This window comes from Scardinius erythrophthalmus (genome assembly GCF_964197995.2).
Source record: "Scardinius erythrophthalmus genome assembly, chromosome: 15".
Taxonomy (NCBI): domain Eukaryota; kingdom Metazoa; phylum Chordata; class Actinopteri; order Cypriniformes; family Leuciscidae; genus Scardinius; species Scardinius erythrophthalmus.
This window is the reverse complement of record NC_138235.1, coordinates 31,007,833-31,152,011: the sequence shown is the minus strand read 5'-3', so window position 1 is coordinate 31,152,011 and position 144,179 is coordinate 31,007,833. Positions and strand designations below refer to the sequence as shown.

At 37.1% G+C, this 144,179-nt stretch overlaps 4 protein-coding genes across 9 annotated transcripts; 3 read left to right on the top strand and 1 right to left on the bottom strand.

The window, feature by feature from the left end:
- Nucleotides 1–30,868: 30,868 nt before the first annotated feature.
- Nucleotides 30,869–83,599, top strand: itga5 (integrin, alpha 5 (fibronectin receptor, alpha polypeptide)). The gene is made up of 30 exons (XM_081386870.1): nt 30,869–31,279; nt 46,076–46,206; nt 51,532–51,632; nt 53,328–53,451; nt 53,542–53,603; nt 53,708–53,753; nt 54,488–54,616; nt 54,727–54,771; nt 55,181–55,224; nt 55,417–55,470; nt 56,341–56,393; nt 56,478–56,686; nt 57,530–57,730; nt 57,812–57,857; nt 58,325–58,438; nt 60,206–60,261; nt 61,821–61,978; nt 62,747–62,884; nt 66,562–66,629; nt 68,742–68,889; nt 69,530–69,622; nt 71,230–71,309; nt 71,988–72,068; nt 72,193–72,298; nt 73,189–73,347; nt 75,113–75,220; nt 78,621–78,734; nt 79,888–79,989; nt 80,085–80,207; nt 81,313–83,599. Exons 1-30 carry the CDS (start codon nt 31,083–31,085, stop codon nt 81,391–81,393), a joined length of 3,171 nt encoding a protein of 1,056 aa, XP_081242996.1. The 5' UTR covers nt 30,869–31,082; the 3' UTR covers nt 81,394–83,599.
- rapgef3 (Rap guanine nucleotide exchange factor (GEF) 3) lies at nt 83,558–125,256 on the bottom strand. Of its 5 annotated transcripts, none has more exons than XM_081386871.1 (28): nt 125,078–125,256; nt 117,860–117,930; nt 111,011–111,055; nt 100,279–100,385; nt 99,942–100,063; nt 99,537–99,717; nt 98,793–98,877; nt 98,638–98,698; nt 97,049–97,125; nt 96,770–96,916; nt 96,577–96,689; nt 95,373–95,455; nt 94,961–95,083; nt 94,736–94,878; nt 94,438–94,520; nt 91,696–91,726; nt 90,276–90,354; nt 90,020–90,157; nt 89,762–89,859; nt 88,471–88,596; nt 86,970–87,151; nt 85,993–86,083; nt 85,518–85,568; nt 85,353–85,440; nt 85,191–85,255; nt 85,040–85,094; nt 84,567–84,638; nt 83,558–84,476 (listed from the first exon to the last, which is right to left on the bottom strand). In XM_081386871.1, exons 1-28 carry the CDS (start codon nt 125,106–125,108, stop codon nt 84,358–84,360), a joined length of 2,667 nt encoding a protein of 888 aa, XP_081242997.1. In that variant the 5' UTR covers nt 125,109–125,256; the 3' UTR covers nt 83,558–84,357. The 5 variants fall into 5 exon arrangements, 4 of the variants coding, with proteins under 4 accessions (XP_081242997.1, XP_081242999.1, XP_081243000.1 ...); XM_081386873.1 differs by having other exon boundaries at nt 94,736–94,886; nt 95,005–95,083; XR_014031717.1 differs by having other exon boundaries at nt 83,564–84,476; nt 85,983–86,083.
- A 1,773-nt stretch (nt 125,257–127,029) lies between these two features.
- slc48a1a (solute carrier family 48 member 1a) lies at nt 127,030–131,172 on the top strand. The gene is made up of 3 exons (XM_081386869.1): nt 127,030–127,278; nt 127,999–128,166; nt 128,290–131,172. The coding sequence occupies exons 1-3, from the start codon at nt 127,149–127,151 to the stop codon at nt 128,424–128,426; spliced, it is 435 nt and encodes a 144-aa protein (XP_081242995.1). The 5' UTR covers nt 127,030–127,148; the 3' UTR covers nt 128,427–131,172.
- A 1,939-nt stretch (nt 131,173–133,111) lies between these two features.
- On the top strand, nt 133,112–140,511 carry LOC308703417 (chitinase-like protein 3). Of its 2 annotated transcripts, none has more exons than XM_081386868.1 (11): nt 133,112–133,468; nt 134,269–134,314; nt 135,277–135,309; nt 135,527–135,695; nt 135,982–136,029; nt 136,469–136,634; nt 136,725–136,834; nt 136,930–136,987; nt 139,088–139,276; nt 139,381–139,461; nt 139,563–140,511. In XM_081386868.1, the coding sequence occupies exons 2-11, from the start codon at nt 134,281–134,283 to the stop codon at nt 139,929–139,931; spliced, it is 1,257 nt and encodes a 418-aa protein (XP_081242994.1). In that variant the 5' UTR covers nt 133,112–133,468; nt 134,269–134,280; the 3' UTR covers nt 139,932–140,511. The 2 variants fall into 2 exon arrangements, with proteins under 2 accessions (XP_081242994.1, XP_081242993.1); XM_081386867.1 differs by having other exon boundaries at nt 133,127–133,468; nt 134,255–134,314.
- Nucleotides 140,512–144,179: the final 3,668 nt, after the last annotated feature.

Sequence of the window (144,179 nt, the reverse complement as noted above, 5' to 3'; positions counted from 1 at the left end):
TTTTCAACCATGGAGACTAATTTATACTATGAAAAAGTCCCTAGTAAACGCCTTGTAGAACAGACTCCAGATTGAAAACCCCTACATAGATCACGTGAAGCATGCACATTCAAAGTTAAGTTAATACAGATAGTCGACTAAAATAATACTAAAGCATCCCACTCAAAATGTCACATTTGTGGAGAGATCAGAATTGGATTGCATATTTGTAAAGAACAGCTCTTTCTATGTTTTTTTTAGTGTTTCAGAAGCCTCCCACTTGACGAAATCTGATCATGTCATCACAGGAGACACAAGATGCCTGTTAATACCAGGTGTAAACAGCAATTTGACTCTCCTGACAACTACTGATCGAATTGCATGTGAAGGATGTTAATACCCAGGCTAAAATATCAACAGTGTAAGTTGCAGAGATAGAGAACGAGTTTGGGAGAGAGATGAAGAATAATTTACTACTAAATGACTCCTCAAGAGGCCCATTCACACAAGTCACATGAAATCATTGGAAACAGAGCAGCATCATGCTGAGGGATGGGATATATAGAAGGGTAATTCAGGGTGAAGGGACTGTTTCCTGTGTTCCTCAGAGAGAGAAATCAAGTCCTCGGGTCAAGAGAAACAAGAGGTTCAAGTAAGAGAAGGAAAACACGTTTTTTGGGGGGGTAATAAGGAAGTGGTTTCTGTAGGATCGGAGATACAGAGGATGCACATTTCCTCTCTTTCAATGTTTCTCTTCATGGCAACTGTTTCCTGGAATAAAAGAAAAAGAAAATTCCAAAAATTGGATATATTGTCCAATTTAAAGGATATAATTGGAATATATTGGAATTTGAATTTGAGCACAAAAATATATTTTTATGTCTTATAGCTCTTATTTTTATCAGATATTTCTGATGGTTCATCTCTGTTAAATCTAGTGCCATTGTTTTCTTGAGCGCACACTTGATTTTCACACTCTCAAAAAGAAGCTCGTAAATTTAGCACCCTGGGTGACAACAGGCCTTTGTTGGTTTTCTCACAAGGACACCTGTTGTGTTTAGTTTGGCAGTGTTATCCGGGGGTGTTGATTCTGCTGTGGGGTTCCTGTTTCAGAGTGAATGGATTTGGAAGGGAAAGGCGGAGCTTAGTTGGCAGAGGGGGGATTTACTGTTAAGTGTCACTGTTAAGATTTAAACAGGTGAATGCGTAAGAGTCTATGATTTGATCATTATTGCAGTATTTATTATGTTTCTAGCATATTCTATGTTTGGCAACAGTTCTTCTAACCCTAATTTATGGAGTGCGTAGCTTTTCATTTCTTAAACAACCTTGTGGGAACACGCATCATGGCCACATTGCATGATGACAAAGCCAAGATTCATCTGGCTCAAATTGTGAAAGAATAGTTGGCAGGGAGCATGAAGAATCATTTTTAAAAATTTGCACCTCTGAGTCCAGACTTCAAATTCATTGAAAGTACTGGAGGAGACTTTACAGAGTGCTGGACTCTTTTATTGTCAATACAAGTTCTTGACCAAAACATTATGCACCTATTGATGGAAATAACATCACAACATTTATTTCCATACAAAGTAAAAAATGCTTCTATCATAATGAAAAAAACTATCATGGAAGATGTCATTTTCATCCAGGCGGTGTTTTTCTATTTCATATTTCGCCCCTACGTATGAAAATTCAGAACGGCTTGTAGCTGTTGAAAATTCTGATATGTAACTTACAGCGTAATGCAAATAATCTCAGAACAGAAAGAAGTGCACCGACCATAAGACCAGCATGCTTTCCTAGTTTATGTATCTTTAATTGAATTCAGAGTAGAGGAAGTGTCGTGTTAAACGCATTCAGATGTGAACAGATTTACTGCTAATGTCTGTACAACATCCAGAGAAAAAAAAAAAGACACTTGCAGGACAGCCACTGTTTCCGGTCTCTAATGTGTTGATTTGTACAGTACCTCTCTGGTTCCACAGTGGACGTTACATCCCAGCAGGAGATACTAACCAGGTTACCGATGGGAAAACAAGCCCAGCATGGGCCCGACAGGTGACCCTGGGTCCTGAGGGAAGACGGGGTGTCATAATACCCCATAGCTTCACTTACAGGGAACCCCTGCCTGTAATTAATTAGCATTTGCGATGAGCTCATAATGTTATTTATAGGGTCTCCCTGGGACAGGGGGCTTGCAGAGGGGATCATGTTATGTTCTTTGAGAATAAAGGACATCTGGGCTGTATGCCTTGAGAGTGTGCTGTGAAACATAATTTTACCACAACTATGATGAATGTTTGTAGTCATGGGAATGGAAATGGACTCTATTTCGAGCCGAAGCATATATGTGGACTGTATGTTTGTTCAAGAGCACGGCAGTGTCCTTGGCTAACTTTTATAAACCAATGAGGCCATCCATCCTTCAATCTACTGTAAATAACATTCCTCAAATCCTCTAGAATTAAAACGCTCTGGTAATTACCGAAGAATCCACTCCGCTTTATGATCGTGGATAACCTCCCTTCATCGCTGCACATAAATCAGAGGACACAGAAATCCCCATATCAGCAAATGTTCTGCATGAGTGAGACCTCATCAGGATCGGTTCTTTATTTCATCGTGGACTGTTATTTGTCTTGTAATGCTGTCCTGGTGTAGTCGTAAACCTTAGACGGGTACAGAGTAGGAGACTCCGACAGGCACGGCTGGAATTTGGGGTCAGTGCACCGCCGCTCACCGTGACCGTGATTTACTGCCATCTTGGAAGGGGAGATTTTGGATAAAGCACTACCAGCCCCCCAAACTCATTTCTCTCCTTTGCATTGCATCACCCGTCATCTGTGCCCACCTGGCCAGATGGTCAAACATTGACCCTCATGCCTTTCTGAGAGATGTATCTCTCCATGCACTTCCTCTCAACAGTGGGATTTCACGGTGCTAGGCTGCCCAGGGTACTAATTTATCTCGCTCTCCCAAACTAGGCCTGACAAAACGAATTCCTGAGGACATCAGAGGAATGGGTTGAATCGCTGCAGATTTATGCTATACTCCCATGCTGGCTGGCTTCCAGAGGAACTGATAAAACAATTTCAATGGCAACCCAATCTCGCCTACACAGGATCCAGCTCAGAGGGATGGACAGGAACTGCTTTTAGCCACCATAAATTCTCAGTCGGTAATTCGAGCTGACTTGAGATGCTAGGGTTTGTTCCTGATTAGTTAGTGGCCTTCCACTGGTACAGTACAGTATGCATCCAGACCATCCAAAGCACATGTTCTTCTCCATCTAAATAAAGGAAACTCACTCCAAAGGAAAGGGGTGGGTTCCTGACACGCATCGAAGCCTATTTAGATTTCTAGAGAAATGCCTTTAAAACTTTGAGACTTGTCATGCATGGTGTTAAACTGAAAAGGAAAGATAAGGCACATCCAAGATTAACTTGATTTTTTACTATTTAAAAAAAAAAAGATTACAATAAAATGTCATAATATAAATTTCCCCTAAGTAATTGACGCTTAAAAAGTAGAAAAAACGAATCAAAACTGTCTATAGATACTAAATCCGATTATCATATCTGCAGTTTATAATTCATAAGTGTTAATAGAAGACCCGTGTGGTGTGTTTTGTGGCTGGGAAGTAGATGGTCTTTCTCGTTTCCTTCCCACCCGTCTCCATCAACAGCTGAGGTGGCACAAAGCCTGAATAGTCCACAACTAATCTATGGATCCTCAATTTACAAGTTTTAATAGGAGAAGCGGTGTTCTCACACAGCCAATGATGGCAGGTGGACACCCGAACTATGTCAAATTAATTTCTGGTATGAATTCGTTAGCTGCGTGAGAAGACGGAAATGAGTGGTTAAGTTGTAAAGAAAATCATGTTATGATATCATGCAATATCATCTTATGATATTTGCTATGGTCAACATAATTGGTTATGGTTATTGTAGATGAAATGAAATGAAATGCTAGGCGATATGCAGTGTAAATCTGTGTAAGATGAGCACAACACATACACGCACACACACACTCACCAAAAAATGCACTCTAATTCCGTCTTACAGAGCTTGAATGAAGGCATGTAGGGTTCGTTTAATTAATCATTCCCTCAGGGTTACTTCCAGTGTGTCTGCCCTTCATGATGAGGGGTTTCCTGGGGAGTGAGAGGCCATAGGTTTCTCTTTAATGTCTAGTCACACTCATTTCTGTCAACAGATAAATCAAAGATCTGTTTTGTAAAAGGTCTGAAATGTGGCAGTGAAAAAAAAAAGAAACACAACCATAGATTTACTTTGATTTAGGCAAGGTAATAAATTAGGGATACAAAGCAAAAATGCCACTAAAAGTACTGAAATGCCCCAGACAATTAAAATACGGTGCTAAAAATGCCCCCATTTTTCATTTATATGTTCTGTGGTAAAACATTTTTTTCACATTTGATAAGATAAAAAAAGTTAGTACCTGGGTTCAAAAGTAACAATTCAGGCAACTCACGCTTCCATTCGTTATCCCGGTCTTCGAGGACTTCTCTTTTTTAAGAATTTATAAAAATTGTGGAAAAAAGGGTGAATGAACTGACAAAGAACCATTATTGTCATTTAGACATAGCAGGTGACGGGCCTTAACCATCTCGAGGGCACCGAGTTTTAATGGCTCCACAAACTCATGCTGGGATAATGAGGGCGGATTGGCTCACTGTCTCTACTCAGCATGGATGCTCTCTGGCTGAACTAGATGTGTGGAAATCACTGGTGCCGGAGGAGCCCATGTCTTAAACAAGAAAAAGAGGAATTTCAATAATGAAATGTAATTAAATATTAATTCTAAACAGCCACAAGTAAAGACTTTAAAGTCCATGGTGGCATTTGAGGAATGTTGATTAAAATGTTCACAGCACTAAATTCAGTCATACCACTGGGAATAACAAGAACAGATTTTGAATGCATATTCTGGGTTTTAAGTGAAACAGTTTTTGCAACCTTAGATTTCCTAACTTCTTGGGATATCTAAGTTCATGACTCTATGACTATTTAAAACAAATCCCAAACAAGGACTTCCAGGATTTCTGTTTTGTCAGATTGATTATTGTTTTCTAACTAATAACAATACTGTTTGCATTAAGATGTTTAAAAAAAAAAAATGTTTGATTGACTTTTTATTAAAATGGAAGCAGAACTTCCCCACTGAGCTCCAATGAACTGCGAAGTCTCCATTGTGTAACCTTGGTCACCCAGATGTGTTGAATGGCCCTTCAGGATAAGATAAGCCCAAGAAGCATGTGTTCGGCCATTTATCTTTGGCAAGTGTCAGCTACGTTGACTATGTCCACTTCACTTAATCTACAGCACATTCTTTAAGGCTCTTTCAAACTGTGGTTTAGTCCTCTTGAGGTCATCAGGCTTATGAACTTCTCTGCAGGGTCAAAACGGGTCAAAATGTCATCATCCTGCTCATTTTTGCATGTCGCTATTTGATGACATTACACAATACCATGTTGAAAACTGAAGCTTGAACACTGTAAAATCTAACAGTTGTTCTTACTAAGACTTTTTAGTTAACTTTACATTAATATCCAATAATTTGTTGAACTTAAAACAATTTAGTAATCTGTACGGTTTGCATGTTATGCCTTCGTTACTCAGAAAACCCAAGTAAACATTACCTGACTGGTTTGAGTACCATTTTGCCAAAGCAAAAAATAAATAAAAAACAGGCGTTTATATTTGTGACAATATCTTGCAATTTTGCTTGAGTCACACACAGACTTCAACATTCAGCATAACCACAACAATGGTAACAAATTTTTTTTTTTAAACAAAGCAATTAATTTATTCATGCCGCAATGCACTCTGGGAGTACACTTCCTCAGATCACAGATAGAATTAAGTTGACAAAACTTAAATGGATTAAGTAAGAAGAACTTGATGCAATTAAATTAAGACAACAAGTTTGCTCAATTGAATTAAATAAACTGAACAAATTTGTTTTTACGGTGAAGTCACTTTCTGTAGGGATGGATAATACCACTTAGTTTATTTTTGGCCTGATGCCAAGAAATATCAAGGACACTATTACATTTTTATTTCTGAGAATAAAATGAGCAATAATTATAGCTTTATATTTTTATGCATTAAGACATGGTCTTGATTAAGTTTAGACTATTATGTAAGATCTCAAGAAAGTTGAATTGACTTCTGGGTCAATCACCTGTCCTAATGTTTCATATGGTGCTCTGATGGATATAAATCATGCCTAATGTCTAGACTCTGTAATGGGATGTTAGTTTGCAAAAGCTTTGAGGGTGAAGACAGATATTGTAACTCTCTAGTACCTATGTTTATCTAATAGTTTTTCCCAAAACATTCCACTATGACACCAGACATTAGAGAAAAAACAGAAAAAAAATGAGGGGGAGACTGAGAAAGACATAAGAGAGAACATATTTCCTCTTCTCCTGCACTTTTTCATCCAAGTCTAGTACGTCGGTTTGCATGTTTTTGTGTGAGAAGACAGATATATATATGACGTGCTCAAGCATGTGACCTTACCAGAGCACAGATGCAGATAACATCTAGGCCTATTCCCAACGTAGTGCTTTGACCCTGCGCCGTCTTCAGCACACAAACAAGTTGTGGTGCACCATGACCTGCACACATATAAAACACAATAAATTACCACAGAGTGAACCACAGAGTTCAAAAGAGATCAGTATTGGTTTCCATTACAGAGACGAGGCAGGTCACTCTGCACCCCATTTGACATTCAAAATAAACATTAGATCTAGTCTTTAAAAGCTATGATTTTATTCTTAATTAGTTTTTAATTCTTAAAAACTCTAATTAGTCATTGCAAGGACCAGACAAAAAATATTAGGTTTTAATTTTTGCAGAATGTGCATTCTTTTCATTTTTTTTTTTTTTTTCATTCATTTTTGGCAAGTTCGCACTGCAGGAATTAGGAACAATTTTAGTTCTAGGAACTCCTTTTGGAGGAACTAATTTAGAGTTCCAGATTAGGGTCTAAACCAGCACTATAGGAACTACCAGTGACGTTAGTATGCACTGATTGGGCAAACGCACGCAAAACACCAGCACCCACCATTTTTAAAAACGCAGTGTAAACACACAGATTATAGCCTATACATTTACTCGATAGACTAACTCTACAAACATGGAAAACAGTGATAGATGGGCCTCTCAACCTTTGCGCTAAGGAGAAAATCCAACGCAACTTTGATCGGACCAAGCGAAACATCTCAGCGCCATCAAAATAAAGGTCAGCTGTGCCGTCAAAATTAAAGTCACAAAAACAAGCTCGGCTTACATCACTTCAGAGTATACGGGCGGTTGCGAATGCAACCAGGAAAATGTTCACAGGGGAATCATCCTGGTGGCTAGTTCCTAGAACTAAGTTCCTAGAACTACCCGGTGCGAATGACGGCGTTTCACTTCCATAACCTTTCTGCGGAGTTCTTTGTACATAGATTCCATGTGAGCCTGATCACTGCTAGCCTAAATGCCTTTGCATAATGAATAATGGAGGTACAATTTATATAATTTAATTACTTCTATACTAAAGAAATAAGTATAAAAACTGTCAAAGAACTCAGTTTTTTTGTGCTTTCAACAGGTGGTCTGTTTGGAATTTAGTTAAATTTGCTGGAGAGAATAGCAAGGGAGGATAACTTATTTCTTAATTTTACAGACATAAACTTTGTCATGAAATGTCTGTTCTCCAACAGTTTTCCAAGGCACTGCCATGACTGAAGAGAATTTCCCACAGAAATGCAAGGCCTCATTATATTAGACCTGGACATCCTCCAAGGGATGTGAGCATTTAAGCTGACATTCACACCCTCCCTGAATTGTGAAACGGACTGTGGCATTCACATGCTCTCACGTAAGAAAACATTGTTTTTTTCTTTCCCCATTCACACAGACATTGCACAGATTGATTTGGTCAGTGCTTCCTCATTATCATATGACCTCAGCAGACATACTCAGAGAGACAGCAAGCAGATCCTATCTCTTCCAAACACATACACACTTTGTCAGCCTCGTTTTTCTCAACACTCATTCCCACGAGCAATGTCTCACAGTCATTTCTGTAGGAGACCCGTCACCAGAATGAATATGTGGACACTGCATTATTCTGAGCGTGTGTGTGTGTGTGTGTGTGTGTGTGTGTGTGTGAGAGAGAGAGAGAGAGAGAGAGTAAATAACCAGTTTCCTCCATCAATAGAAGTCTGTCTCCAGCATGGGGAGGTGGTGATGGCTTGGGCAGTAGGGTTGTAACGTCACTCACCAGAAAGATTGTGGGAACTCTTTTTTTCTTTTTCCCTACAGTTGAGTCGGTCATTGTAAAGCAAGCTAAATCAGGTCTCGTGCCGACTCCCCAGGTAAGGGTCTCATTAACTCAGCTGGAAACTCGAGAACTAGACTCAAGAATTACTCAAGAACAAAATGACTTTGCTCAGGTTTACACAATGGAAAAGACATACCCACCCCTAACCAGTCAGGTCAGGGTTATGCTCCCTCCCCAAAGGAGGTGAAACAGTGGTTCTGCTTACACGCTCTTGCTCAATGTTTAGCAGTGGGACAGAGCTTTAACAACTTAATGGCATGCAGGGACCTCTAATGGGGTAATTTAAGGATAATGTAGCAATCTGACTATTTCAGCCATGCAGCCACTGTTCCCCTACTCACCTATCCTTATGTCACCCCTCCTTAATTCATATCAAAGAAACATGTGTTCAGGACACACCTGGAGAACAGTAGGGCTTAGATAAAGCACACCTGTGGAATTCAACATCTTCACCTGCTGGGAGAGACTCAGGAGCAGCTACCTTCCAATTCCCTTTTCTTTCGATCGGTCCTGATACAAAAAATAAAGAAAGAGAGCATTCATACAGCTCAGTGTGTTTTCTGTATAGACTTTTAAAAAAGAGTTTATATCAAAGAAATATTGCTGGTGGTGTGGGTGGAAATCATCTGGGTTTAAGGGTGTTGTTGTTATGTAAACATTCTCCATAGCAATGGTCCTAACTACATAAAAAGTGAAGAACTCCATGAAAGCAGCAACTTAAGTTCAACGAGATTCAGATTTAGAGTAAGAGCTTCTTATCAAATGAGTAGGGACATTGATATTTGAGTGCGTGGTTTCGCAAACCCATGCGCAATGTGTTTTCAATCAAAAGCTCCTATTTCTCATTCTCCTATTCAGCAATTTGCTGAAGTAGAAGTGAGAATCTGTCTCCGTCTTGTATGGTTTTTGTTTAATTTGTTTTCTTGCCTATCTTAAGATTTGGCTCATGTTGCATTCCTTAAGTTTTTGGGACACTACCCACATTTAGCTCTTAATATGTGAACGAGTCCTGCATACACTTTCTTAGCTCCTCTAGGCAGTGACTACATTCAAAGGTGTAGGATCCAATGCAAATAATAAGAAATAACAACTAGGTGACCTAATCCTCCCCACCGTCGCGTTCTCCAGCCTTCCCATGCGTTAATTCTGTAGCAGTCAGCACTGAGTGCACCACAACTGAGAGAGATGGAAGCAATTAGGGCCATAGGAAATCACGGAACATTTTAAAAGACTGAGCTCTCAAACGGTGGGATCAAAGCAACTCCGTCTCGTGCCTGCCAAACCATTGATCAACTGTTTGAGACTCTGTGACACATGTGAGATGGGAGGTGATGTGAACTTGAGCATGGATGAGAGGATAGATTGCTTTACTGTGGTGTGATCTGCTGTTTGGGTGGGGAACCATAAATGCCAGATGATATTACAGATGATGGAAGAACCTAAAAGACATGAATTTGAAGACTTAATGTAGATGTTATTGGAGGACAAACTCTACTCTGAGCTTAACAGGACAAAGGCGTACCTAGTTCTTGTGGTTGCCTGTAGTGACATAAGTAAACCTGGCTGGCCACCAGGTTTATAAACTCCCTGATTCAGATCTCCCCAAGTCCCTGAGTTATTGTTGCAATGAGCTTTACATCATGCATCATATCTCTCTCTGTAAAATTCTTCCCTGAGTTGGCCCTATCTCTTACAGTTTCCAATACTGTTCACGTCATAAATGAGTACTCTGGGCCTTCCCAAAATCCCCAGCCTCAGCTCAGGGTCTACAGCCAGAACATGGACAGGATGGGTTAGCCAAGATTGTGTGAACGTGTACTCACACCTCACAGATTCCAGCTTAGCAACCAGCTTGCTTACACACCAAACTTCCAGCTCACTCACACGTTCCGAGCTCCGGCCAAGAGTCTAAATATTCTGTTGGGAAAAAGGGAGGGTGGTGTGTGTAACTGTAGGGGGCTGGGATGCTTCAATTGGTGGATGAGACAGAAACAGGCGGGGTCTAAGCAATGACGGATCTCGTGGCAATGTGAACCGCCCCAAGGGGCGCTATGCCAAATCATTAATGTAAGCCAGACCTCTGGCAAATGGGGGAGCATGACTTTTCACAGCAGAGGAAAAGAAATGAAGGATATACATAGAGGAGAGAGGAATAGTAATATGGGGTTCCTCTTGCTTGCTGTTTGCCATTTCTGAATGGAAATCACATGCTCTAAAAGGTCATGTGGCGAGAGATCTTTACCCTAAAGTTTATTTCTCTACCTAATTCAAAGTTTTTCCAGACAATGTCACAGCTTGCCTACTCTTTCATGGCTGGAACAGTTGAACCTTTGGAAGGGAAATATGAGGTTGGTGGGATGTAGATAGGATGGCAGCCAAGTCTGCTCTCTCATGAAGTGGGACCTTACATGATGTTATTCTGTCAGGCTCAGACGTTGGCTAGTACTTTAGACACCCAGTTTGAGAGCTATTTAAATCTTATCTGCCAACGTGCCGAGGTGACTGTGTGGAAGTTGAAATGAAGGGAAGTGGGTTCATAGTATACTGGCCGAAAGTAGTCATACTCAGCGCAAGGAATGGAAAGACATAGTATGTAAGAGGCAAGCAGTGGGTGTGTAAATATTTCAAGCCGTAAATCATATGATTCATAATCATTTGTTTGTGACTCATATTTCCCAAGATGTTTCAGGGGATAGAACCCTCTCTCTCTCTGAACTACCCTGAACTATTATAGTCAGCTGTCATACCAGATAAAGCACAGCATTCAACTTCCAAACAACTTCATATGATCCTGTCTGAATGGCTCCAGTTACCCAGGCCTGTTATCAGCAGATCTGGGATTGCTTTCCTTTTCTGCTATTGAGATCATGTCAGAACAGACCCCACATCAACTTCTCTGGTAACCTTTGTATTAGCTCTTTTGTGTTGATGGGGAGGATGATGCTACCACAGGATCACTTGATACTAGCGGTCAGGAATTATATAGATAAGCTGAGAACCATGTCTGTGTTCTGTTTGAACCTCACACTCATTGCGGTCATCATTAAGTGCACTTTGATCGGCAGTCTTAATAGCCACAGGCCTCTGGGTAATATTCAGCCCAGTGTTTGTGAGAACACAGATGGCCATACAAGGTGTTTTCTTGGTCGGTTTAGTGTAAACCGTCAGATGTTAGTGTGTTTCCCTGATGAAGGACGACGAGCTGATTCACTCGTAAGAATAGATGTCTCACATCCTGTGCTCAAAAGCAAAGAGCTTTTCTGTTTGCATGAGACTTTTCATATAAAGGTTATGTTTGGCAATAAAATGATACAATAATGATCCTTCAAATGGATTACACATACAGCATGCAGTGAGTTTACAATAATTTAAAAACAAACACTCACAAAACTGCGTAAAGCATACAGACCTCTTTTATAGTCTCTCAAGGTTTACATGCTAAAGGAAAAATGCAATATCTAATACAAAAACAGCTCTCTCACCTAAGCAAATAATCTTAAAATATCTTTCGTACTGCATTAAAAAGTGCCCTTGTTCTTACTCAGTTTACATTAGCTGCCAATGGAACCCCTGTTACACATAGGTCTTTGTTAGGCGTTAATATACTGAGAAAGTCTACTTCTTGTTCTTTGTTCATGGCTTGTGCTGTTACAATTCTCCATACAAGGAATTAAGGTACAAAGATTTGAGAAGTTGTCATCTTTTCTGCTATGATTTTGTGTACTGGCGGATGTCTTCAGGTTTATTTGTCTTCTATTAAGGTGTCATTATCTCTAAAGTAACTGTGGTGTATTCTCACCGGCTACCAGCTGGTCTTGTTTATTCTAAATCTCTAAAGTCAAATAAACGTAAAGAGAGCATTTCAGGTGAACCGGTCCTCTTTGAAAGCCTTGATGATTTCAGCAGGTTTAGAATTTACCAGGGTTTTTTAAACTGGTGTCTGCAGAAAATGTTATATAATACATTGTGAATTAAAATAGCAAACAAGTTAACCTGTGTAGATCTGTTGGTTGGTCTCTTGGTCTTCTTGGGTGTTTTAGTGCAGCAGAAAACACTAAAAGACAAAATTAGTATAGTAGAGCAGCACATGCCACAGTGTTAAAGAAACAACACACATTGGGTTCCCTATATCTCTCAGCAGGAAAAGCAACTGTCTCATCATTTTCCAGCTGCCTGTCAGTGGCTAAACACATTCATCAGAATGTTTGTTTTGTTTTTACGTGACATTCCTCTATCCGATCTGCCACAAACACAAACTTTTCTCAGTCAGTCCTTCTTTTGGGAAACGTGAAGATGAGCAGATGAGATTCTCATAGTAGCAGATGTTTGCATGCATCTTAGAGTCCCGTGTGGTGTCAGACTCCCTGCGGCAATCCAGTGAGCTGTAAACCAAAGCCGTGTGTCATGAGAAATGGTCAGCAAACATTGTGGAAAGGAAATATGCCTTAAAGAGGGTGATTATTTAAATATAATATTAGAGTAGCTTTCAAATGACTGAAACACATTAGTTTATGAACAGCTAGCCATAAACAAGCTTCACCCCATGCTGCTCAAATCTGTACATCATGTATCATAATTTTCAACAGGGCACCATATAAAATATGCCTTTCATTGTAAGCACTGGTGATACATCACAGTCTCTACAAAAAAACAAAAACACAGCAACATTCCTTTCCACAATAGCAGGAAGTGATGTTCCTGTAACAACACATATAGTCCGGATTGAACGCCATAAATGGTGCACACACAGTGTCCCAACGGAAAACTAAGGGTACGTTTACATGACAACGATGTACTAAAAACGGAAAGTTTTGCGTACATCCAACTCCATTGTCAAAACAATCCCTGTTCACACGGATCCGCTAAAACGACTAAAAAGTTGTATTATTCATGCCAGGCCAGTAGTTGGCAATGTCACTTTGTCTATAGACTAAACACGTAATACGCATGCACATGACGTCACCGTTTTCACAAATTCGCGTTTTTGAAGTCTACACTGAGACGATAACGGTACCGTTTTCAAAAACGTTGCATTTTGAAACCCGTTTTCAAAACTTTGCGTTTTCAGGCCCCCAAAACACCGTTGTCGTGTAAATGAATGGCCAAAACACATAAAATTCTTTCCTTTTTTGTTGAAAACGGTGTAGCGTAAACGGCCCCTTATTCAGCAAATCTTTCTTGGTCAACCAGCCTTACCAGAAAGAATTTGTTGGTTGATAATGCTGGTCCACCAGCTTGATCGGGCACTAAACCAATGCTTACTAGCATAAACCAGTTTGGACCAGCATGTAAAAGGCCCTTCAAATCCAATGTTTTTGTATGTTCTATACAGACAAGAAGCTGTTATGGATCAGCTTTGTCATCACAGCTTTGCCATCACAGGAATAAATTAAATTTTAAAATATATTCAAATAGAAAACAATTTTTATATTACTGTTTTTACTATATTTTTTATTTAAAAAATGCAGCCTTGGTGAACATAAGTATCTTCTTTCACTAACAAAACTTTTTGAACTTCTTTCAAAATGTAATTATTTGTTTAATTATCAAAATTTTTGTGTTGTGTAAATAATCTAATAATTGTAGGTTTGTCCTTGTAGTAATAATCAACAATTATCAGGCAATTATGTTGACAATTATCCTATAAATTGCAAGCATGAATATGGGAACTTCTCAACAGGTGGAGATGCCACGACAAATGGAAAATGAACTGGCAATATTAAGGGTCAGAATATCTCAAATTACCAGCTCAATTCCAACGGTCAGCATGCCTTGGACTTCTCCATTAAAAGTAACATCTCACCCCTGCCACAAGGTTGTTTGTGAAGACAACTGTGGTTTATTTTCACAGAAACCCGACCCTGCGAAAGAAAAGAAGTGTAAACCATGCTTCATCAGTCCTGCATTTAGTGTTTAATAAGAGCCACTCCAAAGTGACTCAGTTTAACTGTCTAACTGAATAAACAGTCCACCCTACAGATATGCAAATATTGTAATCACATTCACAACCTTTACACCATCTATATAAGGTACTCTTCTGTATGTCACCTTATTTTCCCTGGAGAGTTTTATTGTGAGCATAGTCTTATAAGGAAGATCCTGTCATATTCTGGATGTCAGAGAGCGTGTTACAGGACTATTAGAAAATGCAGTGAGTCACTCCACAGAACACTGTGTTTCATTGGGCTGTTATGATGCTCCAGACTATGGACATTTTTATGTGAGTGCCAACAATCTAGCTCACCAAAAATGGCAGAACCATGACTGCAGAGGATCCAAGGAACAAGTGAGAACATACAGAGCATTAAAGAATGCTTCAGAGCCAAACGCAACACACAGAGCCTGTGTGACCTAACAGCGGCCTTCGGTTTAAAATTGTTAAAATAGTTTTGTTTCAATCTTAAATTATGAAGATAATTTTAAAAATATGAGTTATATATATAAAAAAGAAGCTTAGTTCATGGTTTCATGTTCATGATACTGTTTTAAAATTATTTATATACATTTTTACACAAATATGATTATCCCAGTTTCCACCACAACAAACAAATTTGCCACTAATAAAGTTTTATTCTAGTATATGATTCAAGGCAACAGGATCAGTGGACGCTTGAGATGAAATTTGAGATGTCATGTGTGAAGAAAACAAAAACACAAATAACTTGTGAACAGAATATGTATATTGTGCGTAATTTCCATTCATTCCAATCGTAATTTCTTTTTGTAAAATTATGCAAAATTTTTTATATTGCTTCACCCAAAAATGAAAATTCTGTCATCATTTACTCACCCTCAAGTTGTTCCAAACCTGTATGAATTTCTCTCTTCTGCTGAACTCAAAATATGTTATTTTGAAGAATATGGGTAATCAAACAGTTGAGGGCCCCCATTGACTTCCATAGTATTTTTGTTTCCATACTATAGAAGTAAATGGGGCCCATCAACTGTTTTTCATACAGGTTTGGAACAACTTGAGGGTGAGTAAATGATGACAGAATTTTCATTTTTGGGTGAATTATCCCTTTAATATGCAGAAGTCAGCCATTTCATTCCAAAAATGCTTAAAAAGCCATTTCCGCCATTGTCATTTCCATCCATATCATGTTGTGAAAATGACTCATGGCAATCTTTCATAGTATTTGGAATATCTTTATGTGTTAAAAATCATTTAGTTTGACCTAATCGTATTAAGATGCCTCCATAATTGGCGTTTTCATACTGAGGACTCTGAATGGCAATTCATTGAGTGTGTAGAGATGTATGGACTACAGCAAGCAATACTTTTGAGAATAATGCTTCTATGTTTAGAAGCCCATGAATGTGGAATAACTGCACTTGTGGTCTGTTTATTTATGTGTGCATGAGTATGTGTGTCGGGGGTTCAAGATAGAGGGAACAGAGTTCCCCTGTGGCATCCCCCTAAAAGCCTGATTTACTGCCTGTCTGTTCTGTGCTCAAGAGCCCTGGACGCACACACCCACCAACACAAACACATTCACCCATACTCTATATTTTTTCCCCGTTGGGCCTCATGCCTGCCCCCGACTTGGTTTAACCCAATGAGAAAACACAGGAGGGGGTCAGAGGGCCACCGTTACTCTAAGAGACCAATGGACAGCGTATACGTAAATACTAAATTGCACGCTTGGTAGAAGAACGTCAGTGGAGCCCATGAATGGAAGCTGCTTCTGTATTGTTCTCTGTCAGTGCATAAAAATACCGTTTGCAAAATGAATAAATGTAAATATCGCAAACAAGGTTTAAGAGAATTTTGTTTCAGTCAAACAAACCCTGTTTAAAGTAAGAATTTGGAAAATGCCAACTATGTCATTAAGTGTTTGACTCAATTGCACAAATTCAAAGGAGCTCATTAGCAAGTGACCAGAGATCGTTATAAGATTAACAGAAACTTTACAGGACAAATGTTCTCATCTTTAGCTTAAAGAGAAAAGTAAACACTAAAATGAGAGAGAGAGAAAAAAAAGCTCTGTTCCAAAACCTAGCGCGCTTCCTTTCAGGAGACTCAACAACTAAAAAAGTGATTCTAATGGATTTTGCCATTAACATGTTAATCTAACTACACACTTTTTACAATAAAAACAGAACAAATATTGGGTAAACAGTCTATTTTTAAATATACTTTACCTTCAGAATTGAGTATTTTTTTATTAAATAAATATGAATAAAGTAAATACTATTACTGCTGAAAAGTTTGGGGTCTCTAAGATTTTTTAATGTTTATAAATTAATTCTCACTGAGGCTGCATTTTACTGTGACCAAAACACAGTAAAAGCAGCAGTACTGTGAAATATTATTACAATATTTTTTTTCTCTATTTTAACATATTTTAAGATTTAATTTATTCCAAAGCTGAGTTTTCAGCATCATTACCCCGGTTTTCAGTGTCACATGATCCTTCAGAAATCATTTTATTATGCTGATTTGCTGCTCAATAAATTTGTTTTATTGCTATCAATGTTGAAAACATGTTTTGCTGCTTAATAGTTTTATGGAAACCTTGATTATTATTTTTTAGGATTATTTGATGAATAGAAAGTTTAAAAGAATAACATTTTATAAACTTCTGTATATACAACAAATAACTTTTGTAACATTGTAAATGTCTATACTGTCACTTTTGATCATCTGAATGTATCCTCCTTGCTGAATAAAAGTATATAAAAAACATACCTTTTAACTGTTGTGTATCAATCATATTTCTCTCACTTCGTACTCCATCTTGAATTGCACAATGCATTCTTACCTTCATTACTTAAAGTCCCCCTGTAGTCAATCATTTTATCCCTTAAAACTCATATTTGATCACTAAAATTACATATTTAAACGTTTTTTCCTTGAAAAATATTTCTTCATACCTTAAAATAGATTGAATGTAACTCTACACCCTTGCCTCATTTAGCATATGTGGTTGTATGAATATGCAAATTAGCCCCGCCTCCACTCACTCATACCAGCTCAGAGATCCACTTGGTGATGATCACACGTTGACCTGATTGGTTACAAGGTAGTTTGTGACGTCAGAAACACCAGCGATTTCAAACCACGTTTTTTAAACTGTCTTTGGTTCACTACATTTTTAAGGAGAAAATACTCAGCAATGGTGTTGACTGATGAATTTGCACATGGTTTGTCTTTGAGCATATTAAAAACACCATATAGGACATATAAACAACATTAAGGTGATGATACACAGGGCAACTTTTTGAGCAATGTTGCCGTCAACGGGCAACCAGATGAGACACAGGGCCCACGACCGATCTAAATCATCCAGATAGAAATGTACTGCCCATTTTCAATGGGAAAGTGCCCAAGCAACAATCGCTCGGCAAGATTGCCCAGCAACATTGCTCAAAAAGTTGCCCTGTGTATCATCCCCTTAAAAGCTGGATTTTCACCACAGGGGGAATTTAAGATACATATGCTGCCTTCCAAGATACATGTACATTTATGTCAGCATAGTATTTATCCTTTGTGATGGAAGAAAATCCCAGAATGCATTGCACAAGCTAAGTGAACTTACTACGTTTTGGAAAAGACTTTGCATCAGGAGAGCACTCATGATAATGTCTATGAAGGCAGATCGTTAAGTTTGGGAACAGTTTATGTTAAACTGACGTTAACTTAAAGGATTAGTTCACCTTAAAGTTGAAAATTGTGTCATCATTTACTCACCCTCAAGTTGTTTTAAACCTGTATGAATTTCTTTCTTCTGCTGAACACAAAGAAAGATATTTTGAAGAATGTCTGTAACTTGGGTCCCATTGACTTCCATAGTATTTTTTTTCCTACTATGGAAGTCAATGGGACCCAAGTCTGTCTGTTTACTGACATTCTTCAAAATATCTTTCTTTGTGTTCAGCAGAAGAAAGAAATTCATACAGGTTTAAAACAACTTGAGGGTGAGTAAATGATGACATAATTTTCAACTTTAAGGTGAACTGATCCTTTAAATGTTTGCTCTAAACATGCTCACCCTCTCACCTCTGCTGTCTTGTGGATTTTAGGTGACCCTGAAGGCCTTCACGTAGATCTTTTTACACTTTCTGTCAACATACCCGCTCTGCTGCTGACTCTCTCCAACCTCCCATACCTCTTCTGTGAAGTGATGTCACACATTTTATGTGATCCCTAAACATGCATGTAAAATGGGTGACCTGCTCAAAATGATGGTAAAATCTTAATCATACTTTCATGAAGTTGCATCTAAAGCCATTTTCATCACCTAACATGAAATTGAAAAGAATAGATATACTGTATATGAACAGTATTTGCATGAATGACAACTGATCCTATGCTAAGGCAACATAAGTGCGTTGTAAATGGCATGGTGGGATGTTTATGTGACTCATTAGTTGTCTGGTGAACTCTGAGCTGGAGTTCAGTGCAGAATACTACGCCTCATGTCTCAGTGTGGGATCCTAGCGGATGTGCATTAAACACAAGCACGCGTCGTGAACCATTTTGTGGCTCTTTAAAGAAGGTTTGGGAACAATACAATCTTAGGTGTCGTCTTTGAGCGGTTTCCTGTGGTGCCAGCCTGTGTTTGGAAAAGAAAATAGCACAGTGAAACTTTAGACACAACAGATGAGAGTTAGAATACTTTAAGACAAGAGGTCAACTGCATGTAAACACTGTATTTTCTGTTTTCTAAATTTACAGCTTCTGAACCTGACCCCTACCCTGACAAGCCAGACCCACATCAAGATGTTGGGTCTGGGAACAGACCATTGTCCAGGGCTCAATCCGAGGGGCGGGATAAACGGTTGTCTTTCAAATTCCCTCTGCACGCAATAGGACAGCGCTACAACCAACCAGAGCGTTTTCCCACCAGCGGAGCTAGTTGATAGATTAAACTTTTGCCGTATCCGGTCGGCAGAACTCCGAACACATCTTCCTTTTTTAAGAATGACTTAAGTGCCGTTCTTTGTTCTTTTCTCAAAGAAAAGCTTAACTCCAAGTCTTCCAGAGCCAAAGCCAATCCGCTGTTCGCCAACAGCAGCAGCCATCTTTGTTTTCAAGTAGCTGGGAATTCACGCGGAACCGTCACAACTCTGCCGTCATTATGTTAAGCCCGTCCACCGACTCTGTACACGACGTGATTGGCCTGACTAGAGTTTGGTTTTTCCAGCTCGCAAGCCAACGGAGAGTTGCTAGACGACACTGGCTGCAAAATAAAATGTGTTGTGTTGCCGCTAGGGTGCGTCTAGATATCTCTTGAGACAAATGCCACCACAGGGACTTTATTTTTCTCAGAATGAGCAATATTCTCCTCTGTCTCCCTTAAAATAAACTTGGATGATGTGAAATGAATTCAATTAAAGTTATGTTTAATATATATGCAGACAGCAGGAAAAAACTAAGCTAAATTCAAATAATAAAATGCAACTATCCATTTAATAAAAATAAATAAAAAGGCCTATCCATTTATTGATTGATTGATGGATTTAATGGGATAGTTCACTAAAAAAGTGTTGTCATCACTTTCTCACCCTTAAGTTGTTGTAAACCTGTATACGTTTATTTCTTCTGTTGAATTCAAACAATAAAGAATGTTGATAACATTGACTTCCATAGTAGGAAAAAAAAAGTAAATGGCTACCGTCAATTGTCTGGTTACCAACATTGGCCCAGTGTTTGTTCCAGATTTAGGCTAGTAAACGTTGTTAGTAATTTTGAAAATTGTGGGGTACTTACATTTAAAGGACATGTTTTGTTTTTCTTTTGCATGAGATGCAATTTTGATGCTGCGTTCATCAATTCTGTCCAATTTAAAATGTAAATCCTAAAGCAAAGCCAGTTGAGAGCCACTGCCCTAGCCTGTAATGTAATGAGGTAATGCAATAATAACACTTGGCAGGGAAATATTTTGTTAGAAATGAAAATATGACTTAAGAAGCCAGCTCTGAATTTCTCCATATCTTGGTTTCTCAAATTACCCTTCGTGACTTATGTTCTCCGAGTACCAAAGAAACATACAAGGCCGTGTTAATATCATACCTATCACCAGTAAAAAAACAACAGTGATTTCGGTGACCTTCTGTACTTTTAGACCAGAGTAATGAAATTACACAGTGTGAGAATTTATGGAGTCTGTAATGTTTCTCCAGGAGGACATAATTCTAATGAGCCTTTGAAGAGCAATGTAGTTCTGGAGCAAGTTACTCAGGGAATCTGAAAGAGGTCCAAGCAACACAAACTAAACATCAAAAAACAGAGATCAGAGCACCATCTGCAAAATATGCTAAACTTTATCACGAACAACTAAAAGGACTGAAAAATTGTTTCTTGTTCACAAAACGAGATTCACATTCATAAAATTGAGATACTTTTAAGATGTTTTGAAGAAAACGCAAGCAAAACTCAAAAGTCAGGGTGTTGCTATGCAGTTGCTAGGGCGTCCTGGGTGGTTTCCAGGTGGTTGCTTACTGGGCCGAGTCAAAACTTATTTTTGCTTTGGTTGTCATGCATCCAAAGTCAAAAAACTATTTTTTTAAAAAAATATATTTTTAAATATACAGTGACTGCACAGTTTTGGTCTCTCTAAACTACTCCTTTCCGTAAGCTTGCTCTGTCCTGATTGGTCAGACGGCCCAGTCTGTTGTGATGGGTCAACCGCTTACAGCGCGTGTTGGAAACGAAACGCCTATTACCATATCTGAATTTCAGCTCAAGAGGTTTTCTCAGTGCTTGATACAGTAATACGAACAGAAACGATGCCTTCTTTCCCCCCCCCCGTATCAATTCCATCACAAGTCCTCATTCATTTGGGCATCAAAGTGGATTTGCAGCTCTGAAAACAGCGTCTTCTCAACATGTTGATAAAACGAACCAAACTCTTCCAGTCTCAGCTACAACTAGTTTTTGAGGGCGGTTCAAAGAAGACGTTGTTCGCGGCAGCCAATGAAGACAATAGGCTGGCTTTATGTGTATATTTGTTACATTGTTAAGTACTTGTAACTGTATTTGTTGTGTACTTTGATCTTTAAAACTTTGCAGACCTTTTACATTCACAAACAGCTATATTACACACTGCATGAAAACTATTCGAAAAAGCATAATGGGGCACTTTAAATATGGCTCGGGTCAGGCAGTTTTCACCTCTTCTCAACAAACCGTGTGATTTGAGATATCATTCATGTAGCTAGCAGAAATGATTTATGCTTTAAAGTTTAATAATTCTGATTTGGGGTTTGTTGAGATATTGATCCTTTTCTTAGCATCACAAAAACCCATCTGTCCCACTAGCCAAAATCCCATTCCTTAAAGTCTAACTGAAATCAAAATTGACCCTATTTACTTTGTTAGCGCATATTACTAGTCTTGTGGTGAAAAATTAATCCGTGCAAGTTAATACACAGAAAAAAATTGTTTGCCGTCGTAATCTTTAATCAAAGTCTGAAAAGTTACTTCTGGTCTGGAATGGCGTTCCTTCTCTGATGATGTAGGTTTGACGGCTTGGGTTGGGAAACGCTTAACCACTCCCCTCAAACCGTTAGTCTGCTATAGAGCTGGTAAGTCCCGCCCCTTCCATAAATCCCGCTGGACCTCTAGGTTGAAAAATCGTCAATGCAAGTGAATGGGAGAAAATGATTATTTTCTGGTCCCGTTTGAATTTTGCCATGAATGTGAACATATGTTGTCTGTGAATTTTTTATATAATTTTTCATGTTACGAGTTTGACAGTATATCGTATGATTCTTCGGCTAGCAATTGTGGAAAAGACATAACGAGAAAGACTACATGTCGCCTATGTGACGTCACCCCATAAAGTTGACTTACCCGTGGTTTTCGCCAACCTCAACGATTTTGTCCTCTCCCTGAAAGAAGGCGGTGAAGTGCACCAAAGACACAGCCATGTTTAGCGGGATCCGTGAGCTAGTGTCCGTGTGCGAATGGTGGTGACGTTTCAAACGCGTCGAAAGCAGCGAAGAGTTGTAGTCCACAAAGTGCTCTCACACAAAGTCTAACCGTATCAAACTTCTACACGCTAAATTGTAGCATTCTTCACACGAAAGATTATATAAAAAATTCACAGACAACATATGTTCACATTCATGGCCAGGGCCGGATTAACCATTAGGGCAACTGGGCAATTGCCCAGGGGCCCATGACATCTAGGGGGCCCTGACAGGTAGGAAATACACAGAAATTTTATAAAGTTATCAAACTCTTTACGATCTTCTTCACTGCATAAAGTGCATCTATACGCGGGTTCACGCGACTTTCCTCCCTCCCCGCTGAACGCCAGCGATTACTAATTCGTGAAATGCACTCCCGCTGGTTGAGCGCGGTGAAGTTCGTTTCAGTTTCGATATTAGCCGGACATTTGTTCTATAGGGTCGGTAGTCTAACAAAGATATCAATAGCAAGATTAGTCTTAACATTATGTGACCATTGTGTATCGACATGATGAAATATTCCTTCAAAATCATTTGTGCATTAATGCTGCATAATTATACCTGAGAATGCTTTGACGCGTTTCCACAGCGCACGATGCGAGGGAATGTCTGCCAATTCCACCAACTGCGTTAAACGTAGTCTATCATTTGTATTATTTAAAATTACTTTTAACATTTAAAAACAGACGTTTTCAAATCCCAAAGCTTGCAGAAGGTTCCTAATGTCAATACTGACTTTACAGCTATACAGCTTTCCTGGTAGCCTTGAGTAAATTAACATGTCTAAGAAAATGATTCATAAAACGTATAAATATCAGTTGAGCCTATGTTTATTTTCGTCACTGACACAGACGAAAATGAAAAGACTATCAGTCAAAGTTCAGCTTTAGGAGAGGTAGAAATAGGCCAGTATAAGAATACTGAGAGAATAAGAAATATGAAGATGAGGAGAGCGCAGACAAATAATCTAATGACAAGGTTTTAAAGATAGCCTATTTCTTATAATTTTTTGGCCTTCAAAAGTCCTAAATTGCACATATGTAGGTCAGAGAAATCCAAATTTTCTCGGGGGAGCATGCCCCCGAACCCCCCTAACTACGGGGGCCTTGAGTCTTGTTGCCCAGGGCACAGGAAATTGTTAATCCGGCCCTGTTCATGGCACAATTCAAACGGGACCAGAAAATAATTATTTTCTCCCATTCACTTGCATTGATGATTTTTCAACCTAGAGGTCCAGCGGGGTTAGCGGAGGGGGCGGGACTTACCAGCTCTATGAGCAGAGATGGAGAGGAGGAGCGCTAGAGTAAAACCCTGCCCTCTGTTCAATATTCCCTTTCACTGGGAAATACATCACAACACTGGAGAAAAGTCGTTTGCAACTTCCGGTTCACGCGAACTTTAAACTTGCATCCATCTGCTAACTCACAATTTAACAGGTAGTCTGCAGCTATCAGCAACATCAGCTCCCAAAACTTTCTCCCTTTCATAGTAAAAATGTTAAAGAAGCACAGAACGAGGGAAAGACATTCCAGTCTTTATACGTGAGAGAGGCAATAAGTTGAAGTAGCAGGAAGTGAAGGCAGGTCTTTACGTTGGAGGCATTTCCTGTCCGAGTGATGCATATCAGTTTTCTGAAGTTAGGTGAAGGGCTGTGTGACAGAGAAGGAGAAGGAACAAGAAAGCACACTTGATTGTGTATTTAGATGCTGATAAGAGATTGAGAGATTAAGGCATTCTGCCAACACAAATGTGAACAACTTCACTCTCTCAGAAAAAAAAAGAAAGAGCCTTTTCTTGTTATAACATCAAATCACTACCACATAAGAGTAATCGAGTGTGGTAGTATAAAAGGGTCTCAGTTTCTTGTTCTTGCTTTTGAAGTTTAAAATTTCTGAACACAAGGGATTTTCTGTCTCTTTCACTTTTTTCTTTACTAAAAACGAATAAATAATTAAATTATACATTTATCGAATGTTCAGGGTTTAATACTAGTCGTTAGGAAGCTGTCAAAAACATAAAATCCTTAACTACAAAATACTAAAAAACTAAATAAAAAAAACTAAATTGCATTTACACTAATGCATTTATAATGGAAATCCATGGGGCAATAAATTACTTTGGGATATAATAGCTCACTAAATTACTAATACATTATTTTTCTACATTTTTACAACCTGAACTGCAGGAAATTATACAAATGCACTCATACACAAATAAATAAATATATTTTCTGACAAAAGTAAAAAAAAACTTCACTGTTTAAATAAGCACATTTTTGTACAGAAGTTTGCTATAAGTGCTTTAATAAAACAGCCAGACTTATTGAGGGATGAATCAAAATTATTATTTGTGGTTTTTGACAGCATAGCATGATAATGCTTAATTTATTCATTTAACTTAGAAAATTCCTGCATATATTTAATCTATACATGCTAAGATCAACAATTGAAACTAAACATCACAATGTTAAATGACCTTGCAAGTGGTTATGCGTTAAAGCCTTGAAATTAACCACACATGATTTTGGCACCATGTGATTTTGAATGTCACACCTGTGTGTATATATCCATAAATGCAAATGAGTATGAGTATAATATTTATATGCTCTGTCTTAAAACAGCTCCCCAGCTGTTTGGAGTACAGCATGCGCCACTCACACTATTTTTGTTGTGCTCACTATTGGTTGCCATGGCAGCATTTCACAATGTCCCAATGTAAGTATGAATGTCCCCCACCTAGAAATTGGAAAAATGGAAAAAAGTACTTGATTTTGAAGTGGAATCAATTCGTCCTTTTTCTGTTTAAAACCTCACAAGAAATCTTAACCTAATGTTGTTGTTTCACTGGAAACTTTAGTCTTAGGCTAATTTCTTTTTTTGTGCTCAGTTCAATTCATGTGATGAAAAAAAAAAAAACGTTTAAAGTTAAAGTTTTTATAAGAAGTGCTTTTTTTTCTGTAGTGTGACAAACCTCAAGAGATGGTCTAGTGAGACACAGATTTTGCAGTGTCTAAACTCAAAGACTCCTTGAATGTTGTCTAGACTCCAGTCATGCATGACAAACCTCTTGACTCAGAAGAACCAACTAGGACAGCAAATTTCCACAAGTCACTTAGCTACCAAATAGTGATCCATCACTTTCTGTATAGACACATACTTATACTACCAGCTCTTTAAATATACCCATGGCATGGTGAAAACTTAAAGGCATAGTTCACTCAAAAGAAATTCTTTTTGAAACATGTACGACTTTCCTTCATCCATGGAAATTTGCATCTTCTATATAATGAACGTGCATGGGGACTGACAAGCTCTTAAAACAAGAAAAAGCAAATCATACGACTCAATATTAAAAGTCTTCTGAAGCCATATGATACCTCTGTTTGAGGAACAGACTGAAATTTGAGTTTGTGTTAAATCCTGCTTGACTGGCCTGTGGTCCCCATTGACTTTCATTGTATTGAGCTTGGACGTTCTGCTATAAATATCTCATTTTGTGTTCCACAAAAGAAAGAAAGCCATTGCGGATTGCAAAAATTTTCATTTTTGGGTGAACTATCCCTTTAAGTCATCAAATCCTGTGGAAAAAGAGCACATATGTTCAAAGTAGCCTATTTGTGTTCTCTTTAGCTATTGCTGGAGGGCTTTGGAAAAAAAAGGCAGCATACCAACCTTGCATATGTAGCACCGCTAGTTAAGACATTTTTTGGCTACCTCCGCCTCTTGTTAATGCCCCTTCATGTATGACAACATACAAGTAATATCCTACAGACATAACACCCTTTTGCAGAGCCCATGAAAAAAAAAGCTGACCCACATCCAGTCCCATTACCTAATCTTTTCCTGTTATTCTAACTCAATATTTGCTATAGCAGATCTGGACAAAGGCCTCTCATACCATGGATTTAAAATGACTCCTTTACATTACCAATAAGACTTTCCTTTTGCATTTCTCTGGATGCTTTGATTTGTGGTGTGATTTGTGAAATGTACACCATGCATTCTCTTTATGTTGCCAGATGTTCAGGTGCACAGCTGATTTAATGTGTTTAGTGTCAAGAATTTAGAGTCTCTCAGGTAATAGGGAGGATAACCGTCAGGCGTGGAGGGCCGACTCACAGCATGACTTACAGATCATGTAACCATTTATCTCTCTCTAAACTGTATAGGTTAAAGTCTCTCTGAGGTCCTCAAACTTTTGACCCTTGTAGTGTCAGCAGGATACATAGTATATGTAAGCATCACTCTGCATCAGCATCTACATATGACAGAAATCAAGTAGTGTAAAAAAAGGGCAGGACAAAATAAACCCAAATTACAGGTGGTGCAACTTTAGAGGTTATTTCATGAGAAAATAAGTTAATTGTACTATGAAAACAGCAACTTCACTGGCCCCGCCCAGTCTTATAAGAAGTACAACTACCACATGAATTGTGAGTTTATGTGCTTGACGCTACCCTTATTTATAAGAATAATATAATAGTTACGACACCAATTAAAAAATGTAAAGTTAGCACGAAAATGGTCACGTTTAGCATTTGTGCCTTGAAACACGCAGCATTATTCAATGTGTTGATGTAATTTCCACTAAAACAGGAAGACAGGGCGGGACATATCGATCAGCTCCTCCCCTTTTTAAAAATAGCCAATAGCGCTTCGTTTATATCACAGCTCGACCAGAGCCATTGAGCTCGGTAATGCCGCAGTTTCCTCCTAATCTCTAATCGTTTCTCCTCCTAATGTCCTCCATCACTTTAAAATATAGCATCCTGTGCAGATTCAAAGGGTCTGATACGTTTTCTGGTCTGCGCCGACTCGCGCATATAATCCGTGTAACGGAGGCCAGCTAGTAGTTGCTGTGCGAGTAAACCTCACTCCTCTGATCTCAATAGGTGCTCTAGCGACAGACGCTAGAGGCTGCAGTCTTTAGCCTCCTTGTTAGAGCGCCTGACTCTCATGCCGGAGACCCGGGTTCGAGACCCGCACGGAGCGGGGTGTGAAGAACCCGGGTGAGAGGGGTTACATTGGTGCCGTGACCCGGATGAGAGTGAGGTTTAGGGGGGTGAGTGTAACGGAGGCCAGCTAGTAGTTGCTGTGCGAGTAAACCTCACTCCTCTGATCTAAATAGGTGCTCTAGCGACAGACGCTAGAGACTGCAGTCTTTAGCCTCCATGTTAGAGCGCCTGACTCTCATGCCGGAGACCTGGGTTCGAGACCCGCATGGAGCGGGGTGTGAAGGACCCGGGTAGAGGGGTTACATCCGCTCTGTGCTATCATGTCTCTGGACTGGAGCAGACTGTGTGAGCACTGCGGCAGTTTGTGTGACACTAAGGCCCCGTCCACACTGCTGCGTTTTCGTTTAAAAACGGAGACCTTTTGCTACGTTTGCATCTCCCGTCCACACTAAAACGGCAAAAATGGAGACCCAAAACGGAGAGGTTTAGAAACGCTGCCGACCCGTTTTTCGTTTTGAATCTCCGGAGGGCGGTTTAGTCTGGACGGGTCAAAACGGAGGACTTTAGAAACGATGACGTATTAGAGGCTCACGCTCAGCTCTATGATTGGGTGTCATCAGTCATGGCGTATATATTTGCTAGCAGCTGTTGTCCAAGTAAATTCTGCATTTTACAATGCTATAACTGCCTACATGCGCCGGAGGCAAGCTATTATTCGAGCGATCTGTGACAATCCCCGTGTGCAGTGGCGGTATCGACCGTACATGGAGCGTCGGTTTTGGGTTAACCCGGGAAGAATAATTCTATAATTCTATAATGAATAATGAATAATGAATGTAGTGAATAATCCGGTCACTTTGGTGTGATGAGTCCGGGCTTAGGACCCAAGCAATCCGATTGGTTCAAAGCACGTTTTATGGGTAATAGCTTTAGTGCCTGGTTACAAATCATACAAAATCATTTTATTATAGAAGACGTTTGTACTAAGTTATAACGAGTCATTAATGTATTTAATGTATTTTAAATTATACATTTCATATACTAGTATTTAACCGAAGCTATAGATTGTGAAATTAAACATTTCTCGTTGTTAGTGTATATTTTAGTTAGCTTAGATAATAGCATAGCATACAGCTAACGTTAACCGATGATCGTGCTATGAGCTTTACCTGAGCTTATACTGCACTGATACTGCCTTACCGTATTCACAGCAATTCGTACTACTGGGGTCCTAAGCCCGGACTCATCACACCAAAGTGACAGGATTATTCACCACACCGGCACTCGCATGCCCAGTGTTGGTGAATGGTCATGTGATCCGCGTTTTCAGTCGTTTTAATGTGGACGGAGATCAATTCTAATACGCAGTTAAAACGCTGGTGTGGACAGAGATCGTATTCGTTTTAATTCTCCGTTTCTAAACGAAACTGCAGTAGTGTGGACGGGGCGAAACCAGATAAGGTGAAACCAGACTTCATTCGCCCCAATGGAAATCATATTTACACTGTCTGAATCGTTCCCTATCCCCTAAATAGTGCACTATCTGCCATTCACCATGTAGAAAATAGTGATTGTTTGAACAAGTGACCGATTTTATCCGCAAGTTCAGCATCTGTTTATAATGTAGGGGACGCTTTAGATTCTAGAGAGCATTTGATTGGACAGAAAATCTAATGAGAAGCTGAAGTGCAGCATGATGTCATCAAAATTGTTGATCCATATTGACAGAAGTGAGAGACTAAGTTTTGAATGCTCATATTTTATGCAAATTTTGTCATTGTTTTGGAGCACACTAGCTTATAGATAAAAGTAAGGCTAACATACTAAAAGCCAAAAAAACTTACATTTTGATTTCATGGGGACTTTAAAAGCTAATTAACTGTTACTCGAAGCAAACACAGAACGTTGGATCAACTTACCCAACCTTCAAACAAAGTTTGAACAACATGGGTTGCTATAACTACATTGTGTGGTGAAGGTTGTTACAGCATTGAGCAATGTAGTTTGAGAACCACTCAAATCGGTGATGAGATGGGAATCATTTCCACGAATGAGTTCTTCAGAAAGAACCGTTTCATATAATGATTCAGTGTTTATTTTATTTTATTCTATTGAATGTCAGTCACATACAAATAATAAACATGACAATAATCCAACATATAGTGGAAAAATATTAAACAAATAAAGACTACAACTAATAGAAAAAAAGAAGATTCAGTTGTTGTTTGGGCCATGACCATAGACTGTTTAAAACAAGGCCATGACGCAACTACGTGGTCCCTATCAGCGTACATGATCTAAACATAAAAAAAAAAACTTTTCAAGTTTTTAATAAAATATTATTTATTGAAACCACATCTGTTTCGTATGTATGTTGATAACTCAAGGTTCTGTGCGTAATCGGATAGGTTTGAAAGAGATTCATTGATTCAGTGAGTTGACTCGAGCATCGCTCGCGTGAACGAATTGTTGAGATTCGTTTAGTGGTTGTTTGAAAGTTCTTTGAGTTCTCGAATCAGGCATCGTTTAAAGAAATGGACAATTATTTCTTGAAATATCTTATTGCAGCAACTGAGTTTGAGCAAGAGGAAGAAATTTTTTGAAAGTGTTGCTGCGGTCCGACAGCTGTGAGCTCCCCCTTCACACCCTACTTTCCCAAATAGAAATATTCTCACGGCGAGTTCCCTGTAGCCATACAGCCAAATTTGGCTCCCCATTTCAATCCCTTGGGCAGAGGCTGAATCAACTAAAACAACATTCTAATTCCAGTCTGGAGTGGCTTTTTACAGCTCGCGAAATTTCCCAGCTCCGTGTGTCCTGACGGTGTCAGATCTATAAATGGAGATTGCTCAGTGTACACGCGCTTGTACATGGCACGCTTGCTATAAACATAATTTCTCCAAATTAAAACATAGACTCACATGCGGAATTTCTAGTAGGCTATTGCTTCAATACTTCTGTGATGGCTTGACAAGCTTTATCAGAATATAGCGTCTATAAACTCGATGCCGAGAAGGTTCATGTTGAAGGCAACAAGTTTGGAGATCGTTTTTTGGAGGATAACGGACTTTGCAAACAGCTCTTTCGTTGCTTAAAGGGTTAATCATTTATTTAGCTATCTTTGACAACTATGCAAATAGTCCTTCAAGTGGACAGATGAACTGTTGAACATGTCACAAGTCTCACTTTTCTCCGTTTCTTGTTTAGTATTCTTTTTATTTTATTTGTAAAATAATTTTTATTTGATTTATTTTTTATTTTATTTTAGTGAACATGATATTGTAAAAAAAGTAGGCTACACAAGTATATATATATATATATATATATATATATATATATATATATATATATATATATATATATATATATATATATATATATAATTTTTTATTTTTTTTAACCATAACTACCCTAATTAAAAAAAAATTGTAATGCGTTTGTATAGTTCACTATTTGTCTCTTTGCTGTAGCCTATAGCCATTTTATCCCGCTGCTTTTGCAATGTATTTCCCTTCATTTGATGAAGTTATCAGTCTCAATATTGTACCGCTCTATTTCCCCACTTTGTGAATTGTGCTTAGCTCCACCTCTATGGGAGTTTGTCACGACTGGAAGAACTGAACCTCCTCCTCCTAATAACCCTTCAATTAAGCTTGAGGGAGGACGCAGAAAGGAGAGAAGGGGACAGATAGACGGAGGCGCGTATAGAGCGCTTGGAAAAATAAGGATCAAGCTGATACACTTCATCCGAGGCATGAGATTTGCGTGAGGCAGCATCTTCAGGAGGATTCCGTTCAAGTGCCCCCTTTTGTTCTGAAAGAAGTTTAATAAAGAAGTGGATTGTGACATAACGATTACAATGGGCTCCAAAAGGCACCGTTCAAAGATTTCAGCGTCTTCACACAACCCGAAATGCTCTCCAATGGGACTTTCACTCTTGATTCTTCTACCTTTGTCTGTTGCCTTCAACTTGGATGTGGAGAACCCAGCGGTGTATAACGGACCCAACGGTAGTTACTTCGGGTACTCGGTGGACTTTTATATGACTGGGTCAAGGTAGGTTTCCTTCTTTGATTTCACATATTGAATTTGAAGAGGTTTGGCGTGCATTCAAAGAAAATTACAACTAGACCAAGTTCACTGATCATTGCCCACCATAGAGCTGTTTAACATACGAAATGTATTACCATTTAAATGCTATTTAATAACTTTAAATGCCAAACATCACTGTTGATAGGTGTTTTGTCCTCCCTGATATTGCTGCTGTACATCCTGATATTACTGTATGTATGTAATGTTTGACTCATATGCACTTTTATCTTAAAGAATTAGAATGGGAATTAGAAATTATAATGTAGTGACACCTTTGTGTCCTCAGAACAGAGTGTTTTACCACAGTATGAAGTACAATACCATAGTATGAAGGATTATTGTCATTCAAATCCAAGAAATGTAGCCTATACTGTCTATTTTATCAATGTGATGAAAAAGACTAGGCTTTCAACCAATGGTCTCTGAATGTAGCTTACTCCATGGGTCCATACATAGAGAAGATATAGTATGTCATAGATGGACATTTTTAACAGTTAATTGATTTATAACTTTCTAACCAATGTTTTTTGATATATTTATTATAGTAATGTTAGCTAATGTCCATAAGAAGAAGAATAAATTCATTTGGTCCCTGGGTTGGCTGAGAGTTTGGGTTGGTGGTCTGGGTCTGTAAAGGTTGAAAACCATTGTCCTAAATTTAACCTACTTCATTCATTGATTCAGTGTGTTTCTCTTACATCATGTACAGTCTCCTAGAGCTCAGTGTTAACACTGACCAGTCCAAGGGGCAATGAAACCAGGGGTATCCCTCAGCTGTTGTTTACAATCCCAACCCAGTCTGTGCACTGCCATTTAGGCTACATCAAAGCACATCACCACAGTTGGGGAGCGACAGTCCTAAAAGTGTGGTTTAGTGTTTGTGTAGTGCACGCTTGAAGTGTTTGTGCATGTTTACATGTGAGTGGATGACAACACATGTACCTGTCAGTGGCATCGCTGGTGGTTTTTCCATTTATAGGACGTCACTAGTGGTTATTATGATGAAGTCACAGTAAGGTACCGGCTCTTCTCAAAAGGAATGCAAAGATTGCCCCCCATAATTATCTCTGATTGCACGTGTTATGGTCACTTAAAGTCTTCTGAATAATCTAGCATGAGAATCTTCAACCATTCAAAGATGACCTTTGCTAGTGGGGGAAAAAGCCAAAAGTTAAATATCTCTGATCTGTAGTCATTTGCTATGTGTTCGTTTTAAACTTTTTTTGTTTAAGTCTCACAACTCACTTTTAGAGTTTCAAAGACAAATTTAAAGTGATGCTTCATTTCTCAGCTAATATCCTGATTAACTGCTGATTCTGGGTGATATCTTTCATGTTAAATGAATAGTTTTTAAAATTCTGTAATTTACTCATGTTGGCAAAAATATGTATGACTTTATTTCTTCAGTAGAACACAAAATAAGATATTTCGAAGAATGTTTTAACTGTTTTTGCCTATATGATAAAACCTGAAGGCATCCAAAAAATAACATTGGACCCCATTAACTTTTAATATATGGAAAGTACACACACATTTTTCATAATATCTTTTTTTGATAGATTCATCAGAACTATACCTTAAGTGCTTACTGATTAGTAATATTAACCTAGAAGTCAGTATGAGGTATAAGGTGCTTTTATATGTACCCCCCAAATACCGGCAGTCTGCCTTCGGCACAGTTTTGAATGGATAATTTTGTTGAATGGAGCAGCAGTAAACGTAAATATAATCTAGCTGTGATTGAAAGACCATATGATTACCTTCAACCCATAGATATTATCTTGGCATATGAGGTGATAAATCCAAGGGGAAATCACAGAGTATGAGGCATGCCATTCAATCACACTGCTGATCTGTTGGGTTTCCCTGCCCTTTGGCTGCATTGCTCTCTTTTCAAGCTGCAGACAGCTGCGCAGCACTGTTCGGACTCGGAGGTATGATTGCAGTAATAATCAACTCACTCATGCCCTGACTAGAACACGCCACAATCAGCCATCTCCATCTGTGTTTGTCTGCTGGACTGTGTCTGGCCGTGCACAGCTGTAGAGGGGCTTTAGTCAGAGTGGGCTCACGCTGGCTCTGGTTTCTCGGGGGCGTTGTATTCAGGGAGCCCTTTCCTTTCCTCTAACATTGCTCACCTTCTCTAAAGCAGACCCTCCAGCTTTTGTTTTAGTCTGCCATAGGGTGTCTGTCTGGCATAGATGAATTTCAGAAGCAGCGGATGATTTAGAGCATGACGCATGGTTGAATGAGTCAGAGGAGTGTGTGTGCACCTATAAGCGTGTGGGTCTCTGATGATGTAATTCGGCATGGTATTTAAGCTCCTCACCCTCTATTCCAGTCTAATACTCTAGACTGTACACCCCCCCACCCCCCACCCACCCACTCCTATACACAGTATATTGGCCTCATTCTTATGAACTGTGAAGTCATGGCAAGAGGCAGCTCTCTCAGCAATGACTTCATCTGAACTTTTCACTCCCGAGATGTCATTGTGGAGGAGGATCGATGGGCCTCAAAGTGGAGGCTGAGTGAAGGGGTGAAAGAATGCACAATATCAAGAGTTTTCTTCACAGGCGTTTGATAGAATGTGTATTTCTAAGTTTTCCGGTGCTGTATGTGATAGATGGTTGACTAGTCGGCCATTCTGCCCAATAGCTGTCTATGGGCTATTGAAAATGACTAACTGATCCAGATTTTTATTTTTATTTTTAGCTTAAATTTTTACCTGAGAAAATTTGATTTAATTAAAAATAATAAGTGAGTCATATTATTTTATCCAATTTAAAGCACCACTGCTATCAAATGCATCTTTTGTAACAATTTCACCAAATTCACTAATACAAGACAATTAGTCTACAAGACTTCAGATCATCTATGCAGTAAGAATTATTTCATTGCATTCTATTTGAGGTATTTGGTTTATTTATTTGTTGAATTTACAACAGTTAGCCAGCCTATTGAATGGCTATGCATTTATTGATTTAATTATTTGTTTTAAATGTTAGTGTAGGTAAACATGTAGACGATCATCTTTGACCCATAATTCCATCCTTTTGTCTTCCAGCTAGTTGTGAACATAAGAACATGTCCTTTATGGAAAACCTCTTTAGAACCTGTTTCCTGGCTGCGTTTCCCAAAAGCATTGTTAGCTTAAACAGATTGGTGCCAAATGCATGGTTTCTACAATCTATTTAGACTAACAATGTTTTTGGGAAACACAGTCCTGAAGTGCATCCATATTATTGTGTGTTTCAAAAAGTAGTGGTTTGATTAACGTGTATTTTGGTAAAATCATTGTCAAATTGGGGCAAAAAAAGCTTGTCTACAGCTTTGTCTAAAAAAAAGAATTTGGTGTCAGGAATAAACTCTCTGTCTTGCATGTTCTCTCTCATTCTCTTGCTCTTTATATCTTCCTTTCTGACAAAACATTCACTCCTCACTTCGTTCACAGACTCTGATAGTCTGGCCTCAAAGGGGCATGTATAGGTCTGAGGAGAATAGCACTCCTTGGCACGCACTAATAGAATTAGCTAGTGTGCAGACCACCACAGAGAACTGCCCGAGGACAAGGTTCTCGATCTTGGTGTCAGGGGGCTCACAGCTATATACATGGAAGAGAAATTTATGGTTCTTGAACGTTGAGAGAAGAACAGCACAAGTCCTATGTTGGGGCCTCCTCCGGATGGTCTGGTATATAAACCTAATTTGTCCTGAAGAATTGTGACTCGATGTTAAAAGTCCCACTTGTTCACTAGATTTGAGCTGAATTGAAATGTCTTCTAGTTGATTATTGCAACAAGTGTCTCCTTGTATATGTTCTCATCAGAGATCCAACAGTTTCTATGTCAGTGAAGTTAAAACTCTTCTACCACCACAAATGGTGATGTGCACCACATTCCTCAGTCTCTGTATTCTTTACCTTTGGATAAGAAGATGATCCTCTGTACTGTGAAAGGGCAAAGATCAGGGTCTGGATGTAGGGTTGAATGTCAGAAAACTAAATAGCTTTATTTGAAATGTTTATATTGCAGAAACAATAGAAACCGAATACCACCCTCTCTGTTCCTGCTGGGATTTGCGTGGCTCTGGATGATGAGTGTTGTTTTCAGAGAATAATGTGTGACTATGCATAAATTCCTTTTGTGTTTATGATGTTCAAAAAGATGTTTTTGGTGTTTGATGATTGTTGGCGAGCATTTGAAGCTTGTGGTTGAATCCAAGGAGCTGGACTGTCTGCATTAGCAGCCAAAGGCAACAAATTTACAGCCACAATGGCAGGAATATTACTGTAAAAACATAAAAAACTTTCTCACCTGCCTCAGTGTATTTTATTACCCGAAGATTCACAAAGTTGAGGTTTACCAAGTTGCGTTGGCTATCAAAACCACAGGGTTTTCTCTGATAGTGAGGAAAAAAAGTTCTTGAGAAATTAAGAATATCCCTAAGTGCAATTCTTGAAAAACATTCTAAAGTCCTGATTGTATACCATCTTATTTGTGAGGTTGCCTTGTCTAATACAACAAATTCGAAACTTTACACTGTTTTAACAATATATTTGTCCATCTATTAACCTTTAAGTAGCAATCACCTCACAATCTTGTTTCTTTTTAATTTTGTAGTAGTAATGTGTTTTATATGTAGCTATTGTTATGCTGACATTCTTAATATTTGAAACAACCCAATAAATTAATTAAACATCTTGCCTTTGAGGATTTAAGACTTGTTGAAGGTTATCCGAACCTAAAGTTATTTACGATTATTTTTAGAGCATTTCTTTCAAGAATTTGAATTCTTCGGAAATTTAGTCTTAAGAACAAACTTAAGGAGAAAGATAAGAACATTCTTAAAGGATTAGTTCACTTTCAAATGAAAACTAGCCCATGATTCACTCACCCTCAAGCCATCCAAGGTCTATATGACGTTATTCTTTAAAACGAATACAATCAGAGTTATATTAAAAAATATCCCGGCTCTTCCTAGTTTTATAATGGTGGTGGATTGAAACCAACAGATTAAAGCTTGTGCATCCATCCATCGTAAACAAACTCCAAACGGCTCCGGGTGGGTTAATAAAGGCCTTCTGGAGAAAAACAATGAGTTTCTGTAAGAAAAATTTTAATATTTAAAACTTTATAAAGGAAAATAATTAGCTTCCGGCCAAACGAACATTCGGATTCCACTTAAGTGTTTAGCGTAACTTATGCGAGTAACTTATTTCTGATATTTACGCTACGCCATGACGCACTATGCTACTTCTGATGTCATAAATTTCATAAGTTGCGCATTAGGGGCAAGTAGACTGCGTATGACCGTTTGGCCGGAAGCTAGAATTTTACTTTGTAACATGTTAAATATGAATATTTTTCTTACACAAACTCATCATTTTGCTTCAGAAGGCCTTTATTTAACCCACATGTTTGGAGTTTGTTTACGATGCATGGATGCACGTTTTTGAGCTTCAATCTGTTGGTCGCCATCCACTGCCATTATAAAACTTGGAAGAGCCAGAATATTTTTTTATATAATTCCGATTGTATTCGTCTGAAAGAAGAAAGTCATATACACATAGGATGGTTTGAAGGTGAGTAAATCATGGGCTAATTTTCATTTTGAAGTGAATTAATCCTTTAAGTATTATTTTGGGGAATATACTCTTTTTTGTGTGTTAAAGAAGAATCTTGTTCTTTAGAATGTCTCATGAATCTGTCCCTGGTCTTGTATATATAGAACGGCATATTGGAATTGCAAGATGGTTTGGCGTGATATAGAGTACAGTACATAGGTCATCCTCAGCTGTGGTCATCATTCTCACAAAGTTTACCCTCTCTAAGAAGGTCATTGATAGATCAATATTTACCTCAGACCTTGAGCTCAGTTTGCCTTTGCTAAATACAGAGGACCCACTTTAGCTAAACCAGGGTTTCGTCTGCTGTTTATCATTTCTACTCTTCCTCCTTGGATTAGGCTGTCTGTTGTCCATAGTCTTGCATCCAGCTGGATATGGGTGTGTGTACATTGGCTGCCAAGCTATTCTTCACCCAGGTTCTCCCTACGACGACTAGTGTTTTCCATGGAGTCGGTACAATAGAGGCCTTTGTGCATTGGTTGAAAGGTTTGCTGTTTTCAGTAGCAAAACTTTTCCATGTGACTTAAATCTCTATTTATTTATTCATGTTTTGGGCTCGTTTGCTTCATGATAAAGCCTTGTTTAGCTCTTTTGGCTTCATGACATTTGGCTCTGATGGTGGTGTCAATCAGATTGGCCTGTTGTAAAATTATAGTCCTCTATTTTGCAGGTTAATGGGTGCAACCTTAGCTGATTGGGACTGTGGGTTAGGTTGTCTTTACCATTGACCAGTTTTCTGCTTTTTATGACCTCATGGGACCTGGCAGGCTCGTATAATAGGCTCTTGTGTGCAGTGGTGTACATGTGCTCTGGTGGAAAAACAGACATGTGTTCGATCACGGTAGAACAAATGCCCCAGTCAACTTTGCAGACATTTAGCCATTGGGCTCCACAATTGCCTGGGGTTGCCGCCTGGAGATCTCCATTGTTCCTGATGTACATTTTGGGTAGATCATTATCATCTTGATCTGTTCTGTTCTGGTTTACCAGGCCCCTGCTGGGCTGGCAACGACAATGAATGTCCAATCATCCGGCATTTAGATGGCCTGTTTATTGCCTGCAGGATTACAAACAAAGGACGTGAGGCATAGCATGCAAAGGTGAGCGATTGATGCTAATTGTTTGGACCTGATGATGGCCCCTTTTACTCTTTTCAAGTGTGAAGATGGGACTCCATGCTGAGAAAGCTCCCTTGGAGGTGTCGACGGCCAACAGTTGCAACTCGCTATGGGATGTTTTTTGGTCTGTGTGAATGTGTGAATTATAGCTCTTTGGGGGCTGGGGTTACAATTTGGTATTGAGAGATTTAAGAGGTAAAACCACACTCTGTGTTTATGTAAATGTCATGGGTGCTTTTAAATGTTGTCGTGTCACATACAAAATGCGGCGTGCCGTTGAATGACAAGGCTTGTGCTTTCTTAGATGCATTTTACAGACTGTTTTCTCCTAAAAGAGGTGTAGTTTGTTCTTTAAAGTGAGAACTTTTGTCCATTGTTAATGTGGGGACATCAAATCCCTGCTTAGAATCTGCTTAATGCCTGCATCCTGAAGTCACATACATCCCTATTAAATAGGTGAAAAACATTGTTAAAAACAAGAGTAGTATGTCTGAATTTACAGTATTCATAAAACAGTAGACGAAAAGTACCTGGATGACCTACCACTTTCGCCAAGATTCTGAACTGCGTATCCGATGGATACTTTACAATCCTACTAGGGGATTTGTGAATGGCAGTGAAGCGACTCAACTGACGATGTAGGTCACATGACAATGATAACATGGTGAATGTAGTACGTCCAGATAACTTTCTGGTTTCATAGCTAGTACATTAATTAGCATAGCAGGTTGGGCTGGTAGGGTGATTTTTCATGATTTTATTATGGTTTAATCGAGAAATCACGTTTTTAATAAAAATGTTAGCAAACATTATAATTAGACATGTTGACAATTCACCAATGATAACAGTTAAGACAAGAAAATGATCCGATCATATGATGCATTGATGCGTTGAAAAAACGAGACACGAGCAGTGGAATGGGGAAAAAAAGTTATTAGATGTGACTTGAACTTATTTTAACTTGAACACCACGTTTTTAGAATGCCGTTTCATGGGTGAGACGGTGCAAAAGACGCGAGACATGAGTGCAACAGCCAAACATAAAAACAATAGGGAAAAATAGCACAGTGGAATACAAAAACCTGTAAACAACTAGACCTACTACTGTATGTTTAATATTTCATGTCTGCATGATGGTGACAGGCTAAAAGGTGCTGTTTATTTTTTTGTTTTTACAAAGCATTTGCTTTTAATAATAGCCTCTTACTGGTGATATTTATTGCTAATAATTTTTGCCTAAGAAATATAGGTATGTATAGGATATGTTTAAGATAAGTTTCATGCACATTTTCTGCAAAGATATTTTACAAAATTTAACAAAGTTGTTTATTTTACATTTATACAATGTCGATCACTTCAGGTGTGGTGCACTTGGAATATCATTTTTTGAAAGATAATTTTTTTGCCATATCGCCCAGGCCTAATAGCAGGTAATGCAGAGTTGCTCTATATCTGGCTGACATCTCAGCACATTGTATATTATGTTAATTTGAACCATATCCTTTGAGAGGAAATGTTTTTGTGGTGACATTTAAAATCTGTCTGTGTAAAACGGGGTGGGGTGTTTATCAGATCAACAGTCGAGGGCATGTGCGCAGATTTAACGGTTATTCCAGACCAGCACAACACTTCAGCAGACTTTGCACGAGTGCACTTTTTTACAAGGCCGTGATGTTTTACTGTTGGAACTGTAGATGGTTGTCGCATCTTGAATGCATTTTGCAAATTTTCTAACAGTTTGACTATGAATGAATCAGTTAGTTGTTTTCATTTACATCAACAGTCTGAGTGTGCTTCATTTTTTTGCATTATATCATGCCGGTTTCATTTTTGTATTAATATAAGATTTAGTGACCGCTTTCTGTTGTCTTCCTCCATTACTATGCAGTTCTCCTCAGGGCTCTTGGCGCGGCAGCTGTGTGAGTGAGCTGTCGTCCCTCAGTGCCAGCTGACCCAGCGGTCACTGCTTTGCTCATCATCTTTGGGCCACAGCTCCCAGACAGCAGAATAGAGCACGTGCAGATCAGGTCTACCGAGCAGACGAGGGCCGCAGACAGAGCTTCTTCGGCCCACTTTTATCCGTCTCATTATTAGCTGCTTCCATCGCAACCGCTTAGCTGCTTAACGAACCAGAGACAGGCTGGCATCCCAGTTAAAGCTCGCTGGCGTCGCACAAAGAGCAAAAGACCCAAAAACGAACCATCTGGGCCTTGAATTTGACTTTGGCTTTTCTTTGATTTTGAGAATGTTAGTTCATTGAGATCACTGAGATGCAAGAGTTGCAACAGTGTATGCTTTGTTTTGGATCCATTCCACATCTTCTGGGAGGACGTGGCATGCTATCACTGTAACCGTTTTTTGCTAACAACAACATGCCTCTGAATAGCCGGATAATTGTTCGACTTTTTTTGCGTTGATTTTCAGAAGTGTTTCTAAGGCCACAAACTGCAATCAGTTAATATACATCTGTTTGGCACGGATAAAGTGGGATAATCACAAATAAAGTTACTTACAGAAGTGACTGATGGTAATGAATTGTTCTTGGCGCACACATTGAGTTGCAGTTAGCTTGATTTATTTTGTTGTTTTTGTTGTACAATCTTTTTTACCAAGGCTGCATTTATTTGAATAAAATTCAGCAAAAAGAGTAATATTGTGAAATATTAATACATTTAAAGTATCTTAAAGGATTTTGATATACAGTATTTAATATGTATATTTCTGTGATGACAAAGCTGAATTTTCTGCATCATTACTCCAGTCTTCAGTGTCACATGATCCTTCAGAAATCATTCTAATATGCTGATTTGTTAATCAAGACATATTTCTTATTATTGTCAATTTTTTGATGTTTTGATGAAAAGAAAGTTCGAAAGAACAGCATTTATCTTAAATGCATGTTTTATATATAAAAGGCGTTACTGTTACTTTTGATAAATTCAATTCATCCTTGCTGAATATAAGTATTAATCTTCATTAGCAACCATTGTGGTTTCTTGGCAAGCTCAAGCTTTTATACCAGCGTTCAAGTGACATAAGTTCAACAGCTGGATGATAATGAAGTGTGAAATGGCTGGGAGAATGTTTTAAGCAGAAGATGTTGGAAATGAAGGCATTTGCCATTTAATGGCCTCAAACCATACGTGCCATTAGTTTTTGTGCTATCAGCGTCTTTCACCCAGTATTTTCTTGCCACAACTTAAGTAGATGACATGTGGCACACCAATTTATTTTTACAGCTTTAATTCTGGTCTGATTACCAAACCTCAGAAGTGATGGGTTAAATGTTAAGACGTACTTTGCCTCAGTGGTGACTATCTAGCAAGCTTAGCATTTTAGTGGTAACACATTCAAGCCTGATTTTCAGACTAACTCAATTAGCTTAATTAGAGCCACACTGAGAATGGAGTTTGCATCTTGGTTAGAGGCAGCGGTTGTCTGTTTTTGAGATACCACAAAGGGTGTTAATGTTGTTTTTACTCTTAAAAATCAATGTAAAATCAAACTAACTCTATTTACTTTATGCATGTTCCTTGCATCGAGTGAATGATTCTTTAGTGTTTCGCTTCTGAAATGCCTTTCAAAAAATCTATTTTGAAGAATGTTTCAAAGTTTTTTTTGTCTGTATGAAAGTGAAATGGGCCCAAAACAAAATCAAGCCCTATTTTTTTCATTGATGGACAGAAACAAAACAGAGACAAATTTCGAAATATACAGGTTTGCAATGTCATGAGTGTGAGTAAATGGTGACAGAATTGGTTCGGTTTTGGCTGAAATATCCCTTTAAGACAACAGCCTCCAAAGACAATAACCTGACCTACGAAATAATTCTAATCACCAACTACTTACAGATGCTAATAACAGTTAAAGCCAAATTTGTTCTCCATATAACTGCATTGAAACAACATTCTGTTGTTCTCTTACAAGGCCAGATTGTTTTAATTAAAGTGAGCTTCACTTTGGCAATCCCTCTGCTGGAAGGCCTCCTGAAGACTTTCTCATTTTATGTGGAGCCGTTACAAAAAGCTAGCATCTAAGCCAAGAGCAATCTGGCTCTTATCATTATGCTAATGTTAACCCAACGTTTAAGCATTCAGTGCATGGAGAAAAGAAGGACATTTAGGAGAGATGAGATCCCCCCCATAAGATAAACCCCCATTACATGCTAATTGTTTCTTATTTACAGTTCTTTCAGATCATTATCAAAATGGTGCGGTTTAGGCTACATTAGCTTGAGTGTTAGGCGGAAGACACAGTTATATCCACTTGTTGATGAAAGCAGTTTTGTGTTTTTAAAATTCCTTTTATGTGTTTGATGGTGAGTTTTGTATATTATAATTTTACATCAATTTAAGTGGCACATTTGACTGTATATTTAGGTCTTAATGTACCGAACATAATGTGTGCCATGTAATTAGCTTTTTGTTTTGCATGTGAAGGCGGTTACTTGTTTTATCATGCTTAAACGGCAACCTTGTCTCTAGTTTTCTTTTTAATGAATGAATATGTAAAACATTAACTTGTACTGGTTTTGCATTGCTTGGAAACTACAAATGGCATTCAAGATAAAACTCAACTATAGTGAGACTGAATTTGTGTAATTTATCATAACAAAAGTGGAACGTTTGTAGCTTTGCTGTAACTGTACACTTGTGAGCAGTCAGCCAAAGCGGTAGTGTAAGTGTACAGCATTCCAAGAACTCGAGGAAAAGAGTGAAAGTGCTTGGGAAAGTTAGTGAATTTGCAGCTGTTAGACGCACTTAACATGCATCATAGCAACATAACATTTCATCAGACTAGTGCACTTGAGTTCATTCATAGTGTGCTTGGGTTCAAATGAGGTGGTGGACCAGCCTGTTCTGTTCACATTTTAGTTTTAGACATCCCTAAGGTATTATCGATGATATCTAGAGTAGGAATATTGCAAGATGTACCATTTCATTCTAAATTCCCTGGAGAAAGCCATCGTGGGAATCTGGGATTGACATTACACCTCAGCTAGTGCTCTGTAACACCTCTGGGACTCTCCCTCTGTCCATACACACATATGGCGGAAAAACTGGATACTCTCTCCAAGCCGGAAGAGGTCTTTGTTTTGGTTTCCCCTTTATAAAAACAAATGGAACGTCTGCTTTTGTATGTGTGTGTTTGTGCTCCACTTGTAGTGGCCTTGAAACAAACAGACCCTAACAAACATTTCCACATTTAATGTCCTGCCTATATATCCATCAGTCAATTGTTCAGGCCTTTTCCTTTTTGTCTGGTATTCCTCTCAGTGCAGAATTTGGAAACTGTCCATGACTCCAAAGGCATAGCAAAAACAGCAAAGCGATTAAAGTCAATTTCCAAATATTTTTAATTACCTTTTATTTTTATATTTACAGTTTTCATTTTTATTTTAGTTTATTTTTTAGTAAATGTGTTATTTTCTTAGTAATGCTTGTCCTTTTTATTATTTTTATTATTTTATTTTTTTAGTTGTGCTTTTTTGTAGTTAAACTTGAACCTATTTATTTCAAATACTTGCCAAGTTTTTTTTTTTACAGTTCATTTATTGAAATCATTTAATATTTCAATATAAATTTATTTCCAGCTTTCAATTAACGACAATTATGTTTAAGAGTTTTTTTAAGAGCTACAAAAGTCATATATTTCCATAGTACAGGATGGCCACGAAGCTATAGACCTTGATGATGATGTACTCAACTTTGTTCAACACTTTGACTCCAGACGCATTGTTTTTTGTAAATAACAGCTGAGAAAATCCAGCCCTCTCATTTAGGATGCGGTCAACTGTCTGTCTTCTGTTTGCTCTGCTGCTTTTGGCCTAAATGGTCATCTGGTCCTACCTATATGACTCTATCTCGATAGTCCATCTAAAGTGGGCTTGAGTCTCCATGGCTGACCGGAGGGTTTTCTGAATACAGCCTTTGTAAGGAAGTCCTCTGTTCCGCGTCACTGAGACCAGCCCAGGGGGCAGGAAAGGGTGTTCTCTTCCTGTACCTTAACCCCCCCCTGGAGATGCCCTCAGTGGCCTCTCACAAACACCTCCACCACACCCCCATCCCCCATCTCTCAATGGACCGGCCTTAATGACAGGAAAGATGATAGTAAGTTTACAGACAATGAGGTCATGGCGGCACTGCACCAATCCATGCCGGCTCTTGGAAAATTAGACACAGATTAGAAGAGCAGGGACTGTGGGAGTGGCTGTCTAACTGTTGGGTACTTTTCAGAGAGCTCGTTTCAAATGTCAAATCTCAAGATGCCATGTGTTATTACCTTTCTAAATGATCATTCTTACAGTTTTCACCCAGTAGATATAAGAATAGGTGGAAACAATCCCATAGATTTACACTACCGTTCAAAAGACAGCTCACCAAGACTGCATTTATTTGATCAAAAATACAGTAAAAACAGTGATGTTGTTGACATTGTAGTTTTCTATTTTAATATATTTTAAATGTAATTTATTCCTGTGACGGCAAAGCCGAATTTTAAGCATCATTACTCCAGTCTTCAATGTCACATGATCCTTCAGCTCAAGATGTCGCAAACAGTTGTGTGCTGCTTAGTATTTTTGTGGAAACGGGATAATTTTTTCTTTAAAGAGACCTTTCAAAAGAACAGCATTCTTTTAAAATTTTATTTCTTTAACATAACTTTTGATGAATTTGATGCATCCTTGTAATAAAAGTTTTTATCGACCCCAAACTTTTTAATGGTAGTGTACATAAGGAGGGAATTTAGCCATATTTAGAGACCAGATTATCATACAGACATACAACCGCCTTGCAACCACATGACATCCTGCTAAAGACCAATCAAAACACCTTAGAAACCACATAGCGATGTCCTGGCACTCACATTTTCTTCAGAGAATGTAAAAATGCAGTTTTAAACAGCTGTTCCACCTCCTTTCTCTCGTCCTGTCCAACTACAATTGTTTATTCTCTCTGTTTAGAAGTTGGTTTAGTTTTAACGTACATCAATTAGAGAACATGCTTTTAGATGTGTGGCTGTGTTTGTCTGTATGTGTTCATATATTTGCAGCTCATGTGTTTATAATAACCCTGGGGGGAAAACAGCTGTAGGAGCAGAGCTAACTCGACTTTAGCAGGCTTGGCTCTTGTTTTCTCATTGACTTGTTACCCAGTGGGACTGGTGTGTGTGTGGTTGTGTGTTGGTGGTCACATGTCGCCAAAAAAGTTATTAACCATTGCACATGGCCACGCTGTTACATAATTTCTCTCTGTGTGGTAGGAGACAGTCCATTTCCTCAAAGATTATATTTTAATTTTAAAGGGATAGTTCACCCAAAAATGAAAGCTCTGCCATTTTCCAAACCTGTATGAATTTCTTTCTTCTGCTGAATACAAAAGAAGATATTTTGAAGAATGTCAGTAACCAAACAGTTGATGGACCCCATTGACTTCCATAGTATTTCTTCCCATACCCATCAACTGTTTGGTTACCGATATTCTTCAGAATATCTTCTTTTGTGTTCAGCAGAACTAAGAAATTCATACAGGTTTGGAACAACTTGAGGGTGAGAAAATGATGACAGAATTTTAATTTTTGGGTGAACTATCCCTTTAATAAAATCTGAAAATGTGAGTAATATCAAGCTTTTTTTTATCCTAGGCAAACTAAGTTAACTAAAAGTAATAATTCTCTAGTAACAGGCAAATTTTCATAGCGATGTGGCATAACATGTTTTAAATGACTTGTTGAATCCTGTTTGGTTCACTTTAGATCTTCAATTTTGACTGTAGCTTAAACAAGCTACTGTTATAAAATGGCTTCTCAACACTGAAGTTTTCATCTTTCTTCTTCAACATAGAAGGATTGTTTCTTTACAGCTCTGATATTTGAACCCAAATCTTTTGACAAATTGTCCCATAGACTTTTTGTGAATTGGAACACTGTTGTACTTCCAGCTCTCTTATAAATATTCATCAGTCTTATTAGTATGCTAACATCTTCCTTCATCTTTTTTTCCTCCTTGAACAGTGTGAGTATTATAGTTGGAGCACCCAAAGCCAACACCAGTCAGCCCAACATCATAGAAGGAGGATCAGTCTTCTACTGTCCATGGAGCCTCAGCCAATCACAATGCAGCAGCATAGAGTTCGATAGACAGGGTAAGTCTCACTAACCAGTTGCTGTGCTCAATTTAAACAATGAAACCTTTTAAACACCAATATTACACATGTGATGTGGGTTCACTAAAAGATGTATTGAGACTAAATTAGATGCACCAAATTGAATTTTTATATACTTACATACATACTTTACATACATACTATGGTTTCGTTCCTCAAATCAAGTTTTTCAAGCTTGCGCAGCTAAATTAGCGCACAATGTGCCCTGCTAATTGTTTACCGGAACTTAAAGTGGATCCAGTATTTTGACTTAAGTTTCTACATCCTCCTCAAAACAATCCCAGTGTTGACTGATATCTGCTCCTTCCATTATGTGGCTTCCTCAAAGCTAGCAACTTTTTAGGTGCACAGCTCTCTGCCTTTCTTTGTGTAGACTTTGCTCTGAGAGAGTGATGGAAGAGGAAGAGAAGGCAGACAAGTGCTCGAGCAGACTTCCTGATTTATTTGCAGGCTCTGATTTTCTTAAAATACTTGATTTTTCTCAACATGGAAGGCAGAACATGATAGCTAGAAACTGCTAAATGGGTAAATAGTGATGGTTTTATGTCATTTGATTCTGGAAGTCATATATTCACATCTAGAGCAAAAATATATCTGGAATGGTATCACGTGACTGAAAAAATCTGATGTTATTGGTCCATAAAAAAAATAAAAAAATAAAAAAACTACCTACAGGAAGAAAAAAATGTCAATTTTTTCTCCAAAAATTGTAAATATTCAATCTTGATACGAACTGTCTGTTTTGTGGCTGTTTTGTTAGTGCCTGCATGTTAACATTGCTCGCATTGTTGGTCGTTGATCTACTCAACATGCCAGAATAATTTCTGTTGTGGTGGTGACGTAAAACAAAAAAAATGCTTTTTATTAGGGTTCAGATTTCTGTGCACTGTAGCAACCAGGATAAAGAATAAGCAGAGACCACAACAAACACTCTATCAATTGAGAATTGTCTCTTGCTTGAATCAGACAGAGTTTTAATAGCTGATCCAAGTTGCTGAGTATGTAGAACACATGTCAAGGGACAATGAAACGTTCACAATCTCAGCGAGAGACTCTTGGCTTCCTTCCTGCAGAATCAGTCTCCTCTGAACATCCAAGCTGTGATTTACTGCATATTACTCAAACACAGGGAGAAAAGTTCCAGCAAAAACTTTTTACAAATTCATTTTTATAATTATTTTTCTCTCATGATGCACTGCATATGCCAGCGACGTCGTCACAGATTTTGCTTTGTAGGGCTGCAAGTATGCTGTGTGCTTATGAGTCATGTTAAACGTCATGCTCTTCTTTTTATTACGTTTGACTTTAATTAAAACATAATTTTGTTTTGGTTTAACTCAATAGCCTAGCAGGAGAGCATAATTGAGTTACGCTAATACCCTGTGACGTGTGATGCATGGCAGGGGCTGGTTTAGCCTTGGAGGTTAATGCTTATCCAGTGATCATTCAATTAGATGTCAATACATCCTGACAGATCCAAAATGGTTGATATTTTGACAAGTGGTTTTTATGCAATTTTCTTTAGTCTCAGCAGTCAGGTAAATAACCTGGAATAAAGTATGACATTAACCACCTTTTTGAGTACCCTTGGTTCCGGAAGTAATTTCCCCTTTCCCCATTTTATTTTATTTTATTTTATTTTATTTTATTTTATTTTATTTTATTTTATTTTATTTTATTTTATTTTATTTTATTTTATTTTATTTTATTTTATTTTATTTTATTTTATTTTATTTTATTTTATTTTATTTTATTTTATTTTATTTTATTTTATTTTATTTTATTGTTTGAAAGCAAATATATAATTGCTTAAGAGGTTGTGTTAGGTCTTTCTAGTCTCAGAAGTTAGAGACTAGGTTAATTTTCCCTTTATTTTCCTGTTTTGTTTTGGTTTGTTTTCCTTTATTTTTATTTTTTATTTTTTTATTTTACAGTTGAAAGCATATGTCATTGTTTAAGAGCTCATGTTCGGTCTTTCTAGGTTTATATGTTATTATTAATAATCAAATTTGCTATGGAGAAAATAAATGACTGTTGTACTCTATTAACAGTTTACCCATTTAGTTTATGGCCATTTAGTCACTGCAAATACTGTATATCAAATAAAGATCTCACCACTTAAATCTGGGCTTGACCCTGCGGCCACTGATGCTTCATTGTGAACCTCTTGTGGGCCACTTAGAAAAGCCATAGTGCTGTCCTTCCTCTTACCTAACATCCCTCAGTCAGAGAGAGTATTAGCTAATCGTGTCTTCAGATCTGACCTCTTTCCTCTTCCTCCCTGATAAGAAAATAACAGAGAATAATGAGAAAACGAGAAAAGAGAGTGGGTGGGAATCGGAGGAGAGACAGCGTTGACTCTTGTCTGTTCTCATTTCCCTGTCTCTCGGCGTCTCCCCAGAGACGCTTGATGTGATGACTGAATTTAGCCATGTGGCTCGTGCCTTCCGCTACCCCTTCCTGACCCTCCCTTTCTCTTACACAGATCTAGATTCTCCACTAATGGGGTGGTTCTCTCATCATTGAAAGAGAGAGGTGTGTGTGTGTGACCTCCTCACCTCCACTATCCCACGAGAGAGTCGGCCAGGTCATCTTGGCCTGACTCCAGGATCTGAGAGCACTCATAGGATTAGCAATCGGGGGAATTTTGATTAAAATGGCTGTATATCACAGCAGAGGTGTCTCCTAAGGTGCCTTAATTGTTGGAATACTTCCTCTTAAATCCTCTAGGTTACATCAGAATTTGTCTCATGTTACCAGACTAAATTCTGGTCTAAATTGCAGAATATTCTGGCCAAGAACCACCCACTCAGACATGTAAAGCAGTTTCACGTTTTATGTGACATTTAAGATGAAATTGGATTTAGCCTTGAGCAAAACAGAATGTCTGGTTTAATTTCCACAATTAAAATGCTTGAATATCTGTCAAAGATTCAGTTCAATGAATCATTAACCAAATCCAGTTACTAATTCTTCCACAGAAGCACTCATTGCTGCACAAGAACTTTTAGTTTTCAAACGTCATTCAATTTTTGTGTGTAAAACATGTGAAAAATGCCTAGATTCAATCCCCAACTGCTGTAACTCTATGGTATCTTGCATCCAAGTCTTAAATAATCATGGTCTTCGTTCTGACACAAATCTCATCCAGTTTTGGGTAGTTCTCCCCTAACTGTAACCAAACAACACCATTTTCCCCACCTTCCCCACTGAGCTTTATCTTCCCACCTCACCCATGATGTGGAAAGTGAGATAATTGTTAGTTTTAACGGTCCACTTCCATTGACTGATTCTCGTCCCACAAACTGTCCTCCCCAACTGCGCACCAGGAGGACACGGCGTCTTCCATATACCGTGTCTTGGAGCGCAGTACACACACTTGAGTTTTCAGTTGTAAGGAATCTCACAGGGGCAGGACTGCTGGTTTTCTTTACTTTGGCAGCGAGAGAGGGAAAGACGGGGAGGAAAAGAAAGAGAAAACCATCACCCTGGAGGTGACCATAAGGCATATATCCTCTAATGTTATTAGAGGGCTCTAATCCCCACTGCTTTGCTACTGGGGTACCAAACATCCTTGAGAGAAGGAAACAAAAGATGTCTGGGGAAAAGGAGGTCTGTGTATGTGTTTGTATCTGAGTTAAGGGGTGGTTTGGAAAGGAATAGGACAAGTCTACAGAGATGACAAGTAGAGGGAGATAAAGAAACCATACAAGATAGTAAAAGAATGAGTGGGAGTTGGTGACTTAAACAGAAAATAATAAAGTAGAATTCCTAGAAAGGGATGACAGACTGAGAAAGGGAAGAGGAAGGTGAGGGGTGCTATTAACTGAAAGACAGACAGAGAGAGTCTGAGAGAGTGTGTGTGTTTGTATCTGTAGGAGTGTATCTGACAGATAGCTTGAGCTCCTGTTTTGCTTGGATGAGGATTGCTGGCACTGTTTCCTCACTCAGAATGAGACAAAGTCCTTTAGACCGTAAAATTGGGTCTTACCAATTGGATGAATCACGCAAAGCAATGTTTGGGTTATATTTCACCCTAGAATTGAAAATTATTATTGCATAAAGATTTTATTAGGCCTATTTAAGTACCATTGTTTTTTTATTATGACATTATTTTAATGACAACTATGCATATTTTTTCCTGGATTTTGAAAAAAATTAATGATGATGCCTAATTATGAAAATAATATTTTGGCTAATTTAATTATAGACTTGGTTTTCTTTATGCAAAATATAATTTCCTGTTCTTCTTTTGATTTGGGGCTGCACTATGATCCTGACATTTCTTGACAGTTTTCACAATATTAACCCACACAACTTGAGCTCCTGTTTTGTTTGGATGAAGGTTCCTGGCACGGTTTCTTCTCTCCGAATGTGACCAGCCCCTCTTCAGAGCCAGCTGAGAATTGTGTTACCGCCAGTTGTACCTTTCACTCATTTCTCCTCTTCCTCAATCTCTCGTTCCCCCTTCCCCTCCATCACACCACAGAACCCTGTTGCATCATGCTTGTAATTATGGTGCAACTGTAGAAATGTCTGTGGCCCAGTTAAGTTTGGCAGTCAGGGATGGGAACGGAGTGTTTTGAAGGCGTTTGGATGTTCTGGCCTAGTGACTCCTCTGGCAGTTGAACCTGAGCTTTGATGGTCTTGGTCTAGTGATCTTATTGTTGAATCCCCACCGCTCTCATTGGTCAGGACATGTCACCTTTGTTTTGATTTCTGCCCATATGTGACCATCTGTCTTTTCTCCTTCTTGTGCCTTCTTCGTGATATGACCTTTAACCTCAGTGGACACCTGAGCCTGCTTTGTACAGTCTGTTCTTTTTTTCACCTTGGATTTTTCATTTTATTATTAGTCTTAATGCACTTAAAATCAACATGGAACTGCATGCATAACACATTTAACTTCAGTGATGTGACATTTCTGAGTGCAACAGAATTGTGAAATGTGATTTGATATTCATAGTTAATATTTTTTTATAAGATTTATAAATTGATGAAACATTATTATTACTATTATTATTATTATTATTATTATTATATATTCTTTCTTTATAATGACAATTAATGATGGATTGTGCACAATAACAACATTCACATTTATTACATTTGTGTTTTTGTAAATAAACTGAGCAACAAAATTAATTGATCATTTATTTTATTTATTTATCCTTTCATTCTATTGTTCATAAGTGGTATCATCATCATCATCATCATCATCATCATATTCATTTGTATCATGTATATTAATATTATATAATATATTAATATGTATATTTTTATAATTTTATTTTCTTGCTGTAGGAGATCTAAACGTGACTGTAAATGGAACAATGCATCAAGGAGAGTTCAAATCCCATCAGTGGTTTGGAGCAACAGTACGAGTGCATGAAGATAGTGTGCTGGTAAGATCTTTTTACTTTTATTTTTGACTGTGTGAAAAATAGTCAGTATAATATTCAGTTTGGACTCATAAAAAAAAAATGTGATTGAACGCATTACACTGCCTTCAATCACACATGTTCTTGAAGAAATAATGGTTGGTGACTCAAGTCTAAAAATGCTCTTAAATTGTCTGTGTAAGTTTCAAATTATGAACCGATCAGATCCAGCTCTACACTCACCTAAAGGATTATTAGGAACACCTGTTCAATTTCTCATTAATGCAATTATCTAATCAACCAATCACATGGCAGTTGCTTCAATGCATTTAGGGGTGTGGTCCTGGTCAAGACAATCTCCTGAACTCCAAACTGAATGTCAGAATGGGAAAGAAAGGTGATTTAAGCAATTTTGAGCGTGGCACGGTTGTTGGTGCCAGACGGGCCGGTCTGAATATTTCACAATCTGCTCAGTTACTGGGATTTTCACGCACAACCATTTCTAGGGTTTACAAAGAATGGTGTGAAAAGGGAAAAACATCCAGTATGCGACAGTCCTGTGGGCGAAAATGCCTTGTTGATGCTAGAGGTCAGAGGAGAATGGGCCGACTGATTCAAGCTGATAGAAGAGCAACTTTGACTGAAATAACCACTCGTTACAACCGAGGTATGCAGCAAAGCATTTGTGAAGCCACAACACACACAACCTTGAGGCGGATGGGCTACAACAGCAGAAGACCCCAACCGGGTACCACTCATCTCCACTACAAATAGGAAAAAGAGGCTACAATTTGCACGAGCTCACCAAAATTGGACAGTTGAAGACTGGAAAAATGTTGCCTGGTCTGATGAGTCTCGATTTCTGTTGAGACATTCAGATGGTAGAGTCAGAATTTGGCGTAAACAGAATGAGAACATGGATCCATCATGCCTTGTTACCACTGTGCAGGCTGGTGGTGGTGGTGTAATGGTGTGGGGGATGGTTTCTTGGCACACTTTAGGCCCCTTAGTGCCAATTGGGCATCGTTTAAATGCCACGGCCTACCTGAGCATTGTTTCTGACCATGTCCATCCCTTTATGACCACCATGTACCCATCATCTGATGGCTACTTCCAGCAGGATAATGCACCATGTCAGAAAGCTCGAATCATTTCAAATTGGTTTCTTGAACATGACAATGAGTTCACTGTACTAAAATGGCCCCCACATTCACCAGATCTCAACCCAATAGAGCATCTTTGGGATGTGGTGGAACGGGAGCTTCGTGCCCTGGATGTGCATCCCACAAATCTCCATCAACTGCAAGATGCTATCCTATCAATATGGGCCAACATTTCTAAAGAATGCTTTCAGCACCTTGTTGAATCAATGCCACGTATAATTAAGGCAGTTCTGAAGGTGAAAGGAGGTCAAACACAGTATTAGTATGGTGTTCCTAATAATCCTTTAGGTGAGTGTATTTTTTCCTTATAATTCCTTAATTTTCTTTCTGAATTCGAACTTTGGCTTGTGGATAATGCAGGATTACTGTCTGTAACATCAAAAGCCCAGGTGCTGTTCTTCATGGATTATCAAACAGTGACCTGGATTTATGGTTATGGTTGCTTTACTCCAGAACTACTGCTGACCTCTCTTAGTGTCTTCTCTGCACTCTGCTAGCATGTGGGTTTTGTGTTTATAGAGTTGACCTTTAACTTCTAGCATTATCCATTCCATAGGCTTGTGCCCCCCTTTACTCATGGAGAACCATGGCGGACATACCTAGTGCTGATACTACTGGCTCATGTTTTCTGGCCGTCGAAAACTTCACCAAGTTTGTGGAATACGCTCCGTGTCGCACAGGTGGGCTTGAAGTCAGCAATGATTTGTTAAGGCACTGTCCAATATAAGTCGTGTTGAAGTGAGAGTAACATAACTTGCTCTCCGTTGCAGAATTTGATGGAAGAGGAGGACAAGGCTACTGTCAAGGTGGATTCAGTGCTGATTTTACTCAGGTGAGACATTGTTAGAGCTGAATAGAACATATCATTTCAAAATGTAATGCATATCTTCTATTTTCTTCTTCTGATCTCACCTTGATACTGTTGCTATGTTATAGGAAGGAAAGGTGGTGCTTGGAGGACCTGGCAGTTACTTCTGGCAAGGTTTGGCATTCAACATTTAAACACTAGTTTGGGAATGCAGTCTTTTAAAAGCTCATCAGTATGTGGCATTGATATTAAGTATGGTATGACCACTTTAATTGAAAAATTTGGGTCTGTAAGATTCTTTTTTTTTTTTCTTCATGGAAAGGATCTTTTTATCCAGGTAAGGATGCATTAAATCAAAGGTGACAGTAAAATAAATGTATAAAGGCAGAAGAATGAACTGATTTGATGTAATTTCAAACCAAAATCAGGCCAAAATGAGCTTAGTTTGGAGTTCGTTTTGGGAGTTCAAAAACAGCTTTCCGGAAAAGTTCGCTATGGCTGGTAAACACCTTTGTACTACCATTGGTCCGTGGCGATTACGTAATCAGTATGTGTGCGCAGATGTTCCGCCTTCTTTCACTTGGAAATCTTTTCTGGTTCATTTCGTCTAGTTAAGTCCGTCCAGGTCGGACATCCTTGAGTAAAAACATGAACACACTGGAGTAATAAATGAACGTGACGTGACTTTACTAGAGTGCCGAAATGCAGAGCTCATCCATGGTGCCATGATCAGATACTTTTCTTATGCTTTACTTAAAAAATGCTTGCATTTTTCTCAAGTTCGTTGTAATTTTTAATCATTTTCTGTTCTCAAAATGTGAATATTTACATTTATTATTTGCATCGACTGTGACCTTTAGCTCAATGCAAGTGCAATTAAAAGATCAATTTCTCCTTACGATCTCTAGGCCAATTGATCACTGCATTTAAACAAGAAATCGTCAAGGCCTATTACCCGGGATACTTCTTGACATCAGTGGCTGGCCAGATTCACACCAAACAGATAAAAGAGATCACATTTGATGACAACTACATGGGTACGTCTTTCCATCCCACTTTTATTAGTTTTTATTATTGCCTTATCACAGGGTGTTTCCTGTTTGTCACCTTCCACATTTTCTTTTTTCCACATTCATTTGTTTAACAGGTTACTCATTGGCTGTGGGCGAGTTCAGTGGTGATGATAATGAAGGTGGGTGTCGTAACTCTAAAAAATAGAACCTCTACATCTTAGTGCTCAATTAGGTTACAGTTTCACTAGATTATTTTGGTGTCATTTTTAATTTACCCATTAAAAATGGAAATAGAATGACGGTGACAGTGTTTTACCACAGATAATGATTTAACATCCTCATCTGCTGTTTGAATAACCATAGACAGAAGCATTAAATCGGAGCACTGTATGTAGAAGCCTTCAAAGGAAGTGTTATGATTATACCCTATTATATCCATTTCACTTAAACAAACTTGAAAACAGAGCACTTGGAGTGGCTCTGATCACCAGAATTCTCAGAGTTCCTGAGGAACCAACACATTTCCATGTTTCCACTACTAAATCTTTCTCTTTTTCCTCCTTTTTTTTTTGGCTTGCCTGCTCTCAGACATTGTGACTGGAGTTCCCAGGGGACTCAGACTCCATGGACAGGTGAGAAGAAGCAGTAACGTTATCAACTGTGACATTTAGCCAGACAACTTTTTGATCAAATTGTGGGTTACAGCAACTTTTCAGTGTGATACATGTGACAAAATCCCTTACACATCCCCTAAAGTAACCCAGAGATTGATATGATGGTACTTAATGGAACGAAAATTATAGTGTGTTGCCTTTTCTTTTCAGGTTTCCATTCTCAATGGCTCTCTGGATTTGCTGAAGTCTTTTACTGGAGAGCAAGTAAGTTTGATCCCATTTATTTATTTTCCAGTATGACAAACATTAAACAAGTGCAACATTCGGATTATAGTAGTATTAAACTTTTGGTACACACCATATTCCACACTGTCTAAGGTGAAATATGCATTGGTGCATTGATTTTGACAAAACATTTTAGCAACCGTATAGGGATGCATAGTTACCATACAGAGCATCTTATCATCAACAAGTTTTGTATGGGCATGCACCACTGATATTTTCAAATCTAGTTTCTAATTTGTTCTATTGGCTATTGTGGTGCAATACTAATAATATATGACAGCAGCTATTTTTGGACGTGGCATTTAAACAGAAGTTATGTCATTCTTACTGCTTTGCAAAGCTTCATCCCACCGTGATATTCAAACTGTTGCACACTGATGATATAAGCAAAAATAATTTCCTTTAACAAGTCTCTTTAAACTGGGCTAGAGTGCTCTGTGGTAAGCAGTAAAGAACGGATTATGTGAGGCGAGAGCTTACGGGCAATTTTCCCTAAACTAGCGCCACAGTTTTGCAAATGGAAATTGTTGGAGGCCTTTAACTGCTCTGATTGCCTCAGCTGAGTAAATACAATCAAAAAGCATTTGTGTGTGTGCCCACCTCAGGGGGGCTTGGAAAAAGAGCCACATCTGAATCATCAAAGAGCTCTTTTCATGTACTCACACCACAAACTGGAGTAAATGTCAATGAAGGCCTTTAGGCGAAAAGTAATTGTTCATGTGACATTCGTAAGATCCTACATGCTGTTTGCATGTACAGTGTAAAAATGTGTAGTTTGTATCTGTGATGATTCAGATCAATTACAGTTTTTTTAGATTTTAATTCACCAGATGTTCCCAAATTTTTCAGATGGGCTCCTACTATGGCTACTCGGTGGCTGTTACTGACATCAACAATGACGGGTAGGTAATCATAACCAGGTTTAGACCAGAATGTGCCACAGGAATGTAATCAGTGTTTAAGTTTGTGGTTCGTATCACCTTCAGAATGACAGACCTGCTAGTCGGCGCTCCCATGTTCATGGTTCGTGACTCTGACGGGAGGTTAGAGGAGTTGGGTCGGGTCTACGTGTACTTGCAGAATGGACCTCTGGATCTCACACCTCAGCTACCTCACCTCACCGGCACACAGACGTTCGGCCGGTTTGGCAGCTCCATTACCCCTCTTGGAGATCTCAACCAAGATGGTTACAACGGTGAGAGATTTGTCCAGATTTTTGCATTTGTTTATCTGTCGGTTTAAATAACCATATCGGTTATCGACCGATATTGGAGTTTCTTTATCAGTTTTGGTTGTTATTAGATCTATATCTATATCTTATTTGTCTAATGTTACATTTAGATTACCTTTGTAGTCATCTAACACTCATTTAAGGAATTTTTTAAAAAAATAGAACACTGTGAAATGTAATATTTAGCAAATCTCAAAATGAATATCATTCATATTGTACATTATAATGTCTAAATTTACTTAAAGCGTTTAAAATGATTTATTTTAATTAAGTGTTTAGTTTTGAATTTATTTAGATATGTTATTTGATTTAATATCTGTCACTTATCGGTTAATTTAAAAGAATTATTTAATTTTATTTAGTGTTTTATTTTTGACTTATTTAGACAAAATTATATAGAATTTTAATATCTGTCACTTATCGGTTAATTTAAAATAATATATATATTTTTTGTGTGTTTCATTTTTAACTTTAGACAAAATTATATAGAATTTTAACATCTGTCATTTATCGCTTGTTGCTTTTAGTTTTTAGTGTTTTATTTTACATTTATTTGGAGAATGTTATATTATAATATGGAATTTTAATGTCTGTCATTTATCTGTTCAATTAAAATGATTACTTTCAAAAAATAAAACAATACATCTAATTTCTTTAGACAAAATAATATGGAATTTTAATATCTGTAGTTTATCATGATGTTATGGATGCTTTAATATCTGTTGTTTATCATTTATCATGATCACACATTATTAGCCAGAAATGTAGCATCAGTGCACCCCTAATTCTGCAATCTGCTCTTAACAGATGTGGCCATCAGCTGTCCGTTTGGTGGGGAAAACAAACAAGGATTGGTGCTCATCTATAACGGACATGCTGGAGGACTCAGGGAAAAGCCCTCTCAGGTGATCGCTGGCCAATGGGCTTCTGCCGCACCGTCAGCTCTACCTGCAAGTTTTGGTTACGCCCTTCGTGGAGGCAAAGACCTGGATAACAATGGCTACCCAGGTGAGAAAGCTTGTCGAGCTACCATAAACCACCACCATTACTTTTGAAATCTAGTCTGATATCATGTTTTTGTTGTTGCAGATCTCATTGTTGGTGCATTTGGTCAGGACGCAGCTTTTCTTTACCGGTCAGTCAAAGACATTTTTTATATTTTAAATTTCAGTTCTATTTCTATTCATCAAAGAATCCTAAAAATATATGTCAGTTTCAACAAAAATTAAGCAGCACAACAGTTTTCAACATTGAGAATCGTGAGAATGTTTCTTGAGCTCCAAATCAGAATTTAATTGTGATTATTGAAGGATCATGTGACACTGAAGACTGGTGTAATGATGCTAAAAAATTAGCTTTGCATCACAGAAATAAATTGCATTTTTAAAATATACTGAAATCGAAAACAGTTCTTTTAAATTGTAATAATATTTCACAATTTAATTGTTTTTACTGTATTTATGATTAAATAAATACAGCATCTGTGAGCAGAAGAGACTACTTTCAGAAACTTTTGAAGGGTAGTGTAGATATGGAAAGCTATTTAAATTTGAATCATAAAACTGTTTAAAATGCTAAATACTGATGTTATGTCATTTCCAGGTCTCGTCCTATTGTGAACACCAGTGCCACCTTGACTGTCTACCCAACTATGATTAATCCTGAGGAGAAAGTTTGCCCCATAAGCCGCGGGAACGAGACCCTGCATGTGTCCTGGTATGTCTGCCATCTTGTTTCGTCCAGAATTTGTTGTATTCCTGGTTCAATGCAGTAAATAGGATTTGGATAAACTTTAAATTGTCAGGCCTCATGAATTCTGAGCATTCAACAAGCAATAATATGGTATAACATCATGATCTTTCACATTTAACATCAGTTGAGCGGCATTGAAGTGCACTTATGTAGGAATTTTACAAATCTAATTTAGTAAATGAAGGTTACTTCATTACGTCCACAGTCAGGCTTCGTGTGTCCGGCCGAGCATATGGAAAGGTGTAGTTATGCTGTCGGCAGATGCTTTTCCAAATGGTTTGGACACGCTATGCTGGTTGAGAACGAGCCAGAAAGGTGGCGAGAAGCATAAAAAATGGCCCTTTCCCACCTCCATTATGTGCGTTTTTGAAATATGCATCCTATCTGTGGAAGGAAAGGAAACTCCACGGGGCTGGTCTCCATCTGACGTAAAACGTCTGTGTCTCCGCCTGTTCTGTTTTATACAGGGAAAGTTTGTATACGTATGTCATGATTACAAGTCGTTGCCTAGACACAGAGACTTTTGGGAGAATTTAGAGAGCGAGAGAGAGAGAGAGGTCTAGCAGTGGCTTTGAATGAGATATTGTTAAGTGGTGGAACAGCTGGGAAACATCAGGACGCACTGAGCTGCGCACACACACACACACGTGCGCACACACATACACTGAGGCTTAGAACACACATGGGAACACACTGCGTTTATTACACAGGTCAGAAGTAGCCTGGATTGTGATTTTTCTTTTTTTCTTTTTCTTCTCTTTCACTCTTTCCACCCTTCTGTATCTTGTTTCTTTTGTGTTCTTTGTTTTGTGTATCCTTTTTATTCTTATATCTTTATTATAGAATCCTTTCCTTTGTTATAGTATTATAGTATCCTTTCCTTTGTTACTATTTCTCTCTTTTTTTGGGAAACTTGACTTTTAAACTTTTTCAGAACTTTTTTAAACTTAACTTTTTCAACCCTTTTTAAAAGGTTTTCATTCTTTCAAAAAAAAAAATTTTTTTTCTTTCTTGCTTGCTTTCAGTTGCACCATCATTTATTACTCTCAAATAAACGGATAAATTGCTAATAACTTAATTAGATATAATTAGTCATCTATTCTTTGAGGTCAGTTTTTTTAAATGAATACTTTTATTTAGCAAGGATGTATTCAATTAATCAAAAGTAAAACTAAAGACATTTATAATATTACAAAAGATTTCTATTTCAAATAAATAACTTTTTAAATAACAAATAACTATTCAAAGAATCCTGACAAAAATGTATCACGGTTTCCGCAAAAATATTAAGCAGCTCAATAAATAGAAATATTTCTTGAGCAGCAAATCAGCATATTAAAATGATTTCTGAAGGATCATGTGACACTAAAGACTGGAGTAATGATGCGGAAAAATGCTGGAATGAATTGAAATATTTAATACATTTAAATTATTATTATTATTTTTTTATTTTATTTTTTTACTGTAGTTTTGATCAATTATATGCACACTTAGTGAGCATAAGTGACTTTTTTCAAAAACATGAAAAAATCGTACTGACTCCAAACTTTTGAAGGGTACATTACATCAGTTAAATCACCTTTCCTTCCTTCCTTTCTTCAAGCTGTCAAGCCATTTGGCCTGAGGAAACGATAATAGCAAATATTTCATAGCCAAAGCGATGCAAACAATGTGCCTCATTGTAATAAGTCCACTTCATCTCTCATCATTTGTCTGCTGTCCTTCTTACAGTGTCAACCTGAGCTTTTGCCTAACAGCCAATGGGAAGCACCTACCAAATGATCTCGGTAAGCCACATCTGCTCCCGTTTACATACCTGTAGGATCCCCTTTGCAAAGAGATCTTAAATAATATTCCTTTTTAGATAAGCAACCACCTGCAACACCCAAGCATTGCAGTGGAAAATCATTCTAGGTTTAATTTTTGCTTAATTTCTTCACAACCTAAAATAAATGTTTTTTTGCAGAGCTTTGCTTAATATTTCTGTTTCCCATCCCATCCATAAGCATATCTTTATCCATATGCAACCTTTACAATGTATTTATTCTGTAATTGCTTCCCTCTATATGGAAGGCATTTTATGCCAATTTTAAATAAATCAATTAAATAATAAAAATGAGAATTTAAACCAGATTAACAATTTCGTTATAGAAAACTGTACGCAAAATTGAGAATTTCATTTTCACAGTGACAATGCATCATCCCTGTCAAATCACCAAGTGTGTTTTATGTTTTAATTTGACCGGGATGATGCATTGTCACCTTAAAAATCATTTAATTTAATTTTCAATTTTGTCACATATTGTGCATAGCCTGGAAATCCAGACCTAGATTAACGGTCTGGCATCGACTAATGAAAATCGCCCAGCTCGAGGGGCGGCACCAAGCATGCATTTAAAAATCTCGCTGCACGCAATTGGATAACACTACGACCAATCACAACAATCAACCCCATACGCTACCAGCAGAGCTAAGTGGTAGATTATACTCTTACCGTATCCGGTTGGCAAAACAGTAATAACGTCCTTCTCGCAAAGGAACGATTCGAGCGGCGTCTTCTGTTCCTGTTTTAGATAAAAAGCCAAGTCTAACTCGTTCATTGTAGCTGCCAAACCCGTTTCAAACAACTGGTGTTCATCCATAGCCATCTTGCAATGTTTACTAATGACTTCGACGTCACAGCGTCACTGTCGTCATCTGTTTAGCTCGCCTCCGGCCCGCCTATATCAGATAACCCGATGTGATTGGTGCAGCTCAGATCGAGGGGCATATTTAATGAGCATTATTACTCGACACCAGAGTAACTCGCTGAGCAAATTCAACTTGTGCTCTCGCGAGAACTCTGGATTACCAGGGTATATTTTGCATGCAGTTTTCTATAATTACATAGTTAATCTGGTTTTAGTTTTGGTTTTAATTGGTTTATTTAAAATTGGCAGAAAATGCCTTCCATACCTCTATTCCCCCCGGGCTAATGACACCACCATATGCCCTGGCATTAGAGGCCTAGACTATGTGTGAAGAATAACACCTACTACACACGCTCAGATAACTGAGCACAGGTGCCCAACATACATCTGAATGGCATGCACATACCTTCATGCCCATCAAAAGCGTTATGGCTTTTCTTAGAGTCTTTCTCTTCAGGTTTTGGATGATGATAAAACCTAAATGTTTGGGAGAACTTTCCACTCTTGCCAAAGCAAAAAGTTCTGATCTGACCAACTGGCTTTGAGATTTAGTGCCGTGTCAGCATGGCGCCGTCCTGCACCTGTGTGTGGAGCCAATACTTAAAAGCACTGTGCCCAAAAGACTAAATATATCTGTTAATGGGCCTGTGTTGTAGAGTTTAACGTTGAAGTTCAGCTGGACCGTCTGAAGCAGCAGCAGAAGGGGTCCATACGGAGAGCTTTGTTTTTAGACACCCATCTTCCCACACAGAAGAGGACTATGACTGTGCCAAATGGAGGCAGAGTCTGCAGCGACACTAAGATCTACTTGCGGGTGAGTTTTACCTACAAAACTTTGTAAACTGGGAGATTACTGGTATTACTGGTTTTGGTTCGATGCACAGTACTGATCTCACGATACAATACTTTCAACAACTTTAACATCTTAAAGGGATAATTCACCCAAAAATGAAAATTCTGTCATCATTTACTCACCCTCAAGTTGTTCCAATGTATACTGAATGAATTTCTTTGTTCTGCTGAACACAATGGAAGATATTTGGAAGAATGGAAAGCAGATCTCCCCCATTGATTACCATATTTTTTTTTTTTCCGTGGTATTTTTTTCCTTCTGGGATTACCATATTTGATGTGACATTGCCATATTTGATGCTAAATTAAATCTTTAATTTCTATACATGATGCATAGTGTTTCATCCACGATATATATTGTTGCATTTTTGCATTGCGATTTATTGTGACACTCCTACTATTGCTAATCTATTGCTAAGGCATGTAATCATGTCCTAATGTGGCATTCAGAAGATATTTGTTGTTTAATGTACATTTTATAAGCAAGGAGATTGTGAGCCAATGAGAATTAAGAGTAGGCAGGGTTAACCAATAGAAATTTGTTGTGGAAAAATGACCTACACCGTTGAAGTGATTTTTTTTTCCATTTATTAGTACAAGATAAGTGTTATAAGTGAAGTTAAGTGTGGCAACACACATAAAAAAAATGCAGTGAGGGATTAAGAGTGTCATTTCATCTTGCTTTCTGACCTTTCTCACAAACTCCCACTCTGTTTTCCTCGGAGTGTAGGATGAGAAGGACTTCAGGGATAAGTTGTCTCCCATCTTTGTTGCGCTCAACTTCAGCCTGAACCCTCAATCCGCGGCAGACAGACACGGCCTGCGGCCCATCCTCAACTACCAGACGGCGGAGCTCATCGAACAGAAAGTACGTACATTTGCTGCCGCAGATATCCCACAATGCTTTGCAGGAGTATTGAATGGTGCGGTGTGTTCTTCTCTCCCTTCATGATGAGATTATCAAAACATACATCTGGGATGTTCTCCAGATTGTCTGGAAAGCCGTTTGAGAGCCGGAGGAAATGTGTAGCGTGTACAGCGGAGAACTTTTCACTGTCCCACCAGGGGAAGCTCTCTGGGCATTGTGGAAACTCCACCGTAGAGGTGTTTGTGTGTATAAAGGGTTAATAGATTTGTGTTTTTTTCCGGGCGGGCCCTCACAGGCCATATGCCGTCTGTTTAGGTTGAACGTTTTGGGTGGCAGTTTTCTCTCGGTAGTCATTGAGACTGTGCCGAACACATGGGCCGCTGTGTTTCTGCATATGGTCATTCTAATCAGAGATCTTGGAAACATTGCAGCTGGAGAGATCTTCTAAAGTGGAAGCTCTTTCATTCATGATAAACGAGTGTATCCATGATAATCAAAAGGAAAATTCTTGTTCATGTTGGTTTCATATGATTAAAAAAATAAAAATAAACATAAACTTTTAAACTATTTTCAATTTAAAATTTGATTACTCTAAAAATATCATTTTGTAATCACTTATTATTATTTATAATAATTATTATTATTAGGAGTACTATTAATCATATTACACTATTATTATGAATATTGCATGTTTAACAAAAATACTGTGGAAAAAAAATATACATACTATATATGTGTATATATATGAATACGAGTGTGTGTTTGTGTAAAATATATGCAGTATTAATAATGAAAGGGTAATACTATTACTACTACTACTAATTTTTTTTTTTTTTTTACTTTAAAATAATGTGGATATAATTATATAGTAAAAATATAATTATCATTATTATTATTATTGTTGCTGTAACCGCAATCATATAGTATAAACTATATATATATATATAGTTATATATACTGATATATATATACTATATAGTTTTATATATAGGTTATATATATATATATATATATATATATATATATATATATATATATATATATATATATATATATATATATATATAACCTATTTACAATATTTATACTCTATAAAAATATACTGTGGTAACAACAATATTATTAAAATGAATTATTAATATTAATTACTCTAAAACATTATGGATATTTATATAATAGAGTAATTACATTTATACAACATAATAAAATACTTCTTTATTAAATAATATATTTTCCTAATAAAAAATAAGAGATTATGCCGAACTTCTAAGGCTTTTCTTTTCTAGAATTAATGGAATAAGTTAATAGATCTGAATAAAAGCTTGTATGTGTGTTTTTTTTTTTTGCATGGGACCATTAATGTGAGGCTCCATATTCGTCTTGCCTTTTGATGAGAGATGTTTTGGACCTCCTTTGATAAATGTTGTGAGTGATCTCGCTCGGCGCCCTCCAGTTTGCTGACTCAGTCATGCTGTTTGCAGACCCTGACACTTCCGTAAACACTTGATGGTGGTTTTGGCTGAGGGTCGGCTTGGACATATGCACATGTGACCTTCTCTTGTATCTCCTCTTGGTCTTCGAATTGTTTGGTTGCTGCAGTGAACCCAAACAACCCTCTCCAGGAGGTTCAGAGTTGTGGAAAGGGGTGGGTTGTAATTAGAGCTCAGCGATTGCTGATTACAGGGAAGCCACTTCGCCCTTTCTAATCTCCCATTCTATTTTTTTATCCTCATCGTCATGTTGCGTCATTCTCGCACATGTTGGAAATAAGGCATCAGGTGGTAGCAATTAGCCGTGGCACGACTTTCCCCTTTTCTTGATGTTTTAGATTCATTCATAAATTGGATATGGATATGGATTCTCTCTCATTAATGTGTGTGTGCGCTTTGGGATATATTTGTGTGTGTGGTGAGAGTTGGGTGGTGTCGCGTGCAGCTAGCATGCGGTTTAGGGGTGGCAGCCTCTGATGTGGATGTTGTGGATGATAGAACAGCCATAGCTCTTTATTCCTTTAAATAAGCTCTATACATTTTTTGAAGCCAATACACATCTGCTCTTCAGCCCAGAATTCATTCTGTTTACAATTCTAAAACTTGTTATTTCAGGCGGCTGAGAAGTGATGTTTACCAATGCAAATGGTAATGTTTATAGTCATATTGCATATTAGGCGGCGCTATCCTCTGACGATTACGCGGTCGTGCGCTAATACTTGACCCAACTGAACGGACTGTTTATGATGAAGCTCGCTGCTGCGGGCTGTTGTTTACAAATATTTCATCAGTACTTTGCTTGGATTTTTGAAAATAGCTGCAGTTGTTTAATAGGAGTTTGTAAAGGTTTAGCCTATTGGATTTATTTTTTTTCTGTGTAAAGAGCCCAAAGATGTTTAATTGCATTATTGGTTATAGGAATTGTATTATATGCCTGTTTGAATGACATTGGAGTCATTCTGTGTCCGATGAGGGAAAAAATCGAGCTTGAGAATCTTATTATTTATTTATTTTTTGGCTCACAATCTTAATAAATGAATGGCTAAGTTTCTGCTTTTACCTTTTAAAGTCAACATGAAATTGAAATGGACCTTATTTATTGATTATTTTTTATTTTATTTTCTAAAATAATAATAATAATAAAAATGTTTTTTTTATTCATATATATATATATATATATATATATATATATATATACACTTCAGATGCAAAAGCCTCTTTAATGCCATCTGAAATTTTCTTTTAAAATTTGTATTTTTATCAAGCTCATATATTTAAGTTCAGTAGTTTCACTTTAATCACAATTAATAGGTAATTTTCATTGCCATTAAAGTGAAATAAGTGAACATAAACATACAAGCTTGATAAAAATGATCATTCTAGGAGGAAATTTCAGATGGCACTTAGAGGCTTTTGCATCTGAAGTCTTCATATATATAAACTGGCATGAATAGCTGTTATGTATTTTGGAATACATTTGTAATTACAATAATAAACTAAATAATTAATAATAAACAAAAATAAAAGCTTACATTTGTTCTGTATTTGCATATGACTATAGATCTGCCTGGCAGGGTAGCCATGTCCGCTGTTTTTCCACAGAATTAGGCTACTTTTAAACTTGCCGCGGGTTGATGATTTTTTTTTTAAGAGGTTTATTTGACTGAAATGCTTGTATTGAGAGATTTTACCCATTTTACATTCTAACAGTGATACAACTGTGCTAGATGATGAGTTTTGTGAGGAAGGGCACTGATCGGGAGCTCCTATATTAAAACAGACTTTTAACTTTTAACAGTTTTAAAACAGTGTTTGATTACTGCTATATAGTGATTTTCAAGTTGAATTGTGTATAACGCATACAGTGTCTGTAAAATATGCATTCTAGGTATGGGAGTGGCATATTTTGAGATTTGATATTTGGGGAAGGGTCATTGGGCAACTTTGGGCTAGTTTTGTTACGCAAACCTGGCAACCCTTTTGCCTGGATTCATTCTGGTTGCCCAATATTCATCATCCAAACAATTTCTGAAAGACCAAATCAGGTCCTTTTTCTCATGTAATGCCCTGATTCACTCAGAAATAAGTCGCATTACAAAAGTAAAATGGGTTGCAAATTGACAATACAATAATCTCTCTCTGACATTAAGTGACTGACCTTAACTTTTTTTCTGGCTTCTGCTCTAGGCCCAGATTTTATTGGACTGTGGAGAGGACAACATTTGCGTCCCTGACCTGAAACTCTCCGTTCACGGGTAAGATGATTAGCAAGAAATGCAAAAAAAATTGTAATAAAGGCCTGGGGTTTAGTTTGCTTGTTGCAAAGTTTGCAGAAACACATATAAAGTAGAACAATGTTAGGCTCGAGAAATTAGTAATTGCTATTCCAGCTACTGTTTAGATGAGATATTTAGATAAATATATGTGATGAGTCACAGCTTTAAGAAAGTCTCAGTAATGGATAGAGTTTTCCCAGGTGAGAATAGTGACACACACACACACACACATGCACAGATACACACTGACTTCAGAAAAAAAACAGGAAGGAGGGCTAAGCAACAGGTGCTGTGATTGGTTAACTTAGCTTTAAAAAAAAAAACTGGATAGATGAAACGGATAAGTTTGGAAATCTCCACGGCCCCCTTTTCCATTCAGTTACGATGGCAGTTCCCTGCAGTTGATTTGTGAAATCTGTGGGTATTTTCTCTGTCTTTTATACATCGATTTGTTTGCATTTGCTGTTATTCTTCGACCGCAAAAATGCGCCTTACCAAAACCATTACAGATTTGTTGCATTTATCTTAGGTCACATATTTACGAAACTGCGTAGGGCATTGATTCTCTCCGCAGAGTGATTTGGATTATCTTGACATTAAACAAGCGGAGGGAATCATACGACTTGGAAATTCACTGGAGGGGTTATTCTTTAGGATAAAATGTGAAACTACATCTAGACAGCTTCCCAGACTAGCTTATCTTTGGTACCACTGTCAGCATCTGCTTCCCAGGTCCATGTTGAGGAAACCCAGCCAAGTTCTCTGTTTCACTCAAATTAACTTTTTGTACTGAATCACTTCCATGTGATTATTAGAGCTCACTGGTGTTAATTTGTTGTGAGGATCGTGATATTTATGTTGATTAGCAATTGAATGTAAATCTTGACCTTCTTGTGACATGACCCCAACCTCATATGTGCCATCTGAAGGGGTTTGTTATGAAAGTGCAGCAAGCGACGGCTTCCATGTAGGTTGGAGTCTCCCACCAGCCGAGTGCCAGCGTTTGAATTCAGTACGCTTCCCCAGCATGGCTTTACGAGGCCAGGCGGTAATTGGAAGCGTCTGTGTGGCCCTCGCATGGAATTTCTCATTGTGTCTGAGATGTAGAGAGAAAAGAAAGGGGAGGGAACATGTAGGAATAGAAAAAGGGAACTTTGCGGAATGTTTCACAGTCTTTGTCGTTGCATGTTGAACTTTATTGCTACAATGGAAATTAGGGGTTTTTAATAGGAAATGTGTGTGTAATGCAGGAGGAAGGGCTTCCTGTTGGAAAGATCTGGGTGATTTTTCACCGCTAGATCAGCAGAATTACACTTTCTTTCTTTTATTCAGCACGGATTGATCAAAAATGACACATTTATTATGTTACAGGAGAATTCTATTATGAACTTTGTTCATTAAAAAATCCTGAAGAAAATGTATCATGGTTTCACAAAATATTTATGCAGCCCAACTGTTTTTTTTTTGTCTTTTTACATTGATAATAATAATAATAAGACATGTTTTGTGCACCAAATCAGCATATTAGAATGATTTCTGAAGGATCATGTGACACTGAAGACTGGGGTCACGATGCTGAAAATTCAGCTTTGCCATCACTGGAATAAATTACATTTTAAAATATATTCAAGTAGAAAACAGTTATTTTAGATGCAATAATATTCTACATCTTTTACTGTATTTTTGATCAAATAAATGCAGCCTTGGTGAGCATAACAAACTTATTTCACCTTTTTTTATTTATTTTTTTATCATACCGACCCCAAACTTTTGTATGACAATTTCCTCCATGGTTTATACTTTACAACAAAGTTTCAAAATGTGGCTGTATATCTATCTACTTTTTAATTGATTAATTAGTGGTGCTTGTTAACACACTAAAGCTATTGATTATATTCTGGGGTAGAGATTTGAACAAACGTCTACCTGCATAAATAAACATTGGCCAATAACTCCTCCCACAATGTTGTACTATTTCTCTAAGATTAAATCAGCACTTGATAAACTCTATAGAAGACCCAGACCCTATAGAAGGTAAATTAGCTGTCAAGGCAAGAGTTTAATGTTTTGTTGGTGTTTTGGGTACTGCAGGGACAGGAAGGAAGTGTACATGGGCGATGACAACTCTCTGACCCTGACTTTCAACGCGAAGAACGATGGAGGCGGAGCTTATGAAGCCGAGCTGTATGTGGTCTTGCCACCAGAGGCCGACTACAGCGGAATAGCCCGCAATAATGAGGTGAGATATGGAGACCCTCCCTCCAGGTGCTGCCTATTACACGGATGTGTGCCAGATCCCGTCCATTAACTCCTACATGTGTTCAGCATTTCAGCTGAGAAAGACCTTTGTTCTGTTACTTTGATACTCAAGAAAAGATGTGTTTTTTATTAATGAAGACATGTGATGAGAAATCCCATAGTGAGGCAAAACTTGACAGCGGTCGGTGTTTTAATGTTTCAAACTGGTGGTTAGGGAAATGATCAAATGTAATAAATTCAAATAAAATATTGCTTTAGTACAATGACAATGAAGTTATCAATTATTTGATTTGGTAAACATGTCTTTCTAATATAAAACTATTAGTTTCTTAAACAGATATATGGGTTTTTATGCATGAATAGATGACTATTCAAGGAAGGAGTGTCTCTCACAAGAGGATCATGGGCATCAAAAAGGGCTAACACCATTTTTAATGAATTACTTGAACATATTTTCATCCCTAAGGATAATTTAGAGCAAACATGTAACATTCAACAGTAGTATCAGAACTGGTCTAAACAGTCAAGACATGAGTCAGGAGTATGGGGTGTGTGTGTGTGTGTGTGGGTGCGTATTTTTTCAGAAATTAACTGGTCTTTTTCTCTAATTCTCTGGACAGAGTCTGACCCAGCTGACCTGCAGTTATGAGACGGAGAATCAGACCCGTTATCTCAGCTGTGACCTGGGGAACCCCATGAAATCAGGCACCAGCGTAAGCACACTTACACTCTTCTTTCTGTTTGTGTGTTTACACACTAGAGTGACTTGAGGTTTCACACTGTTATTGAGAAAGAACCTTTTATCAAATGCGTTTGAATCTTACTAATTTCCCAGTGTGTCTGAAAATAGTACAATTTTTATTTTGACAGTCATGGAAATGTGTAGAATCTTATGATGTCATGGAAAATACATTTCTATAGAGAATATCTATCTGTCTGTCTGCACGTATGTCTTTACGTCTAGAAATTCTAGAAACTTCCTTGGCTAGAAATTGCTCTTTGTGTGTGCAATTTCTATAAAATTACTTTTTGACAATCCAGTTATCCTTATCCAGTAATCAAAAACATCTGGAAAAGTGGCAATTCTGATTACTGACAACTAGCATTCTACCAAATAAAATCCAGACCTCCAGCAACCATAATTGTGTGTCCTGTTAGTCATGTAACCTTTATTAGTCACCTAACCTGTTAGTCAGCTCTAGTGCTGTCCGGGGGTCTTGTTAAGGGCTGTGTTAGATCATGTTTAGACAGGCAGGAAGTTCCCACTAGCCATGCAGGAAGTGACAGTCATTTAGGCCCTACCCTGAGTAGTGGAGTTCCCCTTTCCAAAATGCCACTGTGTGAAGATGGGGCGATTTTTGGCTTTTTAATGTGTCTGCAGACATGGAGGAGTTTGAACAATCACCCAATTATACTCCATGTCAATGTGTTTCCAGACACCTCTGTATGTTTCAGTCAGCACCGCAACACTGCTCTCATTAGTTCAAGGCAGGTTATCTGGGTGGTTTATTCAGCAATTTTATTATTAACGTTATTTTAGGTCATTATTTTTAGATTCCAGGACCACCAAAGAGGTTCCTCGCAACAACTGGCCTGTATCTGTAATCGTATCTTATTTAATGAGATATTCAGAAATCACACCTACCCCCACGTGAAAGCAAGAGGGTCTTATTGCCAGAGTTTGTGTGCGTGCGGTGGGAGCATAAAACCACAATTATAAAAGGGAGGCTGGAACTCCCATGCAGTCTGGGGTTGTGTAGGTGACTTCAGCACTTTAGGGATGAGGGTAGTAACTAACTGGAGTGCTTTTGACAGTGCAGCTAAACATGACATCACTAAGATGAATGAGAGAGGATACATTTTAGTGTTTCCACTTGTGTTTTTTGGATGGAGTACAGGAAAGAAACATTCCACCAACATCAACATCCATTCTGTTGCTATGGTAGACAGTGCATTATGGGTGATTTGTATGTTCTGTGTGCTGTAGAGAATTCTCTGGGGTAATCCGTGGACAGCTGCAATTCAGTATTGTGACATTGCAAATATTGTTGGCTCCTTTATGATAAATTGCTTGTGTTTGCTCAAATTTTTTGGTTGTTTTAGCTCAAATTTTCTGATGAATGAAATGTATGTGTGTGTGTGTGTGTGTGTGTGTGTGTGTGTGTGTGTGTGTGTGTGTGTGTGTGTGTGTGTGTGTGTGTGTGTGTGTGTGTGTGTGTGTGTGTGTGTGTATATGTATATATAAAAATGGAGGAATAAAGTTCACATTACCTTATGGGATAATATGATTTAGAAATGTATTTTGTTTAAATTTTTGCAGCTATGGGCCGGACTGCGATTCACAGTACCACGTCTCAAGGACACACACAAATTTGTGCAGTTTGACCTACAGATCCGTAGGTATGAAACTTGACAATATACACAAATAAACACAGCTTATTTTGATTTATTTATTTGTTTACGAAAATAAACATTCACATTATACTATACAGTAAATAAAATCTATACAATAGCAAGCATGGATAATATATATATGAAGAGTTCAGATGCAGTTCAGCATCTGAGAGTTCAGATCATTTTTATCAAGCTCGTATATTTAAGTTCAGTAATTTCACTTAAATGGCAATAATTTTCATTGCCATTTAAGTGAAATTACTAAACTTAAATATACAAGCTTGATAAAAATGATCATTCTAGAAGAAAATTTCAGATGGCACATAGAGGCTTTTGCATCTGAACTCTTCATATTAGGGCTGTGAAACGATTAATCACGATTAATAGCATCCAAAATAAAAGTTTGTGTGGACTGTGTATAATTATTTTGTATATATGAATCCACACACACAAGCATGTATATATTTAAGGAATAAAATAAATGCATTCAATAAATTAATGTAATGATTTATTTAAAAATACAATTAATACTGGCCATAATATGTTTTTATTTTACTATTATTAAAAAAATAAATCAGACTGTTATTGTCACTGATATATCATGCATCTGTAATATACGGTCAGGTTAGTTGCACATGCCCTTAAATATGCTCTTTATTAAGCTCTCCATCTGTCCATCTGCAGTAAGAATGAGAATAACTCCCAGAGTGAAGTCGTCCCCTACAAGCTGGAGGTGGTGGTCCAGTCTGATGTTATTTTGCAGGGGTGAGTTCACATGAAGAACCCATTTAGAAGTGCTTCACAAGACCATAGCTCTTCTGGAACTCTCACTAGGAAGCTCTCCCTGTTCCCTCACCTTCTTATTTTCTCTTTATCTCTCGTTTTACAGTGTTTCCAGACCAGACAAGGTCTTCTTTCCCCCACCGAACTGGAAGTTGACCAAGAATGTAATGGTTGAACAGGATGTTGGACCCTCCATCCAGCACACTTACGAGGTAAAGACCTTGTCTGAGTCCTTCACTTGGACATGAAGCCAGAGTGGCCTGTCATTGATAGGAATCCAGAGTAATGGCTATAGATCACTGTGGTACAATTTTGGGATGTATGGCTGCCTAGAAACTAGCAGTTATATTGGCAGGATTTAAAATGTCTGCAAGTCATTTCATCATTTTATTTCATAATTTCTTTTAATGAACCGAATATATATATATATATATATATATATATATATATATATATATATATATATATATATATATATATATATATATATATATATATATATATATATATATATATATATATAATTAATTATTTTTATTTTAGGTTATTTTATTTAATGTTAAAAAATAATATAAATTTAACTTAGATTTTTTTTTATTGGATTTCATTTTAAGTCCATTTCATATTTTATTTTTTTATGTCAGTGAGTGCCGCTGTAATTGCTGCTTGCAGTTTGGTTTCCTTATACATACTTTCTGCCAGGATTCTGCAGATGAGTCATGCAAACAACTTGTACATGGAGAAGTTGTCATGGAGAATCTCCAACAGTTAGACATAGGTCCTGAAATAGCACAAGGCATCAAGTCATCCTTTTATGATGACCAGAGAGTACAGAAACACCTGTGGAGCACGACTTTAATCTATGGTTGTGATGGCGTACGTGTAATCATGAAAATAACAAAGCCGCAACCTTGATGTTAAACCAATGCGTTTGAGAGGGTTTATTATGACAACATACACTTGACTCATCTCTCTCTCTCTCTCTCTCTCTCTCTCTCTCTCTCTCTCTCTCTCTCTCTCTCTCTCTCTCTCTCTCTCTCTCTCTCTCTCTCTCTCTCTCTCTCTCTCTCTCTCTCTCTCTCTCTCTCTCTCTCTCTCTCAGTTGGTGAACAACGGGCCGAGCCGCATCAGTCACACTCAACTTCAGCTCAGATGCCCCATGAGACTTCAAAGTAACAGGTTCATTTACCCACTGGAGGTCATGACGGAGGGGCCTGTTAACTGCACCACCCACAACATAGTCAACCCCTTGAACCTCAAGGTAAGACGCCCAGGGTTAACTGCAGTGCAGAGATTTGATCAGGGTTCACCTGATGAAGTGATTAATACTGGAGTGCTGTCTGTCATTATGTGCATGACTTTGATCTATCAGGCTTTTCTTTTAAAGCACTGTTTACATGTGAATCAAATGAAACTTATCAGGAACGTGTCTGGGTCATATATCACCCAAAATGAAAAATGAAGCCTATTTGTAGACCCTTAGGCTTGAATACATTATTTTCATGAGAATTCTCATTAACGCAATGGAAAAATGTCATTCTCATTATTATAATATGAAGAAAAAAAATGCTGCAATTTATGCTGTAAAGATATTAGACAGGAGACTCACATGCAGTCATGTGAGGAGAGAACAGAAGCTCTTAAAGGGTTAGTTCACCCAAAAATGAAAATTCTGTCAGTAATTACTCACCCTCATGTTGTTCCAACCCCGTAAGTCTTTTGTTCATCTTCGGAACACAAATTAAGATATTTTTGATGATTTTAGCTGGCTCACTCCTCCATAGGCTTCTATGTAATCGATATCTGCCACCCCAGAAAAGTTAGTAAAGACATTGTTAAAATAGTCCAAGTGACTACAGTGGCTCAACCTTAAGTTTATCAAGCGTCAAGAATACTTTTTGTGCGCAAAAAAACACAAAAATAACGACTTTATTCAACTATTCATTTTCTTCTGTGTGTCCTCTGAGTGAGTTCATGTAGTGTAACAGAACGTAGGCTCACTATTGGCCGACGCTGGTCATGTGTGTGATGCGTGTGATGCTGGCCAATAGTGAGCCTATGTTTCAGATTTCATCAAAAATATCTTAATTTGTGTTCCGAAGATGAACGAAAGTCTTACGGGGTTGAAACAACATGAGGGTGAGTAATTACTGACAGAATTTTCATTCTTGGGAGAACTAACCCTTTAAAGGGGACAGAGCTTGTTGATGACAAGCTACATTTAAACTCAAGGGACATCCGCTGTCAGTAACACCCAGTATGTCCCAATACAGTCTCAAATGCATATGCCAAACACATGAACACGCCACCCATCCATCCATATTTCCTAATATGTCCACCCTGTCCCTCGAACAGCCCCACCCAAGGGCATTAAACCAGCCTTTGATCCTCCTGCCATACTCTCATCTCAATCTGCTTCCCTTCGGTTTTCACGTCCCACTGCTATCTATATAAACACAGCCATCAGCTTAATCAGAGCTTCTTATGAAAGACCGCTCAACAACACTTCCCTCTCTAAGAGCTCACAAATGATCTGAACAAATGAGGTATCTCGCGTTAAAAAGAGAAATTTTAATCTCCATAAATTATTTCCCAACAAGTTGGGGACATATTTCTATTTTCTACAAGTTATACGTTTCTACACCCCTGTCTCTCTATTCTGTCCCATCTGATGGGCGTATGGATGATTCGTAACACAAAACTGCTGTTACATCTGGGATTGTGCAGAACTCCTCTTCGAAGTGGTTGTTTGTTCAGTTTCTCATGCTGTTTTAGGGTGTTTTCTTGGTTTTGAGGAGAGTATGAGTCTACACAATGGAGAAGTTGAGTAAAATTCAGACATCTGTTGCAAAATACCCCTTGTGTCCTGCACGTTGTGTCCCTCCCGTTGAGCTCACGGCTGAATGTCAGTGTTGAGTCAGAGGGCGTCAGTACAGATTGAACCGTGATGTCAGCGTCCACAGTGTCCAAAAGGGTGGCGAGTTTCCATTCAATGTTCTGTTCCCTTTTTCTCACTCTGTCTTTAGCTCCAGCAGTCTTCTACCGAACAGCCTCCTTTGCGAGACGCGGCACGGGAACACCACATCGAGAAGAGGGAAACGCACAAGGGCGAGCTGTCTCAGCTGACCAATCTGGTGAGATTTCTTCAATGTGAAGAGGGAAAAAAGTTTATAAAAAGGCAAAACACAAAGAAAGCGAGTGAAACATTAGCTCTGTTCAGAAACCTAGAGAGCTGCCTAAATAGGGAGACAACATCCTAACTGAACCAGAACCTTATAAGTGAGTCATTTGAAACACTCAGCAACTCAAATAACCCAATTAGCACTTCTTGCAATTGATTCCAGTAGAGTTAGTAAGCTAATGACTTCCCTGCTGAAAAGACATCTTATACCATCATGAACTGGCTTGCTGGTCTTAGTTGGTGTCCTAGCCTTGTCAGGCTGGTCTGTTGGCTGATTTTGGAGTGGGTTTTGGAAACTTTTCAGCTGGTCAGGCTGGGAGACTAGCTAAACACCAGCTCAGCCATGCTGAGAGACCTTCTTAACCCTTAAACGCATACCTCGGGTCTTTAGTGACCCGGGATGTCATTCACTACCCTCCTCCTCATTCATTTTTTTAAAGTTAGACTACAACCTTCTTAGTATTCCTCAATCAGTTTATTATAAACAATGTTTATGTCAAAAAAAAAAGTTTTCCTATTCATTTTTTTGGGTAAAAATTGTATTGGGTCGCCAACGACCCGAGGTGTGTAACAGTGTAAATATATTTTTTCTGCTCAACAATAATTGAATATTTGATGACTAAATAAGAGCAATTCACCTTTATTCCACAAGGTTGCAATGTCTGATACACAATGATGAAGTGACGTTTCACTTATAGTTATCGCAGGCAGAAAACAAAAGACTAGGAAGTATCATCAGCAAAACTTTAAATGGCTCAGTGATTTACTGGAGAGCAAGTACTGAACACAAACAAATATTAGTGTTACTGTCACTTGATGGTGGATCTGGTGAAGAAGCTCAGAATATTTTGAAAATGATAGTTTTGAGAATATGGTCACGAATATGAGCCAGATGCTGAATGTACTGGGAAACGAGCTCTGACGAGGACAGTGATGATGGTATAAAACATCTGCTCAAACTGAACGCTTCCAAGCTCCAAAAGGTAACAAAAAATGCTTATATAAATAATATCAGAAAAGTTTTATATTATCGCGACAGGTTGAGATCTATCCGTGTGAGATATAGATCCGGGTCGCTAAAGACCCGATAATGTCAAAACGATTGGCGAAACATTCATGCATTTAAGGGTTACAGCAGCTAAGAACAACAAACCAGGGCTGAATTTCCCAAAAGCATCGTGAGCTAAGTTGATGGTAGAGAACATCAGTGGCAATGGTCTCCGCCGAACATGGTTGGGTCTTTTCAGCTGGGATTCTACTCTAATTTGGAAAAAAAATACATAACCCACACATATATTGGGTAAAATGGTAAATTCTTTTAATTAAAATTAACTTTTTTTAATCAGTACTTTTCAGTATTAAATGTACGGAGATCCTAAAGTGACATAGTGATGAAAAAAATTAAATGGGAGGAAAAATTGTTTCAATGCTTTCGCGTTCACTCACAAAACTTTAGCGTTTTCTCGATTTATCTCAATGTTTTACCACCATTTTGGATGCATACATTTGGGATTACCTTCACTGAGAGATGCAAATGTTGAACAAACACATCTAATATGGCGTCTGAGGTCGTGAGAATGCCGCGAGACCTTACGTTCACTAGTGTAGTAACTCAGAAGAAGGTTAAGTCATACAGGGTCAAAGATCTACTCTGACTGATTGGCCGGCATTAAAGATGTTTTGCTTGGTCGGTCTAGGTGCATGTGTGCGTATTTGTGTGCTTGCGTATGTGCGTGACCATTAATGACCTCATTACTCTCCAGAGTGATGGGTCTGCCGAAATGTCCTCGCTCTACCCTCTAATTCCCCGTTGTTCTCTGCGTCATTAACCGCTCCAGCTACCAGCTCTCTCAGACAGCAGCTGGTTGTGTAGTCCAGCTGTAGGTAGCTGTACCTGACCAAATGAAAGGGGGCTTTGTCGCCTGTTGCGCTCAATCGCCCACATTTATCATCTCTTGCTTGATGAAGTGTTCCTAGAGGGCTATTTATTTCTTCGCCTGTTCCCTTGTGCTAATTTTGTTGAGGGAGAGCAGGAGTCTCTGTTGACATGTTCTGTTAGTGAACAGTGGAGATGTGTTACAGGACTCAAAAGGTCCAACCTAGGTTTGACATCTCTCGACTAGGATGAGGTGTTAATAGACAGCAACACTTTACAATAAGGCTTCATTTGTTAACATTAGTTAACATGAACTATCAATGAAAAAAAGCATTTACTAGTCTTACTTAATTTAAACATTTACTTGTATACATTTTTTAAATCAAAAGTTGTACCTGTTCATATTATGTAATGGACCTGAATTTACATGAACTAACAATGAATAGTTATACTTTTACTTACTAACCTTAACAAAGATGAATAAATACAGAAACATGAATTGCTTATTGTTATTTAATATTAGTTAATGCATTAACTAATGTTAACTTATTGGAAAGTGTTACCAAATAGACATACAAATATTGAAAAAGATAAATGTACTTGACCTTTTTGCATATATTATACAGTATTATATTATATTATATTATATTATATTATATTATATTATATTATATTATATTATATTATATTATATTATATTATATTATATTATATTATATTATATTATATTATATTATATTATATTATATTATATTATATTACTGGCTTTTAAAAAATAGTTTTTCTTGTTTTAACCATTAATTACCTTAATGATTGTACATAAAATTACAAATATATAAAAATATACCACTATAGGTACCACTATAGGAAAATATGTATGTTCTGTGATAATGTTTTCCCCCACCCTCCTAATGGAACAAATTTGATGTTACAAGGATCCGTTGATGAACGTGGTAATGCACAGCTTGTAAAAACCATTGAGTTACGTTATTGCATCTGTGGATTGGAATTTGACTTCAGGCAACTGTAGGCAGGATTTTACAGTCCTGTGACTCTTCTAGTGATTTCCCACTAATTTAAAGCAGTCGATGCACAAGACGCTAACATTAGGTCCTTTGTCACTGCCGTTGGCTCGTGACGCTAATGTCTTTCCCATGGTCCCATCTCTCCATCCGGATCTTCACATTCATAATTAGTGTTGGGTTTTTAATTAATGCTCATGTCTCAAATGACAACCAGGCATGCTTTTATGGTGATTTTATTTATTTCTGGCAGGAAATTTAACTTGCATGATCTGTGTTTGTTTAAAGGGCACGTCTTTTATAGCATCATTACAATTCAGTTCCAATTGTTTATTTGAATATCTGCAGTTATAAAGGGTTTGTAATGACTTATGACATGAGCTAAATTGCACTGATGAAATGGTTCTGTAAACTTCCATAAACTGATTATTAACTCTGTTTTTCTGATGTGCTAGTCTTGCTCCAGTGTGGATTGCTGGACTCTTACGTGTAACGTTGGCCTGTTGGAGCGAGGGACGAGTGCCATACTGCATGTTCGCTCGCGAATCTGGGCAGAAACATTTATGGAGGTGAGCGGAAAACCTTGGTGCAAGCAGTCCAAAGCTGTCGTCTCTCTAGATTATTACTAATACTGCAATAAAAGCATGTACAAGCTTATTAGTCTTATTTTAGACTCAAATAAGAGCTTGCTCAAAGTCTGTCCCATGATTATACCAGTTAAATTGATTATACTTTATAGTTCTTAATGTAAAGTGTGACTGCTTCCTGTGCGAGTGTCTGTTCATGTATGTTAAAGGGAGTCAGATGATGTCTCCAAACAGGAGCTCTTTTGAGAGACGCCTTACATGCTCTCTGCAGTTCTAGCCAATACAAAGCTTATAAGTGAGTGCATTGAAAATACATTAGGAGAAATCCTGAGAGCTCAGCGGATTGGAATGTCAGAGGGGTTTTGTGAGAACCAAAGCCAGAAACACTGGGATTCAGTGAAGCAATACCGCCCCCATCTGGATGCAAGTGGGATTGTTACATAAATGCAACTAGGCACATTCAAATGAATGCACAGACAGTTTTACGTGGTTACCTATTTTTGTGTGTGTAATTTGAAATTGTATTTTCTCTTAAATTGTCACGTTTATATATTTGTTTTACAAAAACTGTAGTGAATTAAACATTTAAATAAAAATAAAAATATTATATTATAGTAAAAAATACACAATTATAGTTGTACAATATACAAAATAAAACATTATTATTATTATTATTATTATTATTATCATCATTATTTTCTTATTCAAAACATAATTGAGATTACTGATATTATCCAAAATGTATATTTATTTTCTATAAAACCTAGGCTTTTTTTTATTTCTTTCCCATATTGGTGTTACAAATGTAGTTTGTGTGTGTGCGTCTTTGCATATATATATTTATATTTTAATATGTATTTTCTCTTAAATCATAATGTTTACATATTTATTTTTTAAAAACTATTGAGAATTAAAAAAATGTATATAAAAAACTAAATTACAGTTACACAATGTACAAAACAAAATATTGTTGTTATTAATAATATCATCATTATCATTATTTTCTTGTCTTATTTCAAAACATTACTGATATTATCCATACTGTTGATTTATTTTCTGTAAAACCTAGACTTTAATTTTCGATTTCTTTCGCATATTGAGGTTACAAATGTAGTTTTTGTGCTTTTATTTGCAGAATCCTTATAAAAACGTTATTCTGGAGTGCCTTGCTAGTTACAAAGTGGAAAAGATGCCATATGCCATTTTGCCCAAGGTTACTCCTAGCGGTGCTAAAAAGGTAAACTTTCTCATCTAATGTCATTCAATGTTCATCACCAGACATAATCTATGTAGTTCTCATCCAGTGATGGTCATCTTTTCTCTGTTAACTAGTTGGTGACTCCTGTGGTCTGGAATAAGCCAGACAGTACATACGCTGTTCCTCTGTGGATCATCATTCTGGCTATTCTAGCCGGCCTTCTGCTGCTCGCACTGCTGATCTACGTCCTCTACAAGGTCAGTGTCCGCCATTTTGATTTCCAGTTCAAGATGGCTAATCATAAACAAATGATTTTCCTTTGCAGTCAGACAGGTTTGCAACCAATAGTAAAGTCATTTTAAAACTTACAACTAATCATAAATGAACATGTAACTTTTATAAAGGGACTAACTTGTTGCTAATTCTAAAATAAATATTATCCTTCATCCTAGAAGTAGATTGTTACTAAATGTAAAATAATGTGTATCCATTGTTGCCAGACTAGTTGACAATCATGAACAAATCTTAATCTTTGTAGTTAGGCAAGTTAGTCACTAATTATAAGTTAAATATTATCCTATACATTAAGAAACACTTGATAGTCTGACTATCTTTTAACTAATCGTGAACCTATTCTTCACAGTCGAATTGACTAATTGTAAATAAATCCCTATCTTTCATAATGGAACTAACTTGTGGCTAACCATAAACTAAATTGCATCAACCATAGCTAAACTAGCCTGTGAACTAATCTATTGTAGTCAAACTATTTATCTTTTGTAGTCTGGCTATTTTGTAACTATCGTAAATTTTATTCTTAGACTATTATAACTAAGCATAAACACATGCTTACCAGTTATAGTAGGGCTAATTTGTAAATAAATGTGAAAATCCTACTTTTGCAGGGTTATTATAGTTAACTAAAACTGAAAATAAACTTTACTTACTTGAAATAAATGCGTTAACTGAAATAAAATAAAATAAAATATAAAAAAATGTATTTACTAAAATAACTAAAACTAAAATAAAACTAAAACTATATAGACATTTAAAAAAACAAAAACTATTAAAAATTAAAATTCAATTAAAATTAAATGAAAATGGAAAATATAAAAATAAAAACTTATTCAAAATATTAATAAAAACTACAATAGTATCTCAATTATATTAAAAAAATGCTGCTTTGTTGGGCCAGCTAGTAACTATTCGTAAATTATTTCTTATTCTTCGCAATAGGAATATAATTTAACTATATATATTTTACATATATTATATAAGATGTGATTAATCATGATTAATTGATTTGACCGCACTCAATGTAGCCAATCGTAAATCATTTTCTCCTCTTCTTGATTCCCGTAGCTCGGCTTCTTCAAGAGAACTCCGTACGGCACCGCCATGGAAAAAGCCCAGCTCAAACCTCAGGCTGCGTCCGAGGCCTAAACCACCCAAGAGCATTCGGAGAACACGTCCCAAAAGAATGTTCTTAACCAGAGCTCATCCAAAGAGAAGATTACTTGCTGTTTAACAAAGACAAAGACTAGACTGCAGTAGAGGAATATGGAGGAAAGATCACTGGATCTTCAGTGTACTGCACTAGATGACGAGACCCTGAGGACTTAAAGCCAAATGAATGTTGACATAGTTTATTTTATCTTATTGAATTTCCTTGATGTGGGTTTCGATTTTTAACCACCACTTATAGCCGACCACTTACAAACAGTTTGGGTTGATCTTAACCAAAGCTCAGGTTCACTTGCCTTGCCCGGCAGCAAATGCTCAAGACAGACACAACCTGCACTAACATTACGAGTATGTTTCAGTTTTTAACAATTTCACTTAGTTTTAAATCTGCAGTGTAGCATTTTTCATTTTTAGCGTGTTATTTCACTAAACACACACACACACACACACACACACGTTTAAACCAAAAAAAGGTCTATGCAGTATTTCACAATCAACCAAAGATACTGATACAGGTTTTGTTCATTTATTGTGTTTTGAAAGTGAGAATGAACCCTCATCTCCATTTACCTGCTGTCTTTTATTTCTTTTATTTCTAAGACATTTGAAATGTTTTGTCATGTGATTTCTATTGGAATGGGTTTTCACTTCGAATGAGATGTTTTCAGCTCAGTCACCTCTGTATCTTCCAAAGAAAACAAGCCAAGCTGGTTTCACTCTCAGGTGATGGTGATCGAGTGACGCATTTCCGCGGAAAACATCGTCAGGATCCATCGCGGAAGGCGTCCGTTCTTCCCTACTGAATGTCAGCCGTTTCTGTCCCGTTATCTCGGTGGCAGCGTCGCCTTAAAAGTCATCTGGGACACAACTGGATCCGCACCGAGCCTGTGAAACCTCACCAAATGCCTTGAAGCAGAGCTGTGCTTTGCCATTACTCGAACAGACTCTTGGGCCAAAGAGCGGAAGGGTCGTCCCTCCAAACTTCTGTGGGTGAATGGAGAACCACTGTGGACTTGAACGGAGATTTCCGCAAACGTTGGTGCAAAACGAACTGAAAGCAAACCTCTTCCAAGGCAGCAGGCCTCATCCAGGGACTGAATGTTGAAATACACCTGTATACCTTTTTTGTTTTGTCCGGTTTGTGCGCGTATGGATGTGAGGATATGAGAGATTTTTGTGGAGCGCCGCAGTCAGTGTAGAAATGCCTCCGTACATCATGGTGCTGAAGTGGCGGAATCGGACAGGAAGTAACTGCAATCACCCATCGTGAATCTCCTGTTTCAGCGAGCCACCTAGAAAGGGAAAGCAGCTGGAACTGTGGGATGCGTAGGAAATCTGTATGGAAGTGCAATATTGTTGTATTTTAATTTTTTTTTCAAGTTCATTTCAAATTGTTTTGTCGTGTATGTTAATACTATATTTTAGTAAAGTTCTCAGAAATAAGGATTATTTGAAGACAACACCCAGTTCCAGGGTTGAAATTAGCCCAGATGCAGTTTAAAGATACAGAAACATGACTTAATTGCCAAAAAGGTCTAGATTTTATTGGTAAAATGTGAAAATTTCAGTCTTTTGTCAAATCTAAACTGCATTTATGCAGGTTTTAGCAACCAAATATAGTTGTTTGAATTGGTACACAACCAAAAACCGACACAGACACCACTTGAATCCTTCATTATGTTTTTGAATCTCTTTTTGTACATTTTCAAAAATTATTTATTCCTCCAAAAGTTAGATTTTAGCCTTGAGATTTTTGTATTTTAGGCGGGAGGAAACACTGGGTATGTCTTCATTTTTTGTTTTCTATTTTTAAAAAACTGCCCCAAACCCCGTTTGTGTTTTTTGAGTTGTAAATATGTTTGGTGAGGAGATTATTTTAATTTTCAGCTGATACTGATTTGACGTATTTCATCGCCCCATATTGGGGAGAATCAGAGGGATGTTCAAGTAATTATTTGTATTTACAGTTTGCATTTTAAATAAATCTTTCAGTTTTTTTTTTTTTTTTTACAACTTCTGATTGAATTGTTTTTTAGATGATTTGGCATGATGGCGAAAATAATTTGTATGTGGGTTTTGATAGTGGATACTTGGTGCATAAACGCACAATATATTTTAAACCAAAAAAAGAAATAGCAACACAAATGTTCAATAATTTATTTATAAAAAATAAACACTTCATTAGAAAAAATGCATAAGATATATATTTTCATATATAATGTCTACAAAACTGTTTGTGCTCTCTTCATAGTATTTTGGTGTTATTTAGCTTTTATATACGGCAGCTAGTGATAATCTGTACATTCTGTCCGCCAGTGCTGGCTTGCTATGAAATTCAAAGGTTAATATTCAAAACAGGCCATAATACTGTTAATAGGGAATGAGTGCTGACAGACCACAGATTTATTGAAAATCAATGCATTTATGTGCATTAATTTTCTATGATCCAGTGATTTAGTCTATTATTCCACTTACACCATAGTTAGCGCATATAAATGTCTATATAATGATTATTTACAAGACATTTTACAGGGTTTTGTCCCTAAAACAACTTATTTACACCACTTTATGCATCTACAACACCGCCTAAGCCAGTGTTGATAGTTTGGAAAGAATGTGGAGAGGAGAAGTAGTCAGAATCAACATGGTCATACTATATATATATTAATAAATAACAGTTAATGCCAGCAGTATAACGTGTCAGATACGGCCCAAACGGTCACAGCAGTCAGATCAGAACACTTCTGATAAGGCATCAAAAGGAAATATCAGCATTTTCCCAGCCAATGTACTGCTTATCACAGTCCACGCAGCACTGACTTGCCAAAGTGTGTGATCATTTACACCAATTAACCACACATAAAGTGATCATGGATTCCCTCAGTCATTTTTTTCTCCAATATGGAGCAGGACGGACTGAAGAAAAGCAGTCTTTGCGGTGTGTCAGTGCTCTACGGCTCTGGAGAGTTGAGTTAGTTTCTTCTGATTGTCGATCACTTTAAGGTTCTGGATGTACAGTCTTACATTGGTTGCATTGCGCAGGGTCAAGGACTGCTCTGAATCTATAAAATATGAGAGGGGGAAATCAAATTTATGCTGATTTATTCCACTCTGGTTTTGAAATCATTTTTGAGGAAATATAAACAACATACATGTTGATATTCGTATAGCTTGGGCATCCAAGAACATTCTCTCGGTCAAGCCTTTCTGTGGAGATGAAGGCACTGCAAAAGCACAAAAATGAAGGAATATCTCTTAGTTGCAGAGTTCAGAGAAGAATTATTTGTTAAACGATATGAGGGAGTTAAAGGGATAGTTCACCCAAAAATGTGACTCTCCCTCATATTGTTCCAAATCTGTATGAGTTTTTTTTCTTCAGTTGAACACAAAAGTAGATATTTAAAAGAATGTTAATAACCAGACAGTTGACCGTAGCCATTGACTTTTCCAATGGCTACCGTCAACTATTTGATTACCGGCACTATTCAAATTATCTTCTTTTGTGTTCAACAGAAGAAACTCGTACAGGTTTGGAGCAACTTGAGGCCGAGTAAGTTTCATTTTTAGGTGAACTATCTCTTTAAACTGTGGCTCCTATGATCCAATCCACTAGGAGGAGCCGTACCGTAAGGCTGGCTTCGACACTCTCGGATCATCTTCAATGTCCTGGCTATCATGCGCTGAAAATAAGGTAGAAAGCACATGTTTTTCTCTAAGGCATGGAGTTTAAATTTACAGCATCATTTCAAATAAATGCACTCTCACCACAAACTCACCATTTTCTCAAAATTGACCAGTTTATCAGTGTAGTTCTGGTTTCCCTCATGGATAAACGTCATATCTGTACAGGGAGGTAGATTAAGTTGATGATTAAGTTGACTGCTATCCACCAAATAGCCATGACATACATAGTAAGTAATGTGAATGAGATTCAGTACCTTTAAGCAGCAGAGGCATGAAGGGAATGTATGGAGGGCTGAGTTTGGCTACAGCCAGCCTGTAGGCCCTGTGGTTACGAGATGGATCCTACAACACATAGATGATTACTTTTCAAATAGTACATAGACATAGCTTGACAAAACCATGTAAACATTTGCTCTTACCATCAGTCTTTCATATGCACAGTAGACCCTCTTGGTTTTATTTGGGAGTCTCTGATCATTAAGATAAAATAAACAGCAATATTTTAAATCAAGTCATTGATTTGCATAGAGCTTTTCACATTACACACTGTTTCAAAGCAGCTTTATGGAAAATTGTGAATGCTCATAACATCTTCATGTCTATCTTCTAGCCACATTTAGCAGATTAGAGCTGGTTGATTATATAGTTTACATTTTGCAATGATACAATCAAGTTGAGATTTTGCTATATTGGTGTAAGCGAGTACACTGTATGTATGTGGATAAAGTTGGACAAACATATTCAAGAGCTGGGTGATAATATAGTTACATTTGTGAATGCAAAGTCTTTTAAATGATATGTGTTAGTGATGAAAAAATGTTGATGCTGGTATTTTACAGAAATAAAACAACAAAAGATTATTTATCTAGACTAAGAGAACATACTTGTCCTTACCTCCCATGTCTTGTTGAGCCTCTGTACTGCACTGTTACTGAGGCCGAACATCACTGCAAAAAATGAGTTCAGGTTCTTCTGCTCTTTTAAACTGAAATAGATCAAATCAGATGGCCATGAGCTCATACACCGTCAAATGTGTTTGTTTCACTGTAAATTATTGGTGGTATGATATTACAAAACTCGTTATTTGTGAATAAGTCAATATTTTGGCTACCCCTAGTAGTCACAATTGGGCATTCACTATAAAAATGGTCATGATTTTACATGAATTAAAGTCACCTTAAAATGGATTTTTTTTTATGGAATATTGGAGTAATTATTAATGATTCATCTGTGGATACAACACTCATATCTGTCCCTCACATGACATCACAGCAATAGCAAACCACAACCATCAAATCAAGTCCAGCCCAACATTTTTTTCTTGTTCTAGAACCAGAATATTCTCAGATATTCATAACAATATGGAAGGAAAGTCTATTAGTTTCATGCTGACTTTAACACTTTTTTGTTGTTGTTGTTGCTGTTGTTGTTGTTTTTACAAATAAATATGATGTATTCAGAATTTGGAGTAATTTTTAGGCTTTTTAACAACCAAACGTTGTAAAAAAAACAACAACTTAATTTATGCTGTAAATAGCAGCATATTGTATACTCATTTTTTTGTAGCATTTATTACTAACATATATTGGTGTGATTTGTACATTCTCTTCTACAAGTGCTTTAGCTGTAGAGCAAAATGAACACAAAAAGTTTGTTTAAAGATTATGTGAATTAATGGATACAGTGGATAGAGTGAGTCAAATTGATGTCGTGAAGCTGAACTTATGCAATAGTATGACTATGACGTAAAGAGAGACTATTGTAATGGCATTAATGATTAAACCACTGACAGATGTGGAATATCCTCCTCTAGTGTGTGTATGCTGTACTGTATGGCAGCTGACCGTCCTGTGAATTGCTATTGTACTCACACAACAGCCATCTTGATGAACTTCTTCAGTAGTATGGCTCTCTTGAGCAGGTCCTCACAGAGACACAGCTCAGTCACCACCCAGTACTGAACCTCGTTGAAGCGACGGACAAACCGCTCAAGGTTAGCCGTAGTGGCTCCTGGGAACTTTTCCCGTCCGAAAACGTAGTAGACCAGCTCCACCTGTAGTACAGCAAATTAAAATGTCCAATTTAATGATTTTTATTTAGAGTACATAGCATGTCAATAAACATATTCTATATTTGTATGTGGCAAGTTGAGACTTTGCTTGGCAACCACTGTTTATTCATATTATTAAAATTCATAAAAATATATATTTTCATTTAATTGATAACTTTTTAAATAACTTTTTATTACTGTTCCAACCCATTTTTCCACTTTGCGTTGTGCCTAGTTTTATAATATCATATGTAAATATATTACGAATAAATCTATAATTATATAATAATAATATATATTATGTTAATCTTATTCAGCAAGGATGCATTAAATTGATCAAAAGTGACAGTAATTTTAAATTGTTACAAAAAATTATATTTCAAATAAATGCTGTTCTTTCTATTCATCAATGAATCCTGAAAAAATTTGTCACGGTTTCCACAAAAATATTAAGCAGCACAAGTGTTTTCAAAATTGACATTCATAATAATAAGAAATATTTCTTGAGCACCAAGTCAGCATATAGAATGTTTTCTGAATGATCATGTGACACTGAAGACTGGTGTAAATTACATTTTAAAAAACATAAAAAAAAAGATTAAGTGTAATAATATTACACAATATTATTGTTTTGATCAAATAAATGCAGCCTTGATAAGCATTAGATACTTTTTTTTAAAAAACATTAATAAAATCTTACTGACCCCAAACTTTTGAACGCTAGTAATATACTTAACAAGAAATGTAAACAAAACAGATTAATAACTGTCTTTTTTCCCATTCATAAACTATTTGTTCTTTAAATAAACTATTAGTATAACTCTACAAGAAGAGAGTTGCTTTTGTCGGCTCTTTACTTGTTTCAGGTGAACTTTGGATGTTTTTGATTGTTCTGAATGCAAAACAAATAGTCATTGAAATGACACTTAACTTCCTTCTTGCATTCATCTGATATGCACTTATGCAGACGTGAGATATTTGTTTACCCAGCAGGTGTAAGTCAGGCGTGTGATTCAGACGGCTCGGCTGTAAAATGTTTCAATGACTCGTTCTCTCTGACATGTTTGATTCTCGAACAGATACCGTGGACATTTGTGTCTGTGTGAGATGCCAAGCACACACTGATTTTTACAGCATTGTGTCATAGAAGCATCACACTGACGTGATGCTCTAACTGTGATTAGCAATGCTGCTGATTAGATTTTAGTATTAGTATTTAATCATGTCGTTCAATGTTCCTTCTTTATCTGGTAACTGCCATGAAAGAATGTGATGAATTTTGTTGTGCCAGTGACGAATTTGTGTGTTGGTTTGGCTGTTACCTCATGCATGGCCATGAAGAGCTCCCAGTCGTAGCTGGTGAGCTGACTGGCCATGTCCTTGGAGCACATCTGCTCCAGAGTGTCCATGGTGCTCTTCTCTGGCACCAGCTGCTCGGTCACGGGGGTCTGTCAGGGGTAAAACACACACACACACTTATGTTGTGTTTTCATGTTTTATGGGGACTTTCCATAGATTTAATAATTTTTTATGCTGTACAAACTGTATATTCTATCCCCTTACACTAAACCTACCCATCATAGAAAACTTTCTGCACTTTTATATTTTCAAAAAACTTAGTATGATTTATAAGCTATTTTCCTCATGGGGATCAAAAAATGTCCTCAAATGGACAAGGATTTTGGATATTGCCATCTTTGTGGGGACATATTGTCCTCATAATGTAGGGCTTACTAGGCCACACGCACACGCACACTTCACATTTTGGAACTTTAAAAATCTAAAACTGAAATTTGGATTTTAAAATTTTGTCTTGTTCAGTAATTACATAATATATTGATGAATTAATCAAGTCAAATTACATAAATCAACATTAGCTGAGAAAAGCATCCCCCCCCCCAAAAAAAAAAAAAAAAAAAAAAATTGAAGACATGATTACACTATTTTTAGAAGTCAATATATTATGGTATGGAGTATAGACCACTTTTATAATATTTTTATGGTGCTTTTGTGTCATTTTTGAAGCTTGAAGTCAAGTAAAGATTTATCTGTGCACATCATTTTTTTTTATTTTTTATTCATGTGCCCTCATAATCTTTAATCAAAATAACTTCCCCTCACTATTGCAGAAACATCTCTTCTCTGATGAGGTTTACTGGCGTGAGGGCGAGACCATGACATGAGATTGACCAATAGCAAATCACAACAGTCCAACTATTTTATCAATTCCCGGTGGACCAAATCAAGTCCCGCCCAACAATTTTTCTTGTTTACGAAGCAGTTTCACTTGGATATATGCCACAATAGGGAATAAAAGACTATCACAACTTGCGTTTCATGCCGATTTTAAAAGTTTTAGTCCCCACTCATTATAATGGCATATCATAAACAAATATTACATGAAAAAAAAAGTTCTTTTGGATGAATTAATTATTTAAATCTCTAAAAAAAAACAAAAAACATTTTATAACTAGTTTTGCAAAGTTTCAAACTATGTAAATCTGTACAGAACAATACATTTGTCACAGTTTATGTATATTTACAGCTGACTTGTATGACTAGAGTGAGGATCTTTTACTGTGAATCAGCAGTAATTCTGCTGGCATCTCTCACCAGTTGTTCCACTTGGCTGGCAGAGCAGAGGAAAAGCCTCTCGTTCACTCCTAAAGAGGCAGACACTGCCGTGGTCTCCAGCTTGAGCTGGACTCTGTCTGCAAGAAGCAAAGCAGAAGAAACTTTGATCACATGAAAATTCTGATCTCTTACAGTAGGTCGGACAAAAACTAATATTGACTTCAATCTGAAACTGTAACAGTTCTGACACGGTCAGAGGAAACTCTGAAGCCAAATCATCTGAATCTCATAGCTTACCACCCGAGGAATTCATCTTGACCAGCACATAGTTTCTCTCAGGATCCACTAATGTAGTCAAGATGTCATTCACTGAAGCATCGACTGGCAGCATCACAGTGACAGCCTGATGATTCGGTTTAAAGATCTCATACAAGACTGCAAACGGACAATTGGACAAATTTCATTAGGTAAATTCCCTTTTGATTAATGCGAGCAATTTCACATGGATATTATCCTTATTTTAATTGTATCATAGGTTTGTACTTTTACAAACCTTTATCTTGAGCTTTAATCGACCTTAATTTTCCCACTGGCTCTTCGTAAGCAGAAAACCAATCAAACTTTTGGTTTAGCTGAAACAAACAGATGATGATATTGGATATTAGAGTTTTCAACATGTGTAGAAAGACTGTGTGTCTGAAGTACATGGACAGCATGGATGATCTCGGGTAAGATGGATTTTATGTGCCTGAGAAAATAAGTGCGGTTCTTATTCCAAGAATGTGAGGAATCAGACACAAGATCAGGTATCAGTGAAGGATGGTCAATATAGCATTTTAAAACTATTTGTTAGGATGCCTTCCTACTAGTATGTTTCACAGTACTGCTCTACAGTGTTTCCTACAGAACTGTTTTACATACACACACTATATATAAACACAATAGCACATCACACAGGTGGTGGCAAGTCTTAATAATGAATTAAGTCTTAATGATGAAACTGATGTGTTTAAAAACCATGATTCATTTAGCAACGGAACAAGTAAGTGATTTAATCAATAATTCGCTCAAAAGAGATTTATTTCCCAAAGTACTGGAACTCGTTCAGGAACAAAAAATGCTGTAAACCCTAACGCTCAATGCTTGGTTTGAGTAGGGTAAACTGAAATTAAACAAATTAGTTCAAACAAATTAACATTTATGAGAACTTTTTTTTTTTGAGTTCACAAAACTGACACATTTCAAGTAATCTGAATTGTTTAATTGTTTTGAGTATTATGAACTTGTTTATTTTAATTTAGACAAACTTAAAGTTAACTGAAACTGGGCTGGGATTTTAGCATTTACTGAATTAGCTAGTTAAACATAGACAAGTTTTCTCTACTAAAAATAAATTGAGATTATATAATTTTAAGTTAAATGAATTAGCTTACTCAAATATTTCATGTTAAGAGCAATTAAAATGCGCAAGTTCAGCTTACTTAAACTTAAACTTTTTTTAATTCTCTTAAACTTAGAATTTTTAAGTGCTTTCCTTTGCATAACACTGCAACTCACATTCACAACTAAGGTAATATGCGATTTTATTTTTCTTAATGCTGTTTTTTTTTTAAGTGCAAGCAGTGGGGAAATTTCAGTGTTGCACTATATGTATTGTTGTACATACAGTATATGTAATTGTTATTTAAACACCTGTTCCCAAATACAGTGCAAACTATATAACGGATGGCTGGGTTTTATGTGACCATGGATACAGCTGACCTACTTTTAGTGTACAATTCAATGCTCTGTCAGAAAGGGATTTACTTTTGTTTAGTTCTCTGAATTTGTCTAAAGACCTCTGGCCACAGAGATGTTGACTTTTCCACTGGAGAGTCTGTTTATTATGCTGTGTCATAAAGTAAGTAGGATTTATTGGTTGGTCTCTTATTGCTGCAAGTTTCACATTAGACTAAGAAACCAGTGCCTCTTACCTTCGTCAGAGTGTGACATCCATTCTCGGTTCTGTAAGGAGCATAATAGGGAGTAGCTATAAATGTAGGATTAAGTAGAGGTTTGATGACATACAGTAGAAGACTCAAGAGTAAAGGTGTGGACTTTAAAAAAGCAGGTCAAATAAAGATTAAGTATGGTATTTATTTTATTATTTGATGACATCAACTTCAAACTGTGAAGTGCAGTAATTATTCAAACACTGGAAAAATAACTTTTTACTTGAATTACTGAATTACCATAATTGTCTGTCAGAGGTCAAATCATAATGTAAGAGACCTGATTGTGGTCATTTTGACTAAATATATTTCTGTCATGACAACTCTTGGAGTGTTTGGCATGGTAATGGATATGACAATGTTGATATGTTTGGTCTTGGCGGAATAGATCTGCTGCTGCTGGTTATTGCCGCTGCAGAGCCAATACGGGACTTGCTACTTGCAATACATACATGACACGCCGCTGTGAGCAAGTAAGAGACGCTGATGCTGTACAAAATAGCAAACATGAATTACCCACAGGTGGAGCTGGGGAAGGTGGAGGGTTTCTGAAAGCGTGCTGCACTGCTACAGCAAATGCTCATTAAGACTGCATTTACACTGCAAGTCTTATTGCACTGATCCAATCTTTTGACCATATCTGATTTTTGGCCCGCCTGTTTACATTCACTTTAGACAACACTTGTATCCGATAGCTGTGTTTACATTAATTCCCGCCCAATTTGATTTTCGGTGATCGTTTTACTCTCCACAGAGTTACATTCCTGGTTTTGAATGGCCGTGAAACTAAAATTATTTATATACTGTAATTCATGTCGGGTGGTCATGATTATTTTCCAGCATGGACAAGATAACAGCTGCCATGACTCATGAATGTTTTGCAGCGCAAAATCTGACGGAACAGATTTTTCATTTATCTACAGCTCAGAATTCTGTGAAATAAAGTAGCCCTGTACATTTTTTTTTTAGGGATTCAAATGAATTAACCAGAGAGCGAGAGAGAGAGAGAGAGCGTGCGCGAGTGAGAAACCTACAGTAATAGTGAAGCTTATTGGTCATTGCTGAGAAATATAATGTAGCTTTCAGTAGTGAAGCTGTTTTATTTTAAGTCACAGGCAGAGGTTGAAAACCAGCTCCTGAATGTTTCTGTGTTCACGCAATTTCTTTTCTTTGTGAATAAACGTGTCGTCCTCGCCTTGTGGAATTGGAATTCAAAGGGGAATTGGATATACGTGTTTAGATGTAGGTCGGATGTACAGATTAGGGATGCGCGGTATACCGGTACTGCAAAAATACCGGTATATATTATATTTCAAACGGTACAATATCATAATTTTGCTCAATTCGGTATTTAATGCGCTGCTGTTTCGAAGTTCACCGCTAGGCGGCAGTGCGCTACCCAAACTGACGCGGGTCACGCACAACCGGCAAACGGTGACAACGGAGGAACACGATGGATCAAACAGATGAAGCTCATTCTACACGCCCGAAATTAATAAAAAAAGAGAGCAGTAGGAGTGAAATATAGCATTACTTTGCCTACAAAAGTAATGAGAAAGGTGAAGCAACAGACCTCAATGCACCACTCTACAAACACTGCTTTAAATTTGCGACGGGAGGCAACACATCAAATCTGGCTAACGTTGAGCACTTGTCACTTGATCATCCTGACTTGTTCAAAGAGTTCAGAGATCGACAAGTGAGTCCATCATTCAACTGTTTTAATTTAGACTTTTATTCATAGCGCACATACATAAAAGCTTATCAATTAAATATGACATGGTTAACACGAAAGCTCAAATGTGACACGCTAGAACCAATGAAGTTTAGGTCTCATAATTTTTGCACTTTCAAACAATCATATATTAATTGAATTTGAATGAATAAAGAGATTAGTGATATTAATTTTAGTATTAGTGATAGTAAAATGAATGGCATATCACTGCTGCTGTGGCGAGTGCGACCCCTAGAGGAATCTAAGGAATCTAGAGTAATAGTAGTAATATGGATATTACTAATATGAATGTTAGAGTAACACTTTACATTTAAGCTACATTTGTCAACATTCATTAGGTAACCTGACCTAACCGTATTATAGCATTTATTAATCTAGATCAATCAGTAATTATTATTTATACTAATACATGTTTAGCATGTTAACATTACTTTATATGCAATGCATTAAACTAATATGAACCCAAACACAAACCAAACAGTAATCAAACCAAGATGAATAAATGCTATAAATGTTGATAATTCTCTGTTAATGCATGACAGCTAAAAATGACTCATTTCATTATTCTATTATTATTCTATATTAATCAATTATTATAGATATTAACCTATTTTAATTGTATCATTTCAGGTTTCTTTCTTTCTTTTTTTTTCAAAATCCAAAATTTAATCTACTGTAAGTTCCCTGACTGTTTTTTATTTATTTATTTATTAGTTTCAAGCAGTGTTTTTTAATAAAATGGTTTCAATTCACTTAAATTTTGAGGCTGGTTATTTGTCACCTGTGGTATCGATTTAGTATCGATACCGAGGTATTAGGTTCTGGTACCGTACCGAAACCAAAATTATGGTATCGAGCCATCCCTAGTACAGATATCAGATATGTATCTGATTTAATTGCAAGCAGCCTGCACCATCTAGAGTTTCATGACAGAACTGTATATTTGCAGGTGTACAAATGTAGGCTACATTGGCAAATGTTTTACTTACATTTTTGTCTTCCTCCTGTCCCTCAGCTGTTCTTTGAGCATGCTGGAAAGTCTTGAGTCAGCCATCACCCCCTCTCTGAATTTCTATCATAAAGTCATAAAGATGGAGCTATTTCACTTCAGGATCAACATTTTAGGTTATGACATTGTTGATTACTTTTCCAGCATTATGTTACCAGAAAAGCCCTTTCAGAGGCAAAAAATGTTTAATGAAGGGAATGTGCCGTACTATCAAAATCTAAACTTGTGAAATGCAAAAGACATGAAAAATTGTACTACAGCATTTAACCCATTTTTACCTCTAGGAATTCAAAGGCCACAGGATTGTCCCTCAGTAAGAAACCATACAGAGCCACCCAATGACCCACCAGTTTCACAACCTTTTGCTTGGTGTTGAGAGCATACGCTGCCTTCTCCAGGTCTGAGCCTTCTGATGGCTCCGCTTGGTAGGTGCAAATGCAGGTTAAGGAGTGAAATTTGACCAAAAAATAATAATAAATATAACAATAACAACACAGAAATACCAAAATGCAGCAGATTGTCAGTGTTTCCTGTAGTAGAAGGATATTGATGCTGGAGGGCCGCACAGAGCTGACCGTAGGGCATGAAGACTGGATGCGTTAGGAGGAAGTCACTTACACAGGGATCTGTAGAAGCACAAAACAGACTCATAAACTTCATTAACAAGGACTTGTTTACTTGGCAGAGCTGTGCTGAGAAACCCAGAACATTCTGAATCATCTGACTGCTGGTTTTAAATGGATGCGTAAACACCAAATGAACAGGAATGTTTTGGTCTCTCCCTCAGTCCGTTCTTCTGCAATGAGCCTGGGGTACATAACTGAACTCAAACAAACTAATACTAGATTTCTAAAGTATTTTTTGTTAAGTTTAGCTTAAATGTTACACAAGTTACAAACCATGGATCTGCCATACCTATAAAATCACTGGTTTCCAGTTTAATCGTCTCCAGCATGTGTTCTAGGATCTTCTCTGGCGTTCCTGACATTACTGTGTACCTGCGAGAGGTGGATAATTCAAATCGATGATTAGGTGTCCTCCATTTCCATCATTCATAATTGGTTTAATGCACTTGAAATCAAATAATAGTGATGACTAATGATTTAGCTAGCATTTCATTGTACAATAGCACTTCTGTAGGTGAAGTATTTGCATGAATCACCTACAGTGCACTTTCACTGCAGACGTTTTTAAAAATGAACTGCTTTACCTAATCTGGATAATTATTATTCAGGGATCGTTTCACTTGCTGATTTTATATAAATGGTTTATGAAGATGCATTTGAATTGGCTGATTTAATTTACTCACATGCATGCTAAAATGGGCTTAATGCTGTGAGTAGATATTATCATAAATTAAATAAATTCAGTTCAAATTTGTAAGTAATTGTTTTTATTAAATCATCTGTGTGAGCTAAAATCTATTATTTTTTTAAGTTGAAAGGGCCAGAGGCCTTGGGCTAAAACATGGACACACAGTTTTATGAACTATCGTTAAAAAGTTTGGGGTCAGTAAGAAAAAAAAATAAAAAATAATAATACTTTTATTCAGCAAGGATGTATTAAAATGACCAAAAGTGACAGTAAAGACACGTATAATGTTACAAAAGATATATTTCTAATAAATGCTGTTCTTTTGGACTTTATTCATCAAAAAATCCTGAAACAAAAATATGAATCAACACAACTGTTTTTAACACTGATATTGATAATGATAATAATAAGAAATATTTCCTGAACAGCAAATCAGCATATTAGAATGATTTCTGAAGGATCATGTGACAGATTTGCCATCACAGGAATAAATGACATTTTAAAACTTGTTTAAAATGAATATTAAAAAAATATTATTTTTTACTGTATTTTGATCAAATCAATGCAGCCTTGGTGAGCATAAGAGACTTCTTAAAGTTGAAAAACATTTTAAAAAATCATACCGACACCAAACTTTTGAATGGTAGTGTATGCTGTAATAATAAGTGTATAATTTTTTTATGCTCAAATAGTTTTTACATTAAATTTTACATTAAATTAAATTTGGTGCCGACATTACACACTTTGGCTTCAATTAAATCATTGAGATGTGCAATTTAGTACATAATTTGACAGAATCATTTACTTGTTGCTGCTTGCTGATCCTCCCTGATAGGTGGACTCCTGTGCCGAGCTCTTCTCAAGGACCAGAACCACTTTACCATGTTCCTCCAGGCGGACGGTGTTGGCCTCGACATCCTGCAGTTACATTCAGCTTATAGATTACCATAGACACACATCGGCACATGCAGATGCTAGGCTATGCACACAAAACCTACCTTAAGGATACGTATAAAGTCCTGCTTGTCCACCCGCAGGAAGTGGCAGTTGTCCTCTCTTAGGATGATGGTGGCAGAACGAGGGGCGTCGTTCACTAAGGCCAACTGCCCAAAGTCGTCTCCCTCATGGAGCGTGGTCACCAAGCCCTGTGTGACACACATACACAAGATCATCTTTCCTTAAGAGGAACAGAATGAATAACCTTCAAACAATGTAAGTGTCTATATTTAAACTCAGTGACTTCTTAAGGTCACTCAGCTGAAGTTAAATGGTTCTACCTTGCCGTGTGTGATGACATTAACAGAGCCTCTCCAGATGATGTACCAGGAAGTCCCTTTGTCCCCCTGACTGAACACTGACATAAACACAAACATATTACATTGTATTCTTATAATAACACAATCTTATCCAAAATTCGCTCCGATTAAATAATTCCCGCAGGTTTCGTGCTCACACCAAAAGCACGCGCACCAATTAACTATATTAGTGGCGCTCACATACAGCTGTCTCTCAAACAGCTCACAAGCATCAAATTGACTTCTTTTTCATTGCTTAATGCGCTTAAACGGTCAAATACATTCATTAAGTTAAAATGCCCGTCTTGCCGAGTACTCAGGTAAATACAGTCGGTTTGTAGCTTAGTAGAGAAACAACGCATGTTCTATGTAACATTACATTGGATCCGTGCTTAAGCTCTTAAAGTGACAGGAGCCTAATAATCCTGCTGCTGTCTGTCCTGTTAATCAGAGAACAAAAGACAAAGAGAAAGTCACTCTTTGCTCTTGACTGAATAACTTTTGTAACTTTGATTGTAAGCATTAATCTGTATTTAATTTTTACAATGAAGACTATCTAGTGTTATTTCACATTTGATTACTTTAATTTCTGTAGTAGTTCTTACATGAATACTACTGTTAGACTCACCTGAAAAACTGAAAGATGTGTTTATTTGATTTGTCTCTTGATTCTACTGTATTTATTTGTCCCATCATTTGCGATTTTTCTTATTTTATTATAAGAGTCTGTTTACTTGTCTTTTTTGTCAATTTAGTTCAATGATTCAAATAAAGCACCCCTGTAATGTGTGTAAGCTGTGTGTTGCAACAAAATTACCCAAAGTATCAAGATTATGAGACAATAACAAATATCAGCATGGCAGTATATATGGCAGTTTTCCCTGTGGTATCGAAAAATCGATATTTTTCAAGGTATCGTTTCGAAGTTGGAAATTTCAGTAGATAAAATCAAGACTCATCCTAAAAAAATGTTATCTGGTTGAATATCCTGTTTCACTCAGCAGTATGTTCCATTATAAAAGAAAATGTGGTTTTATGTTTCATAAAACCAATTAATACTAACAACTGAAAATTTCCACTGAAAGAGTCCACTGGATCCATTTAAAAGTAATTTAATCTTAATATCAGAATAAAACATGTAGCATTAATATGCTTTAAAAAATAAAAAAATAATCCAAATAAAATAATCTCCAATAATATGAGTTTATGAAACTTGACAGATTTTAAAAGTGAGAATAAACTACCCTATTAGATATTCATCAGTGTCTCTGCTTCCTACTCGTGCTATTCACTATGCATGAATGACACGCCAGACGCGCTGTAAATGCTTTCCGTTTTTCCTTTGTCTCTCAGTTTGCTGATATTACGATGTCAATCATCCAATTCATCACGTAACAAGGGAATTACACAATAAAATGATTTAATCATCTCATTCACATGCTGTTTGCTATGGTGCCTAACTAGAAAGTTTGCTGCTCATTTTTACTCTGGCTATGCGCTAATTTAATATTAGCAACGTTCCTTCATCCCGCCCACCATTAATGAAATGTCATCATTGCTTTCACACTCACAGACTGTTCCTGCCTTGGCATGGCTTTCAAAAACCAGCACTGCTGCCAGCTCCTTCCGAACCTACGGGAAAGAGTGAAGGATAAAAGGAACGAGGGATGAATGAAGATTTTTTTGCGCAAACAAACTTGACGGGTGTCAGCGAGTGTTAACTCACAGATGTAGACAAGTGGGCCACAGCTTTGATGTGCAGAAGTTCTTCGTAAATAACTTCCAGATCATCAGGGGTTCTCTGGTTCGGGCTAAGACATGGACACACAAATTATTACACACAGAAATCTTATGCTGTTTATAATAGAGATTAAACCTGAAGTGTTTCTACTATAATTCTCCTATCCCAGCGTAATATGTAGAAACAACTATAACCGTCACAAAATTTGGCATGGGAAACTTAATTTGTTATTGATTTTTAAAGGAGTCTGACATTAGCATGTTGCTAAGCTAACGGACACTTTATATAACACTTTATTTTAATGGCCCACTTTAGACATTCTACTAACTATAAGTAACTTTGCAACTACATGTCAAATAACTCTCAGAGTATTAGTAGACTGTCCTCCTAATATCTGGTAACACTGTATTTTGATGGTTCCCCAACAGACATTCTACAGACTATAAGTAACTTTGCAACTTCATGTACATTTTTTCTACTAACTTGAACCCTAACACTTAAAACTAACAGCAAACTAATTGCAAAGTTACATATAGTTAGTAGAGTGTCTAAAGTGGTCCATCGAAATAAAGTGTAACCTTAAATGCATATTGGGTATTTTTAAATTTGAATTAAACTTAACAATTTTAATAATACTTTTAAGTTTATTTATAATCAGCAAACAAATATAAACTGTGTTTATGAATGTTATTTTTTTAGACTGTTTTAGCACAATTTCTCGTGTCTCACCATTTACGCAGTATCATAGTCAGAAGAGCATCTGGACCCATTTGGACTAGTAGCGATAAACTCTCTTGGAGTTCATCGTCTTTCGAGTCTTTCTCATTAGTTGTGTGGTTAAGGTCAAAGTCGGCCTCCATAAAGCGGTAAAACTGTGTGTCTTTGTCATGGAAGTTTAACTCCTGTTTCACTGTTCATTTTGACAGAGACATTGGTTGTCAGTTAATCAATATATTCAGACATCAGGGTACTACCATGACATGCACCATTGTAGTAAATACAACTTACATAAATGATTTAATCACAATGGTAAATCAAAGTGCTACAGTATTACCTCCTGATACATCACTGTACCATTTTTTTATTATTATCTTTTGCACACAGACATCTAAAGAAATTGTTGTTAATACTCACCATGAACCAGAATGCCCTCATCCACCAAAACTTGCCACATTCCGACTGCCTGACTCCGTGACTGGAAACAGTCATTGAGTTTCATTAGCCAATCCACAAGTTCCTTCCCACTGCTGCACTGTCTGTGGGACAAACCCGAGAACCATTAAGCTGTCAAAAAGCTGAGTAGTGACTTTAAAGTGTTACATGTTTTTATCTGCATGTCTTTGTGGTTGATTGAATCATGTAAGTTGATTTATTTGTTTCTCCAAAGGATGCTGAGTGGGAATGCTTTAGTCACAATCAGAAGTATAACAAGTTTGGCTCAAGCACATGATATACAGAGTGAAAGCTGCACCTGTAGGTCTTAAGATGGTGTTTTCTGTCTCGTATCAAGCCTGGATTACGCTCCAACAGAGCGATGTAAACCACCCGTGCAGCCTTCAGGATTCGTTCGGACAAAAACTGACAGAGAGAAAAAGAAAAAAGGTAATGAACATTATTACGGTCATTATTTTGTTATTTTGTTTGATGACACTAAGCCATATATTTACTTTTCTTAATGTTTTACGTCTTTTTATACTATTTAAATATTTAAAATTGGCACCTTTCACTTTCTTAAGGTTTTAGAAATGGTTCAAATATGTTTTGAATGTCTTTGCATACTATTTAAAGACATGTGAAATGAAAATTGACACCATTTACCTTCTTAAAGACTCGATAATAATTATATTATTTGATCCTATTAAACAATATCAACCCAATCAATCAAACAGTCTCATCCAAACCTAAACCCAAAAAACCTGCAATAATTATTTCCCATTGAATATTCAGAAATATGCCACATTATGCAAGTTAACTTTTTCCCAACCACTTTTTTTTTTAAGTTGCCAACCACCACCAGCGTTTTTGACCATTTTCATACTATGTTGTATGAATACCTGAACATGCAATATATTAAAAGAAAGAACATACCCTCTGCTTTTAAACAAAAAGAGTAGTTTTATTCTTTCAGATATTTTTTTAACACTTGAATGTGGGTAAGTTTCATTAAAAAAACATTTTGAAAAACAAAAAAAGCAACATTTTTATCAAAGACTACATCTGGATCAGATTCAGAACGATGATCAAAACCTAGATTGAGTAGATCGAGTCCAATAACACCCCTAATGCTTGCACAGTCCTATAGCTCGTCCTGGGTCGACATTTCATTCAGTAACATTATGGCAGTTTTGATTTATATGTGGTCTAATGTTGATAATTGTTTTACATATGCATGTCCTTACATATGATATTGCTTGTTTCTGCTTCTTCTTCGCATGTGTTTTGATCAGGAGATTCAGTACTCTTTCAGAAGTTGCGTAATAGCGCTCCTTAACGTACAACAGTGAAAACAAGGAAGCCCGGAAAATTCCGGGAAATAATTAAATGTAGTGCAATTGGATGACAGTTTGCTCATTTCCATAGGAAGACTGGGAAAGTTTACTCTTGTCTTCATTCATACAGAAAAATTCCTTTACGATTATTTGAGCTGTATAGAAACACAGTCGAGTTGGGTGTTTTACTGAACAGGTGAGTGGTGGTTGAGAATGTGCCACATCTTTTCCAACACCTCCTCCTCCGCCGAGTTGAATTTACCAAACCAAAGATCGCTACCGTTCACACTCCTCCCCCGTATGAAAGCTGTTTCTCTGCTCGTCTGTTTTCCTTCTAATAACTTGCTCTGTTTTCATCCATCCCTCCCTTTCAGGACTTCTGTTTTCATTCCACATCTCCTCCTTTCCAACCCTTAGCTCTGTTGGACCCCCCGCAGATGGCGCGTCCCGCTCCAACTCCCAAACAGACTGAGAAAACTGGAGTGTAAGAACTCGACCTCATTGATTGAGGCTAGGGTTTATTGAACTACTGAAGCATGCCACCGTTGTTGCTACGCAGCCTTCGTTTTTTTACTGCATGCCTGCCAAGACCAACTCACATTATGATAAAACTGGTTTGGCGCATTGAGACTAAAAACTGTCAAAGTGGAGTCAAACACAGGAGACAAACGAGTAGGGATGGCAAGCATTGCATTAGTTAAATATTTTCATGCTAAAGAGGCATCAAGTTCCAATCTGGTTTTAGTGCTGGTGTACCAATGAAAGGAGGCTTGCTGGTTTAGATAGTTAAGAATATTTTAGGGACACCGGCATCCAAAACACAAAATATCCTGGTCTTTTCACTATGTAAGTGATTGAAGTGGTTTTAGTAGAGATCACACACACCAAAATACACCTAATTTTTACATTTATGCTTCAGAACATCAAAAGCTGCAAGTTCAAAGCCAAACGCCTCAAGCTGTTGCATGAGGCCGAAAACAGCATTGCATCCAAAGTAAATCTGATAACTGTTTGTGCATTTACTGAAGAAAATGAGAGTTGTGATGGCCACACAACTAGCTGTCATGATGTTAGGGTGTTGTGTGGCTGTGAGCGGTTGCTAGGGCATTGCTATGTGGTTGCTAAGGTGTTCTGTGTGGTTGCTTATTGGTCCAAAATTAAAAGTACATACACTACTGTTCAAAAGATTGGGGTCAGTATGTTTAAAAAAAATGTTTTATGCATTTATTTGATCATAAATGCAGTTAAAAATGCAGTAGTGTTGTATTTTTTTTCTATTTTAATAGTAATTTATTCCTGTGATGGCAAAGCTGAATTGTCAGCATCATTACTCCAGTCTTCAGTGTCACATGATCCTTCAGAAATCATTCTTATATTCTGATTTGGTGCTCAAGAAACATTTCTTATTATTAAAGGAGAACTTGGTAACTTTTTTAACTTAATAAAACTGTCTAGAAATCATTTGGATGGTTAAACAACCTGTTCTGGTGATATTGGTGACTTTCCCCGCTCCCCCCAGCGTTCCCAGGCGGAAAACCAACCTTGCAACTTGGGGACTACCGTCCCGGCAAAATAGAAATCGGAAGTCTCGTGAGAAGCGAGAACGAGAACGACAATGAGCGTGAAACACGAATCGCTTTACGGCAATTCAACATAAACACACACGCATGTATGATGTATTACCAGATTACCCACCTCGGTAGACATAGCTCCACACGATACAGTTGGCTTGCTCCGATCAAAACAAACGCACATGAGCAGCGCCAGCGGTAGAGAGGGGGAGGAGGCCGCCGCAAGTGAGTTTTTTACGACCGTGTTGTGACATATACGCCCCCCCACAGCTGTAGGGGGAGCTCGTGGGGAAAACATGCGACAACAAAAGGGAAAATCAGCGAAGAAGTGACTAGAGTTCGCTAGAGTTGCCAAGTTGTGCTGCTTAATATTCTAATATTCTGAGGAAACTGTGATTCATTTTATTTTTATTTATAGAAAGTTTACAGCAAATCATTTACGCAGAAATCTTTAGAAACATTGTAAATGTCATTACCGTCACTTCTGATCAATTTAATACATCTTTGTTGAATAAAAGTATTAATTTCTTTAAAAAAATGTATTGACCCAACCTTTTAAAAGGTAGTGTATTTTTAGTGAGCAGTACAGTATATCAAGTAGTGAGACATACAAGTATATCAAGTAGTGAGACATACTAGCATTTTGTCTTAATATCTAGCTAAATTCATTTAGCTTATGATTACTAGATTTGGATTACAGTTTTTCTCGATTGCTTAAACACTATAACCAGGCTTTTGAACTAAAATTTCAAAACCATAATGCCATTTATCAAAAAGCACACCCATTTCACTAAACTATAAACACTATTCCCTGTTTTGACACATGAGTCAGATTTGTTGAACTGTCACTGCAAAACTCTACACACGAACCCTTAATTTCTCATTGCTTAGACCATGTTGTCATTTAGAAAGCACTAGCATTCAAAATTGTTCACTCAAGTCAGCACAGCTTCAGCTCAGTTAGCACACAATTACCCAGGTGGAAACACTAATAGTCAAAATTTAACACACATCAATCAGAACCTTCAATAGATAGATAAAAGGGCCCAAATCAGTTTATTGCGTTTTGGAACAATGGATCCAGAAAGACATGAAGGAAGTGAGATAAGAATGATGAGGAGGAGGAAGGGCAAGGACAAGAAGACGAGCAGTCTCAGATGGAATTCAAGCCACTCTAGTTGCCCATGTCTTTGTCAATGTTATGACTATGAGGGAGGCTCGGCTACGAGTAAGGCCAAATTTGAGTCACTTTACCGTCGCCTCGAGAACCTTCAGGGAGGTGTGGTGGCAAACAAAATTATATCACTGAATAAGAGACAAACATTTCCAATAGTCTTTGATGAGGTTTATTTTCTTGCAAGAAAAGGCCAGCAGTCGTACAGTCACACAAAGCGACTGCAGAGTGTGACAGTGAAGGGAGGGCATCCTTTCTCCTTTATAGTCTTGACTCCCAGAATGTTATCTTTCTAGGCAAATGATGGTATTTCAAACATATGTGGAACATTCTTAGACGTGTCCATCATATTGTATCCTTGAGTGGAGGCCATCCTGTTACGTCCCAACACTCTTTACCATTCCAATACAATTCGAATTCCATATTAGAATATGGTTTGTGTGTGCACTTTTACTGTCATATGTTGGTCACACACATCTTACTGCAAGTAAATATAAAAAAAAAAAATTTAGAGGAGAGAGTAAAAAAAAGGAGTAAAACAGGAAAAAAAATGTTTTTGTGTGTGTGTGTTTTGTGTGTATGAATAAAAATGTGCCAATGTATCCACTGGTTGTGTCTTTTGTGTTCATCATGTGAAAAGGTTTGTGATGGGGGAACCACAAGCAACATAACACCAGTTTTGGAAATGTTGTTTTGAATTTATTGCACCAGTGTCTTAGACTATGTTGTAGTGTGTGTGATTTTGAGGGCTTGTGTGTCCTGTTTGAGGGCAAAGTTTGGTTTTTCAGCAAGAGTGAATGGTTTTGAGTGTAGAGCTTCATTTTGACCTGAAAATAGGATGTTTGGGGAATTGGGTGAGACGTTATGGATTTGTGTTAATAGTTTTGAGAATACGAGGCATAGTTTCAAGAAATGTGTTTAAGCAATCGAGAAAAACTGTAATATTTAAAAATAATCATATATCCAACCACTGTGGCACTCAGAGTTGCCTTGCTAGCAATTTCTCTACAACTGAAAAGTAAAAAGAGAACAGTCACAAACTCATTGTGGGCAATATTAGCCCAAAAAGCATGAGCACCTTTAAAATCTTCAGGAAATATACAAGCAATATCCTACAAACACTTTTTAGGATGGATAGTAATGTGATTTGGGACACACGCTTCTGCTCCACCCTAGCATTCTTCATGTGATTTTCTGGAAAGTTTGAACCTTTATTTGTTTGTTCTGTATCCTCTGCAGAACAGTTTGTCCCAGGATGAGGTCTTAAACTTGAATCGCCTTCATTTCTCACACTTTATTTGTTGTGGTTGTTGCTGAGGGCGGTGACGTGTGCCTCTTCTTTGAGGCCCCTGGCCTGGTCGCTCAGTCACGGTGATGTTATTGGCTTCTGACCCGTGAGGGATCGGCTGACCCGTCTTTTCAGTCCAAAAGGAGGCCACATCTACAGTGCTGATCTCACAAGTCCAGTTCACTAAACGCTGCACAAGAACAGTGCTGTATACAACATGTGCTTATTCTCCACTCCGCATTATAGAAGGGCGATTTCAGAGTTATAATTCTCTTGATGCCTGTTGATGTAACTCATTTTTGGTAATTAGTATTTAAGTTAAGCCAACTAAGCAGCAAAGTGCATGTGGTCAACCTCCATCTAGCCTGTATCCTCCGAGACTTACACAGCGCAGAGCTCTCCATCTAGCTCACTTTACACAGCGTGTGCCCAGACACTGTGTCTGCAGACCCTGAGCATGTAAATCTCTCCCCTGTCATCTCTGCTTCGTGATTCTGTCCCTGGAGATGAGGGTATAGATGGGAACTGGCAGCCTTTTCCCAGCATTCTACAGTCTCCTTGGGAATAATTACTTCACTATGGAGCACTGACTCTGAACTACTCTGCTGAACACCTGGGAATACATGTATCATAGAACACCTGTGACAACAAAGAGCTACACTTGAGTCAATCTCCGAAATATCATATATGTGACCCTGGACCACAAAACCAGTCTCATGGGTAATTTTATTTTTTAAATATTTGACCGAGATACAACTATTTGAAAATCTGGAATCTGAGGGCACAAAAAAATCTAAATATTGAGAAAAATCGTCTTTAAAGTTGTCCATTTCTGTTGGCGATAGTGCTGCATCCACTCACAAAAATAAATTTTGGGATATATTTAAGGTAGGAAATTTACAAAATATCTTCATGGATCATGATCTTTACTTAATATCCTAATGATTTTGGGAATAAAAAAGAGAAATCGATAAATTGACCCATTCTATATTTCGTTGGCTGTTGCCACAAATAAAAACGACTTATGACTGATTTTGTGATCCAGGGTCACATATGAACTTCAATTTCTTATAGGTCACTTTAGTGGGTACACTATAAATTTTGGGGTCTGTAGAAGCCTCTCATGCTCACCAAGACTACATTTATTTCATCACAAACACAGTAAAAAATAATATTGTGAAATATTACTATCATTTAAAATAACTATATTCTATTGTAATATATTTTAAATGTAATTTATTCATGGAACATAAAAAAACATCATTACTCTTAGTCTTCAGTGTTACATGATCCTTCAGAAATCATTCTAGTATGCTGATTCGGTGCTCAAAAAAAATATAGAATTTGTAACAATATAAAAGTCTTCACTGTAAGATTTGATCAATTTAAAGTATCCTTGCTGAAAGAAAGCATTCATTTCTTATTGACTCTTGAAAGGTAGTGTACATGTTCAACACATTAACTTTGGACATGTTCCACTGATGTTTGACAACCTGAAAGTGTGCAAACAAGTCTTATTTTTGGATTTATCTATTATTTCACCTTGCAAAATATTTGGCTAACAAAATGTGTTTCTGCTATATTTACATATACATACTTGCTTTTCTGATTCTCTCAGGTGTGCCTAAGGATCCCAGGAAAGCTCCAACCAAACAACACTGAACACTGCTAATGTAACATCTCCACGTGAGTAAGGGTTTGTCCAGAGGGAGAGGGTGGCATTGTCAGATTGCTATACAAACAGTCACCAAAAACAATGTAGAAAGGCAACATGATAGTACTTACTGTACAATATAGATGTGTAATTATGTCTCACCACAGAGGTTTCTAAACACAGTGTGAACTTTCCTAATGAAACGTCCTCAAACCAGGGCTCAAGTAGCTAGTTCAGTTAATGTGACAAAAATACTGTACACCACAACTACTGTACAGTACACCACCTGAACTGCTGAAAAAAATATGTATTGTTCAGCCCTGTTTGTATGAATATGAATAGCTGCTCAACAACACAGCAGAGCCTCACCCTACTGAGCTTTGCAAACCTCTAACACAATACCTCATCTATAAAGTTTTTTTGGTGCTTCCTTTGTATACAAGTGTTAGTCACCCACAAGCTCTGGGTTTTTGAAGTAGCAGCAGCGCAGACCCGTCCACCTCTGTTGTGTGGGGAGGAAACAGGCTGTGTTTTCCATCTGTGGGCGACGGTAACAGCGGAGGCAGTCGTGATGGTGTGACCTTGGTGAGCCATTCCGTACAATACACACTGCACTCACAATAGAGGTGGGCAGGAATCATATCAGAAACACTGAGGCCACTCAGGATGCATTATGGTTATGAACATATCAGGAATGTAACTAAAACTAGAAAAAATGTGTTAATTGAAATCAAATCAAATAAAAATATTAGATGAAAAACTTATTTTATTTAGTTGCCAAAGAATAATTTTAAATGTTTTATTTAGTTTAAGTTGATTAAAGTTAATAAATAAAAAATACAAACTAACGGAAATAAAATAAGTCTAAATTGTAGTGGTTCAACGGATCACAAAACAGATCATATTACGGTTTTTGAGTCACGGATCAGACCGTTTTTCGGATCAGCAAGAAAAAATATAATATTTTGGGGGTAGGGGGTAACATTTCTTAATGCTCACTTTTAGTACTCCGATACCACCGTAAAAAAGACTTGCCTAACTAAAAAAGTTCAAACAATATTAAAGGCAAGTGAACAACAAAATACAACAAAAAACAAACCAGTATTTAATTATATTTCAGCATAAACATGCATCTCTAGACAGGTAATGAACATAACCTAGCTAGGATTTATAATTTATTTACGGCTGAAATGTTGCACGTATATGAAACAAGCAAAGTATTTATCACAGTATACTATGGATAACATAAAAAAAAGAAAGATGTCAGTTCTGCTGTTGATCATAAATACCAATAGTTATGTTGTACCATGAAGACATTGTCATGTCATTGGAAATAAAGCCATCAGTGACCCAATTTGTGATGAGCCAGGGTCCTTGCGGTCCTTACCAGTGCCCGAATTCGTGAACACTATATACTGATTCTCCACCTTGGAAGCTAGGGAGCTTATTGAGACGCTCACATTGTTATCTGGTTGCTAAGGTGTTCTGCTTACAGGCCCAAGTCAAAAGAAACCCACCCTCAAATCTCGTACATTCTGGTCTTCAGAAATGTCTCAGGTTCCTCCTTATTTAATGTAAATCTACAATAAACCCTAATTTAGAAAACCCTACTTATTGTCCTAAGTATGAACGATAATAACAGCGATGCTTGCCTTAAAAAGCCCAACTAATAACAGAAAAGATCAGAGGACTCAGTTGAATACAGCTTTCCTTGTTCTCTTTCTGTTCAGAGAAACACACTCCAGGAATCACTTGTGCCCACAAAACAAACAAAAAAAACACTCCAGGACCTGAGAGCATTCCACAGATGAAACATCCTTCCAGCCCTGATAAACCACATTCAAATCCTTGGCAATATTGCCTTTTCTCCCATTGGACACAACCAATACCTAAAACATCCAAGCCCAGATGTCTGCTTAAAATCATCTACTGAAAAACAAACGGCAAACTCAGGTTTATACATTTTTCCCCTTTTGTGTTCAATACAGAATCACACAAGTGAAGAACAGAGAGGTGTGCGCAAAGAAAATAGGTGTTTATGGTAATTAAGTGCATGCTTTCAAGTCACAAAACAGACTCATTTGAGGGTTAAAATGGGTTAGGCAGCTGCTCATAAGGTAAGCTGCATAAAAACAATAGCGTTCCAGATGTACCCTCAAGTAAGTCTCACTTATCACAGGCTATACTTTAAGGAATGATAGATAAGCCCGAACGAACTAAGGTAGGGTTTGGGTGTAGCGTAAAGAAGGGTTTAGCCTCTGGACCTTACATGGAATTTGTTTGAGATCTCAAAAATGTCTGAAAATATGCTCAGATGTGTTAAGATATCAAAGTCGGCAAACAAAAGTCAAAGGATTTAATTAGAACTCAAACATTTCTCATCAAATTCTTCAAACGATAAAAATCATCTGAGCTCTCTCAACAACCGTTTCATTTGGTTTTATATATCTCCTATGAAAAACACGATGAAGTTGATACTCACATGAAGTTGATACTGAGCTACTGACCTAGTTTATCAAGATTTTGAAGATGTACTGTATTCCAGATAGGCAGAGCCAGTACAACAACATATTTACAGTGGCTTCCTCCCTCAGGGCCTCACATGATGATACTGAAGAGACATGTATCATATGAGCAGAGAGAAGTGACACTGCATTACTAGAACTGTCTGGGTAATGAAATAGCTGTGAAGGATCAGTGAAATATGTATGCAATCATACTTTTAAACTGAGTTTGAAAACATTACATATGCATTATAATTGCACAAAATATTGCAAATTAAGGCTTGAAACAGGCATTCCATTGGCAGTCCACTTGAAATGAAATGACAGACCTGTGTTTTGATCACCATCATAGGAGTAATTGTGGTGGTTTGTCAAATCAGCAACAAAATGTGTTTAAAATTAAACTATTTTATCTATTTATTGTGGCCTCACACATTCTGGAGGAATGCCGTGATATATGGGTGAGTAGGAAAGGAAAAATTGCTCCACAAGATGTTTAATATATTGTGCATGTTGTGTTTTAAACCATATTTAGAGTTTCATCAGCCCTTTTATAGCCTTAACAAAATTGTACAGAGCGCCACCCTCTACAATCTCTGTGAGCATGATATTATAAACACACAGGGGTCAGAGGTGTGAAGATAAAAGCATGCTTTCTGTTAAAGAGATACAGTATGCAATGCCACACATCCCTATGAACACACTGGAACATAGTAGAGCTTATTTAAAGAGATAGATCACCTAAAAATTCCATTTAGCTCTGTGTAAGTCTAAAAGTATTTTAAAAATGATCCATATGACTAATGCAACTTCAATGTTCCTCATAAAGCTATCATTTGGCTTCAGAAGACTTGGATTATAGTGAATGAGTTATATGGGCTGCTTTTACGATATTTTTGTGGTGCTTTTGTCTACTCTTTGAAGTTTCAGTCTCCATTTATTGTAAATACATGAAAAATGTTTTAAAATGATCCTTTTGTGTTCCACAGAAGTGTCAAATGGTTTGGAACGACATGAGGGTGACTAAGGGTACATTTACATGACAGCAATGTACTAAAAATGGAAATATTTGCATTTGCGTACAGGCGACAACATTGTAGAAACGATCTCCGTTCACACAGATCCGCGAAAACTATTAAAAACGCTGAATTCTGCGTTCTGCAGTAGTTATCAAAGTCAATTTGAAAAGAAACACTACACGCCTATAGATTAAACACGTAATATGCATGCAAAGTCACCGTTTTCACAAATTCATGTTTTTGCAGTTTACACTGAGACAATAACCATATCATTTTTAAAAAACTTGCACTTTGAAAGGCCTTTTCAAAAGTTTGCATTTGGCCCCCAAAATGGTGGTGTTGTGTAAATGAATGGCCATAAAAAGTTTTCAGTTTTTACTAGTTGTAACAGTGTCGTGTAGACGGCCCCTAACTGATGACAAAAAAAATATTTTTGGGTGAGCTCTCCCTTTAAGGCTTGTTAACATATACTAAACCCAGGCCGCTGTTCAAAGACCATCATACCTGTTTGATGGTGTCTTGTGTATCCACAGCTTCTGGCAGAGGTGTCTGTGAGGAGAAAAACAGAGAGAGAAAAAGTGTTAAAGATAAGAGCTGACACTGCAGTGCAGACTAAAGCGTTGTGGCGGCCTATTTTGCACAGAGAAGCACCAGTCACAACATGTCAAAATCTAGTTTCAAAGTATTATAGAGGTTATTAAATCAATCTGCCTCTGGCAAAATGCCATTTTGTCCCTCATGTACAACGTCAAAAATATTAAAACACGGGGTAAAGAATGTCAGAAGACATGCCATGCTAATGGCGTCATGTATGGTATTTGACTCTAGCCCTGCACATGATCTTTGCCACCTGCCTCCCTCTCAGCAAGACTAATTAACAGCAATAATGTAATTAAGGTTCACACAAGAATTCAAGAGGAATGTTTGGCTCTATAAGTTTGTGATGTGGAGGAAGGACAGAAGTTGAGCCTTTGTCTTTACAATACAACTTGCTTGACTGAGTGTTGTGCAAAATGCAAAACACTAAACAATGGGGTAGATAAGGGCATTATTTTACACTACAGAAGACTAATTAAATACGGCTAATTTGCATTTTGTGGAAATATTAAACATTTAAAAATTAAATAAAAATATTGTATAATACAATGTTTGCAAGTAATATCAAAATAATAGCCTATATTATGTATATGTGACCCTGGATCACAAAACCGGTCGCATGTCGGTATATTTGTGGCAATGGCCAACAATACATTGTAGCCTATGGGTCAAAACTATTGATTTTTCTTTTATGCCAAAAATCATTAGGATATTAAATAAAGATCATGTTCCATGAAGATATTTAGTAAATTTCCTACCGTAAATATATAATACATTTATTTTTGTGAGTGAATGCAGCACAGTCACGTACATAAATGGACAACTTTAAAGGCGATTTTCTCCATATTTCAATTTTTTTGCACCCTCAGATTCCAGATTTTCAAATAGTTGTATCTCAGCCAAATATTGTCCTATCCTAACCATACATCAATGGAAAGCTTATTTATTCAGCTTTCAGATGATGTATAAATCTCAATTTTGACAAACTGACCCATGTGACCCATATATTAATAACGAAATGTCTCAAAATATATATAAAATATTAGTGTGTACTCATCAGAACTGTGTAATGTCTGGTCAATAATGTATTACTTTAGGACTGTCAGACAAACGACAATGACAATGCTGCTATACAAGACTCATAATGACAATTTTCATTTCTGCAAGAACTGTTCCTTTAATGCCCATTATGTCATTGAAAATACAAGTCACTGAAATGACACTTTAAAAAGAGGACGGACACATTCGAGTGATTTCAACCAGCTGAACTGGACCACATACTTGAGAATGAACAGGTTGTAATCATGCATATCTGATGGGATTCCTGCTCAAGAGGCACTCAAGTTTTTGGTTCTCTGTCCAGCTATTAACTAACAACAATCGCCATCAGCTCTGATCTCTGTCTGCAATCAAGAGGCAAGAAAAGCGTCTCTCTCCTTTACATGATGAAATTAGAGCATCAATACTGAAGAGAGAATTATGGATGAACTGCGTTTAAATATTTAGCGGTAACCACTAGTGATTTAGATGGCCAGATGCATTTTAGCTATTGATTCTGAAATGATCTGACCTATAGGGTTATCTCTGGATAATGCATCATATCATATTTCATTGTACAGGTGGATAACTAGGACCACATGGATTCTGCGTGCCACAGAATTGGCATGTCATTCACAATGCCATAAACACCTCATGCTCTTTCCATGCAAGTTTATTAAATATTCATGGCCAAACAATTTTATTTTGCAATCAGCTATCAACCAGAGTGTAGTATTCTCAGCTCTGTTTAACTGTCAAAACCTCACTATTGCATATGTTTAGCATTGTATGGACAAATTTTACTATCTGCCTAAAACCTTGACACATTTGGAAAGAACCAAATCATATACCATTAATGACCAATGCAATTATTACATAAAAAAAAGGAAAAAAAAAAAGAATCACAAATGAATCTGGGCCGTTTTAGCCTGATTATTTTATGATACAATTGTTGCCAGATTTTATCTCTGATTTGAAATGTTACTGAAATGCAAGCTTGGAGATTTCAGTCTTATACAAACAGATGCATGCGCGACTAGAAAATAGCTGCAGGGGGCATTACCATGATGTCCAGGTGAACCGACTAGAACTACCAGTTGAGATGCTGCAGTGCTAGCATTCTAGACTTCAGACAAAGAGAAAATCTCCACAGTCTTGAACTGCCCAAATTCCACCTGATTCCCTTCTGCTCATATGGCAGAGAGTCCATAACTCCGTTTTTATGAGGCATTGTCAGCCTCTGTTCCCATGGCAGGTGTTACTCAGCATCAGCTGACTAATTCTGTGAAGCATTAAGAAGCATATCCTGCTCTTTATGGGCTTGCCCTGATAATGTATCTTTATAGGTTTTGTGAAAACTAATCTTTTTGCTTTCTCCTGCTTGAAAGGTCGCTTACAATTACAATGGCTCATGGTTATTATGATAATACTTAAGGCGTTCTCCTTTCTTGCTCTGTTCGGGATAGTTCTATCATGCTAATGTCATTCAAAACCAATAGGATTCCACTAAACGAGACCAGTTTGAGCTAAACATCACCTTTGGTGTTCCACAGAGGAACGACATTCGGGTGAGTAAATGATTTTTTACTATTCTTATAAGCACTACACCACACCACACCACACAGGGAGGTAATACAGCAGACGCCTACAGAAAACGCATCAGCTTTGAGTCAACAGTGCCAACATTTAAGGCCGATGTATCATTTCTCAAAAAGATCTTATGAGGATAAGCTGATTTGTTTTTTTTGTTTTTTTTTCCCTCAGCATTTTCCCTGCTTGGTTTCCCTTTCAACTGCAGCAATAGACAGTAAAAATGGTTGGATGATCCTCAGGTGGTCAGGTTCACTGCATCCTCATGCTTGATTTACCTTTTATAAGGTTAGCCAGCGTGGAGATCTCTCCACCCTGTGGCTCTGTTGACTGAGTAAACTGTGTAGAGTGAAACTACAGCCGGTACGATCACATGCTCCGGTACGAGAGGGAAATTACACAAAGATATTGACTCTAAGTCTAATGAAGGTGCTGGGAAGTGTCTGAGATCACCTGATCGTCAAATCCTATTGACAAGTGCCTTCATTTCCTAGATAGATAGATAGATAGATAGATAGATAGATAGATAGATAGATAGATAGATAGATAGATAGATAGATAGATAGATAGATACACTCTAAAAAAATGCAGGGTTGTTTTAACCCAAATGTGGGTTAAATATGGACAAACCAAAAATGTTAAAAATGTCATTTAAAAATGTAACCCAACGGCTGGGTTTGTCCATATTTGACCCAAATTTGGGTTAAAACAACCCTGTAACCTTTTTTGAGTGTATCATTGCTGTCAAACATGCATTTAATTTGCTTTACATTATTCAAAGTCTTATAACATAAATAAATTAAATACGACTTGCCATTTATCTTAGAAACTCTTATAAGAATCCTACTTATGTGGTCGACACAAATATATTATAGTATGATGGATGGTCTTATAGACAGATGTTTCAGGCTGAGGTTCGGTGGTTTTCAATTAAACTCTGGGACAAAATATACTACAAAAATTTCAGGTAGGACGATAAAACCCCATTCCAACCCTGATGGAGTGCAGACCGTGGCACATTGACATAACACATTCTCTTTAAATGAGCCTCTTTATCTCTTTCTTAGGGGGTCCTTGTGCAATGTGAGGTATTTCATCCTGAGTCACGACCCTTATTGCTGGAATGTATAGGACAGGGACATTTGGGTCTCGGCATAAAAGACCACTGCTCTACGACAACTATCAATCATCAGTGCAGAAACAGTTTCCTGATTGGAGCATCTGTTTAAAGTGCATTTGAATAATTATGAAAGTGTAAATGTAGTGTAAAGTAAGTGTAAAGTAAATAGTGTTTAATATGGAAATGGGAAATCACCCGTAAGGTTTACACAGTGCCCTATGTTTCCTGATCTCGTGTTTTGCGTATTTTCTTTTTGATATTGACATGAAAGCCAAATGATCAAAACCAGAAATGAATGTAATCTAAAAGAGATCAGTGTCTTTTTGAATTTAGATCCTTCATTTTGGGAAAACATGCTCATTCTATGAGATTTACTCTGTAGTTCACTAAAGTTCACTATTGTTCACTAAGGTCTATAGTGGTGTGGGTCTTCCTGTGCACATTCTTTTCCAAACCGTAAGGGAACAAACCTTAAGATGGACAATGAACAATACACTATAAATAACTCATCCTTGATTAACCCTTTAACAACATGTAAACACAAAAACATATACAACAAAAATTCAAAGCTCCGGCTGTTTGGGGTCATGTTCAATGTCTGGGGGACTCTAAGTGTCTATGGATTTACATCATTTGGCATTGAGTTTCAATGCCATCAACACTTCACACATCCTGACACAAACTAATGCACTTTATTAGTACACAGTTAATATAGTGCTATGAGAAAATTGCACCATAGCATTCAAAAATAGAAAATATTTTTTTCAGTTATTTCAAGAAAATGGTGCCCTTTGTGAATAAGTGTAAACGATGAAAAGCAGACACCTAATATTTTCTAATGTATTATGAACTTTTTTTCTTTTTTTAATAAGTAAACAAAAATGTTTTCATTATTCTTTCTCCATGGCGATAACTTTTGAAAGTTATCAAAATTGAAAGGTTTTTAAAGCAACATATTCTCACACTATAATTGATGAACATTTAAAAATGATTTGAAAGAATGTTTCAAATCGTTTCAAACAAGCACATATTTCGTTGAATAACCAGATAATAATAGCCTAGAAGTTTTCATAGCCTCTCTCTCTTGAATAACAATTCTGCATGTTTATTATTATTTATTATATGCCCACTTACCCAGCTGATTCCCCGGATTTGAGGTGTTTTTTCATTGGAACAGCGATCGGGAAAGATTCGGTAATTACAACTCCGAAAGAGATGCATGTTTCAGTCAAGTCCGATGTCTCACAAATTATTTTACTTAGAGATCATCTGTTGCAGCAACACATGGCGAAAACTACATCTCCAATAAGGATTTGACAGTCCCTGCTTAAAGACAACCCGACCTGCACGCTGCATTCCTACGTGCGTGTGAGCCCAGGCTGCGAATGCCATTAAAAAACCTGCTGTTCGCTGTCAGAGACGAGCCTGCGCGCTCCCGCTCCCGCTCCCGCCCCTGAGGGCGCGCGCCTCATACTTCACTAAACTAATCAGCGTCCGCTTTGATTTCCGCAGGTGTTTGTTTACATCAAAATGTATCTAACGAACTTTACTATCGTATATATAGCCTTTTGTTTTCGCTTGGTGTTTATTCTTTGGTTGAAATAATCATGGAAAAAGTTCCTAATGATATTCACTTCGTGGGAAATGTGGGTACACTTCTAAATGCTAATTTTGTCATTGTTTTGGAGCACACTAGCTTATAGCCTAGATAACAGTGAGGTTAACATATGCATACTAAGAGCCCCAAAACTTCTTTAACTAAAACCATTAAAAACATTTTGTTACATGAAATAAATGTAGGCTTAATGTTAACTTTGAAATATATAATGAAATATAAACTTATTTCATTTCAGCTAGTTTCCATGGCAACATTTCGATTTCATGTAGTTTATAATTAAAAATTCTATATATAGGGATACAAACACAAACTAATAAAATGTCAAAAACACAACAAATTACTACAACTTTAACTAAAATTAAAATAAAATAAAACTCAAATCAAAATACTAATAAAAAAATGTACCGGTAACAATCTAAATGATGCTAAAATAACAATGTATTGAATATGGTTGTACCATAGTCGTTACAGTGACTAAATCAGTTAAAATATGATATTTAAAACATGGAAACTGTACTCTTGCATATAATGCTTGACAGATCAGTAAATTATGTACATTAAAATATGAATGTGAAATATACACTCAGAAAAAAGGGTACAAAAGCTGTCACTTGGGCAGCACCCTTACAATAAGGTACAAAGGCTGTGACAGCTTTCATATTTTTCATATTGTACAGACTGTACATTAAAATATACAATATGCATATCTAAACATTTGAATGTGCATGAATGAATAATCTCTTAAGCATAATAAAATGTCTGGACATTATAGCAATAAACATTTTAAGAGACAGAAAAGAAGGTTATGAAGTGGAACAAAACACAGCTTCCCATTTAAGTAGTGTCACAGATTGAAGGATTATTCCGTCTGCATCCAGATATGTAGAACTTAGCATGACAGACCTCTGCATCAAGCAGTAAAAGAAACTCTAGAGCAGGAAAAAGAATGCGTTTGACTCAATAACACACTCCGTCTCTCCTTCAGCTCTCTTATCTGTGTGTTCCAGCTGCATGATAAACCTTGAGGGGTTGAGGATCAGGGGGCGTGTCCATAACCCACCTTACTTACTAATGCAGGTGCCAAGGTTGGAGTGAAACAGTTATTTAAAAGTTAAATGTTGCACTAGATTGGATTAAAATCCTTTTGAACTATGAATAGAACACAATTTCCCAGCTTTGCTTAAAATTTCCCCCTTTTCAAAATGAGTTTTGAATGTTTACAATGTAGCAAAATGGGGTTGCTGTGTTGATTTAGAGTTGGTGCATGAGATAACCATGAATTATCCCAATGCAAAGTAAAAAAGCAATCCATAGTTGAGTTTATGTTTTATAAAGATACTCTGACCCCACATAAGACACATATACTAAGTTAGCAATCTTTATTCTGTACCTGTTCCAGGGACGAGCGCAGAGACGACCGGAAGATTGTGTCTGCCGAACACATGACTTCTGCTGGAGCCTCTGAGGAGACACAAGTAAAGAAAGAAAGGAAGTCAGTGCTGTTTGATTCAATCTGCTCTCCTTTTACTGTTACATCATGTTGTATCTCAGGCTTATGATTTGTGAGATCTCATGACTCCCACAAAACCCAGTGGATGGATATTGTGAACTCTGATGGAAAGTATTTGCTACTGTTTATTGTAAGTTGTTCCCAAATATAGAAACTCTAGCTCTGTTCCAAAATCTAGTGCACTGTCTACTGCATCATAACTGAAAAGAAACATCATACAGTAACTGCATGTGCAGCAACACCCTGACACATGCATCCCAAATAATAACATTCCTTATGTAAAATGCATTACAAAAATAACTATATATAAAGTATTTGGAGCAATTTCAAAATATTCTGGACACAAATGAGGATTGAAACAGCACTTATACTAAACCAGGTGTCTAAGACTAAAGATTTGTTTTTTAAAGGGGTGGTTGATTATGATTTCACTTTTTTAACTTTAGTTAGTGTGTAATGTTTCTGTTTGAGCATAAACAACATCTGCAAAGTTCCAACGCTCAAAGTTCAAAGCAAAGGGAGATATTTTCTTTTAAAGAAATCGTTTTTTAAGGACTACAACAAACGGCTGGTACAACATTCCACTCGGGTTAGTGACATCACTAACTCTAAAATTTATATAAACCCCGCCCCCGGGAATGTGATTTATAGATTATCAAGACAGAATATGCTAATCAATGACTAGAAGATAACGACACATAAGCTACATAAATTCCCTAACTAACCATTCAGAAATGGTGTTGTCACTTCTTCTCGCATCTCTCCATCTTTCTGACTCCGGTTTGAACATAAAAAGGATAAACGTTTTGAAATTTTCAAAAAAGGACACAAGCTCTTGAAGCTCCGCCCTCTGTGCGGGGAGCAGCAGCTCATTTGCATTTAAAGGGACAGACACAAAAACAGTGCGTTTTTGCTCACCCTCAAAAAGTGACAATTTTAACATGCTATATAAAAATATCTGTGGGGTATTTTGAGCTATATACACTCTGGGGACATCCGAGACTTATTTTACATCTTGTGAAAAGCGCATTATACCACCCCTTTAATACAAAATGCATTACTTTTTTGAGGAATGAGTGTCATTCACTTCAATAGGCATCATCCCAACGTGGGCAATACTGTACGTCCTCCCTATACCCACAGGTCACGTTGGGGGCGATCTTAAAACCTGTCCCAATCTGAGAATGCCCATGTGGCTGGAGGTCAGGGAACATTACATAATATTTGTTTAGACCCCGGCTATTGTTTCAGGAGTATATTCCCTTCCTGGAGAAGTGAAATATAACAACACAGAGTCACTAGACTGTTTTGGGGAGTTTTTCAGTTCCACTTCTCAATCCAAAATAGTGGAATACCAGTATGTTGTTGCTATTTTTCATATGCATGTTAATTGGGCATTACAATGATATGTGAAGCTTTGGAGAAACACACACAGCAACAGAAAAGTTGTGTATTAGGTCTCACAGTTTTTGCGCTAAATCAGTTCGGAACATTGGTTTAACACTAACCGCTTTAATTATGTGATAATGTGGTATGCTAAACTCCTGGCTGTGAGTGATGAATGATTATGTGTGATATGTTGTAACTGAGTGGTTGTAAAGATTCCTTGAATTAGCACAGTTTTTGGAAGCTTGTCCCTGCTCTGTCTCTGTTCATCTGCCTTCTTCCAAGAGGGCCTCAAAATATTTCTCAACTGTTGCCCTGAGTAATATTATCTCTGTCTGGCAGCACTGCACAAACAGACCCACAAAACCAACATATTTCTCCAAAACTGCTGGAGCTAAAGCAGTCAGTGTTTCAACATGAGCTTGACAAAGTTGCGTGAGATGTAAGTATATGGCACATTCCATGAATGGTACATTTTGATGTTCTGTGACTAAAAAGAATTGGAGGCTCAAATCCTATTACATTAACCTGCCATTAAAAAATGTTGTGTTTTAAACATTAAATATCTGTACTGTTTTAAAATATGTTTTGCATGGACACGTCAAGAGTTATCATGCCAAACATGATTTTGACACAATTTGTTTAACTTATGTTAAATGTCATGAAACATGTTTAATGACTGACTGATTAACAAGAATTTAGGTAGCACTTTATTTTACAGTCCTGTTCCCCATGTGCATGTACTTATTACAATAACTGGGTAATAACTAGCTACTAATCCTGAACTTACCCCTAAACCTAACCCATCTAGTTACCTTATATTAACCAGTACTTTATAGATAAGTACACTGTAAGTGTGTGCAAGTATTGAAAAAAAAAAAGTGCAACCAAAATGTAATATTTTGTTAAAATTGTCCCATATTTTGTTTCCTACCTTGATTTTTATATAAGTAAATTGTTTAAGAATATAATATTGATTTTGCATTTGAATATAAGTAACCTCATTTTGACCTTTATTTACAGCATGACCAGAAGGCAAGTAAATTCCATTCCATTCAAATTCACTTCATTCCATTTAATATTTTTTTGACAAATATTTTCTAAGTCATTTGTCAATCAACAAGTCATTTGTCAACCTCAACCATTCAATCATGCTACATATGCTATTAAAAAATATATACATTTCTTTAATTTACAGGATATATAGATAAACCCCAAACTAAATCCATCCAGATTTGAAACATTTAGTAAAATATTAAATATTTATTTATTTTTAAATCAGGGTTTTAAATGTCCTGAATTTTGGCAACATGATTGTAAAAATGTCAAACCTCATATAAGTTAAATAAGCATGAAAACATGCAGCCGCTTATATAATATTAGTTTGACCTCGTCAGGTTGGTGATCAGGATTCAATCAGGTTTAAGTACCTCCTTTTACTGACTATTTAATGACTTTTGTACTATTATTTTGAGTGTCAAGCCATATTTTGTACCGTTTGTGGAAAGTGCTATACACAAGTACTCATTTGTGCACTCAAGTAAAAAACTCATCGCTATGTGAACTGGTGTTAACACACTGATCATGAGTTCTAGGCATCCACTTCAACAGAACAGTATCAGATTTGTCTTACCGAATCTGTTTTTCTTCTTAGCAGACAAGATCTGTTTAAAGAACGAAAACATGCTGGCATGTATATCCTCCATGTACTTCTCACTTCACAGCAACTATATAAACCCCAAGGCTGCAGTAAATGAAAGTAAGACGATCCACAATCGCTCCTTTTAACTGTGCCTGACTATTTCTCTGCATATTTCAAAGTGTATTTCTGCGTGTTTGTGTGTGTGTGTGTGTGTGTCAGTGGTTGCCTATGACAGGACTCAGAAATCCAGTTCTCCTGCATGTGACCCTCACATGGCATTTGAACGTGGTAGTTTGTATCTGATATAGAGTTAAAGAGAGATAAAGAGTTTTAACTCAGATCAGATAGAAAGAGACACTTTGTCTGCCATTGTTTAAGAGGGTCAAAATGTGTTTGTGTGCAGTGGAGATGTAAAGATGTGGATGCCTTTTCTAAACATGTAGTTGCTGCGTTGAGAACGAAATATATTTTATATCTAGATCAACTCGCACATAGTACTTGAAGACAATAGGCTATTGACACCCAACTAGTTCACTTAGACAGGACAGCTGAAACAGAAGAAACATTTTTTCGTCAAACCGCTGTTTGAGCTGACCGTGATGTTAAATATTTTATTTACATTTTTGCTGTTTTTATGTATCGTGTCTTATTTTTTTGTAATGTCTTGGCCAGGACTCTTGCAAAAGACATTTTAAATATATCGATAGTTTTTATTTTCCTGGTAAAACACTCTTATGGTTCAGAAAGGCGATGCCATAAAAGAACCATTATTTTCACAGCAACGCCATATAGAAGAACCGATTCCCTAACCTTTCAGTGAACAATAATATTTGAATAATCCAAAGAACCTTTTTTTCCACTATAAATGTTCCATGGAAGTTAAAGGTTCTTTATGGAACCATATAGATCCTATAGAGTGAATAAAGGTTAAATATATCTATTTTTATTTATAATTTTATTTGACTAAATACATTTACTTTTTTTTTATTATTTAGTAAAATCAAATTACATTTATTTCCATAGGCCTATGTATTTTATCTTAAAGGAACACTCCACCGTTTTTGAAATAGGGCTTATTCACCTTCTTTCCTACATTTAGATAGGTGGGCAAATGCATTTTTGTCTCAGTGCATGCATTGTTTTAGTTTGACAGGGTCGGCACTAGCTTAGCTTAGCATAATGAATGGAATCCTTTGTTGCCAGCTAGCATGTCCTGAGTAAAAGTGATATAAAAAATTTAAAAAACCCACCTAATTACTTCTTGTGGCCTGCGTATTCACAACAAGTACAAATAGTGATGCAGATTAACACTAGGCGATTTCCTAGGCAGATATTGACTTGGGACGATATTAGGGGGAAGCACAGGTGAAGCACTGCTACTTGGGCGCAGAGATATCACGCCCAAGTAGCAGTGCTTCGCCTGTGCTTCCCCCTAATATAGTCCTTAATATATAAGTCAATATCTGCCTAGGAAATTGCCTAGTGTTAATCTGCATCACTATTTGTACTTGTTGTGAATACGCAGGCCACAAGAAGTAATTAGGTGGGTTTTTTAAATTTTTTATATCACTTTTACTCAGGGCATGCTAGCTGGCAACAAAGGATTCCATTCATTATGCTAAGCTAAGCTAGCGCCGACCCTGTCAAACTAAAACAATGCATGCATTGAGACAAAAATGCATTTGCCCACCTAACTAAATGTAGGAAAGAAGGTGAATAAGCCCTATTTCAAAAAACGGTGGAGTGTTCCTTTAAATATACATTGTATATTTATTTTATTATAAAATTTCAATAATCTATTCAATTATTACATTAATATTAATAATTTGTAATCTATATTTATTATTATTACAAATATATTTAAATACATATTGTTTTAAAATTATATTTTAATGTGTGATTGAAAATTTGAAAATAACATTAATCCAGATAATCAATTTGAGGTTTTATTATTGTTGGCAGCATAAAAGGTTTTAAAAATTAGGGGGGTTAGGGGTTCGTTCAAATCAATAACCAAAAGAATGAGCAATAGTGATGCCTGCTTGCTTGAACAAGAACTTAGTGTGCCCTCTAGTGTGTGTTTATAGCTAGTACATTTTACACACTTGATAAATAGGAGCCAATTTTGTGAAGATGTTTTACAGAATGACTTAAGAATCTTAGTATTCTATATTTCCATGAAACACCCCACCCAGAATGCACACACACAGCTAGTTTTAACTGGCAGACCAGTACTAGCCTACAAATATAGAACCTTTCCCATCACAGAGAGTAAGAAAGCACACAGTTCCTATGGGAAAGGGTGTAGGTCTTCCTGCAACAAATCACAGCCTTTTGTAATCAGTCATCAGCTCCCTGTAGACACAATTTTAAAAAATGAAACAAAAATCACACACAATAATGTCCTGCACACTGGAATCTGGAGCTTCACACATCATGTGCATGAAGATTGTTTCGGTTTCTTGCCCATCCATCTGTAGTTCCAGAACACTGTGTGATTTTACATGCTCATAAATCCTGTCATTCCAAATCAGCCTTTCCTTCCCATACCAGCTCAGCGCCCATGGAGGAAGGAAATATTGTTTATATTGGAACTCCAGTGATATATGAAGCGATGAAAGCATTGGGAGGGAGATGGAGAAAAGACAGAGATGTTTTAAAAGCACACCTTCTCCCCCGGCCACATCGTGTTGCTTCCTGTGAGCTATTTGGGGGCTTCTGCAAGTTCACAGCTCGCTCTCTCTCTCTCTCTCTCTCTCTCTCTCTCTCTCTCTCTCTCTCTCTCTCTCTCTCTCTCTCTCTCTCTCTCTCTCTCTCTCTCTCTCTCTCTCTCTCTCTCTCTCTCTCTCTCTCTCGCTCTCTCTCTCTCTCTCTTTCTCTCTCTCGCTCTCTCTCTCTCTCTCTCTCTCTCGCTCTCTCGTGCCCACCTGTCACCTACAAGCCGCTCAACTTTCCCAGCATCACAATGAATCACTGACCCACAGAATTTCCAACAGTTGTCTGACTGACTGAAGATTTTTAAATACACATACACGGGCAACATTTTAACCAATGTGAGACACAATTTTAGCCACATGTTGTAAACAGCTACTTTTGGACTGCGGTCTGTTTCATGTTTCAGGATAAATGTATAAAACTGCCTATTTTCTTCTATCAACACTGTAAAATATTTTGTAGTCAGGTACCCGTGTGTCATGCGTACACCTTTAAATGAACTTTATTCTAAATGTGTTTGAAATTAGTCAAAAACACTGGTAACACTTTAAGGTTTCATTTGTTAACGCATTAACTAACATTAACTAGCGGTTACTCTCTATTTTAGGGACTCTTTTAGTTAATATTAATTAACTGTACTCACTATAGAGTTACGGTTAGGGTTTTTTTAGGGTTAGTTACCTGTAATCATGCCTAATTTACTGTTATTACTATAGTAAGTACATAAGTAACGTGTAACTGTCCCCTTAAAATAAAGTGTTACCAAACTGAGCAATACATTTGTTTCAGTATTTATTCATCTTTGTTAACATTAATAAAAATACATTTGTTAATTGTTTGCTCATGTTACTTTACGGTGCATTAGCTAATGTTAAAAAAAACTTTTGATTTTAAAAATGTATTAATAAATGTTGAAATTAACATTAAAGATTAAGTACAGTTCATTATTAGTTCATGTTAACTAATGTAGTTAACTAATGAAACCTTATAACACTAATCAAAAAATATGATGATCTAATTATTATCTAACTAAAGTCATTTTTCAGGATCAATAAGGTATTAATATCTCCTATCTAATATCTTAAAAGGGGTCTTTCAAAGCAATTAACAACCATTTTAGGTGTCCTAAAGAACATTTCAGTAAGTTTGACAATTTCTGTCTTAGTGTGAAGAACATTTTAATAATCTAAAGAGCCCTTTTCCACTATAAAGAACCTTTTGTGGAATGAAAAGGGATGTTAAAGCTTCTTCATGAAACCATCAATGCCAATAAAGAACCTTTATCTAAGAGTGCAAGGTTACACAAAGTAAATGTGGTTGCATCTTTCAGTGATATATTTCACAAACACACTTACCTGGTATATCTGATGTTGGCAGTGTGTTCATTTCTCCAAATAGTTTTCTTTAACGCCAGTCTGGACAATCTTGTCTTTCTTGTCTTTCAGGCGAGCGCCAAATACTAATTTGTCTTGCGCTGTATCTGTCTCTGTGACTTTTTCTTTCTCTTGATCTTGATATCTTTGTGTGTCTCTGTGAAGCAGACAGAGGAAACCACGAGTTTTGATTCGCTGAAGCCACGCGGGTTACCGGCTTCCTGCTGCACTCTCATTGGTGACATAAAATTTGGCCTGGTGTTTATTTCACAAAGGTTGACTTAAGAAGGTGTGTCTAGAAGCTCGGTGACACTTGTTGTCTTCCATTTCCTCGAATTAGAAGTAAAGGCCATAATATTTCAATTATGAATGGTGACTGGAGGAAATGAGGTCAAAGTACATCTGTGACCCCTTGATTTAGTTCACTTCTGGACTTTCATTCTGTTTACAGTACATCAGCATCTTCAATAAAATGTTGTGCTCATGTTAACACTTGAGATTTTGAGAATCTGAATGGATCTGACTCTGTTCTGTTTCTGTTCTGTTTATACTGTTGGGTTGCACTTTATTTGAACGTATTTGGTAAAATAAGGAACCGTAACAAGTTTGGGTTTAGGGGTAAGTTCAGGGTTAGTACCTAGTTATTACCCAGTTATCATAATTGTAAGTATGTACATGGGGAATAGGACTCATGCTACTGTGTTATATGTCATATTGTCTGTGCTGCTAATGAATTAATAATCTCAGTTTTTATATGATCACTTTTTGTTTAATTAATCATTTTTAATTGACTGTGTATTTTAAATATAGTACCTAAAGGCATGTCATTTTGTGTACGCATATGATTGACGGGCAATAGAGAGAAGGTCGGAGGGAAAATTCGTCAATGATGTCAGCAGTGATAAATTCTGGGTATAGCATTTCTTCTGTTCTACAATGGAATAATGATGATCACTTCCAGCTGGTTTTATAACCTACTTTTGCAATTGAGTTTGTGGCACGATTACTGTCGAGCTCTGAGAATGAGTTTCAGATGAAAACCACGGCAAAGATCAAACTGATTAAAACCACCATCTTCCGTGCACAAACAACAAGAGAATTGTGTGACATTGTCTAATGCAGTGATTTTCAATCTTTAAAGACCCATTGTTCAACACAATTTTCAAATATTTTTTTTTTCTAATAAGAAACTGGGAAACAATAGTTATTGAGGGGAAATGAAATAAAGAAATATTATGTCTCCATTTTATGCTACTGTTTTTTGATTAATTTATTCATTAAATTAATTGAATTAATCATTTGAATAATTTAAGTCATCCTTCGGCCCCCTAGTGGTTCCCTGCCCACCGGTTGAGAAACACTATTGGCTCTAACGCAGCATTTATTGGTAAATTAATACATTTTTCTACACACATTTCCTCAGTTTTAGATTATCACCTTTTGTTTGTTAATTCTGCATTAGGCCTAGAAAGAAAATAAAGTTATAGGCTGGCTGTCTTATGCAAAAATAGGTGCATACCACATTTCATAAATATTTTATTATTTTGCAATACTATTTATTTGGCTATTTATTTGGTTATACAGTAATTATCTAAAATAAACAATACTTAATGAGCATGCATAGCCTGTAAATGTATTTTTTTCACGAGTAAATACTATATTCTCAGTAATGAACAAACATACACTTAATGCGTAATTGGAGCACATTGTGAGTTGCCAATGTTGACTAATGAAATGACAGTAATTATGAGTAAGGAGAACTATTTATATACAATTCTAAATGTATTACATAAAGTTATGACTCCGTGATATGATATAGCAAATATTTTGTTGGTTTAAATGCATATTTAAATCTAATAAAACGTTTTGTTGAACTACACATCCGGGACTGCGAGGTTGTTGATGGTTGCTTTGGTGATAGGCGGAGCTCTTCCGGGTCTTAAAGTCGTGTTTACGAATAAGCAGCTGTGAGTTGCATAATCCCTCATCGATGGTGTAATCGTTCTGTCCAGCCTCTTCCTACAGCTTTCCTGCGGTACTTTATACATCTTTAATGGGTCCAAACAGAATTTACATTAGTGTAGGTTATGCCACATTCGGCATGTTGGTGGGGTTTTCGGCGTTTATCGTGTGGAATGTGGTTTATAAACAACCGTGGACGGCGGCGATGGGCGGATTATCAGGTCTGTAAATAAACTCAAGGCCACAGCCTTCACACATCCACTGTCAAATATAAAGATTTCACATCGTGTTTCTTTTACTGTCCTGATTTTTAAATCTGGTGTGTGATCTTGCGGTTGACACGATCTCCTGTCACATTGTGTAAAATAAGTCTGCTGTGGAAGGTTTGCCTTTCCAATATAGATACAACTGGTGATTATATTAACGCATTTATTTCTTTTAAAAAATCAGCCTGCTATATTCTTAGATTGAGTTTGGAAATAATAACCCATAAATATGCAGATATTTGACCATTTGTACGCAGACGAATAAAGAAACACAAAGTAGGCTAACGTTACATGCAGTGCGCTGCAAAAGTCATTGAATAAACAGAAAATATTAAAAAGAACAAGTTAATATTAAAGTAATCAACAATATTTAATAATGTGTATTTGAGTATTTAACACCAACGAATCAAATAAGCAGTGTTTGTGCACTTGATTTAGTTTTCACTTTTTGAATTTTATTTAAATTTTCACTCAAATTGTTATGCTGATATGAATATTATTTATAATTCATTTATTTTGTATAAAAATGGAAATAGCAAAAAAAATGGTATGTCTTTTGGGTCCCAACAATTATAATTGCTGAATGTTTTATAACTGGATAAACCTTTGATAGATAGCTAGGTAGATACTTTATTAATCTCATGATGTGCGTATGTTATGTGTTTAAATCCACAGGCGTTCTTGCACTCTGGGCATTGGTCACTCACATTATGTACATTCAGGACTACTGGCGCACATGGCTGAAGGGACTCAAGTTCTTCATGTTTGTTAGTTCTGTCTTCTCCCTCCTGGCTGTTGCTGCTTTTGCCACCTTCATAACTCTAGGTGTTTTAGAAAAGCAGTGTAAGTACCTTCACGTGGACAGCTTTGTCGAATGAAACATTCCCCCACACAAAATCTGTAATAATGGAATAGTGTAATTTGCAAGTGTTGTCTGTAATCCGTTCTGTATGTTTTTGTCTTCAGCATTAACTGACCCCAAGAGCTTCTATCTGTCGGCCGTGTGGAGCTTCATGACTCTTAAATGGGCCTTCCTGCTGGGCATGTACTCCTTCCGTTACCGCCAGGAGTTTGCTGACATCAGCATCCTCAGTGACTTTTGATTGGCTGCTTCAGCTGCAAAGGATTTGTAGTTGCAATCGGTGGCTTCACCTGCCAATGTGGAGATGAAGGATGGATTGATGGTTCTCCTTTTTTTAATACCGTCTTAACGGCCTCCTTGCTTTCACAGAAAAGACTCAAATCTCAGCCCCTCCTTCCCCTCAGATCCGGGCCCTGGAGTAAGAAGTTGGTGAATGTCTGTGATCTGCTTCTTTCCTGTCTTTTTGAGTTAACTGGGGGTTTTATATTGACATTGGGTCAAAGTGTTTCGAAGGCAGTGGATACACTAGGATGTGTTCACAGGTAGTTGTTACTTTACTCAGGGCAACTTCTTTATAAATGTCAGATGTGAAGTGATGGCTCCCCTTCACTGTCAGAAAAAAATTGCAAAAGTTGTACATTTAGGGGTGCAAAAACTTGTCACTGGGTCAGTACCCTTAAAGAGACACCTTTGTACCTTATTTACCCCTTAACAAGGATGCAGATTATTGGCAAAGTGTCTTGAAGGCTAGTCATTTCACACGGTGGCCATCTTTGAAGATTACTCATGTGTCCATCTATATACATACATAGATTCCTCATTAGCGGCTGTTTCTGTGGGCCGCTATATGTAAGCCGTCCGCCATATTGGAATGGTCAAAGTCGATCCGTGAACACTCCAGAGAAAGTTGACTGTGGGTCAGCAATCGTAGTTATATGCATATATGAATATCTATATCTGCAAAGGACAGCAGATGATTTTGCTAAACAGACGCAAATATCAGCTAACATGACATTAAAAAGTTACCATATTTGCCAAGTTACCATAAAAACCTGTAATATTGAGATAATCCATATAAAAACACAAACCAACACATTCTCACCTGTGAAAGGTTATCCCATTTCTTCTGGAATTTTAATCTAAGCAGTTTTTACAAAAACTCATTAGCTGTGTCTGAAAAACAGTAGGCCTATGTCAAAAGAGTAGTATGTAGTATACATAGTAGGACGCTTTAATATCCCGTGAGGCCACAGGAGAGAATTTATGAATGGCAGTGAAGCAACCCAACTGACCCTGGTAGGTCACGTGACAGTAACAACATGGCGGATGTAGTACATCCAAATTTCATTAATAAAACCTATATTCATACTATATAGAGCATCCTTTTTTTAAAGGGGTGGTTGATTATGATTTCACTTTTCTAACTCTAGTTAGTGTGTAATGTTGATGTTTGAGCATAAACAACAAGTTCCAAGGCTCAAAGTTCAAAGCAAAGGAAGATATTTGACTTGAAAGAAATCGTTTTTAAGGACTACAACAAACGGCTGGTAAGGACTACACGACATTCCTCCCGGGTTAGTGACATCACTAACCCTAAAATTTACATAAACCCCACCCCTGGGAACACGATTTATAGATTATCAAGACAGAATATGCTAATCAATGACTAGAAGATAGTTAACTCCACGTCAGCTGCATAAATTCTTCAACTAACCATTTAGAAATGTCAAGTTGCATTCTACATGTTGTCACTTCTTCTTGAGTCTTTCCATCTTTGTCTCTCCAAATTTTCAGTGTGTGTCTTTGTGAGGTAAGAGGACACAAGCTGTTGAAGCTCCGCCCTCTGTGACAGGAGCAGCAGCTCATTTGCATTTAAAGGAACAGACACAAAAACGGTGCGTTTTTGCTCACCCTCAAAAAGTGACAGTTTTAACATGCTATATAAAAATATCTGTGGGGTATTTTGAGCTAAAACACCAACCCTTTAATAATCACAAAGTAAATTTAACTGTAGTACCTACTCGGACAGTACGCGATTTCGGACGCAGCGTTTGATTGCTTACTGTGAGTGACAACAGCATCTGAAATGTTGACTGTTCCAATATGGCGGACATCAATGTGTCTTTGGATGGGTCGAATGTGGCGTATAAGTATACATATCTATGGTGATTTTGCTATGCGTTTCCTATGTCTATGCGTTTTACCCAAATATTTTTCAAATCTCTGCGACGAGAAAAAATCCCCCGCCTCATCACGCTGCAGGCTTTCTTAAATTTGCAGTGCTCCCATTGAAAAGAATTAAAAAAATACACTGGCCATAGGAAACAACACAAATAATATGCAGTCTTTAAGTACTACTGTGAACCCATTTGGGGCAGATATAATATATTAAAAAAGTTGCTTTGAGAGGACTGCTGTTGTGACAAGTTGTTGTAACTGTAAAGGTACAGTTTTATTTGCAGAGCTGTAGGCCATCTAGGAGCTTCAGTCAGCGATGGTGAAATTGACTTTAATGTTGGTTTTAATGTTACTATAGATTCCAGACATAGTGTTCTTTATTGTTTGCCATTTGTCATTGCTTTTTAAATGTTGTTTATACTTAGTTTTATTTATGATTGGAAGTTGAGAATTATTTGTGACTGTGTTCGGAACAGCATACTACCGTACTATTATTTCTACAGTATGTACACTACCATTTAAAATTTTGGGGGTGGTAATATGTCTTAAAAAAATTATGAAAGAAGTCTCTTATGCTGAACAAGGCAGTTAAAGAGTAAAACATATTTTAAAATGTAATTTAATCCTGTGATGCAAAGCTGAATTTTCAGAAATCATTGTTATATGCTGATTTTGTTGCCTTTTTTAGGATTCTTTGATGAATAGAAAGTTCAAAAGAACAGCATATATTTTTTTTTTAAATAGAATTTTTTTAAATCAATTTAAAAAACTTTAAGGTCAGTTTTGATCGTTTTAATGCATCCTTGCTGAAGAAAAAAATATATATGTTTTTTAAAGTTCTATAAAAAATCGAAAAGTATTTATTAAATTCTTACCGACCCCATACTTTTGAACAGTACTGTAAACTATGCTGTCTGAACAACCTACAACATTTGCTAAAAAGTGCAGTATACAACTGCACACGCTGCACAGAATTTCAGACATTTTTAACATCTTGACTCATTATTTAATCAGAATACTAAAAGGCAAGGCATGCAAAAATGAAAATTATGCATTTATTACTCGCTCATGTAAGACAATGTAGCATTTCAAGTTGATTATTGCATCATGCCTTCTGTTTCGTATACTATCTTTATATGCATAGTATTGTAAATATTTGGCGGTATGACTAGTATTCCGTTCCCGAACGTTGTGCACGATGCATTATTATTATGCAGTTCCTCTCTTTGCCACTAGTGGGGGTGATGGGGACTAATAACTGGTGCTTAGGCATCTGCATCTATATTGTTTTTAGTTACATATAATCACTAAATTGTAGCTGAATTCACAATATTGTTGAATACTAAATATCTGTGTTATGTCATCTGAAATGTTACTTTTCTTTAGAATGTTCTGCCAGAAAAAACAAGTATGTGTTTATTTTTTAAATTCATGTGCTTTGAAAGATGAGTGTTCTGTTTGTCTGTCTTTTGAGCAGATATTAAGTGTGTATGCTTGAGTCTGATTTTAGATGTTAAGTAGTTTTAATTTAGATGTAAAATTCAGTCATTTATTCACCGTCATGTCATTCAAATCCAAAGTACAGTATTTTATACAGCCCTCATATAGCTTTGTATGAGAAACAGACCAACGTTTAATTTGTTATCCCCTGATTATCTTCTCGGTTGTGTCCAATGAGAGGAAAAAAACTTGGTTTTGAATGACATGATGAAGGTGAGTAAATAATTTTTGAACTGACTATTTATTTAAGTCTTTTGAAAAATAATTCATTTTTTTAAGAGCCAAAAAGTAACAAAACACGATCACATTGCACTAGTTCACATAGAAATGTTAAATGTATTATTTGTTTAAACAAATAAAAAAGGTCACCTTCAAAACAACCTTTTACAGACCATATTTCACTCTATAGCATGTATGTGAAGCAGTTTTGTATCACGTTTGCTTTTATCCAGATGTATGCAAATTTATCCCTGATTACAGTTAAACTACATGCAGTTTAAAACTTTGCACAGTACGTGACATTGGGACATTGGGGATTAAAGTACTGTTTTATTCTCTCCCACAAATCCTATGTGTTGCCTCATTTTTTCACTTTGGAGAGTTCCTGATGTACAAAGTGATCTGAAGCCATGCATTTTGTAGTAGTGATTTTGGTTACACTTCATTTCGATAGTCCACTTTAGGTGTTCTACTAAACTAAAAGTACATGTCAACTAATTTGCAACTACACGAGCTAACTCTTATTAGAGTAAAAGTAGACTGTTAGGTTAAGGTTAGTAGAATAAATTGACGTACTTGGCTGCAAAGTTATTACAGTCAGTCAAATATCTAAAGTGGGCTGAATTACAGTTACTGTAATTTTTTGCAAGTTTGAGCATATTACACTCTTTACCAGCAGGGAGCAGTAGCCTGGTTAATATTATTTTACCTCAGCTTCCACATGAGTCCTGACAAATTAAGTGTTTTGTGCAAAGTGTTTTCCATTTTAAGTTTAGCATTCGAACATTTGCTTGTAAATTACTTTACATTGTAGCTTATATCTGCGGACTCATTGACTAAACAGATGTAGGCTGTATGTAGCCTATAGCTCTGTAGGACTGACTCACCATTGTGACTCAAATGTAAACTTTAAATACAAATTGTTAAATTAAGGATGTATACAGGCTGAAACAGACCATCACTCCTTTTCAAGAGGTGGCGATATGCTGCTCTTCGAGCTGGTTAAAAACACAAAGCTTAATCTGGAGTGAAGAAGGGGATCGCATTCTTTAAGCCCATCAGCAGGGTTGCCAAACCCGCGTTTTCCCCGCGGGTTAAAGGTTTGACCTAGTACATAAATTATATTCGACTAAAATACTTATATTGAAAGGTTTTATATTCTACCAAAGATAAAACTGTGCCTGATGTTAAGTTTTGTGAAGGAGCGTCGACGGGAGCCTTAATTTGAGTTGTGTTGTTGGGATACTTGTGGTCTGTTTTTGTTCGGCCATTAGGCTAGTTTTGTTACGCAGACCTGGCAACCCTGTCCATCTGATTCAACAGGCGTTCTTGAATGTGATATCTCACTTAAACCACACGAAATGAGCTAAATTTCAGAAGCTACATGTAAGTACTCTTTAAAGAATCATGGGTAACACTTTATTTTGCAGTGTCCTTGTTACACATGTTACATGTAGTTACTGTAATAATAACTATAAATTATACATAATTGCATGCAACTAACCCTAAAACAAACCCAAATCTTAACCCTAATGTAAGTACATTATTACACAGTATACTGTAACACAGACACCTTAAAATAAATGGTTAAACTTTATTTTAAGGTGTCATTGTTACAGTGTAATTATAAATTTAAGTACTGAGTAATATTAAGCAACTACATGTACTTACTATAGGGTCAGGGTAGGATTTGGTTGGGTTAGTTGAGTTAGGGTTAGTTGCATGTAATTATGCATACTTTACTGTTATTACTATGGTAAGTACTTGTAACATATGTAACAAGGACACTGTAAAATAAAGTGTTACCAAATAAAGTGTAATCTAATCATGGCATAATTTCAATATACCTAGCCTACATTTGTAAAACTGTTATGAAATTGTGATAATTTATGTAATCACATAATACATTAACTCTGAATACATGGGAAGAGATTGCAGACCTAATAGAATTAATCAGAAATCAATTGGCAGAAATTAATGCTTACTTAATAAATACAATAAACATATTGTTTTAACATAAATGTAGCATGTGTAGAAAGAAACAACACAGGCCTGTTGTACACCACTAGTCTTCAGGATGTGGGCTTGTCATCAGAAAAGTGTAAAAGCTGAAGGGAAACTGTTGGGACAAGTGTTGACAGGAAGTGGTTTCTGTATGTTTATTATGTACAGTTTGTCTTTATCAGACCATACACCAGATGACTGCTTCAGGCACAATGCAGCTCAACAGAGGCAAGTATACTCTGCGTTGTTTTGTGTTTTAAATGTTATTTTGAGACTGTTATTTTTGATCTTCAAACCATTGTGCGATTAATATTTAAATGTTGTTATTAAACCAGTATTTTCAGCAGATGATAGTTTTTCATGTTTTACTAAGCAGCTTAAAAATGATGAATCATTTTTCTTTTAACATATTTTAAATTCACTATACCGTTCAAAAGTTTGGGGTCAGTAAGATTGTTTTTTTATTTTTTATTTAATACAATAATTTATAACAATTATAACAACCAGCATTGTTTTTTAAGCAAATCTTCATATTAGAATGATATCTGAAGGATCATGTGACACTGAAGACTGAAGTAATGATGCTGAAAATTCATCTTTGCCATCACAAGAATAAATTAGTGTAAAATAGTTACGTTCAGTTTGAATAATATTTAACAATATTACTTTTACTGTAAAAATATATACAGAAAATACTTTTTTTAATACGTGCTTAGAGACTACAAAAATCTTACCAACCACAACATTTTGAACAGTGCAGTATATTAATATCTAAAGTAGCTATTTGCTGATGTTGAATTTGAATCTGTCAAAAAATAACAGTTTCTTATGTCACATACCACAAAATATAATTAAACAACATAAAATTACTTAGTATGTAAGACCTCTTAAAGGTATTGTATCTAGTATGTTGTATCTTTTTTTGCCATTCGGTGCTATAAAATTGTGCAGTTGAATATTTTCTGTAAAAACACTTACACAGACATCAGGAAGTGGTTTTTAATGCAGGTTTCCGGAACACTGGAACAGCCACAGGCCTTCTAACTTGCACTAAAAAAACAACTGTTACGAACTACTTTTTAACATCTTTCATAAAAAAATCTTGAATATTGATTAATTTATCAAGTTATTAATAATTATAAATATTTTAAAAAGCTATAAATAATTTTCCTATTGTTTTTTTTCCCCAGCTTTTGCATTCCTCTGCTTGGTGATTTCAGTGGGTAAGTGCACTACCTGTTTAAAATGTCATTCAACCACCTCTCAAGGAGAACGTAGTGTTTGTTACAAGCACACCGCTGCTAGATTAGAGTACTCGAGAGGGACACTTTTGAGAGGCAAAACAAGCTTTAACTGAAATAATATCCTTAGGCTACTGCTGAGGGCATTCAGAGTGATGATAATAATAAGAACAAGTTCTGCTTCACTCGTCCAACTCAGGTGCGCAGAGGAATCACAGACTGACCTGTTATCTGGATGTTTTAACACACCGCACACGTGAGGGTCCATGCACTCATATCATTCTCCCCTCGATCTCCAGTGATGAAGACCTTTACCGCCAAAGCTTGTCGGAAGATGACCGGATTATTCTTAGAAAGATGAAGGAGAGGTCTGATTATTGATATCTCTTTCTAGACTCATTATTTGACTGGTGTTCTGACATTTTCACAAATTGACAATAAAATAACCACTTGTTCAATTCCACATGCAACATGATCATATATCCATCCATCCATCCATCCATCCATCCATTTATATATACTGTATATATATTGCATGTATTGTTTTCAGTAAACTTTATTCAGCAGTAGTTGTCCATTTTGACCACGGCTAATGTCATTTCAGTCTTTTACACAAAAGTATGTATATTCATAGAAATATATAACTTTCCCCAGAAATCCAACTTTGAAGATTTTGCTTGGATTGGAAGTCAGATCATCAAGGTACCAAAAATTTCAACCTAGTAAAATCACACCATTAATGATAACTATAACGGTAACTATATTAGCGTCCACACCAGCGCACAATATTGTTGTTTATAATTAGTTTGTGCTCGTTAAAAGTTAGATGAATTCTGATTGGCTCCCGTCAAGTCATTGTGAAAGTGATTCCAAGATCGTTTCTCTGTCGTTATCATTACAGTTCTGGTGGACTCGTCTATTTTTTATTTTATTTTAAATGATTTTAAAACTGTCTTTATTGTTATCATTATAGTTGTCGTCCTTGGTGTGAACAGGCCAAGTGGTTTTTTTGGACCACTTTAAATGTACTTACTGATGAAGAAAAACTCTGAATAACTGAGTTTCTAAAAAATGAATTGGATGAAGTATTCACAGTTCACATTAGCATCACCTGACACCAACTCAATTTGCTGTTGTTTAGGTTGGAGCTGATGTCTGCTACTGAGGGCAGTGTTGAGAATTTCACTCAAACGGTATTGACATTCTTGAAGGACAAGAGTTTAGACGGTCTAGACGTGATTTGGCAGGACGGCCTCACTTCTGACGCATCTACCAGAAGCAAAGAGCTGTTCTCAAATTTCCTGAAGGCAAGGACTACTATTTTCATACAAGTTTTACTTTAGAAACAACAAATATATCAATCTTATTTTAATCACAAACTTCCATGTTGTCTGCAGAGTCTAAAAGGCACTTTTGATGAAGAAACAGATCCTCTACTTTTGTCAGTGTCTGTACTAGAGCCCATTGACTACAGTGCGGCCAGTTATGATGAACGAACACTTTCACAGTGAGTCTCGTTCTTATGCACCATTCATATTTCACTTCTGCTCAGTTATTATTAATTTATTTTTCTGTACTTAATAGTTTCTCTCTTTTTTATAGGTATGTGGACTTCATCTCCATTCTGCCTGCACATCTTGAAAATGATGGACTATACATTGTAAATTGCTCACATTTATTACAATTAGCTATGACAGTCATTTATTTGTTGGGTTTAAAATATACTGTATTGCATCCCGCGTGATGTAAACGAACAATAGGTCAAACACCATTTCTACCATTTCCCAAAAGGAAAAATTAGCATTTGTAGCATTTGTAACTCTGTTTATACACGCTGTGAGAGTGTGTGTTACAAATCAGGAATGGCGAGAGAACATTGTGCTTGGTACGTTTCATCTTCAAACCAAACTTGGGTCTTCAGCCGACAAATTTTAAATCCCGTCTGGCTAGCGCGCTTCCCATAATGTTCATGCATTAAGTCAGTAGGCGGAGAGGAGGCGGTCTTTTGTGGTTGTTCGACCACATGAGCGTTTACACTATGAAAGCAATGCGGTCAAATGCGTTTGACTACCTCTGGAAGTGGTTGAAAGTGGACAAGCTCAAAATGTTTTCGACCACGTTTCCACCTGTATTTAGCGTAGTGAACTTGTGATCCGATTGACCAAAGCGCATCTTAATACCAGGTGGAAACAGGGCCTAAATGTTGTTGCAGGATCAAAAAGAATGAAGATCTGTAATATTCGTGTAAATCATATTTAGTTGTTACCCAGCTAACAAAAATATCCCATTAAGTTATGAAAACGCTATTTCTAATCGTTCAAAATGTCCAGTTTTTAAATAATGTATTAAAAACAACAAAGGCTAATGCGAATTTTAAAGGAACATTTAATTTTGTAATTTTGCAAACATTATCAGTAGCACCTCACTGCAGTACACAAGATCCATGGGGTGGAGATTGGTAAGTTTAGGGGTGGGTTTAGGGATCGGGATGGAGATGGGTGGGTTTAGGGATCAGGGGGTGGAGATGGGTGGGTTTAGGGATCAGGGGGTGGAGATGGGTAGGTTTAGGGATGGGTTTAGGGATCGGGATGGAGATGGGTGGGTTTAGGGATCAGGGGGTGGAGATGGGTAGGTTTAGGGGTGGGTTTAGGGATCAGGGGGTGGAGATGGGTAGGTTTAGGGGTGGGTTTAGGGATCAGGGGGTGGAGATGGGTGGGTTTAGGGATCAGGGGGTGGAGATTGGTAGGTTTAGGGGTGGGTTTAGGGATCAGGGGGTGGAGATGGGTGGGTTTAGGGATCAGGGGGTGGAGATGGGTAGGTTTAGGGATGGGTTTAGGGATCAGGGGATGGAGATGGGTGGGTTTAGGGATCAGGGGGTGGAGATGGGTAGGTTTAGGGGTGGGTTTAGGGATCGGGATGGAGATGGGTGGGTTTAGGGATCAGGGGGTGGAGATTGGTAGGTTTAGGGGTGGGTTTAGGGATCAGGGGGTGGAGATGGGTAGGTTTAGGGGTGGGTTTAGGGATCAGGGGGTGGAGATGGGTGGGTTTAGGGATCAGGGGGTGGAGATTGGTAGGTTTAGGGGTGGGTTTAGGGATCAGGGGGTGGAGATGGGTGGGTTTAGGGATCAGGGGGTGGAGATGGGTAGGTTTAGGGATGGGTTTAGGGATCAGGGGATGGAGATGGGTGGGTTTAGGGATCAGGGGGTGGAGATGGGTAGGTTTAGGGGTGGGTTTAGGGATCAGGGGGTGGAGATGGGTGGGTTTAGGGAACAGGGGGTGGAGATTGGTAGGTTTAGGGGTGGGTTTAGGGATCAGGGGGTGGAGATGGGTGGGTTTAGGGATCAGGGGGTGGAGATGGGTAGGTTTAGGTATATGTAAGGTGGGAGGAGTTGGATCTGGATTCAACTCCTCCCCCAGATTTTCGTGTTCTGCAGTGAGGACCATCTCAACATTATGGGAATGTTACTTTTAAATTATCTCTGAACGTTCTGAAACAAGTAATATAATATTAGAAATGTTAGAAAAAAGTTCCATGAATGATTTAAAAATAATGTTTTTGCATCAACTTTTTGAGAGCATTATTAAAGACCAGATAACTTTGAACTAATGTTCTATTAATGTTATTGGAAGAACGTTTGTTCATAACTTTGAGAGAACCTTGCCAGAACGTTAGCCAAAGTTCTGAGAACGTTCCCTGTTTGCTGGTTAGCACATTAGCATTCTAACTCTGTGTTTAACTCATATTTCTTTTACTTTATAGAACAAATCAGTCCAACACTGGCAGGAACAGCAAGTTGACCTGCAAAAGCTCAATCTGGTCATGCCTGGTTTTCTCCGGAGGTCACGTCGAAGGCATCATCATAGACATCATCCCGCGCATGATGACGTGAATTCAGAGGAAGGAAAGAAGGATCACATCCATGTTTTGGGCTTACACATGGGTGGTCAGGTAGGCTATAACCATAGATTGCATTAGCTTAGCATTAATTATTAGCTTCCTCAGGGAGAGCTTAGGCAAAATTGTTTAATGATCTGAAACTCTTATCCTTTCAGGTGTGTCAGGTCATTAAAAGTGGACAAGAGCAGTTTATTACTTTAACAATTCTTTCAGATGAGCATAGTGTTGTTAAGGAGGTAAGTAAAGTATATTTTTAAATCAGTAACATAATGTAAACTACTAAACAGATAATCAGAAGATACGCACAAGAAATGATATTGCATTTATTAATGTCCAGGTGCTCCAGGAAGGCTTTGGTGGCATAGGGGTTGTCTTCATAGATCTAGACGTCTTCGTTAACTCCATATGTGTAAACATTAATCAAGATGAAAGGAAAATTGTTGAGTCAAAAGTGATTATGCATTCACATCATGGGCGTGATGATCATCATCACAGAAGGGACCATCACCACAGCCACCACCATGATCGCTCTTCCCGTCTTCCTCATGGCAGCCATGATACTGGTCACCATCACCACAGACATCATCCCCACAGACATGGACATCGTCAACATGGTCATCATCATCGCCATCATCATCGCCATCACCCCCATCCAATAACTCCTGAAAGCAACATGACCCGAGAAGAACAGCAGGGCCTGGAGTGAACTTGCATAGGATGTATGTTAATGAAATCCATGCAAATGTGGTGTTTTAAGTTTGGCAAGTTTAAGTAAGTTTAAATAATCAAACAATATATACAAATATGATATTAATAATACAAAATTTAAACATTACTTTTTACACATTACAAGTTTCAGTTTGTAAGTTGTAAGTTAAGTTTGGATTGTAGTTATGTCAATGACATTGCAATATGGTAATATAAATGATTTTTTTTTTTGTATTATAGTAATTAGAATAATTTTGTTTTGTTATTTTTCTTTTCATGTTTTCACTAATTGCTTATTATCAGTGGTGGAAATGGCAGAGATTCATTTGATGACCCTAGTTGGGGACATATTTTGTATTTTTAAACCATAGATGCAGAAAATTCCACTATATTTGTTTATGTATGAAATTTGGCGCACACACATTTCCAGCGCAGCTTATTGTGAGAACGTAACAATATAATCATGCTTTTTTGTGTGTGTTAAAACAAAGATATTGTGTCATTGTGTGTCAGAGAGCTTGATATATAATATAACAGATTAATACAGCATTATGAAATAAATATGTAGCCCAAAAGTCTCAGGCTTCACATTCTTTTCTTGGACAGTAATGCAAAGCTGTGAGAGATTCATGCTTGTGCATGTGGATGTTCCTCAGCATCTGAGTTCATTAAGCTCCAAAGCTATAATTGTATGACCGAAATTACGGTTCCAGCAAAAGCTTATTAAAACCAGGCTTGGATGAACCAGAGCTCGAGCCTCTTGAGGGCGACTGGCTTCTGCGTTTTGAGCGGCAGGTGTAGGCATGGCTGGCCCAATGGCGGTGAGATCTGCTTTAGTTTATGCATGAGTAGATTTATGAGGCTATTACTTGGACGTCCTGGGGTACATCACACACACAAACACACACACACACACACACACACCTGGTTCGCCGGCTGCCTGTGGCTCAGAAGTGCAGTGGCACATTGGGTATGTACGAGGATCCTGCTGCTTCAGGCTTTAATTGGAAGCATTTGGAGACTCGTGTAAATTACAGGCCATTCTCTCCTTGTGTGAGAACACGTTCCTTAATGTCATCTCTGCATCACAGGCTGATGATTGTCATTTAGCATCTTTTAGAGAAGAATGTGTTTGTGTTAATGCACATTGCACATTTTTTAATTCAGTGCAGTTTTCTCCTATAAAAACGGATGGCAAGTATTTAGTAGCATCTTGACATGATTAATGTAAATTTTGTTCTTTATTTTATTATTTTGGAACACTATAGAGGCAAATTATCATAAAAAAAATAAAAATAAATCTAAGATGTTGTTTTCTAAGATTAGGCTACTTTTCCAATTTATTTTTTTATTTTTAACACTGATCACAGAAATGACAGAAAAACAAAACAAAGGACAAGCGTTTATATATATATATATATATATATATATATATATATATATATATATATATATATATATATATATATATATATATATTATTATTAATTATTAATAATATGATCTTTTTTTGCACATTTGTTAAACCTTATGTGAAACCTTTCCCCCACATGTGAAAACAAAATGAGTAATAGGGAGCCCATAAAGATGGTGATGGAAAAAAAGATGAGATGGTAGGAAAAATAATATGTCAATGCTTTTGCGTTCACTCGCAAAATGTTTTGCGTTCACCCGAGAAACTTTCCGATGGCTCGCAAATAACAACAAAGTTTTGTGAGCAAACGCAGTTTCTCGAGGGAAAACAAAAGCATTGAAATATATTTTTTCCTCCCATCTCATATTTTTCACCATGTCCCTTTAGGGGCTCCGTAGTTCAATCAATCAATCAATCAATCAATCAATCAATCAATCAATCAATCAATCAATCAATCAATCAATCAATCAATCAATCACTCCATCCATCCATCCATCCATCCATCCATCCACCAATCTGGAGTCAAACCATTTAATATTATTTCATAAACTGTTTTAAATTGTTTTTATTTTGAGTTTCCTGACTACTTGACATCTATTCATAAATGAAAAGTGACATGTTTGTCATCATATTTGAGAATAACCCTGCAGTACAGCATGCCTTTAAGAGTTTAATGTCAATTATTTCCCCTCATTTCTCACATCTGCATGACATTTGACTCAAAATGTCTTTAAAAAAAGTTACAAGATTATTTGATCAATATTCAAGTGTGAGCAAGTGATCCATATCCCACTTTGGTCAGCTATTAAATTATGGTTCCTGCCAGGACACTCTGAAATGGCAAAACCAGGCAACCATTTGTCCGTTTTCTGTCAAGTGATTTAGAGAAGGGGAAATTGTAAGCACAAGATAATTGTCTTTTGGGACCGTTTGTGCCTAGTGCCACTTTGATAAAGATACAGTATACTCCCAATTTAATTGTGTCTTTGAGTATTTGAAGTTTATTAATCTATAAAACTCATACGCAAGGCTGAAAACAAACCAACAGCACTGATATATGTTCCTCTCTGTCCTTTCATTAAAATGGAAATTCCAATTTGCAGCACTCTAACAAGCAGCTGACAGCATAAATAAACCACTTCATTTTAGCCCGACTTAGAGATGAGACACAAGTGCTTTTACAGAATCAAACAACCTTTGGACAGTGATCAACTAGTGTGATTAATCGTACAGATCTTCTCCTGACAAAATCTGTTGTTTACAGAATATAGCGCTATAAATCTCTGGCCAGCGCTGGCCATTACAAACCAATTCTGGACATTGCTGGTTGGCTAATATTAAAATTTATGTTGTCCATTGTCTCACTCCACTGGTCTGATTGCAAATAAATGTTCCATGAATGGTATTAGTAATTAATTTAGGCATAAAATTGCAAAGCCTCTGCATTTGGTTAGAGGATTTTTAATTGCTTAAAGTCCACTTGAGCAACTGGGCCATGCATCATATAGCATACAATTAACTATGTTGTCTGTTTGCTCCAATATGAGAAATGAAATTCTCTGAGAAAAGGGATTTATGGTTGTTTATGTGAAGTTGCTATGCTGTTCTGAGTGACGTTTTACCACGTTATGTGGTGTTTTGGGGGTTACTTGGTCAAAAGAGACTCCTTCAGTGTACGTCTGTGAGACTTTTCACCCAGCAGTCGAAAATCATAAGAATCACTTCCAAAAATCACACCTCTCCTTATTAAGCTGAATGATTTTCATCATGTTTGTAGCCCAAACGATGAACGTGGTTTCACTAAGTAAAACATTGCTGTCCCTAACCCTAAACCTAACCCTACCCATAAGTTATCCCTAAAATCAGAGAGAAATGATGTCAATAACACTGATGTAGAACCACCTAACTCTGGTTGGAAGCTAAAACTTCGACATAAACTGTAAACGTGTCCCTCAAATCTGATTGGTTGATTGGAATGTTGTTCCAGAATCAACAAAGATGTTGATCCAGGAACATGTTGTACTTTGTGAAATCACGTTCAAAAGGCAGAAACACATGGTACGAGTTTGAAGGTCTCTTTAAGGTAAGTCAAACACCACCAGATAACTGTTTTCAGTAATGCAACTATACAATTCCAATCTACTTGAATGGGGAAACATTTAAGATCTAGGTATATACTGTTCAGAGTTATAGCATACTTTGATATTTCACTCACTTTTTTCCCCATTATATCACTGTAAAAAGAAATCAGTTGACTGAACTTAAAAAAGTGAGGAAAATTAGTTCACATAACTTAATTTTTTCAATTACGCATTAAAGGGGGGTGAAATGCTATTTCATGCATACTGAGTGTTTTACACTGTTAAAGAGTTGGATTCCCATGCTAAACATGGACAAAGTTTCAAAAATTAAATTGTACGTTTGAAGGAGTATTACTGTGCCAAAAATGCTCCTTCCGGTTTGTCACAAGTTTCAGAAAGTTTTTTTCAAGTATGGGCATGTGTGACGTCAGATGGGGCGGAATTTCCTTATATGGGTCCTAAGGGCAGTTTTATCGGAAGAGCGCGGGCGCGCGTGCAACCGTAGACCAGAGCAAGAGAGCGGAAAGCAGTACGCCCATCATCACAGCGCTGTGCTCGGCTTTAGGGAAGTCAGTGTCACCAAAGAAGTGGGTTTTTAGTTGCCAGGGCAAGACATCCCTGCACAGATTCCCAAAGAACCCGGCGTTAAGGGACCAGTGGATGGAGTTTGTTTTTCCAGAGCATCAACGGAGTTGTGCAAGACTGTTTGTTCCCTGCATTTCGACGATGATTGTTTTATAAACAAAGCCCA

Bases quoted from the DNA above. Each gene is read 5' to 3' on its own strand.
- itga5 (XM_081386870.1), top strand. From the start codon at position 31,083: ATGGGCTCCAAAAGGCACCGTTCAAAGATTTCAGCGTCTTCACACAAC. The intron at 60,262-61,820 runs GTAAGCCACATC...CCTGTGTTGTAG, and splicing joins GCACCTACCAAATGATCTCG to AGTTTAACGTTGAAGTTCAG. The intron at 69,623-71,229 runs GTAAGCACACTT...AAATTTTTGCAG, and splicing joins CCATGAAATCAGGCACCAGC to CTATGGGCCGGACTGCGATT.
- rapgef3 (XM_081386871.1), bottom strand. From the start codon at position 125,108: ATGAACACACTGCCAACATCAGATATACCAG. The intron at 111,056-117,859 runs GTACAGAATAAA...TTCTCCTCACAG, and splicing joins TGCGCTCGTCCCTGGAACAG to ACACCTCTGCCAGAAGCTGT. The intron at 85,569-85,992 runs GTAAGGACAAGT...CTTAATGATCAG, and splicing joins GGCTCAACAAGACATGGGAG to AGACTCCCAAATAAAACCAA.
- slc48a1a (XM_081386869.1), top strand. From the start codon at position 127,149: ATGGGTCCAAACAGAATTTACATTAGTGTAGGTTATGCCACATTCGGC. The intron at 127,279-127,998 runs GTCTGTAAATAA...TTAAATCCACAG, and splicing joins GGCGATGGGCGGATTATCAG to GCGTTCTTGCACTCTGGGCA. The intron at 128,167-128,289 runs GTAAGTACCTTC...TTTTGTCTTCAG, and splicing joins AGGTGTTTTAGAAAAGCAGT to CATTAACTGACCCCAAGAGC.
- LOC308703417 (XM_081386868.1), top strand. From the start codon at position 134,281: ATGACTGCTTCAGGCACAATGCAGCTCAACAGAG. The intron at 135,310-135,526 runs GTAAGTGCACTA...CGTCCAACTCAG, and splicing joins CTGCTTGGTGATTTCAGTGG to GTGCGCAGAGGAATCACAGA. The intron at 136,635-136,724 runs GCAAGGACTACT...TGTTGTCTGCAG, and splicing joins TGTTCTCAAATTTCCTGAAG to AGTCTAAAAGGCACTTTTGA.